At 58.3% G+C, this 102,876-nt stretch overlaps 2 protein-coding genes across 8 annotated transcripts; both read left to right on the forward strand.

Annotated features, from left to right (window-relative positions):
- Window positions 1–825: 825 nt before the first annotated feature.
- Window positions 826–45,272, forward strand: LRRC27 (leucine rich repeat containing 27). The gene is given in 11 exon segments (XM_027596948.1): window positions 826–1,188; window positions 1,995–2,264; window positions 5,170–5,300; window positions 9,578–9,636; window positions 15,091–15,243; window positions 17,558–17,927; window positions 18,910–19,056; window positions 21,650–21,746; window positions 28,707–28,819; window positions 39,027–39,162; window positions 44,565–45,272. Coding segments are annotated over 10 exon segments (1,557 nt in total). The 5' UTR covers window positions 826–1,188; window positions 1,995–2,057; the 3' UTR covers window positions 44,709–45,272.
- A 4,942-nt stretch (window positions 45,273–50,214) lies between these two features.
- Window positions 50,215–76,855, forward strand: PWWP2B (PWWP domain containing 2B). Of its 7 annotated transcripts, none has more exons than XR_003518717.2 (5): window positions 51,264–51,418; window positions 60,326–61,935; window positions 65,485–65,599; window positions 76,090–76,250; window positions 76,361–76,855. XR_003518717.2 is itself a non-coding variant. In XM_027587795.2 (3 exons), the coding sequence occupies exons 1-2, from the start codon at window positions 51,294–51,296 to the stop codon at window positions 61,920–61,922; spliced, it is 1,722 nt and encodes a 573-aa protein (XP_027443596.1). In that variant the 5' UTR covers window positions 51,264–51,293; the 3' UTR covers window positions 61,923–61,935; window positions 76,090–76,855. The 7 variants fall into 7 exon arrangements, 2 of the variants coding, with proteins under 2 accessions (XP_027443596.1, XP_027443612.1); XR_003518718.2 differs by adding an exon at window positions 57,946–58,063 and having other exon boundaries at window positions 51,285–51,418; window positions 76,090–76,855; XR_003518719.2 differs by lacking the exon at window positions 51,264–51,418 and adding an exon at window positions 50,215–50,323 and having other exon boundaries at window positions 76,090–76,855.
- Window positions 76,856–102,876: the final 26,021 nt, after the last annotated feature.

Genomic DNA, 102,876 nt, shown 5'->3' on the forward strand with positions numbered 1-102,876 from the left:
CTGCACACCCGCAGCGGCTGCAGCACCAGCCCTAGAGGGACAGCCTTCAGAGGCCGTCCAGCCAGCCACCCTCCCTCCACACACAGCTCCCTGGAGGACGTCATCCCCAGGGGTTCCGCATTTGCCTGGCGTCCACCTTCCTCTCCCCGGGCGCTTGGTCAAGGGCCCGGCCGCAGAGGGAACCCTGCTTGGCCCTGGCCCCTGTGTGGCTCTCATTTCCCCTCTGGCGACTGGAAGCAACTCTGACCGAGGGGAGCCCAAAGGCTACCTGGCGGGCTGCCGGGAGGACGCTGCCCTGGGAGAGGGGCGGAGGGTGGGGTGGGTGGGCGTCCGTGTGACGGCAGCGATCCCGGGCAGCCAGGGCCCGCTGGGGCAGACGGCGAGCTCAGGCCCCTGGGAGGGCTCTCGGGCCCTGGAGGCCGGCGCTCAGCCCGGAGGGCGCCCCGCTCTGGCCCTGCTCGCTCCGGCGGTCCGCAAGGGCCTCCCTCGTGCACACGTCTCCCCGGACTGAGGCACACGTGTCCCTGCGTGCGTCACCCGCCGGCGGGCACAGGCGGCCAGAGGCGACGCCGGCACGTGCCGGGCAGGGAGTCGCGGCCGGGGCAGGGACCGCATGCGCAGGCGCACCACTCTCTCCGCGGCTGCGCGCCCTCCGCGCGGCTTGGCGCCTCCGGGACTCCGTAGGGGCGTCTCCATGGCGACCGCGTGGGCTCGGCAGCCTGCGCTGTTGGGCGGCGCTCTCGGCGTCCGGGTGCGGCGGCGCGTGCCGGCGTGTGCCAGCGTGCTCGCGGGGCCGGGAGCTGCCGGTGCGGGGCGGGCACCGGGGTGGGAGGGCGCCGCGGCTGAGGCGGGGGCGCCGGGCGGGGGCCCGGAGCCTGGGCAGGCCGCGGAAGGGAGGTGGTGCCCGCGCGGGCCCCCACTGCCCTGTCCGGCTGCTCTGGCAAAGGCGGTGCTTCTCAGTCCTGCAACTTGGGGACCGAGGGGTCCGAGCAACCCGGCCTGGCGCCGATCGGGAAAACGAGGCAGGCGCGGTGGGGACAGTGTCGCAGCCTCCCCCCCTCAAGGAGCCAGCTCCGCCCTAGTTTACGTCCAATTGTTCACGCTCGGTTTTGAGATGTTCTCCCCCCGTTGGGAGGTGTGTAGGAGGTTGACTGCACCCCTCCCTCCCTTCACAGCCGGTGTTCACAGGTAAGGACCCCCCGGGAGGGGCCCCTGGGTGTCCTGGGGTCGCACCTGTGGGTTGGCCCTCCCTCATTAGTTGCTTTCAGGCAGTGCCCGAGCTAGCCCAGCCCTCGCATGGATCATCCCCCAAAGGGAAGTGCCTGTGCCCGCGCCTAAACCTCCGACAGCCGGGGGGTGGGTCCAGGCGAGGACGGGTTCCAGTGCGGATTATTATTGCTGGATCCATTGTTTAGAAATGACGCGTGTATACCTGTGGCTGGAAGAGCTTGTGCTCGGCAGCAGTTCTTGAACTACTTTCGAAGTACTGTTGAGCACCTGAAATTCAAGATTCTCTCTTGACAGTGCTGCTCACTGAGCCAAATGGCAAAACCGGTGGGATCCTGGGACACAGGGAGCTTAACTCCTAGTGTGAGGAGCTCAGAACCACAGCAGAAAGCAAACTTGGGAGCCCCTCCACACTCGCATTTTATGGAAGGAATATGTTGGTTTACAGACTTTGAAACGTTCTGGTTTGTTTTTATCCCTAAAATAGTCATTCTTATTTTGCATCATTGTGTTTTCCAGGAGTTAAAAGTTAAATCTTGGAACTCCGTGGTACAAAGTGAGGAGTATAACACTCAGTCAGAACCTTCTTGAATTCCTTCCTTCCTTCCTTTAAACTTAAATGTCAGATTTATGCTACTGTTTATTAAAAATGATGGTTTTGTAAGCAAGTGAAATGGTTGCGTATCTGCTACCAAACTACCCCGTGCCCCCTGGGAGGACGTGTCAGGTCACCTAGATGTTGCTGTGTCTCCCCTCCCTGTCTCCAGGTGGCTGCAGACCAAGGAGGATGAGCAGAGGTCCCCGGAGCACTGTTTCCTCCTGGCTGACAGATGGAAGGGAGCAGGTCCTGCAGGGTTCCCCCCGGGACGACTGATCCGGAGAGCGACGCTGGGCAAGTTAGGAGCACACCTGCTTCCCCCTCCAAAGAGGTTCACGAGGGTGTTAAGGGGGTCATCTTGTCTTCCTCGTCGATTTTAGACTTGAGTCAAAGTGGTCTTCACCATTTAAGAGAGATCTTTAAAATTCCCAACCTTAAAGTAAGTGGGGCATTTCTCGGGGCATTTGTGCCTCTGCCGAGTGGACATAAGTGGCTTTATTTGGAGCCCTCTCTTTAGGAGAGAGTTTCTAGGATGAGAGAGAAGAGGGTTAACTCGGGGTCTCATGTGCTGCTCACCACAAAAAGAAATTCTGGTATGGGGACCAGCCAGTGGAAATACCTCACGGGGTCAGACTGTGGTATCCACCCTCTCTTCTTGGGAAAGTCTTAAGCATCAGAAAGCCCATGGTAGAAACCGCTGCTGAAAGCACCCTTGATCTCCTGTTTAAAACTTCCCCCTAAAAGCTCTCATACAGTATTACAACAGGTAAATGCTGTTTCTCAGCCCTGCCTTGCTGACGTCACACACTGACTTTCCCCTGTGCCGGGTCCTCACCCAGCTCCCACCAGCTGCTAACCTAGAGGGTACTGTCTCTTCCCCCAGGGTTTCTAGAATAAGGTTCTGTCAGAGCACAGTGTTGACGTGAGCAGGGCAAGAGTGCAGGGCTTGGGCACCTGCTGCCTCGGACTCACGTAATTTCCTTAAGCCTCATTTGTGAGAAAGAGACTATTCTTGTGGGTTATTACAAGAATGAAACTGTAACGCGTGTGAAGCGCAACATCCACAGGACACATGGACACATTGCGCCGTGGGGGTGTTGGCTGACATTTTGGAGCGCTTGCACAGAGCTGCATACTGGGATGTTAGGTGCCCTGCTGTTGTGTGTCACATGCTGTGTGCTGGCGGTCACGGCTGGCACTGCCCCTGCTCTCTCTTCCCTGAGTGCCGACCTCTTGGAGTGAATTCCTGGGTCATCAGGGCCGCCCTGTCTGAGGGCAAACGCTCCTAACTGTGAACAAGGACTCCAACACGTCCTGAGATTTATGGGACCTCCACACATAAAGGAAGAAGGAGAAAATTCTAAAACTGTTGTTCAGGCTTAATAAAGAAGCATCATAACTCTTCATGCCTCTCCGAAAACAGAGATGTGACTATAAATGTTATTACCATGGCAACCAAGCATGGAGTGAGGTGGCTGCTCGGCGCTGTGGGTTACAGGTACGTGTGCAGATAAAGCAGCGATCTCTGGAGTCACCAGTCGCACGTCCAGAGACCGGTGCACTCCTGGAGCACAGGAGGGCCGTCTTCGCGCAGCCCCACTGGACCCAAGAGGAAGGGTGGGCTTCTGTGGTGCAGTCCCCTTGCCCTTGACGGGAACAGCCCTTTGCAAAGAGCAGCGTGGCCTCTTCCCGCCTTTTCTGGCATCTGGGATCTGTGGTTTCAGAGCTGAGCACTAGAGCCAGCTTGCCCCGAGAGAGAGGAGGCCTGAGAAGTTTGGAGCCCACGCTGCAGCCAAGGCCAAGAGCCATTCCATGTCGGGGTGCGCACGCGCTGTGCGTGCATAATTGCCCGACCTTGTCCCAGAAAATGCCCACGGCCAGCAGGGTGACTGGCCGCACCTCGGCTGGCTGGAGATTCACTTTCCACGCGCTGGTAGAGCCCCTGCCCTACCCCAAGAAGGGGCTCGGCGGATGGTATTGGAGGTGAGCTGGGAGTCGTGATGCTGTGGCCGATGGAGCAGCTGGCAGCACTGGGCTGCACTCAGTGCTCCTCAGTTACGGTGGCAGGTGGGTCCCGTGACCCCGTTTACAGTGGGGACACTGAAGCCCAGGGAGGTTTGGGAGCCTGCTCAGAGTCACACAGCTCATAAGGTTTCCAAATCTAGATTTGAACCCAGGAAGTCTGGCTTCTGGGCCAGTGTTCTTAACATCCATGCTCTGCCGTCTCAGTCGTTAGAGATGTTGAATATGCTTATGCGACACGCAGAGTAGCGCAGAAACAATATCGCAGCAGATCCAGCATCGGGGGCGCCTGGGGGCTCAGTCAATTGAGCGTCTGACTCTTTTTTTTTTTTTTTAAAGATTTTATGTATTTATTTGAGAGAGAGAGAGAGATAGAGAGCACATGAGAGGGGGGAGGGTCAGAGGGAGAAGCAGACTCCCTGCTGAGCAGGGAGCCCGATGCGGGACTCGATCCCAGGACTCCAGGATCATGACCTGAGCCGAAGGCAGTCGCTTAACCAACTGAGCCACCCAGGCGCCCCTGAGCATCTGATTCTTGATTTCTGCTCAGGTCTTGATCTTGGGGTTGTGGATTCAGGCCCCGCGTTGGGCTCCACGCTCGGCATGGAGCCTACTTAAAAAAAATTTCCCCATAATCGTGTCCTGCTGTGACTGTGGACTCACGCGTGTACCTTTTACACGGCTGGAGTCAGTGCCACACGTGCTGACGTGGACCTTCCCTCCCTCATACACCTCACGACAGCGGATGGCTTCTGTGGAGCTACTGACGGTAACCGGGGTCAGCAGCCACGGGCCGAGGCAGACAGCTATTGCGCCTGTCCTTTAGTTTCCTTGAACTCTCGGCTTGGGACGAGTCCCTGGGACCAGACTCGGCTCTTGCCGTTTGTCCACTGACCAGAGTTACCGCGGGCTGCCTGTGACGGGCGCTAGGGAAGGGGCAGGCCCAGCGGAGCCCGAGAGGCACTGAGTGTGGGGCCCAGGAAGGAGGAGAGGGACAGAAACGCTTGGGGAGTCGGTCTGGTGTTAAGGGTATTTGCAGAGAAAATGTGGTGTGCAGCAGTGGAGGCTGAGCCGTCAGCCATGAGGGAGCTGCGGGGCCAGCCCGGGAGTCACGCCCCAGCCCCAAAAGCTGGGCAAGGGACCCTGGTACCTTCCTCTGTGACTCCTGTCTGCTGTTTAACCTATCTAAGAGTAAGATATGGGCTTTCTTTTCACTTGATATGTATGAGTGCAAAAGCCCGTGGTTCTTCTGGAAATGCTCTAGGATGTATCATGTTTTAAAGTGTAGTTGACAAGACATTCTTGTTTCTTTTCCCTGGAAGCGATTGCATCTTCAAAGAAATGCCCTCTGTGAGATTCCTAAAGATTTCTTCCAGTTACTGCCAAACCTCACTTGGCTGGACCTCCGCTATAACAGAATTAGAGCTCTTCCTTCTGGGATTGGGTCTCACAAGTAAGTTGTATGTTTGTATTTCCAGATTTTAAGAAACCATCATGTGTTAAAATGTGTGAGTGCCTGTTCTTTTTCTGCTTAGCTCCAACTCCTGATTGAATTTTGATTTCAGTGTAGAAGCATTTAATGCTATTTTTAAAGCCAGCTAATAGATGCGGTGGCTGAATATACCAAATGCACATAACTATAGTTATAATGTAGGATATTTAATAGCACAAAGAATGCCAGTAGCCACAGTGCCTTTGCGGGGCCAACAGTGAGGTTTTCGCAACACCCGGTTCCAGCTCTGACTCTCATCATGCGAAGCTGCTGGAAGGGTTGGGCATGTGGCTGATGATCTACAACCAGCCTCTCTGCTCCTGAGGCCCTGCAGGTACCTATTAGTTTCTGATAAATAACAAGGAATGCTTTCCATTTTGGAAAAGCTGGAAACCCCAAAGTAAGGAATGCCTGTTATTGGCCACATTCCCACCACTCTGATCCCGGGGTTTCCTGGCACCCCCACGTCTGGGACAAATGCCGTGCCTCCCTCCTCCTCACGTGGCCCTGGCCGGCAGCCCAGGGTCAGCCGGCCTCCTCGGAAGAGCCCCACCTCCTGTCCTGACCTCAGCGCCTCCAGTTCCCCATCCCTCCCTGTCAGTGTGTCCCGACCTTTTGAAACCCTTCTGGTAAACACTGTAGGATCCCCTTTAACGTGAGTGCCTCCTGGGCAGAGGGGAACACACACAGGCCATGGGGGTGTGCATGGGGCAGATGTGGGGGATGGCGAGGGGGGCTGTGTGCCGGGACCCAGGAGGGACCGGTGGCCACCCTTGCAGGCCGGGCTTGCAGTGTTGGGCATCATTTTGAAAGAGCTTGGGAGTCACGGAGGGTTTGAATGGAGAGGGGTGGAACTCGACGTGGCTTTGAGTTCACTCTGTAAGGAGAGGGTAGTGGGCCGCTGGTGGGAGGCAGCGGCCTGGGCAAAGCTGACAACACAGAGCTGCAGGGCACTTGAGAGCCCGTGGGTTTCGGGTTGGATGTAGGGCGTGGGAGGAAGACAGTTATCCAAGGGCGACCTCTTGTTCCCACATGAGCAACTGTGTCCGCAGAGAGCCGTGCGGCCGCCGTGAAGCAACAGACTGGAGGTCTGTATAAGGCCCTTCACTGGCCTGACCCGTAGCTCACTGTTGTTCAGAGTAATTTGTACGAAGTGAGTATTTTGTCACATGTCACAGTGAGAGAAAATCTCTGTGCATCATTTGTGCCTTTTCAGGCTCTGCAGGGAAGCAGCTGATTTCTGATGCTAAGCTGGGGTCTCTGGCGGGGGGAATCAGAGCCGGGAGCCGCCTTCCTGGAGCTCCTGGGGTTGTTGGGGTCTGCAGAGCACATCGCCTGCCGTGAGTTGTACCACTGGACGCACAGAACCGTGTCCTTGGCCCCAAACAGGGCTGTGTGGCAGGTGGCCGAGCCTTCCCTGGACCTGCGCCTGCCTTGTCCCATCCAGGTTGACGGCCTCTTGAGTCTTCTGAGCTTGTGGTTCAGGTGGGCTGGGAAGGCTTTGTTCTTCCCAAAGTCCTCATCTTCTGTGTTGAGGATGATTTAGTGCTTTCTGTCCATAAGTTGTGGCGCTCATACAGCCCAGGAGACGGATTGCTACTCAAAGGGTAAATAAACAAAAGCCCACTCCCCAAGCACTGCTCTTTCCTATAAAATAAGTCCTCCAGTTTTGATTTTGCCAGTCAAAGCCCCCTGCTTAGTATTGTTTAAGATATAATTTTGCATGTGATTTATGGCCCATTATATCATTAAAATTAGATCAGCTTGCTGAAGAGCTGAAACACATTAATCAGAAATGTTAAGTAATTATGGGCTTATTAAAAGCCTTAAACTTTCCAAAAAGCCTAATTAAAGCAATGCCAGTGTTAATGTTCTCCCCCCGCATTGTCTTGGACGGGTGAGCTTGTGAGCAGAGAGAGTGAGAACATGCGTACGTCAGTATATATGCCTCCTTAAGCCAGCAGCTGTGACTCAGCTCGTGAATGTGTATGTCCAGTGGGAAGTCGCTGACATAACCAGTGGATTACTGATAGGATTTATGGGGTCAACATTTATCAATTTATTATTCAAAGTGTGCACGAGAATATTCAAACAGATCATTGCCCTGCTATGCTTTCTGGTGGATGGTTGGTTCCCGTGGTCTCCGCCCACCACAGTGGACCCCTAGGCCAGCACGCCGGTGGGTGGGGACGGCCTGACCGACAGGACCTGCCGTTGGGGAAGTCCAGGGCACCTGCCCACCCGCCGCCCAGTCTGCAGCCTCTGTCCACCTTATGCAGAGCAAGCGCTCACCCATCCCTGGCCTGTTTTTTGTATTACACAACTAAAAGGGGCTGAACCAAAAAGCAGTAGTTGAAGTGACAACGTTGAAATAATTCACCTTTGTGTACATCAAGAAAAGTTTAATCTATAAAGTCTGTTCCTTTAAAATTTCAAAGAAAAAGGAAAATCCAAGGGAGTAAATGGAAAGAAAATTGCTAATCCTCAGGTAATCTCATTTTCCTTTGGGGTTGCCAATCCAAAAATTAAACTTAATTTAGCTGGAATAATAGAACTCTCAATTGTATGTCTGTGAAATTGTCTTTTTCCTTCCAAATCCTGGGGACCCTGGTCCGTTGTGATGTTGGATTTTGTTTTTTTCACCTTCGAAGGTGAAATGAGGCTTGAGATGGCCTCCCTCCCCCCACAGTGTTGATTCATTTCTGGGACTTGTACGTGTGCTCAGCTGCTCCTCTCTTCCTTTGGGGAAGGAGGGTTGAAGCTGGGGGGCACGGCTTGGACCCCACTCCAGCCACTCGGCCCCCCTGCTGGTTTCCTGGGGCTGCTGAGGTCAGCGATAGAGGAGAAGGCAGCTGGGGGCTTTTCCCCAGGGGCTTGTGAGGTCTTCCCCCCTGTGGCAGGCAGCCAGCCCCACACGGTCAGCATCCCTGCATGCCCGGCCCGCCGACCCACTCTCTGCTGTGGTGGGGTGTGCTGGCTGGCAGACCTGTCCCTGGAGATGAAACAGCACAGTGGATTCAACAATTCTCCCAAAGTCCTGGGGGGCCCAGGGTGATGCAGATACAGAGTGGCCAGGGTGGGAGGGGCCCTGCCCTCTGCCTGGACGCCCATCCTGTGGGCTAGAAATACGGTATTTGTGTTTTTTTATACCAGATTTCAGCTGGTGGTCCCTAAAAGGTAAAGGAGAAAAAGAAATTGATCCTTAGTGTATGATACAGTCTTAAGAATTAAATGTGAAAAACAAAAGAAGCAGAATAGGGCGCCTGGGTGGCTCAGTTGGTTAAGCACTGCCTTCGGCTCAGGTCATGATCCTGGAGTCCCGGGATCGAGTCCCGCATCGGGCTCCCTGCTCAGCGGGGAGTCTGCTTCTCCCTCTGACCCTCTTCCCTCTCGTGCTCTCTATCTCTCATTCTCTCTCAAATAAATAAATAAAATCTTTAAAAAAAAAAAAAGAAGCAGAATAGGGTAAAAGGGGCAAGATAGAGTTTGACACGATATATTCATTTTTCCATATCATTCAGTTAGTTACTTTTTAGTGGGTGCCTTGTATCCTATCCGCGGTATATTTTTGTGGGAGATTTTATAGGAGATGTTACTAGGTGTTAGTAGGGAAGGGATCTGGAGTCAAAGACATGGAGAAACACCCCTTATCCCTCCTTGCCATGGTCTGAGACTTCCCAGAACCCTTCACTACGAATTATTCACCCCCAGCAGGGTGGGTGTGCAGTGCAGCAGAAGGCTTCCAAGCATTTTGACCAAGGAAACTTGCTCACAGGGCATGTCAGAATGCTGGATCCCTCACTGCACGCCTCAGGAAACCCTGGAGATCAGCAGTCGGAGCACCAGTCCCCCTGTGGGGCAGTGTTGCCCCCAGTGGAGATTTGGCAATGCTGGGACATTTCATGGTTGTCATGGCGTGGGGAGGGGGGTCCTATTGGACTGGTGGGTAGAGACCAGGATGCTGCTGGACATCCCACAGGTGCAGGAGAGCCCCCCCCAACAGAGAATAACCTGGCCTTGAGTGTCATTGTGCTGAGAAAGCGGTCCTGGCCCACTGCTGAGCCCGGGGGCCACATTTGCAGACATCCGTGGGCCACACGTGTGACAGCAAGCGTGTGTGCCTGCATTGACGGTGTCCCCTTAAAGAGGCAGCAAAGGAAGAAATTTGATGGTATATTTTGGGATGGTCATTTCATTTTCTGCTTTTTAAATTATATATTTTTTGTTTTATTTTAAAGGCATTTGAAAACTTTGCTTTTAGAAAGAAATCCTATCAAAATGTTACCTGTGGAGCTGGGTAAGTGTTCAAACAATAAAATAAAAGCTGGTTTTAAAATGCTGCCTTTTTAAGTTCATGGAACCTGTAAATGGGAACATAAGGCAAGTCATAGGGGGCGAGCTGGCTTGTACTTAAGTCATCCCTTCTACTTCCTCCTTCCCGGGCTCTCAGATAGCACACCTCTCAAGAGCCGTTAATGTTGTAATGGATATTCTACATAGAAGGAGTGGCACATAAACATAGGGTAAGAAATAATAAAAATGAAGGGCTTTGGAGCCAGTGCACAGCTTCCGGAAAGTAGGCCTCAGTGCTGCTCTGGTCATGATCTCTCCTTTGTCCCTCCCTCCCTGGGAGCCTGAGGGTCCGGGCTCACCCTCCCCCTGCTTTCCTGGAGAGCTTGGCCGCTGACGGCTCCCTAGCAGTGCATGTTTAAAGGGCCCTCCTTTTGAACTTTTCATAAGTTGAATCATAACCAGTATGAATTCCTGGTGATATGCAGTTTTGGCTCAGCACCGTGCTGTTGGGGTTTATCCATGGGGATGTGTATAAGTGTAGTGCCTTCATTTTTATTCATTTTCCCTGCTCTAAATAATGAGGAGGAGGAAACAGAAGACGATGTTCTCTGTTCTGCATCTGTTTGTCTCACAGATTTCTGCTCTTTACTATCTTTGTTTTTTTAGGTTTGATTTGCTGTTCTTTTTCTAACCAATTGAGTTGGAGGCTTAGATCACTGATTTTTTTTAAAAAAGCCTTTATTTATTTGAGAGAGAGAGAGGGAGCAGAAGCAGGGGTAGAGACAGAGGGAGAGGGAGAAGCAGACTCCCCGCTGAGCAGGGAGCCCGATGCGGGGCTCCATCCCAGGACCCTGGGATCATGACCTGAGCCGAAGGCAGACGCTTAACTGACTGAGCCACCCAGGCGCCCCCTTAGATCACTGATTTTAAACCTTTCTTTCCTAAACTATGCAGTCCCAACTATGATTTCCCCCTAGTGCTGCCTTGGCTGTGCCCACAAACCTCAACATGCAGCATCTTTATTGTCACTCAGCTCAAAATATTCTCAAATGTACTGTGACCCATGGGCTCTTTGTGTTTTGCTTCACTTACACACAATGGGAGATTTTCTAGTTCTCTTCCTTCTGTTGAATTCTAATTTAATGCCACACGTACTGTGTAATTTTGGTTATTTGAAGCTTGTTCAGGTGTGCTCTCTGGCCCAGGATACATTCTGTCTGGTAAACATCACCTGGTGCACTAGAGAAGCTTGTGTATACCCAAGTTGTTACTTGATGTGATGTTCTGTGCATTGAGTTAATAGGTCAAGTTCCTTAATCATAGCGCGTTCAGATCATCTACATCCTTTTTTGTCTGTTTATTTTGTCAGTGCCTGAAGGACTGTGTTAAAGTCTTGAACTATGTGCATTTGTCTGCCTTTCATTTTAGATCTGTCAGCTTTTGCTTTATGTATTTTGATCTTGTGTTATTGGTTGAATAGAAATTTGGGATTTTTATATTGTTATTTTTGTTACTCTGGTGTGTGTAGTGGTACTGCATTGTGGTTTTTACGTGCGTTTCTCTGATGGCCAGTGATAGAACTCTGTCACATGCTTATTGGCCATTCGTTATGTATTAGTGTGGCCACTCCAGCCTTCTTCTGCTTACTCTTTGCATGGTATATGTTTTTCATTCTTTTACTTCCAACCTGTCTGTATTTACAATATATTGCTAGTATTGTAGGATCTATTTGGGTTCACTTTTTATCTGGTCAGACAATCTCTGCCTTTTTAATTTTTGTTTTTATTTTTTTAAAGATTTATTTACTTAATAAGGGACAGAGAGAAAGCATGCATGTGCATTTGCACAAACGAGCGGGGGGGCAGAGGAGAGGGAGACAAGCAGACTCTCTACTGAGCAGGGAGCCCAAGGTCATGATCTGAGCTGAAACCAGGAGTCGGCTGCCCGACCGACTGAGCCACCCAGGCGCCCCTATTTTGCCTTAATTCTTAAGGGATATTGCTGATCTAGAAATATGGGTTGGATTTTTTTCATCTAGGACTTTAAAGAAGTTCCACTGACCCCAGGTGTCAGAGATCATTCATTCTTTGTTCTTCTTTATGAACTATGTTCATTGGCTCTGGTTACTTTCAAGATTTCTCTGTACCTTTGCTTTTCAACAGTTTGACTAGGAGGTACCTAGCTGTGGCTTTCTTTGTATTTACCCTCCTTGGAGTTTGTTGAATTTATTCAATTTTTAAATTCACATCTCTTGCCAAATTTGGGATATATTTTGGTCATTAAGCCTTCAAATATTTTTCTGCTCCTCTTTTCTTTTTTTACCTATTTGTTGGAACTTTTGTTATTGTCCCACAGATCACTGACCTTCTGTACATCTTAAAGGTCATTTTTCTGCTCTTCAGAGAAGATAGATAAACATCTTCAAGTTTATGAGTCTTTCCTATCATCTCCGATTGGCTGTGAGCATTGCCTAGTAATTTTTTTTCAGATACTGTGTTTTCAGTTTTAGAATTTTCATATTTTAATAGTTCCTATTTTTCTACTGAGAGTTATTTTTCCATTTGATATAAACATATTTTTCCTTTAATAATTTTTTGGATTATATCTAGGACATTGTGATAGATACATTGTAGAGATTCTGGATTCTGTTACAGTCCTCTTTAGAGTGTTGGTTTTTTAAAAATAGGTAGTTAAGTTGAAAGGACTGAGATAGACTCGGAACTCTGGCGGTGGGCAGTAGCTATGGCCATGCTGCTCACAGCCTGTCCAATGCGTGGGAGGTTCAGGACTGTGCCACGGATTTGCACACAGAACATGTGCACGGAGACAGAAGGCTCCACTCTGCAGCCCTCTTCTTTCTGGAGTCCACCCCTTCACTTTTTAGCTGCTCTGGTAGCTCTGTAGGCTGTCCTCTGGCACTGCAAGTCACTACAACCGTGTGGTTTCTGTCTGTTACAGCTGCCCTGTGCGGTGCAGAAAGCCATACAGATACTACGCGCTTTGTGTCTTTCTCTTCTTGAAGCTGTTGTTCCCCCTCTAGTTTCTGCCTGCTTTTCATTTCTGTCTTGCCCAGTTTCTGCAAACTAGCAGAATCCCCTCACTGTACCATGTGTAGCGTTACTTAGTGGTTCTCTAGACACCCCATGCATGTCCTTGACTGATGACTCTCTGCAGAAGTGAGTGCTCTTCCCATTGCCTCCTCCCTACCTCTGCGCTATTGTTTTCATAGATTTTGCTTTTATGTCTTGCTATAAATCCAGCAGATACATTTATTTATTTTGTCAGTATTTATTTATATTTTCTTACATCTTTACCCTTCGTTTTTTGAAGTTCCCTGCTTCCATCTGGGATGACCATCTTGGCTTGAAGATCTCTCTTTGTGTTGTCATTTAGTTTTTTGGTAATGAATTATTCCCAAGTTTGATTTTCTAAAAAAGCATATTTACTGTTCCATCATTTTTGAAGAATATTTGGCTGAGTATAGGAACTCAGATTTCATTTAAAAATGTCTTTATTACGGCACCTGGGTGGCTCAGTCGTTGGGTGTCTGCCTTCGGCTCAGGTCATGATCCCAGGGTCCTGGGATTGAGCCCCGCATCAGGCTCTCTGCTCAGCAGGAAACCTGCCTCTCCCTCTCCCACTCCCCCTGCTTGTGTTCCCTCTCTTGCTGTGTCTCTCTCTGTCAATTAAATAAATAAAATCTTTTTAAAAAAAATGTCTTTATTGTCTTCTGGCTTCTAACCTCTGTTGAAAAGTCAGCTGTCAGTCTCACTGCTTTTCTTTTAAAAGGGATGTATCTCTTTTGTCTGGCTGCTGAAAATTCCTCTCTTCATGTTCAATTTTCAGCAGTTCACCTGTGATGTGCCTGGGTGTAGCTTTCTTTGTATTTACTTTTTTGGGGGCTTCATGAGCTTCTGGAATCTGTTTATTGATGTCTTTAGTCAGATTTGGAAAATCCCTGGCTGTCGATGTTATTTCTGTAGGTCTGGCTTCTTTCTTGTTCTCCTCTCCTCCTGGGCCTCCAGTCACATGATGTTGGGATTTTGATTCTGTCCCATGTGCCTCAAATGAGCTATTCTTTTCCCATGCACTTTTCTCTTTGTTCCAGTTTGCATTACTTCCTGTTAACTTGTCTTGGAATTCACAGATTCTGTCTTTTACCATTAAACTCATTCATTTAGTGCAGTGGTTGTCAGCTGGTCCTGAGGTTGCGTGTGTGGTGGGGAAGGTTTTCAGTTACGAATTCATTTTAGTAATTGCTGCAGTCCAGTTCAGGTGACCACTCTTCCTGCATCAGATGGGAATATCTTCATTTCATCTGTGTTTCTGCAGGACAGTTTGGGTAGATCAGGGCACTTGATCCACAGGACTTTTTGGCCCTCTGAACATGTTCCCTGTCGTCCGGCCTCCACTGTTTTGGCTGGAAGCTGCTCTCGCTGTCCCCATTGTATGTCATCGCCTTGTTTCTCTCGTGCTGTTTTCAAGATCCTTTTCTTTGTCTTTCAGTGGTTTTGATGTTTCTAAGTGTGATTGCCTTTGGCTTATCTTACTTGGTTGTGAACGTCCGGGAAGTTACACTGATGTCTGCCGCCAAGCCGGGCATGTTTGCACGGTGTCCTCACGTAGCGCTCTGCTCGCCCCCTCGTTCTCTGGGGCTCTCGCTGCACTCCCGCGGGTCAGCGTACGTGCTGCTGTTCCACAGGCCTCTGCAGACTCCTGATTTCATCGTTCTTCGCTCCGGCCAGCAGACCGTCACTTGTCTCTTCTGCCGTCTCGTATGTATCTGCTGTTGGGTCCCTCTGGTGCATTTTTCATCCCGGACTTTGTAACTTCAACTCTAGAACTGCTATTTGGTTCCTTCTTATAATTTCTGTTTTTGTTGACATTCTATACTTGTTGAGTCATTTTACCGTGTTTGTCTTTAATTATTTAAACATGGTTTTCTGCATTCCTTTGAACATATTTGTGACTGCTTTGAAGTTGTTGTCTGCTTGCTCTGATATCTGAGCCAACTCAAGGATAGATTCTAGTGACTGCTTATTTCCTGAGTATGGGTCACAGGTTCCTTTTCTTTACATGCCTTTTAGGGTTTTGTTTTTTTTTTTTTTTTTGTCATTGTCAAGAAGCGTGTTAGATAATATAGCAACTTTGTATTCTTTTATTTTTAAATTTTTTAAAAAAATTCTCAGATTTTTGCCAGAGGGCTGTTATTGCTGCTTCTATTCGTTTTATATTATTTATTTACTTTTGTAACTAGCCTGGTCTTAATCTGTGCAATCTGCCTTCCCTGCAGGCTTTTTTCAAAGCAAATCTCAGACATCTGTCCTATCATTTACCCAAAATTCTCAAAAAGGTCTTTTTTTTTTCTTTAATGCGCAAACAGTATTCTCTCTTTGTTTGATTCATTTGATTCCACGGAACAGTGTGTGTAGTTCTGGGTTTTTCCTCTCTCGCGCAGGGAATGTGACCTCACTGAAAGCGCTGAACCCGAGACACTGCCCTCTGGAGCTCCCCGCTCCGCTCGTGGTGCAGAAGGGACTGGGCTCTCTCCTGGCCTTCCTGCAGATCTAAGCTGCCCAGCACTCTGCCCCCCAAGATTTAACTTCTTGAGGTTTGTGGGACAATTACTACAACAAACTGCATTAAAACTGAAGTTAGTGATTTTTACAGCCAGGACCGGGGAGGCTGTCTCCTCCTTAGTGACGTCACAAGGCCTCGCACGTCCTCTGCTGGACTCACACCGTGTCCAGGTGTCTTTGTCCACCCGTCAGAGCTCTATACCCTTTCCTGGTTCTGTGCCCATTGGTTTGCATTCTCAGTGCCCAGCATAGAGCCTGTCTAGTGTGGATTTTGGTAGAAATTCACTGGGATAAATCAAATGAAACCGTTCTCACCACCAAGCCGCCATCAGGCACCTGTTTCAGGAATGACCTGGTCCTTCAGACCACTACTTTTTCCTGTTTTGGTGGGTGCTCACTAAACACTTGATCCCATGTTTTCAACGCACGGACCATCCAGCCAGGCATTCCCACATGCTCCTGAGTGAGCACCTAGTCACACTTAGACAAAGTGGAGATAAAAGAGAATTGTAATTGAATGCTCACAAAAAAGTAAGTATTCCAAAAATTTACTTCAGAATATCTAAATTTTTACTACTTAAAATATAACTTCTAGAATTAATAAAATACCTGTATTGGAAACAGCCACGATAGTTATATACGTGGTCTAATCGAAGCGTGTAAATAATTAAGTCTACCTCAGTAAACGTAAGGGGCCTCCAAAGTGATTAGAATGTGCTGCTGTGCTTAAATCATCTTTCTCCCAAATCCAAATAAACGGCCCCAGAACGCCCACTTTGAAACACTGATTGTATTCGCAAGTGTCTTAGTTTGTGTCCCCCAGAAGCAGCTCCCGATTCAGGAGTCAAGGGCCAGTAAGTGATGGGGAATGAGATCCCAGGCGGCAGCGTTGGGGCTGAGCAGGGGTGATGGGGAAAGGAGGAAGCCAGCGCAGGGGAGAAGAGGGGCAGGTACGCCCTGGACGCCAGCGCTTGGTCCTGCTGGGTGCTGGTGAAGCAGGTGAAGCACCACTGGGCCTCCAGCGGTCACGCTTCGCCTCGCAGGTGCCACCCGCATTGACCGGGTCAGGACCAGGATTTACAAGGTGACATTTGTCAAGGGCCACTGCTGAACTCAGGCCCCAGAGTTACTCCCAGCACAGCGAGGGGGTAGGGCGTGCGTGACGTGGCAGCAGCGCTTGGTTGAGTCGAGGGCTTTTCCCCTGGGGTGGGCACACAGCTCTCCAGCCCTGCAGGCTGCCTTCACATGCCAGAGGAAATGCCCAGGCACACACATGCAACTGGGGGCAGGAATTGAGGCCAGCAGGCTCTGAAATGGTGAAGGCCAAGGGCATGTGACGGCACCAGTGGTCAGTCACGCATCTGTTCTGTCTACTGCCTACCTGTTACTGTGAATCATGAATCTCCATGTTTCCCAAAGAGTATACTAGCTTCATCTCTTAATTATGGTTCAGAATCCAGTGCCATCACTCAGAAACCCAAAGCCAAGAAGGAGTCTATGTCAGCATGACCTGTGACCTAATTCTGTCCTGGGGGTGGGGGGTGGTGCTGCAGGAGGTGGGGGTTACTCGTCCAGAGCTAGTCTGTTGATGAGGGGACATTTGAGCCTAGTCCTAAAGGCAAGAATATTCCTGGCCAATTTTCTTTCGGGTAATTTACCTAGAGATACAAGTGTTTAAAGTCATCAAAAGTATTGCCAAAGAAAAACAGGAGGCATATGGGCCAAAACTTGATTAGAAATAAAGATATTAAAAGATCTAGGGTGGGGGGAAACAAAAGTTTATTTGCATAGATTTATATGGAGTGTGAGGGCCTTGGGACAGAGGGAGCCTGTCCCTGCCCCCTCCAGGCTATCTCTGCAGAGGGAGCCTGCCCCCCACCAGGCCTTCTCTGCAGAGGGAACCTGCCCCCCACCAGGCCTTCTCTGCAGAGGGAGCCTGCCCCCACCCAGGCATTCTCTGCAGAGGGAACCTGCCCCCCACCAGGCCTTCTCTGCAGAGGGAGCCTATCCACACCCCCAACCTTCTCTGTAGAGGGAGCCTGCCCCCCACCAGGCCTTCTCTGTAGAGAGAGCCTATGTCCGCCCCCCTCCCCAGGCCCTCTCTACAGAGAGAGCCTGCCCTCCCCCCACCAGACCATCTCTGCAGAGAGGCCTATAGCACCCCCCTGCCCCCCCCCATGCCCAGGCCTTCCCTGCAGAGGGAGCCTGCCCGCCCCCCCAGGCCTTCTCTGCAGAGAGAACCTGTTTCCCCCCAGGCCTTCTCTGCAGGGGGAGCTGGTCAAGGGGTTTGATTCTGGAGAGCTGGTGTGGAATCCAGTCTACTATAACAACAGTTTATCCTACTAGTGATTTCACCAGTTCCAATGATGAATCTGAGTGAGCTGCCACAGCCCTTGTATTTATCTGAGGAAGAAACTGCCTATGAAGATGCCATTAACTCCCAGGATCAAAAGGGGTTGTTAAAAGAAAAGGCAATCTTTTTCCAGCCTGTTGAGAAGCTAGACCTGAGTGAACTGAGAAAGTCCACGGATTCCTCAGAAGACTGGCCGGCTGAGGAAGAAATCAAGTGCTTCTGGAAGCTGAGGCAGGAGATCATTGAGCATGAACACGCAGAAGTGCTTGAAAACTAGCTCTTAGCGATGGAATTGCCTCCAAATCTCAGGGCAGCGTTAAACATGAAGGAGAAAGAACATTCCAGCCCAAGACATGTGCTCAGGTGAGATTTAGAAGCCATGCTGTATTTCCTTGATCTTTCCAAAGTCGTAATATTATTTTGCAATTATCTTCTCAGACATGAGGCTGTGCCTGCCTATAGCTTTAATGGGGCAGTGCACGCTAAGCCTGGCTTAGGATTGTGGTTGCGCAGAGCATGGACCCCTCGGGGGGAGATTACGCAAGAGAAAAACAAGCCCTCTGTGTGTGTGTGTGTGTGTGCACGCATGTGTCTGTGGACATCAATGCAAAGAGAATACTTGTGAATACAGATCGTACGTTCACAGGGGGGTGAAGCCATTCCAGGGGGACAGGAATTGGCCCCTGGGGGTGCACAGAAGCCTCGTGGTTACTCTGGTTCCCGGCGCCACACAGCTCAGCTCTGTGGATGGCAGGGACACGTGTCCAGGGTATCGGTGGGGGTCCAGCTTCGTGGAGGGGCTGTTTGGAAGAGTGAGTCTGAGAGGCCAGGGGCCGGGCCGTACTGAGAAGCAGATGGAAACCTTGCATTTACCGTGGGAAAGGTGTTCAGGGGTTTATCATACTGTTCTTTCACCGGTTCCAAGGCTTAGAAATTCTGTAAAGTCTGATTAGTGGATGATAACCTTGGAAGTAGCGGAGGCACAGAAGACAGGTGCCTGGCTGTGACACGGCATTGACATTCTCCGCCCGGCCTGTTCCACGCCTGCCATGCAGAAAGCCCTCCCTCCCTGCCGTCCCTCAGTTGGGACTCCTCCTGAACAGGGACGGGGGCTTGTCCTGCTGTGTGCCCGCCGGCCTGTCCCCAGCTCCCTGTGAGGCCACTGTTGTCTCGGACTTGGAGCCAGCCTGCAGCCTTTGGAGCAGGAGCCCCGGGCTGTGGGGCCCTGGGAGGGCACTCCTGTCGTGCCGTCTGTCCCCATTGGCCCTGCTTGTACACGTTGCATGTTGTGTTCTTGCGTGGGCCATCTGAGGGTGAGTGTGCATCACAGGGGCTGTGATTGTAGAAGGAAGATGCCCTCCATCAGGAGCATCCTGCCTGCCCTGGCACCATCGCAGCTCGTGGGGCTCCCCGCCAGGAGGACCCAGGAGAGCAGGGCTGTGGCCATCTGGGAGCACTGGGAGAAGCAGGTGGTGATGGAGCAGCGGAGACGGTGAGTGCTCATCGGCAGGGCTGCGTCAAGGCCTTACCGGATGCCCCTGCTTGCACGGGCATCTGGGGCCAGGCCTGCTGGCTGTGACTTTTCTGGGGAAGGGTTGGTTTTTGCTCTTTGTCTGGCTTGGTCTCGGGCAGGTGTGGGCACAGGCCTTGGGCCGTCATTGCTCCATGTCCTCTCCACCCCGCCTGCCTTCTTTCCTCTTTTTCTCTGATTTCTTACTCTTCCTTAACCCTCCCTTCCCCTCCTTCTAATCACCTGGCTCACAAGTCTTTTCTAAGCAAAGGTACGGGCTACAGATGTACGCACAGAGACGGTTCACTCTTGCCCCGCCTCGGCCGTGTTGCTGGATGCGGCGGCTTTGGTCTGCCCCCCAGGAGCCTGGCTGGGGCCTGCCCTCCTGGCCGCCTCTGTCCTCCAGCTCCGCCGACTACCCGTCTCCACTGTGCTCTGGGCCCCGGGAGGCCGTCCAGCATGGACCGCATCCACAGCACCCCAGTGCCCCTCTCCTTCTGACTGGGTCTGGCCAGTGGGGGGCCCCAGCAGGAGGTTGGAGAGGAGGGGGAGAGGGAGGGCAGAGTCTTTATCCCCCCCATGCCTCCCTATGAGTCAGCCTGGGTCCCTCCTCCTGGGGCTTGGGGCGGCTGCAGCCCCTGCCCCAGCACTGGGCTCCTGCTCTGTCCCTGGGGGCTGTCCGCCGCTGCCCATGTGAATAAACCCTCCTCCATCCTGAAATCATCCCGTGTGAGTGTATTTTCTCTCAGGACCCTGATGGGGACAGACTTGCTGGCAAACGCAACGTGTCACCAGTGCACCTGCTCCCCGTCCCCAAACCAGACATGCTGTGCAGTGGGGTCCGGTCCCTTCTGTGAAAGGAGGGAGAGCTCAGGCCCTCAGAACTGTCAGGGCTCACAATGTTCCCAGCCCTGGGCTGTCATCCGCATGGCAGGGATGCATCCCACGTGTGGCTGACACTTGGGGGTGTGCTCTGGGCTTGCACCTGGAGTCCTGGCCATCCTGGCAGGGTCACGCTGGTCACTGGCCACAGGTGCCAGGCAGCCTGAGCTCAGGCCATCCCCCCGAGGACCCCCAAAGAGGCCCTTGGCTGGAGTGCAGGCTCCAGGGCGGGAGGTCCTGTTGCTTCGCAGGGCACATCAGCGTCCGAGCTAGTGATGGAACCCTTCTGGGGCAAAGGCCCGGGCTTGACGCTGCCCCGGGGGGGGCGCGCCTGGGCTCGCCTCTCACTGTGATGCGCCCTTTCCTTGCTGCAGGCGGGTCCCCCTCCTCCCTCACTTTGGCCCCTTTCTTGATGGCGTTTCCTGACAGTGGCCGCCCCAGCACCGGCCTGTGTGGACCCCGTAGACAAGCATCTCTGCCCTGTGTCAGCGTGAGTCCTGCTCAGTGCCCACCCCCGGCCCAGCTCGCGATCGGGACGGTGCACGGAGGGTGCGCAGGGCGCTGGTGCTTGGGGAAGCTCTGGCCACAGCGGGATGTAGGGGCAGGAAGTCTGCCTCCCCGACACAGCATGGCCGGCTCCGGGGCGGCCAGGATGCCGCACCCCTCCGTGGGAGGAAGCTCTTGAATGTCAAGGCCAGGAGAACGCTCTCTTCTCAGTTTCTCTGCCGAGATGACGTTCCTTGGCCTCCTTGGTGACCGTGTGCAGAGTCCTGTCCTGTGGCTTGGACTCAGCACAGCCTGTGGACCCCCGTCAAGCCAGCTCAGAATGTCACCCCGTGCCTGTCAAAGGGTGGGTCCTTTCCATCCCATTTCACGCTCAGATGGAGCCCTGTGTCCGGAGGCGCAGCGAGGGGTGAGGTCGTGCAGAGTCACCACTGGATTTGGAGTGTTGAGTGGTGGGGAGCAGAGAGCCCGGCTCAGCTGGGGGTAGGGGCGCAGCAGCCTCGGGGGAGGGCACAGGAGCAGTCTCGCAGGGGAGCAAGGCTGGGGACTCCGGAGTGTGCCAAGGGTGAAGCCCAGGGCCAGTGAGGATTTGCTGGGACCCCGTCCCATCCCCAGAGCTGCAACCACAGCTGAGCCAGGGGTGGGTTTTTATGTTCAGAAATTCCGCAAGCATCTGGTGTTGCAGCCTCACCTTGTGCTGCGGGCAGTGAGTCTAGTGGATACTGTTGCAAGGAGGTCACGGTGCAGGGGCGGGGAGGTCACCGTGGTGCAGGGGCGGGGAGGTCATAGTGCATGGGCAGGGAGGTCACTGTGGTGCAGGGGCGGGGAGGTCACCGTGGTGCAGGGCAGGCCGTGCCGGGAGCATGGCGGTGCCCCGGCGGAGGGGATTTGGGGGACAGAGGAGGCTCACTGTTAAAAGTGAAACTCAAGCAGCTAAGAGGACATTGACTTGTCAAGGATGCCCTCACGTCTCCTGGGGACCTCTGAAGGCCTCTGACGCCTGAACCGACAGCCAGAGCCCGGCCATCTTCTCTGGGGCAGGGTCCTGGTGCCCCTGCTGGTCCCCTGGCACGAAGCCGCGGGACAGGAGCAGACAAGCAGTGCCCGTCTGCCTGTGGGGAGGGCCGGGAAGGGGCTTGGGAAGGGGCTCTGCTTGGGGCGCTAATGAGCTGCATGTCCCCCCGCCCAGAGATGAACGAGCGCTGCGGGAGTGGAGGGAGCGAACCCGGCCCAGGAGGATGGCGGAGGAGGCGCCAAGCAAGCCCCTGCCTCCGCGGTGGAGTCTGGTATGAGGGGGCCAGTGGGAGGCGTACTGTCCAGTGCTGGGGGCACTGCGGTCCCCACTGAGCCGACGAAGCCCGAGGCCAGACAGCAAGCAGCCCAGCCACCTTCTGCGGGCCCTCTGATGGGCCTGCGTCCTTCCCGTGCGAGGAGTCGGGTCTCCGGCCAGCAGGGCCGGGGCGAAACAAGCGCCCCCACCCCGAGGCTGAGGCGTGCCACGGTGTCTCTCTGGGTCTCCTGGGCCATGGTCTCAGCCTGGGGGCCAGGGCGGCGGGCTGCGTGGCCATCCCCTGTGTTCCTGCATGCCAGCTCCCAGGTCGTGTGGGGCACACTCCACCCTGAGTGCCACGCGTCTCCCCTGTGTCTCCCCAGCCCCCCACGGGTCTGAACCCTGGCGTCCAGGGTGGCCTGCCTGCTGAGCACGCCAGCTCCCCTCCCCTGTGAGCCTGTCCTGGAGGGGACTGTGCCTGCTCACACCAGCACCGTCCCGCCGTCCTGCGTCTGTGCTGCTGCCCTCTGTGAGGAGGCCGCTGTGGCACACGGAGGAGTCACTTTGTCCACGACCCCCCCCGTTCCCCCCCAGCACAGACCTGCTGTTCACGGGAGGGTGGCCGGATTCGCCGGGCCGTCCAGGACAGCCTCCCCTGGTCGTGTGTCCGCCCACCGTGCGCTTCCAAGTGTGCAGATCAGTTACGTTGTCGGGTGGCTTCTAGGACTGGGCTGAGCTTTCGCGTCTGGGGTGAGAAACCACGGAAGGGATGTGCTTGCTTTCTGCGCGGCGTACCCGGGTTATGGCGCCCATCCACCTTGGTCCCTGTTTGCGATGCTGCTCCCCCTTGGTGGCCGGGCCATTCCTGGGGGACCCTGGGAGGCCTGCAGAGGCGTTCCCGCACACTTGTGCCTGCCGTCCGCCAGGCGGGCTCTGGTCTGCAGCAGGGGGACCCACTGGCACCTTCCTGTCAGGAATGGAATGATCTGGCCACCTCACGGTGCCCATGTTGCCTTTGTCCATTTAAACAAAGCAATGGTTTGTTACCCTAAAAAAAAAAAAAAAAGACAGTGGAGCCTTTTTATCCATGTGCAGAATTATGGGAGGACACACACATTTTGGAAGCCAGTGTGGTTGGGACCCCAGGTCCTCAGAGTGCCAGGCGGGGCAGGGACTGTGCCTTTCCCATGGAATCCGTTGGCTCATTCCCTCACCTGAGCTTCTTACGAAGGAGACAGGAGAGCAGTTGGTTCTCTCACACACGTTCTGGACCCAAACCCCTTGTGTTCTCTGCAAACTGTTAGAGCAGCAGCAAAGCCACAGTGGCTTGGGAGGAGACCGTACTCCCCGCCCTACCTTGACCCCTCGCTGGGGGTGGGCTGTCCTCTGCCCCCTGTGTCGTGGGCCACGTGTTCTGTGCCCCGTGTCTTCATGGTGTGCGTCCTGTGTCCCCTCTGTCATGTAAACATTCAAAATCCGTGTTTCGCCACTTTAGGAACAAGACTTGCACAGGTAGACATTCTTAAGAATGCCTTCAGAGCTTTATTATAGCAAAAAACTGGAAACAATTTAAATGCCAGGAGATGGGGTGGCTCTAAGTAAACTGTATCCCAATTTCAGGTTACCCCTCTGGCCGCGGGGAGATGAGTTGGCGTGCTACCTACTGGCTCCAGTGTCTGGAAGAAATCCTTACGAGTTAAAACAGCCCAGGTCGAGAGAGCCAACGAGACTCACGCTGGTCTATGAGAGCATGCCATGGCCTAATGAGAAATACGTTTGTCCCTTATCCCCACACGGCTGTAAAACCCCGTGGGACCTGGGGTGGTGGCGTGTCTTGTTATTCACAATGAGCCCCGGGGAGCACAGCTGAGTTTATGCGGACTAGGGATGCAGGGTGGGCCCTATGTAGCCTCGCCACGTGGCTGGTCACCAGAGAGGGTGTGTGGCTCTGCAGCCTGCCCAGCACCTCGTCCTGTGCGGCTCTTCCGGAAGCTGTTCCTGAGTCACAGCCTCTGTGTTGAGTCAGTGCGTGTGAGCAGCTGTGTCTCTGAGTTCCGTGAGCCACTCTGGCGAGTCATCGACCCCACGGGGTGGTGGGAGCCCTGCTTGGTTGCCGGTCAGCCAGCAGCGTAGGGGGCAGCCTGGCCCTGAGGGACCGAGCCCTCTGCCTGGGGGGCCTGCGCCACCCTCCACTCCTGGTGTCAGGATGGAGTTTGGCTGTGGGCTCCTGAGTGGAGCATTGCCGCACGTGCGGGCAGCCAGCCCAAGGTGGGTGAGGAGGTGAGGGTTCCGTGAGCTGTGGGAGCCGAGCCAGGAGCAAGCCCCCAGCCACTGACCTCCTGCACAGGGTGTGCTTGTGTCGGTGCTGACAGGCACCTGCCCGCGGGGCCGCTTCCCCGCTGCGTCCTCGCCCGCACAGGAGGCTCTCACCTTGCTGGGGCTACAACACGCTTGAAAGCATTTGCGGGAATTTCCAAGCATGCGAGATGGAGGAGGGTGGTGCAAGGGCTGGGTGTCCCCCGCAGGGCTCTGCAGACCCTCCCCCCGTGCCCCCTACAGCTGAGCGAGTTAGAGCAAACCCACACGTCCTATCATTTCACCTGCATGCACTTAATACATATCCTTCAGGGATCAGGACTCAGCACGGCCACGATACAGGACTGCCGCAAAGAGCAATTAGGAAATAAATACTTTCAGCCCACCAGCCAGTCCCTGCCCAGCGCTCCCATGTGCTGCCAGACCAGGCTTCGCTCTTCCCCTGCCCTCCCCTGGCCCTGAGACCGCTGGTTCTGCTCCTGGCCCCGTGCCTGCGCCCCATTGTCACCCAGACCCAGGTCCTGCCTGGAGACAGGACTCTGCACAGGCCCAGCTGTCCCTTCCCAGCCCCGCCCAGGGCCCTTCCCTCCACGAGCCTCCCCCCGAAACCCGAGCCCAGGGTTCAGGCTGGGCAGCATTCTGCAGTGAGTGTCGCTGGTGCCCCCAGCTCCTGGAGGGACATGTGCTCTTTGCCCCCACCAGCCCCTCTGTCCCGGGGTCTCCCCTGACCACCTCATTGTCAGGCCTAGCGAGAAGCTGTTCTTGTCCTCCTTGGGTCAGGCGTCCCCAAGACTGGCTCTGTCCCTGGCAGCCAGGCCTCATGGTCTCTACCGACCTCCCCCTCTCGACGCCCCCCCACCGCCGTCCAGGTCTCTCCAGTCCCAGCCCTCCCCGTCAGGCCGCTCAGCTCATGGCTGCCAGCCTGCCCCCGCCTGCCCTCCAGGGCCTCCTGGATTCTACTTGTCGTCCTGCCTAGACCCTCTTCTCTGCCACAGGGCCTTTGCAGCTGCTCTGCCCTTGCCTGCCGGGCCTCCACTCTTCCGTGAGTCCTCGGAGCACACGCAGCAGCTCTGGAAGGTTCCCTGGCTCCTAGATGTGCACAGGTTCCTGGGCTCCCAGCCCCCTGCTGGCCAGGAATGTCCTGGTGCCATCATCCACCGCCAGGCTCCCTCCTCAGCCAGCCTCTGGCTTCTCAGGCCAGACACACAGGATTCACGGTCGCCTGTGCCAGGTCTTGCCTGCTGCCCATCAGCCCGATTCCCCTTCCGCCTGCCCTGGGTGCTGAATGGGACGGACCCAGCAAGGGGCCCTCGATGGAGGGTGCACCATTGAGAGTCAGGTGCCCAGGGCACACAGCCCCACAGCACAGCTCCTTGCCCGTCCACGCCAAGGTCCTGGGTGCACCTCTCCTCTGCTGGCTGCCGGGACCCCCTCCCATTACGCAGAGGGGGTCGTTGAGACCATGGCCCGGCGGGTGGTGGGCCTTGGCCCTGTTCTCAGAGTTGTAGTAAGGCGCCCTTGTAATTGTGGAGGCTGTCGGCTGGTGTGCTGCAGTATGCTCCTGTTTGTAAGATTCTGGTAAAATACACACCACGCACGTGAGCCCTCCCCCACCAAGCACCCAGCTCAGCGGCGTCCAGCACATTCCCCGTGTTGTGCAGCCAGCCCCACCCTCCAGCCCCGCGACTCTCATCCTCCCAGACGGAAGCTCGGTCCCCATCCCCTCCCCCGCCCTGGCGCCCACCGTCTCGTCTCCGTCTCTGACGGTGCCGCCCCGGGGACCTCACGAAGGTGGGGCACGCGGTGCTGGTCCTTCCGTGTCTGGCTTCTCTCACTCGGCATCAGGCCCTCGGGGCTGCTCCTCGCAGGGCTGAGACCCTCCTCCCTTCCTCCCTTCCTCCCTTCCTCCATGTGGACGCCCGGGCCCCTTCCAGCTGTGAACCATGCTGCTGGGAACACGGGGTGCAAACATTTGTTCCAGTCCCTGCGTTCAGTCCTTGGGGGTGTGTGCCCAGAGGTGGGATCGCTGGAGCTAACTTCTTGCATGTGGTTAGTTCTAGTTGGAATTAGTTCTAGTTGGAAATATGACTTCCTTGATACTCTGCAAGAAGAAGGGTATCCTGTGATGTATAATTTGTAAACTACATGGAGGTACTGTACACAATCACCGTTGTATTTTATAGCATGAAAACTTCAGAGTATTTGTATAACCTGGAATGACACAAAATTTCATAAATCAAATAGGAAATACAGAAGCTCTGAAACAAAAAATAAAAAATTTTAACTTCCTAAAACTGAAATTTCTAGATGGACTAAAATACCATAAAGTCAAAAGATACAGGAACCTATCTGTAACATGTTTTGAGACATAAGGTTACTATCTGTGATGAATGACTACAAATAGACTTTTTTAAATTAAAGAATCCAATAGAAAAGTGGGCAAGGGGCAGTCCCCAGAAGGGGAAAGCTGACAGCGGTCAGCAGGATGGAGGCTCAGCCTGCTTGGGAGCTGTGGGGGTGACGCCATCAACCAGCCACTCAGCAGGGCTGCGTGGGACAGACTGTGGGGACAGCGGTTGCTACAGCATGGGGAAGTAGCTCTTTAAGTTAAAAATGCGAATTTCTTTGAGCTTTTGGTAATTTGTGCTTTGATAGCAGCAGTCCGATCACAAACACCGGCACACAGAGACACACGTCTGTGGATTGCACTGTCCTCTGCAAGGTGACTGTGTACCAGTGAAAGCCAGCCCCGCGTGTCCTCCCCAACAAATGGCTGCGTCAGGCTCTGTCCCTGCGCAGAAGGGCTGTGGCCAGCAGGACGCGGGACACAACAGGGCGCCACCCACTCACCTTGTTTCCCACCCTGCCCCTGGTCCTTGCTCTCAGCAGAGGACTGGGTGTCTGGGAAGTCTTCCTCCTCTGTGTTTTGTACAGATAGTAAAATGTAGCTGGGAACTTCTTTCCAAGTAATGTACCTTTATACTAAAAAAAAAAATTAAGTTGCATGTCTGACTTTAAAAAACACCTACTAAATTTACATGTGTTCTTCTCTTCCTGTTGGAATAATGTTTAGGAGAGTCCTCATTATGTAAAAGTGGGCCAGCTCCCGCCCTCCCCTCTGCCTGCCCCCCTCCCCCCGCCTGTGGTATTAAGCGTCTTCTAAGGCTCAGGCATGTGATGACCAGACAGGCCCTGGTAATCCACTTAGAGGTGCCATGGCAGCAGAGACCGTTGCAGGCACAGTCTAGGTAAGCGTTACATTGATCCCACCAGACTCCAGCTGGAGGAGCCCCTGGTAGGAGGTGTTCAGCACCTGCCTCACCTTCCCCTCCCCATCCCTGCACGTGCCCTGTCTTCCCCTCTGCCCAACTTTCTGACACCCTAAGGGGCATGCCTCCTCAGAGACACATGCAGACAGAAGCACAAATACACACAGGTGCAGACAAAGGCGCATTCAGGTACATGCACACAGAGATACACGGGCACAGGTGCGCGCGCAGAGATACACGGGCACAGGTGCGCACGCACAGAGATACACGGGCACAGGTGAGCGCGCACAGAGATAGACGGGCACAGGTGCGCGCGCACAGAGATACACAGACACGTGCAGACAGAAGCACAAATACAGGTGCAGACATAGGCGCATTCAGGTACATGCACACAGAGATAGATGGGCACAGGTGCTCACGCACAGAGGTAGACGGGCACGTGCAGACAGAAGCACAAATACACACAGGTGCAGACAGGCGCATTCAGGTACATGCACACAGAGATACACGGGCACAGGTGCGCACACACAGGTGCACTCGGGTATATGGACACACATACGCGGGCACAGGTGCGCGGGCACAGGTGCGCACAGAGATATGCAGGGACAGGCACAGACAAGTACTGACACAGGAGCACACAGTTACATGTACACACAGGTACTGACACAGGTGCACGTAGGCACAGGTGTAAGCACACAGGTGGGTGTGCGCGCACACACACACACACAGGTCTAAAGCTCCCTGAGGTGGGAAGAGATCAGTCTGGTTCTCAGACTCCATCCCTGAAAGTGGGGGGAAAGTTCGAGATCTCTCACCCCTCTCCACCTGCGGTCCTGTGGATGCTGCAGGTTTTCACTTGGAATCACAGTGTGCTGTATACAAAAAAGTCAACTTTGAAGTACTTCTCTTGGGTTTCAACATTTATTTGTGCGGGTTCGTGATGTCATTGATCTAAGAGCCGTGACTTTATGACACAGGCTCTGCAAGGACCCGACTCCTCCTCCCCCCCCCCACTTGTCAGTTGTGGAGGAGTGCTTACGCATTAGCTTGAAACTCAGCAATCGAAAATATAGTGGCGTCCACTGGAGAGACTTGGGGCCCATCGTAGTGTGTTTTCTGTCTGTTGTGAGGAACAGAACTTCGGGCAGGGATCACCTTCCAGGCCCACCTGGCATCCCCGTGCCCGGCACCTCTGCGCCCTGCCCCCCTGCCCTCCCACAGCCAGTGGCCGGCCGAGCCCGAGGCGGGAGTGGGTGGAGCGTGGCCTCCTCAGGACAGCCACTGATGCGCCTCCTCACAGAGGAAGGACGAGCCCAGTTCCCCCCGGGCGCGCGCTTTGTGTGAACGGCAGTGTCCCCTCGGGTTCCTAGAAACATCTTGTGTTTTCCCAGGTGGCCTCAAAGATTCCCTTTGCCACGGATTTGATAGATAATGAGAAAATGCCAGTGAATCCGTCTGGAAAAATGAGGCCAAGCAAAGAGAAGTCGTCAGAAGCAAGTAAAGACAAGAGATTGGTACCTGGGATCCAAGTTCCACAGCCCTCTGCAGACACTCCCCGCACCAGTGCTCATGGGCAGCAAAGGAGGGCCTGGCCACCCCCGCGGCAGGCTCCGAGGAGAGGAAGGGGGAGGGCGGGTCCCTGCCCTTCCACGCAGGGAAGAGCAGCTGCTGGGGGCCTGGCATCTCTGTTGTTTCCTGTGTTCGCGCTTCAGGGGTGTGCTTGCTCAGACCCGATGCTGACCTAGCGTCTGCCCCCTGGGAATGCCCGTCGAGCCCCTCACAGATCCCCAGCTGCTGCGAGGCCGCTGTCTGTATGGTGACCCACCCGAACTAAATCTGTGTGTGTGTGTGTGTGCATGTGTGTGTGTGCGCGCGTGTGTGCGTGTGCGTGTTTGCATGTGCGTGCTTGTGTGCGCACATGCTTGTGTGTGCGTGTGCGCGTGCGTGTGTGTGCGCGCGTGTGTGCATTTTGCCAAAGAACCGATGTCTTTGCACACAAGACACTGATGCTGTGATTCTGCTCTTCTGCACCCAGCAGCCCCTCCCAGGCATGCTGGGAGAGCCACGGGCGTCAGGGGGCACTGCTGGAAGGCCCTGGGGCTTCAGCACCATCTCCTGGGTCCCTCTTGCTTCCCTAGCGGCTCCCTTCTGATCTGCACCAGCCCCGCCTTGGGCGCCGAAAGCCTGAGTGGAAGGGAGCTGTGGGCGTGGCTGGGGGACTCCCAGGCTCGCAGGAGGACCGGCCTGGCCACCTGGCCTCTGCACCTGCTGGCCCTGCCCACCACTGTGTGTTTCAGCGCTCTGGAGACCAAGCGTGGTTTGAGAGGCCTGGAGGAAGGTCGTCATGGTGTGACATGTGAACAGCAAAGGGCTGTTCTCGTCTGGGGAGTCATTCCTCCTTCATGCCTAGAACACTTGGGGACAGTTTTATAGGTCTGCACACTGGATGAACCCCCAGCCATGTGGAATGGTTTAGATGGACATGGGCAGCAAATGTCTCCTCACAGCTCATGAGCGTCACTGTCAGGAAGCCCCTGGCCTCCAACCACCCTGTAGACAGGGCTTTACCGAGAACCAGGGTTGGAGGTGCAGACACTTGGATTCTGTGTGGAGCAGGACTGGGGGCTGCTGGGAGGAGTGAACAAAGCCAACACAGAGCCTGCTGCCGGTGTGGGGCTGGGGTCTTCTGGGAGGCCCTGGCTGAGGGGAGCCGGCTATGTTCCCAGCAGACTCACCTCAGACTCCACGGCCAGCGCACATGCTGGGGCACTGCCACCCTCCCACACACCCTTCCAGAATGCTCTGCTGTTCTGAGCGTCCTTGTTTTAAAAGCAAAGAATATATATGAGCCCAAAGCCCTGATGTTGGCAGAGAAAGTACATCTAAAATCCTAATTTAATACAACCTGTTTAAGGATTTATTACAACTGTGTATTTCCTTTGAAAACAAAGACCTTCGGGTGGAGCAAGATGGCGGAGGAGCAGGAGACCTGGATTTCGTCTGGTCTCAGGAATTCAGCTGAATAGGGATCAAACCATTCTGAACACCTACGAACTCAACAGGAGATCGAACAGGAGAGTAGCAACAACTCTCTGAACAGAGAAGCGACCACTTACTGGAAGGTAGGACGTGCGGAGAAGTGAATCCGAGGCGATCTTTGGGAGGATGGACGGCGGGGGAGGGGGCCTCCGTCGGCCGCTTCTGGCAAGTGCTAGAGCCGCGGAGCACAAAATCGGACCTTTTAGAAGTCGGCTCCGCGGAGGGACCTCGCTGCAGTGGCTAAGCGGGGGGTGGGACCCTCGCAGGACAGTGTGGTCTCAGGACCCTTGGGGTCACAGAAAGCCCGGGGGTGCCGGAGTGCGGCAGAGCTCCCAGGGATCGGAGCGGGGAAGCCGGCTGCAGAGACAGAGCCGAGGCGCGGGCTCTCAGCTCGGGGTGGCCATAAACCGTGATCGGCGACACAGGCCACTGCTCCTCCAGCAGGGACCCAACAAGCGGCAGAGCCGGGGAGACTCCCCTCCCTCCCCCGGGAGGAGCGGCGCAGGAGCGCACCGCAGGGATCTGCTGGGTTTGGAGACTCCACACGGGGTCGGGTGCCAGACATAGAAACGCTCGATCACAGGCCGGGTGAGCACGGAGTGCGGCCAGAGACTGGGGACACGGGAGTGACGGCTTTTCTCCAGGGGCGCACTGACGAGCGGGGCCCCGAATTCTCGGCTCCTCCGGGCAGAGATTGGGAGGCCACCATTTTCACCCTGGTCCTCCAAGGCTGTACCGAGAGCTTGCAGGGAACAAAAGCTCCTGAGAGGGGCGCCTGGGTGGCTCAGTTGGTTGAGCGACTGCCTTTGGCTCAGGTCATGATCCCGGGGTCCTGGGATCGAGCCCCGCATCGGGCTCCCTGCTCGGCGGGAAGCCTGCTTCTCCCTCTCCCACTCCCCCTGCTTGTGTTCCCTCTCTCGCTGTCTCTCTCTCTCTCTTTCTGTCAATTAAATAAATAAAATTAAAAAAAAAAAAAAAGCTCCTGAGAGCAAACCTGAGCAGCTTGCTTAGCCCGGACCAACAAGGGCGGGGCAATTCCACCTCCAGCAAAGACATTTGGGAACCACGGCAACAGGCCCCTCCCCCAGAAGATCAGCACGAACAGCCAGCAAGCCAAGACCAAATTTACCGATCAAGGAGAACGGGAGAACTCCAGCGAGAGGGGAATACTGCACATAGAATTCATGGCTTTTTTTTACCATGATTCTTTAGTTTTTCAAAGTTAATTTTTTTAACTGTTTTTTTTTTGAATTTTCTTTTTCCCTTTTTCAACCAACATTTTATCAATCCTTTTTTAAAAAAACATTTTTTAATTTTCATTTTTAGAGTCATATTTTATCCCTTCATAGTAGTTACCCTTATTTTTGGCATATATATAAAAGTTGTTCTCTCTTTAAAATTTTGAGATACAGTTTCTTCTAACAGATCAAAATATACCCTAAATCACTAGTGTATGGTTTTGTTCTAGTCTCCTGCCTGATCACATTCTCTCCCTTTTTTTTCTTTTCTTTTTTTTTTAAATCTTCTTTCTTTTTTCAAACAACTTCTTATCTTATCAATTCCTTCATAAAATCCTTAATAATTTTTTTCTTTACAGTCATCTTCCATCCCTTCATCGTATCAACCCTTATTTTGTACATATATAAGTCTTTCTTCCTTTAAAATTTTAGGAGGCACTTTCTTCTAACAGACCAAAATACGCCCAAAATCTAGTGTGTGGCATTGATCTATACACTAGCCTGATCATATTTGATCATATTCTGTTTTTTTTGTTTTGTTCTGTTTTTGTTTGTTTTTATCTTTTTCTTTTTTTCTCTTTTTTATTTCTTTCTTTCCCCTTCTTTTCCCCTGGTTTCAGGTCTTTTCTGATTTGTATAGAGTATATTTGCTGGGGACGTTGTTAACCTGTTAGCATTCTGTTCTCTCATTCATCTATTCTCCTCTGGACAAAATGACAAGATGAAAAAAATCACCTCAGCAAAAAGAACAAGAGGTAGTACCATCAGCCAGGGATCTACTCAATACAGACATTAGTATGATGTCAGACCTAGAGTTCAGAATCATGACTTTAAAGATACTAGCTGGGCTTGAAAAAAGCTTGGAAGTTATTAGAGAAACCCTTTCTGGAGAAATAAAAGAACTAAAATCTAACCAAGCTGAAATCAAAAAGGCTATTAATGAGGTGCAATCAAAAATGGGGGCACTAACTGCTAGGATAAATGAGGCAGAAGAGAGCATCAGCGATATAGAAGACCAAATGATGGAAAATAAAGGGGCTGAGAAAAAGAGAGATAAACAACTACTGGATCACGAGGGCAGAATTCGAGAGATAAGCGATACGATAAGACGAAACAACATTAGAATAATTGGGATCCCAGAAGAAGAAGAAAGAGAGACAGGGGCAGAAGGTATATTGGAGCAAATAATAGCAGAGAACTTCCCTAATGTGGGGAAGGAAACAGGCATCAAAATCCAGGAGGCACAGAGAACCCCTCTCAAAATCAGTAAAAATAGGTCAACACCCCGACATCTAATAGTAAAACTTACGAGTCTCAGAGACAAAGAGAAAATCCTGAAAGCAGCTGGGGAGAAGAGATATGTAACCTACAATGGTAGAAACATTAGATGGGCAACAGACCTATCCACAGAGACCTGGCAGGCCAGAAAGGACTGGCATGATATCTTCAGAGCACTAAATGAGAAAAATATGCAGCCAAGAATACTATATCCAGCTAGGCTGTCATTGAAAAAAAAAAGGAGAGATAAAAAGCTTCCAGGACAAACAAAAACTAAAGGAATTTGCAAACACGAAACCAGCCCTCCAAGAAATATTGAAAGGGGTCCTCTAAGCAAAGAGAGAGCCTAAAAGCAGCATAGATCAGAAAGGAACACAGACAATATACAGTCACAGTCACCTTAGAGGCAATACAATGGCACTAAATTCATGTCTTTCAATAGTTACCCTGAATGTAAATGGGCTCAATGCCCCAATCAAAAGACACAGGCTGATAGACATTGGGGAGGGTATGTGCTACGGTGAGCGCTGTGAATTGTGCAAGACTGTTGAATCACAGATCTGTACTTCTGAAACAAATAACGCAACATATTTTAAGAAAAAAGAAAAGAAGATAACAGGAGAGGAAGAAAAGGGGAGTATGTCAGAGGGGGAGACGAACCATGAGAGATGATGGACTCTGAAAAACAAACTGAGGGTTCTGGAGGGGAGGGGGGTGGGGGGATGGGTTAGCCTGGTGATGGGTATTGAGGAGGGCACGTTCTGCATGGAGCACTGGGTGTTATGAACAAACAATGAATCATGGAACACTGCACCAAAAACTAATGATGTAATATATGGTGATTAACATAACAATAAAAAATTAAAAAAAAAAAGAACAGGCTATCAGATTGGATTAAAAAACAAGACCCATCCATATGCTGTCTACAAGAGACTCATTTTAGACCCAAAGACACCCCCAGATTGAAAGTGAGGGGGTGGAAAACAATTTACCATGCTAAAGGACACCAAAAGAAAGCTGGGGTGGCAATCCTTATATCAGACAAATTAGATTTTAAAACAAACACTGTAATAAGAGATGAGGAAGGACACTATATCCTACTTAAAGGGTCTATCCAACAAGAAGATCTAACAATTGTAAATATCTATGCCCCTAACATGGGAGCAGCCAATTATATAAGGCAATTAATAACAAAAGCAAAGAAACACACTGACAACAATACAATAATAGTGGGGGACTTTATAACACCCCCCTGACTGAAATGGACAGATCATCTAAGCAAAAGATCAACAAGGAAATAAAGACTTTAAATGACACACTGGACCAAATGGACTTCACAGACATATTCAGAACATTCCATCCCAAAGCAACGGAATACACATTCTTCTCTAGTGCCCATGGAACATTCTCCAGAATTGATCACATCCTAGGTCACAAATCAGGTCTCAACCGGTACCAAAAGTTTGGGATTATTCCCTGCATATTTTCAGACCACAATGCTTTGAACCTAGAACTCAATCACAAGAAGAAAGTAAGAAAGAACTCAAATACATGGAGGCTAAAGAGCATCCTACTAAAGAACGAATGGGTCAACCAGGAAATTAAAGAAGAATTTAAAAAATTCATGGAAACCAATGAAAATGAAAACACAACTGTTCAAAATCTTTGGGATACAGTAAAGGCAGTCCTGAGAGGAAAGTATATAGCAATACAAGCCTTTCTCAAGAAACAAGAAAGGTCTCAAATACACAATCTAACCCTACACCTAAAGGAGCCAGAGAAAAAACAGCAAATAAAGCCTAAACCCAGCAGGAGAAGAGAAATAATAAAGATCAGAGCAGAAATCAATGAAATAGAAACCAAAAGAACCGTAGAACAGATCAACAAAACTAGGAGCTGGTTCTTTGAAAGAATTAACAAGATTGATAAACCCCTGGCCAGACTTATCCAAAAGAAAAGAGAAATGACCCACATCAACAAAATCATGAATGAAAGAGGAGAGATCACAACCAACACCAAAGAAATACAAACAATGATAAGAACATATTATGAGCAACTCTATGCCAGCAAATTAGATAAACAGGAAGAAATGGGTGCATTCCCAGAGATGTATCAACTATCAAAATTGAACCAGGAAGAAATAGAAAACCTGAACAGACCTATAACCACTAAGGAAATTGAAGCAGTCATCAAAAATCTCCCAAGAAACAAAAGCCCAGGGCCAGATGGCTTCCCAGGGGAATTCTATCAGACATTTAAAGAAGAATTAATACCTATTCTCCTGAAACTGTTCCAAAAAATAGAAATGGAAGGAAAACTTCCAAACTCATTTCATGAGGCCACCATTACCTTGATCCCAAAACCAGACAAAGACCCCATCAAAAAGGAGAATTATAGACCAATATCCTTGAACACGGATGCAAAAATTCTCACCATGACCAAGTGGGATTTATCCCTGGGCTGCAAGGTTGGTTCAACTTCTGCAAATCAATCAACGTGATACAATACATTAAGAAAAGAAAGAACAAGAATCATATGATCCTCTCAATAGACGCAGAAAAAGCATTTGACAAAGTACAGCATCCTTTCTTTTTCTTTTAAGTTTTTATTGTTATGTTAATCACCATACATTACATCATTAGTTCTTGATGTAGTGTTCCATGATTCATTCTTTGTGCATAACACCCAGTGCTCCATGCAGAATGTGCCCTCTTTAATACCCATCACCAGGCTAACCCATCCCCTCACCCTCCTCCCCCTTAGAACCCTCAGTTTGTTTTTCAGAGTCCATCATCTCTCATGGTTCGTCTCCCCCTCTGACTTACTCCCCTTCATTCTTCCCCCCCTGCTATCTTCCTCTTTTTCTTTTTTCTTAACATATGTTGCATGATTTGTTTCAGAAGTACAGATCTGTGATTCAACAGTCTTGCACAATTCACAGCACTCACCATAGCACATACACTCCCCAATGTCTATCACCCAGCCACCCCATCCCTCCCACCCCCCACCACTCAGCAACACTCAGTTTGTTTCCTGACATTAAGAATTCCTCATATCAGTGAGGTCATATGATACATGTCTTTCTCTGATTAACTTATTTCACTCAGCATAACACCCTCCAGTTCCATCCACGTCGTTGCAAATGGCAAGATCTCATTCTTTTTGATGGCCACATAATATTCCATTGTGTATATATACCACCTCTTCTTTATCCATTCATCTGTCGATGGACATCTTGGCTCTTTCCACAGTTTAACTATTGTGGACATTGCTGCTATAAACATTGGGGTGCACGTACCCCTTCGGATCCCTACATTTGTATCTTTGGGGTAAATACCCAGAAGGATAGTGTACAGCATCCTTTCTTGATCAAAATTCTTCAGAGTATACGGATAGAGGGTACATACCTCAATATCATAAAAGCCATCTATGAAAAACCTACAGCGAATATCATTCTCAATGAGCAAAAGCTGAGAGCTTTTCCCCTAAGGTCAGGAATGCAGCAGGGATGTCCACTGTCACCACTGCTATTCAACATAGTATTAGAAGTCCTAGCCACAGCAATCAGACAACAAAAAGAAATCAAATGCATCCAAATCAGCAAGGAGGAAGTCAAACTCTCACTCTTTGCAGATGATATGATACTGTCTGTGGAAAACCCAAAAGACTCCACCCCAAAACTGCTAGAACTCATACAGGAATTCAGTCAAGTAGCAGGATATAAAATCAATGCACAGAAATCAGTGCCATTCCTATACACCAAGCACAAGACAGAAGAGAGACAAATAAAGGAGTCGATCCCATTTACAATTGCACCCAAAACCATAAGATACCTAGGAATAAATTTAACCAGAGAGGCAAGGGATCTGTACTCAGAAAACTATAAAATCCTCATGAAAGAAATTGAGGAAGACACAAAGAAATGGAAAAACGTTCCATGCTCATGGATTGGAAGAACCAACATTGTGAAGATGTCAATGCTACCTAGAGCAATCTACACATTCAATGCAATCCCCATCAAAATACCATCCACTTTTTTCAAAGAAATGGAACAAATAATCCTAAAATTTGTATGGAACCAGAAGAGACCCCGAATAGCCAGAGGAATATTGAAAAAGAAAAGCAAAGCTGGCGGCATCACAATTCCGGACTTCCAGCTCTATTACAAAGCTGTCATCATCAAGACAGTATGGTACTGGCACAAAAACAGACACATAGATCAATGGAACAGAATCAAGAGCCCAGAAATGGACCCTCAACTCTGTGGTCAACTCATCTTTGACAAAGCAGGAAAGAATGTCCAATGGAAAAAAGACAGTCTCTTCAACAAATGGTGTTAGGAAAATTGGACAGCCACATGCAGAAGAATGAAACTGGACCATTTCCTTACACCACACACAAAAATAGACTCCAAATGGTTGAAAGACCTAAACGTGAGACAGGAGTCCATCAAAATCCTAAAGGAGAACAGAGGCAGCAACCTCTTCGACCTCAGCCGCAGCAATTCTTCCTAGAAACATCGCCAAGGGCAAGGGAAGCAAGGGCAAAAATGAACTATTGGGATTTCATCAAGATAAAAAGCTTTTGCACAGGAAAAGAAACAGTCCACAAAATCAGAAGACAACCGACAGAATGGGAGAAAATATTTGCAAATGACATATCAGATAAAGGGCTAGTATCCAAAATCTATAAAGAACTTATCAAACTCAACACCCAAAGAACAAATAATCCAATCAAGAAATGGGCAGAAGACATGAACAGACATTTTTCCAAAGAAGACATCCAAACGGCCAACAGACACATGAAAAAGTGCTCAACATTGCTCGGCATCAGGGAAATCCAAATCAAAACCTCAGTGAGATACCACCTCACACCAGTCAGAATGGCTAAAATTAACAAGTCAGGAAACGACAGATGTTGGCGGGGCTGTGGAGAAAGGGGAACCCTCCTACACTGTTGGTGGGAATGCAAGCTGGTGCAGCCACTCTGGTAAACAGTATGGAGGTTCCTCAAACAGTTGAAAATAGAGCTACCATACGATCCAGCAATTGCAGTATTGGGTATTTACCCCAAAGATACAAATGTAGGCATCCGAAGGGGTACGTTCACCCCAATGTTTATAGCAGCAATGTCCCCAATAGCCAAACTGTGGAAAGAGCCAAGATGTCCATCGACAGATGAATGGGTAAAGAAGAGGTGGTATATATACACAATGGAATATTATGCAGCCATCAAAAGTAATGAGATCTTGCCATTTGCAACGACGTGGATGGAACTGGAGGGTGTTATGCTGAGTGAAATAAGTCAATCAGAGGAAGACATGTATCATATGCCCTCACTGATATGAGGAATTCTTAATCTCAGGAAACAAACTGAGGGTTGCTGGAGTGGTGGGGGGTGGGAGGGATGGGGTGGCTGGGTGATAGACACTGGGGAGGGTATGTGCTATGGTGAGTGCTGTGAATTGTGCAAGACTGTTGAATCACAGATCTGTACTTCTGAAACAAATCATGCAATATATGTTTAAAAAAAAAGATAGCAGGAGGGGAAAAATGAAGGGGAGTAAGTCGGAGGGGGAGACGCACCATGAGAGACGAAGGACTCTGAAAAAGAAACTGAGGGTTCTAGAGGGGAGGGGGTGGGGGGATGGGTTAGCCTGGTGATGGGTATTAAAGAGGGCACGTTCTGCGTGGAGCACTGGGTGTTAGGCACAAACAATGAATCATGGATCACTACATCAAAAACTAATGATGTAATGTATGGTGATTAACATAACAATATAAAAATTAAAAAGAAAGTGGGGCCACAGGGCTGGCTTCCTGAAAAATAAAAAAGACCTTCCCCATCATGTGGCTTTCTGTGCATTGTCCTGAATGTGTCATTTCTTACCTGGATTTGAAGTTTAAAACATAGTGTGTTCTCACATCTTCTAACCATCTGGGCCTATCTGAGCTGCTGCCTGGAGGGAGAGCCGGTGGCCTCTCATGGCCTCTCATGGCCCCACCATCACTGCGTTGTCACCATGTCGTGACAGCCCCTGAGCCGCGGGACTCTAGTGTGGCCTGGAGGAAAAAGGAAAATTCTCTCTCCCCTGTTGGAAGAGGAGTTTCTGAGACTCGACTCAATGTGTAAAATCCTTTCCTTTACCCTTTGTTTCCTCAGTGCCTTCCGAGCGGGGCATCTAGAAGAAAACCTAAAACAGCACATTCAGAAAGTACACAAACGCAGAAAAGGGTTTCAGGGGATGGAGCCACTCGAGGAAATCAGGCAGGCTGTGCAGGATTTGGAGATTGTAAGTATTTGTCGGCTGTGTGTAAAAATAAAGTGTTCTGGGGAAAATCAAAGGGAACTTGCCACGCGCATGTTCTCTCCCATGATGGGGAGCGTTTACCGGGCCTCACGGTGAGGGCATGCCCAGGATCATGGTTAGAGGACAGGGAAGTGTTTTCGTGGCACGTGAGCCCACAGATGTGTTATACCACCATTTGATCAGGGGGGGACAGATAGGGACGTGTCTGTGGGGTCCTCGCCCACGCTTTGTGCCCAGCAGAGCCTGGTGGGGCCGTGAGAGGGCCTGGCCACAGCCGGGCGCGGGCTGACCCTCCGGTGTCTGTGTGGCAGGGAGGCTGGCCTTTTCACATGCGTCCGTCCGTTCGCAGGTCCTGGTACGCACCTGCTGCTTGTGCAGAAATGACCAGGGTCATGAGAGTGATGCCGGGGTCAAGGAAGGCAGCTTTCCACCCTGAAGGACCCATAGTTACCCACCCAGCTGGTGGAGGGAACCCGCGGTCCTCCCTAGAATGACCGAGCTCAGAGAGTCTGTGTAGGCTGACCCTGATGTTTCTGTGCCCTTGCTGCTCACGGTGCAGGAGAACATGCTTGCTCTCCCCTGCCGCCTGGGCTCTGGTCTGCAAGTCTCACCCCGATGCAGCAGCTCAGCACTGCCCGTCGGAGGGCTCATTGTCACCTCTCTCCGTGGACCTCGGGCAGGACGGGGAAGGTGGGAGTGCAAGTGGAGGGCCTGGGCCATGTCGTGGGGACCCCCCCATCCGATTCTCCCCTCTTCTCAGGATCTTTTCCTTCCCAGCCCAGAGAACTGTACCTGCCTTCAGGTGAGCTTTATTCTTCCCAAATCTATTGTCTACAGCTGTAACCGCCTCCTTAAACACCCCAAACCCTACCACGACTTCTAAACATCTGTGTCTCAAGCTTCACATTGCAGGGGAGTGAAAAGTCTGTTTGGTGTTAGGAATAACTCCGCGCTCACAAACCTAACATGAGATGGACCAGTTCCCTGAAAGACATCATCTGCCAAAGTTCATACAAGAAGGAATAGATGATCGGAATAGATTGATATCCATTAAAGAAATTGAATCAATAATAATTTTCCACTGAGTTCACTGGTGAATTCTATCAAACATTTAAGGAAGAAATTATACCCACTCTCTATAATCTCTTCCAGAAAACATAGGCAGAGGGAAAAAATCGTAATTTATTCTATGAGGCCAGCATTACTCTAAATCAGAACAAAGGTGTTACATGGGAGGAAAACAACAGACCAATATCTCTCCTGAAAATCGATGCAAAAATCTTCAATAAAATATTAGCAAATCAAACTTAATATATAAAAAGAATTATACACCATGACCAAGTGGAATCTATCCCAGGTGTGCAAGGGTGATTCAGCATTTGAAGATCAATTTATATAATGCTAAAGAAGAAAAATAACATGATCATGTCAGTGGATGCAGAAAAAACATTTGACAGAATCCAACACCTATTTGTGATAACAGCTTTTAGCAAACTAAGAATAGAGTGGAACTTCCTCAACTTGATAAAGAACATGTACAAGAGCTACAGTGAACATCATACTTCATGGTGAGAAACTAGAAACCACCCTTTCTCCTGAAGATCAGGAACAAGGCAGGGACAACCCTTCTGAACATTCCTCTCCAGCATCATACTGGAAGTCCTAGCTTTTGCAACAAGACAAGAAAGGGAAAAGATACACAGGTTAAGAAGCTGGAGCTAAAACTGTCTTTGTTTTCAGTTGACATAATTGTCTATGTAGAAAATCCAAAAGAGGGGCGCCTGGGTGGCTCAGTTGTTAGCATCTGCCTTCGGCTCAGGTCATGATCCGGGGCCCTGGGATCGAGCCCCGCATCGGGCTCCCTGCTACGCGGGAGGCCTGCTTCTCCCTCTCCCACTCCCCCTGCTTGTGTTCCCTCTCTCGCTGTCTCTCTCTCTGTGAAATAAATAAATAAAATCTTTTTTTTTAAAAAAAGAAAATCCAAAAGAATTGACAAAAAAACTCCTACAACTAAAAAGTGGTCATGGCAAGGTTATAGGATCCAAGGTTAATATATAAAAGCCAATTGCTTACCAATATATCAGCAGATAAGTGGGATTTGAATTTAAGAGCATATCATTTACATTAGCACCAAAAAAATGGTGCTGGGTACAAATCTAACAAAATATGTACAGGATCCATATGAGAAAAACAAAACTCTGATGAGTGAAATCAAAGAAGAACTAAATGGATGAGAGGAATCCCATGTTCATGGATGGGAAGACTAGAGATTCAACACAATCCCAATCAAAATCCCAGCAAGTTATGTTGTGGGTATCGACAACCTGATGCTAACGTTTAGATGGAGAGGAGACACAGGCCCAGAATCGCCACAAACACTGAAGGCGAAGAACAAGGTTTGGGGACTGGCGTTACCCGACCTAGAGACTCCCTGTAAATCTACGGTAGTCAAGACGGTGTGGTGTTGGTGAAAAAGTAGACAAACGGGTCAACGGATCGGAGAAATGGACCCACGTAAGTACAGTCGATGGATGCTTGATGAAGGATCAACGGCGACACAGCGGAGCAAAGGTGGTCTCTTCAAGAGATGGTGCTGGAACACTTGCAAAATAAAGAATCTAGAGCCAGACCTCACACCTTCACAGAAGTTAACTCAAGATGCATCACAGACCTAAATGTGAAACGTGAAACTGCAAAACTTCTAGGAAATAAAATAGGAGAAAGTGTAGCTGACCTTGGGTTGGCAGGGAGTTTTAGATATAACACCAAAGGTATGACAGAAAAAATTGATAACCTGACTTCATTAAAATTTAAAATTTTTTCTCTGTGAAAGATGCTGTGAAAAGAATAAGACAAGCTAGAGACTTGGAGAAAATATCTGCAAAACACACATCTGATAAAGGACTGCTATCCAAAATATACAAAGAAAACAAACAACCCAGTTAAAACATGAACCATGGATCTGAACAGACACCTCACCAAAAAAGATATAGAGATGTTAAGCATAGGAAAAGATGCTCAATATTGTATGTCAGGAGGGAATTGCAAATTAAAACAGAGATACTACTCACATGTATTAGAGTGGCTATAATCCTAGCCACTGACCACACCGGATGCTGGTGAGGATATGGAGCAGCAAGAACTCACGTTCACTGCTGGCGGGTGCAGAATAGTGCAGGCACTTCGGAAGACAGTTTGGTGATTTATTACAAAATTGAATGTACTCTTACCTTGAGATTCAGCAATTGTGCTCCTTGGCATTTACCTGAAAGAGTTGAAAACTTAGGTCCACGCAAAAACCTGCTCATGAATGTTCATAGCAGCTTCACGCATAGTTAGCAAACCCAGGAGCAATTGAGATGTCCTTCAGTAGGTGAGTGGATAAGCAAACTGTTTATGGATCCCATGGAATATCATTGGGTCCAAAAAGGAATGAGCTCTCACGCCATGAAAAGACCCGAGGGAACCTCAAATGCATATTACTAAGTGAGAGAGCCGGTCTGAGGTGACAACTGTATGACAGTTTGGAAAAGGCAGAACTCTACAGACGGGGGAGGATCAGCGGTTGCCAGGAGGGAGGACAGGCGGAGCAGGGAGGATGCTCAGGCAGCAGAACCACTGTGACCACACAGTGATGGACACCTGTCACTGTCCGTCTGTCTAAACCGGTACAATGCACAACACAAGAGTGAGCCCTGGTGGGCGCTACGGACCCTGGGTGATGACAGTGGGTCCGTGTCACTCCTGGATTGGGACAAATGTCCCAGCTGGTGGGGGATGAAGACAGCTCTACAGGAATAAAGCCTCTTCGTCTTCTGAAAAGTCTAATTTGAAACTGAAACCTGAGATTGCTGGGAGGGAATAGGGCACACGGGAAGGGCAGGAGAGAGGAACGGAGTGGACTCCTCACCAAGGGGCAGAGTGGTCTGCCATCGGGGGGGAGTGCTGTGCTCTGACCATCAGGCCAGGTGCCAGGTGCCTGCAGAGGACGGGGGATGGGGTGCCTTCACGGGTGGGGTCTCAGGCACTTTCCACGCAGCTTTTCTTGGGAAGCGACCACAGAACGCATTTCTCCAAAACAAGACAGCAGAGCAGGAAAGAGGAGTAAATGTTCTGGAAAAAGGGACGCTGACCCAAGAGAGTGCCCGGGCGCCCCCAGACAGCCCGCTGTGCAGGCCGCCAGGCTGGAGTGCAGCCAGGAGCCTGCAGGGTGTCTCCTGGGCAGACGGAGGAGGCTGAGCGTCTGACCAAGCGGAGAGGACATTGAGGAATCCGTGACAAGTATGTCGAAGACAAAGGAAGACTTTCGAAGGAGCAGTTCTTAACCCACGAAGAACACAGGTTTCTACGGGAAAGATGTCACCGGTGGACACTTGCTGGATTGGCAGCAAGTACAGTCCGCCCATGAGCAACACAGGTGTGCCCTCCGCGGGGCGCATCGTCCCTGGGACGGCGCTGTAAATGTGATTTCCGAAGCGACCGTGTCCTCTCGTGCTGACTTTACTGGAAGAATACACACAGCATGTGCTAGTCGACTGCGGCTCTGGCCCACAGCAGGCTGTTAGTAGAGTTGGGGGGTGAACAGTTTCACGCGGAATTCAGACCGGGCAGGTCTGGACGTTGTGCGACGGTCAGATGTACTATTTACCGAGTCCGAGCGACATAAAGCTGGACGTTCATTTCGCCCCTTGTTGTGGTGGGGCTGTATGAGGGGACTCAGGTGCCTGGGCTGGAGGCGGGGTCCAGGTCATGCCCCAGGGAGGTAGAACTGAGGAACAGGGGGGAGCACAAAGGACGGGCCCTTCTTGGGGATGGGGTGGGCCCAGCACTGCCAAGTTCCCACTGGCCAACCTCTCTCGGGGCAGAGGCAGGAAAGAGCCTGCTCCTTGATGCTGGCCGCTCTGTCCCACTTCCCGGGCCCAGCAGACTGGCAAGGAACTCTATTAGGGACCCCTGGTCCTGGTGCTGTGTCTGTGGTGGGAGGGTGGCAATTGTGGCCCTGCCCTCCCAGGGCGGGTGTGAGTCTCAGGTGTGACCGTGGGCAGGGACGGTGAGCAGGAGAGCCTTCATCCGTCCATCACCTGCGTTCTCTCAGACAGCTGTAGGCAGAGGTCACAGGCGGGGCCCTGGTGGGGCTCCGAGAGGGGTGGTCCCTGGGCCGACCTAAGAGGCCGCCGTCCTCCACGGGCCAGAGGGCGCGCTCAGCCGGCCCCACTGCAGAGCATCCCGCGGTGAGTAGGCCCCTCGAGGACGGCGGGCTCCGGCCGGGGGGGACAGAGTGCTGCCCGCCCCTGCATGGGTCCGTGTGTCTGCACCGGAGGCATGCTTTTGCCGCGGGCCCTGCCGGCCTGGATAACTTTTACCCCCTCCCTTTCTCCCAGAAGGCTAGAAAGCTACAGGGCGAAGAGAGGAAACTGAGGCTGGGACCGACCTGGATGAGAAGCCGCCAGTTGACCGCTCTCGCTGGACACCTGCCACTCCACGCACCTGCATCTCGGCCTTGGGATACACTGTTTAACGTGAAGTAGTAGGAGGAGAGATGACAGATGCTAAGGAGCGAGTATCACTTGAGCTGACCGAGAATCTTCAGACCCGAGAAGTTGGTTTAGCAGCTTGTGAGCCTGCCAGGTGCCCCCTTCCAAGCGTCTGGGGGGGAGGGGGCGGGTCCGACGCCACCCCTGGGCGGTTGTTCACGGCCTCGGCTGCGTGGCTCCTTCAGAGGCTGTACAGGGTTTAAGCTGGACTAAAGGAGAGGATACGGTAAACAAGCCACGCGGTTTTCACCCCCGTGCCCACGTCTCTGCCGATCCGGCTGACAACATGTTTCGGTGTCAGCCCCTGTCTCCCCCACCCCTGCCGCCCTGGTCACCCATGGGACCCTCGTGTCCACTGACTCACGCGTTCCAGTTGGGGGGAGTCAGAAGTCTGTGAGTCCCCTCCCTGCACCCGGCACTGCTCTTCTCCCTTGGCCTCACGCTTCCTGCTTACACACCTCTGCCCCCGGCCGCCCTTCGCAGCCCACCCTCACCCAGGCCAGTCAGACCCTGCCCGACTTACTCTCTGCAGGACCGTCTGACTGAGTGTTAAATAAATTCCAGGCCTTAACCTTGAAAATGTCCTTGATTTGACCTCAGCTCCCTGGCCTCTGGGTGGGAGGGAGGCAGTTAGACCAGAGGCCTACATTGGGGTCCGGTGACCCCCCCCCACCAGACCCTGGCGTGCTACTCCCGCTGCCCTTGTGAGGACGGGCACCGCCTGATCTCTCACCCGGGGACCCCACACCACCTCTAGAGCTTGGCCCCTGCCCGATGCAGGGGAGGCGGGTAGACTGGCCTGGAGGGGAGGGAGCGTGGGGCAGCGGCCGCCTTCCCGGGGACACTCCCCACCCCCATTCTTCCCCTCCCTTAGCTTAGCCAGTGGTTTCTTTATCTCTTCTCCTAAGAATCGGCTGTTGGAATAACATTCTGCCATGATGTGGTGTCCCTTACTTACCGCAAGCTTGCCCGGGGATGAATAACCCAGACTCCTACTACTTTGCAGGTGCTCAGGCTAGCTGGGGGGTCAGTTGTAGAGGCCCATCCTAGCTTGGCCCTGCTCCTGATTGGGCCTTGTGGTTGGTTACCTTGTAGATTTGGAGTGTCTGGGGTGGGGGTGCCCTCCCTGGCCCCTGACTGACCCCCTCATGCTCCCCTCTGCCGCGTGGTCATGTCCTCCTTCCTTGGTTTCTGAGTGAGCCCCTCTGTGCCCAGTGGCCTGGACTGTCTGTCCTAGGACCTCCTTCTCTGCCCAGCAGCCCTGGGAAGGGGGAGGGAGGAGGACCTGGAGGAGGAGCCAGGAAGCCGGGGTGGGGGCAGAGACTATGCTAGGAGGTGGGATGGTGTGGGCTGTGGGGCCACGGCCAGGTGTCCCCACCCAGGACCTGCTCTGGGAGCAGAGCCCTGGCCCGGCACTGAGTACCCTGCAGGCCTTGGTGCCATGACCCAAGTTTTCCTGCAGGTGGCGCCTCGTGTTAGCCACGACCTGGTTCTGGGCTCTCCGGAGGCCCACACCCACCCAGGAGGGCAGATGCCCTGCGCCCAGGGCCAGGACAGGGCCACCCCACAGGCTGATGTCTGGGGCGTCTCCGCCCACCTTGACCAGGCACCTTGGATTCCTCAGAGACCCAGGCCTGAAAGGAGGGTCAGGCCCGGCCCGTGGCTGCGACCCCTTCTCTTCCCACTGGCCACCCGTGCCGCCAGGAGCTGGTGCCCTTCGGAATCCCCCACACCGGCCACCATCTAGCCCAGGACGAACACTCCTGCCTCCCCACCCATGTCTCAGAAGCAACCCGCAGTGTGGCAGTGTGGCCAGGACGTGGCCCCAGGCCTTATGGGCAGAGGTGCGTTCAGGTACCCCAGGTGGTCATCGGGCGGGGGGACACCTTGCCTGTTGAGAGGAGCAGGACCAGACCTGGGCTCCTGCAGGGCAGGGGGGCAGGGTGGGGGCAGGGTGGGGCCCCCGCGCCGGGTTGAATGGAGGTCGTGGCCATGTCGGGGGGCTGGCAGTGCTGCTGGACTGGGTTGGGGCAGGTCGTGGGGTGTGCCGGCCGCTGGGGCTCCTGGTGTCTGCCCTCTTGGGTGTCCGGACAGAGGCTGGCCGTTTGCACCATCCCCATGGGGCAGGATGCCAGGAGGTTCTCACGGGCTTGGGGCTGCATATTTCCCAGTGCACAGAAAGGCATGTTATGGGGCTGAAAACAGCTACCATGTACTTGAGGAGCCAGAGGCTCATGGGAAGCAGAGCCCCTACCTCCCAGCATTCCTGGGTGGGAAGAAATGGTGCCACGCCCCATCCTACCCTCCCGGTGGGGCCCCATCCCTGTGTTGCTATATGGGGCAGGAGGACCATGTGCACTCCCAGGCAGGGGAGTAGGCAGGTAGGACAGAACCACCTGGGCTTGCCTGAGGCTTTCTGCGGTCACCACAGCAAGGCTTGGTGTGTGCCCGGGAGTGCTGTTCCCTGGACCTGGCTCCGAAGGACCAACACAGGCCTCTCCCTGTGATACCGCCTGCTCACCTGACCCTCTAGAAGTGGGCGAGGGGGGCGCCTGTCCTGGGGGGGGGCTCAGGAGGCCTGGGGGCTGAGAGCGGGAGGCATGACAGAGCCCTCGGCGAGGTGGGCTGTGAGAACATCCCCTGTGAGCTCTGAGAGGTTTTTCTCCAAATCACCCCCAGGTTGGGTAACTTACAACTAGTTCAGCTGTGAAATATCATGATGTTTTAGCAAACAGAAGCCCCGCTTTCTGGTGTGAGGTTTGACAAGAACCACAACACAGAAGATGTCTAATGAGGTTAATGAGGTGTCAGGAGAATGAAAACCCAGGAGGCTGCCTGGGGCCTCAGGCAAGTTGAATTTCTATGGGCCTCTCATTGCTGGTCATGCACTGGTCATTGCCGAGAAGACTCGGCAAGGGGGGTGACCCAGCCGTCAGGACACCCCCAGGAGACACCCGCAGAACTCAGCTCACTCTTCATGCTGCGCCTCCAGAATGTTCCCCCATGTGTTTCAACATCTGCATCTGGGTTCCGGCAGCTGAGGTGATGGTGGTGACGGAGGGGACCGTGGTGATGGTGTTGGTGACAACTAAGTCTTCCAGAGGCCTTACTGGAGGCCAGTGCTATGCTAAGTACTCCAAGTATTAGACTTTGTACTCTCCACTTTGAGGCCATGTGGTGGTGCTGCGGTTATTCCCACTTTACAGATGAGGACGCTGAGGCAGGGGGGAGGTAGGCGGCCTCCCCAAGGTCACAGGGCAGGATTCCAGCAACCTGGCCCCAGTCCACCCTTTTTACTGCTCCCTAGCCCCTCCAGCGGAGTCCCGGCCGGTTCTGCTCCCAGCCAGGCGGGTGACCAGCTTCCTCGTGAGTTGGGACAATCATCCTCATAACCCACGAGGCAGGGCTCATGCAAACCCTGAGTGGCACTGAGAAAAGACAGAATGACAAAGGCGTGAGCAAGCCCTATAGCTGGCGAGACTGAGGGACTGTGCTGGGGAACGCTCAGCGGGCTGTCCTGTGGGGGAAGGGGCTAGGAGGGGGGACACCGGCCTGGGGCCTGCAGGAGGAGGGTCGGGGCTGGTGGTGTGCATGATGCCAGCAGGGAGCAGGGGCAGATCCCCGAGGACCCCTGAAGATCAGCACCCCGGGGGAAGGAGACACAGAGGTTAGCCCCCTGCCTGGAGCACCCCTCCCACCAGCTCATGGTCACTCAGCTCAGCCCAGTGAGGGTGCTAGACAGTCTCCTGTCCCCCTTCATGCCACCACCCTGCCCTTCTGTCCAGGCTTGCCAGCCCTTGGTGACTCTGCTGGTGCCCTGGGCAGGCCAGGCCAAGGGCTGGGCACTGGGTAGACCTGGTGGAGGCCCCAGTGCCCACAGCAGAAAGCAAAGGCTTTAGGGACCAAGTCCAGAGACCTAGGGAGGAAGCCCCAGCCCTGTTTTCCTTTAGCTGGGGGTCACTCCGTAACCCTTCCACAGCCCTGCTAGGCAGCCTGTGGGCAGCTCGCAGTAGGCAGCCGCTCTCAGCCCCCGCTGCCTGGGGCCGTTCTGTCTAGAACCTGCATGTGTAGCGTTGGCCTTTGAAGGGGACACTTAGAGGAGAGAGCACTGGGTCAGGAAGGAGTCAGCACATGGGGTCAGCACACAGGGCCCCTGGGCTGATTCCACCTTCCTAAGGATATCTGCATTTTCATCAGAGGCTCTGTGGTGGGTAGCAGGTGAGTTGGCTGGTCTGCGGGGAGCAGGACCCCCAAACAGTCACCCTTTAAATTCCAGATCAAAGTCCTGTCTGCACATCCCTTTGTTCTGCCTTGTGCAGAGTGGGTTTCTGAAAATGGCTTCCAACTCCACTTAGTGCCCAGCACATAGCCCAGCAGGGGCAGAGGCTGAGAGAAGATGGGGGTGGGGGGGTTTCTCCCCTGTTCTCCCCGACTCAGCTGTGCAGCGTGGGTCTGCACACCCTCCACGGCCTCTGTGGGCCCTCCCTGCCCCAGCAAACACTCCCTGTCCTGCCCGGCTTCCCCCCAGACTGCTGATCCTGCGAATGCCTGGGACTGACCCCAGAAGCCCCCACCTCCCCACCATACGGCATGCTCTTCAGAAGGTCCCCTTCTGTGTGCACCCCAGCACCCAGCAACTCTGCCCAAGCTGCCCCGTGAGGCCCTCCTCCCCCGGGGGAATGCCTGCTCACTCAAGCATCCCCTCCAGGGCACCTTTTCCAGAGGCCTCCTGTCCGCACAGAGCTCCCTGGGCACACAGGGACATGCTCACACCTGGATGTCCCCAGCAGTCCTGGAGCCGACTCAAACCCCAGGAACCTGGTTCACGGTGGTGTCCCCAGTGCCCAGAAGGCATATGGGGCATGCTTGGCACCTGCCACCAAGGATGGCCTGGCATTTCTGCCCCCAAGCCAGCCCTACCTAGCTCTGGAGTGGGGAAGCCTGCAAAGTCCTATGGGTGCAGAGGCTCCCTGTGGGGGCCCCACAGTGACAGGGAGGGAGCCTCCTGACCCAGAATGGGCAGCCATGTTGAGGTGCCTGAGGCCTGCCAGTGGAGTCCCTCACTTCCCAAAGGACGGCTGGTGTCTGCTGGAACCCCCAAGCACACACAGAACAGGTGCTCCCTGGGCTCCCAGGCCTCCTCTAGGGCTCCCTGGGCCTTGATCCTCAGCCCTGTCAAACTGGGGGCTGGGAGGCACTGCCTGCTCCTGGCGGGCCCCCTGACTCCGCCCGGGCTCCCCTCTGCCTGCTCCCCACGCCGCGGCCGCAGCCTGAGGGCGAGTAGGAGCGGCGCCACTGCGGGCCCCGACAGCCCCCGGCGGCGCCAGGGGCGGCGGCCACAGCGCAGGTCCGAGCTGGGCGGGGCCGTGCGCAGGCTGGGCTCCAGGCGGGAGGGGGGAGATGGAGGGGCGGGGCCTGGCGGCGTCCGAGTCGTCAGGACAACCCAATGACCCGCCAATCTCCTGTGCCCAGCCAGGCGCAGCAAGCCCGGCTCAGGGGACCAGCCGGCCGAACTCGGCCGAGCTGGGCTGGGCGGTGCTGGGCCCGGGGCAAGGTCACCGCAACAGGCCGGCCCTGGGGGCTCTGCCGGTTACGGGGTCCCGAGCCAGGTGCGGGATGCGCAAAGGCTCGGGATAGTCGAGAGTCTTGGTGGGCTGGAGGCGCGCGGGAGCACAGGGCCCGGGGAGGGGTCCCAGGTGGGGCCCACGTCTGCTCGCTGCCTGCACCTCCCATGCCCCCCAGCCGGACAGCTGCGCGCATGGGGGAGCCCCGCTCTCGCTCGGGAAAGGCAGTCCTTTCCGCTGTGAACGCCCCGTGGGGCCCCTGCCCCTCTGGGCGCGGCGGGGTCGCACGCAGCCCGCAGTTTCCCCAGCGACCCGGGGGCGCGCGACCGAGACCTGCAGACGGATCCCCCTCCCCAACGCCGTCGCGGGCCACCCCCAGGCGCACAGGCAGCCCTGAGCCAGACGTGCGCCCTCTGGTCACCCGGTGATGCACCGAGCACAAGAGGGTCGCCAAGTGCCCCCTCCGCGGCGAGGGTTAGAGTGGGCCGCCGCGGGGCGCCCGCCGGTGTCCCCTAGGCGCCCGCGTCTCCGCGGCCCGGCCCGACCGGCTTCCTGCTCGCGTCGCCGGGACTTCCTCCCTACAGTGCCGGGGGGCCACCGGGCGCCTGACCGGAGGCGGGGGGCGCGGGGGCGCGAGGAGGAGGGGGCCGGGCAGGGCTGGGAGTGAGGGTGGGGGTGGGGGGGTGGCCCTGGAGCAGGGGTCCTGAGCTCAGGCCCGCAGGTCCTCTCGGCGGGCGCTCGCAGCCGCGGGGCCCAGGGGAGGGCGCAGCCCTGCCCCGTCCCGGGGGTCCGCAATGCGCTTCCGCGCCGGCTCCGAGGCGCCCTGTTCTGGCCCGCGTTCGCGGGCGGGGGTGCCCCGCGCGCCCCTCCCGCCGTCCCGGCCCGCTCGCGGTGGCCGCCCCGAGCGGAGCTTTGTGACGTCAGGCGGCCGGCGGGCGGCGTCACGCGCGGGCTGACCCGGCGGCGGCGGCGGGGCGGGGGCGGGGGCGCGCGGGCCGGGACGCGGCGCGGGAGCATGGAGCCGCGGGCCGGCTGCCGGCTGCCGGTGCGGGTGGAGCAGGTCGTCAACGGCGCGCTGCTGGTCACCGTGAGCTGCGGCGAGCGCAGCTTCGCCGGGATCCTGCTGGACTGCACGAAAAAGTGAGCGGGGGTGGGGGCGCGGGCCCCGGGGCGCCACGAATCTCCCGGGACGCCCCCACCCCCACCGCGCCGGCGGGCCCAGGGCGCGGACGGGCTCCAGGGCGGGGGCGGCGCGGCGCCGGCGCCCGCTTTCGGTTTCCTGAGTCCGGGCTCCGGGGCGCGCGAGTGCGGCCGCCACTCGGGGGGCCAAAGTGGCTCTCAAAGTCGTCGCGACTTGCCGGGCGGGAGCGGCGGTGGGCGCCGAGGGGAGCCGGGCGCTGGGCGCACAGCCCGTGTCCCCGCGCCGCCGCCGCGTGCCGCCGGCTCCCCGAACTCCGCACGTCTGCCATAATTAACGCACTTTTCTTTGTTCAGACGCACTGTTGAATTCGGCTGTTTTCAGAATTGTCATCGGTTGGGGGGTGGCGGGGGAGTGGGTTCAGATGAGCGCTGGACTTGCCCTGCCAGTCACTCACGAGTGGGGGTGCCCTGCCTAATGTCCTGGGGCCCCCCCCAGGCTCCTAGGAGCCCCTCGGGGCTCTGGGTTGCTGGCAAGCAGTTGTGTCCAGCCATGGGATTCAAAAGCAGTGTTTGGTGGTGGTGGGTGGGGGAGACCCTGGCAGTGTAGGAGTGAAAACAGACAGGTGGAGGTGCTGGGCAGGGGGGTGGTGGCGGGTGCCCTGCTTTCTCGGGTGGAAGGGGGTCCCTGGGCAGGCCTGGGGGCACATCACCCTGAGACGCACCTGTGCGCCCGCTGCAGGGACCCAGCAGCAGGAAGAGTCTCCTGGATACAGTGTCACATGGTCGTGAGCTGTCTCACAGATAAATGATTAGGCATTAATCAGGCACTGATGTCTTAGTGCTCCTGCTGGGCCTTATCTGGAGGCTGCAAGCAATAAATGGCTCCCCTTGCAGAGGCCCAACTTTTTCCCTCCGTGGGGCCCAGATTTTGTGGCAGTCGCCTGGACGTGGTAGGAAGACCATCACTCTTCAACAGTTAACCTGCTGCTATTCTCTCTCCATTAGATGGGCCAGAAACCATTTATGCACAAGTCATGTGATTTAACATATGGCCTCCCGGGTGACTGTCGCCCCACTCCGCCCTGGAGACCACGGAGGGTGCTTGGCGGGACCAAGGGGTGGGGCTGGGGTTGGGGGGGGTGCTGCAGCAAAGCCACCTGGAAGCTGCCAAGCCTGTGCCCTGCGGTGGCCAAGGTATCCTGCCACTGAAGGCCACTACTTCCTCCCTCTGGCGGGATGGCCCCCTGGGGCCTGCTCCTGCTCCTGGGTCTGTGCAGGGCTGTGCCTGGCCCGGCCTTTCCTCCTTGGTGAGGGGCATTGCAGCATAGGATCCCTCCTCCGTTTTCTGGGCTCCCCAACTCAGGACAGGGGAGGCTGTGGGCCCCTCTGACTTGTGGGGGGAATGTCTGTGGAGGAGGCAGCCTGGCCTCCCTTTCTGTCTGCCTCCACCCCCTGCCCCCCCCCCCCTCCGCCCAGGCTGGGGCTAACCTGGCTTGGAGATCAGCACTCCCCTCGTGGAAGGGAGCCGGTCGGGCTGGGCTCCCCAGCATGGGAACTGGCAGCCGTAGACTCGTGGGCGTTAGCCCTGCCAGGGCCACGTTGAGCTGTAACCGGAGCCACCCACAGAACCCGGGCCTCGGTGGGTGCAGCTCTGCTCCTCACGGGCTCCTGCTGCACTCCCAGCACCTCCAACCCGCCACGGCTCGGTCCCAAACCTGCCCCGGCCCACCCTCACCCCCCCCTTTGCCTACCGCTCTGCCTTCACCCTGTCTTCTGTTCTGGGCCCACAGTGTTAAGAGTTCAGCGCTCCTGTTTACAGCCCGTTCACCAGGTGGGGTCCACTGGCAGCTTATAATCTGGCCTGGGTGTTCTGGGCAGTGGGTGTCTGGCCTTGAGCTGCAGGGTTCATAGACTTCCCAAGGCCAGTTTCTCCTCCGTGCCTGCCTCCCTTCATCTGTGACAGTGGCGGGGCTGGTCCCTCGGTGGGGTCCCCATCCTGGGTGTGGGCCCTGCCCAGCCGGGCCCAGCAGCTGGGAGCCCCGATTGGGAGCTTTCGGGTCCCAGCACAGTGGGGTTGTGCAGACTGTGTTTAGGGCAGCCCGGCTGCAGCTGTTGGTGTGCCCATGGTGTGCCGCCAGGCACGTGCCGGGAACTGTCATTTAGCAGCGGCTTCCAGAGCTGGTGCGCAGACCTGGAGGACGGGAAGCCCCGTGTGGGGGTAAATCATTGCCCACGTCTCCTGCAGGGACAGAGCCGTCCCAGGGGAGGGGCCCTTCGCGCAGGTCCCATTCTCTCTCCTGGAGCAGGGCCCAGCAAGCAGGGTGACTCACTGGGTCTTTGGGAGGCGGTATCCCCTCCCTTGGCACCCTGGGAGATGGGTTCCCTTCCCCAAATGTTTGCAGAGGAGAAGAGCTCCCCGAGGCCTCCAAGGTCTCAGCAAGTGTGTGGCACTGCCAGGCCAGGGTGCCAGGCTCCTCCCCCCCCGAGTCTTGAACCTGCTGCCAAGCTGCTTTGTGATCTGAGGGAATACCCTCAGCTGCTTGGTGCCCACCCTCATGCATCCTCCTGCGTTCATCGACTCCCCACTGGGTACCTGGGCTGAGTGCCAGGCACCCCGCTCGCCACGATCCTTCCCGTCTCCCTACAAGGCCGTGATTCTTTCTGGTGTAGTAAGGATACCGATGGCCCAGGCCTGCCTTGACCCCACAGGCTCAGACTGGGGTGCAGGGTGGGTGTGGGCATTGTTTTGTGGGTGGTTTGGGGGTGCACCTCTGGTTGAGGACCCCCAAGTGGGGTGGCCCTGTCTGAGGCATGGCCCAAGGACAGCAGAAGCCCGGAGTGGTGAAGGAAGATCTCATGGACAGCAGGAGCGAGGACCAGCTGCCCATCAGGTCTGACAAACCCCGAGGCCCCCGGCCTTCATCTCTGAGCTGGTGTTTTTCAAACTTCCCCAGTTGTGAGTCATCCAGGGTGCGATTACCATACAAGACTTCTGGGCCTTTGTGACCCACACCCCATCCTGCGAGGTTGGGACTCCAGCTTCTGTAGCCAGCCAGTCAGGAACCGCAGCAGGCCTGTCCCTGGGCAGGAGAGCACCCTCGTTCCACCTGGGGTGCACTCCTACTGGTCACCGGTCCCAGGGTGTGTCGCTGGACAAATAAGGACAGACACCTGTTCCAGGTCCTACTGGGCATACCCTCCCTGTCCTCAGGGACCCAGAGGGACTGAGAGCAGGGTGCCCAGTGTAGCATAGGGTGGCGTGACCCCCAGCAGGCAGACCGCTGCCTCACAGGGGACCTGGCCAGTGGGGAGGTGAAGAGGGGGTGTGGACTGGGGGTAGCCACCAGATGGTGTAGAGAGGGATGTAGTCAGCTGCTGTGGTGGCTAAACCTTTGAGTCCAGGCCTCGGGGGGCCAGATGTGCTAGCCTGGCCCCGTGGCTGGCCCCAGAGACCCTGGGTCTACCATGGGGGAGGGGCGTCCTCCCATGTGTGGCCCTGGACAAGGGACCATGCTGGTGTCCAGGCTGTGACTTCCCCGGCCAACTTGTTTTCCCCAACTCCCTGAGCAGAGGTGGGCCTGGAGGCCCGGCCTCCCTTTCCCACGTGAACTTGCTCCTGCCCGTCCCTCGGTGCTGCCGGCCGGGGCGGGGGGGGGGGGGGGGGACTGCGATATATTTTCTAAACCAACATGTAGGACGCGGGGAGCCCGGCCACAGAGCGGACCTTGCCGTCTGGACTCAGGTCCGCCCTGGGGCCGCAGGCTCCTGGCTATATGGTGCTCCCTGCAGGCAACTGAGATGGACCCCTGGGCTGTTTCTGGTCCGGAAGCCACGTTTCTTCACCTCTTTACTGGACACCAGGGTTGCCTCTCCCCGTGGGAGGATGAGGAAGGGAAGTCCGGAGCAAACGTGGACCCGGCTGGGGTCAGAGGCTGCTGTCGGGTTCCATAGCCACTTGGGTCCCGAGTCTGCAGAGCGGGGAGGCCGCGGGGGCGGCCGGGAGCTCTGGCAGGCGGCTGGGCCGGCTCCTCCTGGCCGCGGGCCAGCTCAGGCCTGGCTGCTCTGGGGGTTTGCTGAGCTGGTTGCATGGGTGAGACCTCAGGGGGGCGGGGGAGCTGAGGCCGGCCGCGGGTCTCCTGCCAAGGACTGCAGGCTAGGCTGCTTCTCTCTCCTGTGTCCGTGCAAATGGCCCTGCGTTCGTCTCGGCAGAGTGGGGACCTTCCGGGGAAGAACTACTTTGCTTTTGGGTCTGACCCTCATTAGAGTCTCCTGGGCTCTCAGTGTCCCCAGCCTTTCCTCGGAGCTGAGGCTATTTGATCCTCCCCCAGCTCCCAAGGACTCTGTGCTGAGCTTTGTTTCCGGGTCCCCCAGTTTCCTGCACGGAGACCTTGGCCAGCCTGGCAGCCCAGTCCCCAGGGCCCCTCCCCACACAGCTCTCTGTCCTTGGGGAGGGAACCAGCGGGGACCCTCAGCAGCACGGAGGGCAGGACGGTGGGGGGGGGGGTGCCTGGGCCCCTGGCCTGGGGCCTGGCAGGCTGTCTCCCCCAAGGCCCTGCGGTATCACCTGCAGGGCACTGCCGGGCTGGCCGGGGCCTCCATCCCCAGGCACGAGCCAGTGTCAGCGCAGCCTGGCCTCACTGCGGGGCTGGGCCCTGTGGGCGAAACGCAGGGTGGTGCCACGCCTTATGCCCTGGAGTCCAGCTGAGGTTGCCCCACTGGGGCAGGGTGCTGCCATCCTTGCCAGGGGGAGTGGCTGGTGCTATCTGCCTGCCTGGACGGGGGTTCAGACCCCGACCGTCCCCGGGCTTCCCTCCGCCCCCCATCCGTAAGCAGGGGACGGCTGCGCTGTGTGTGTCCTGGGGCTGTCTGGAGGGTTCTGGCGCTGAAGCCCGCAGTCCGGGGAGGGAGCCAGCCCCTAGCTGCTGTTTACCCACCAGGGTTGTGGGCGTGGCCCGGGTAGGGCGTGGCCTGCACAGGGCCCGCCCTGGGAAGGAAGTGTGGCGGCTGTGTGCTGGCCAGAGTCACGGGGCCAGCCACCGGGTCCTCAGCAGGGTGCCACCCCCCGGGGGGGGGGTTGCAGCTGACCTCTGGAAGCCCCCCGGCACCCCGCCCAAGGCAGGAGCCCCCCCGTAGGCCGAGGGCGCCTGCATGCTAGGGCAGGGACACGCCTGCTCTCCAGGCTCCCAGTACTCTGTGAAGCCAAGGCCAGTGTCCAGTTTGACCTACCAGGGCAGGGAGGGGTCACTGCCTGACCGGCCTGTGCCCAGGGGCCATGCCTTAGAGCTGTGGCTCAGGTCAGGGCCTGGATCTCTGTCCCAAACATGCAGGGACTCCCTGAGGGGGGTGTGCGCCATAAACCTGGGGCAAAAACCTCCCTGGACCCTGGCTTTGGGGCCTTCGGGGATAGGGGGACTTTCCACCCCCCACCCCCCCGCCCCCTCGCCCCAGCCTGCCTTGTAGGGGGAGAGGACTTTAGAACCCCCAGGGTGGGCTGGCTCCTGCAGAGGAGGGTCTGGGGGGATGAAGGGTTGGTTTGGGTGGAGGGTGATGGGAAAGGGGCTGCCCAGGGGTTGTGCTTTTGGGGTGCCCTGGGCCCCAGCCTGGCAGGAGGGGGTCTGCACCGGCACAGACTTGGGGGCAGGGGGCAGGGCAGTCTCATGAGCAGGGTGACCACAAAGAAGCCTGGGGGGGGTGGGGATGCAGATGAAGGGGAGGGTATGAGTGAACCCCCCGTTCATGGTCTGAGTGCCTGCAAAAGTGGGCGGGAAGTAGGCTTTGGGGGGCCTTGGGAACAGCCCTCCAGGTCTAGGCATGTGGATCCTGCCTGCCGTGTGGACCCCTCCTCGTCTGTGGGACCCCTGTGGTCTATAGACCTGCCGACAGGGTGTCCTCTTAGAGGTCCCGCAGCCTTCCCTGTGGCCCTTGTCTCGCGCTCACGGGGTGGCAGTTGGGGTGCTCTGTGCCTCAGCCTTAGCTGGGGTACCCACTCAGTGTAGGGGCCGGTGTGCCATCCAGGTGCTGCCTGCGGGGCCGAGGCTGTCCCTTGAGGGGCTCCTTGGGGGCCTCTTGCACTGCGGGTCTTCTGGATGTCAGCCTCTGGCAGAGCACCCCTGCTGCCCGGGGTGGGGACCCCCTGGCCTCCCCTCTCTCCTTGCTAACACCCCCTGCATCGGAGGCCCCTTCGTGGGGTGCTATGGGTTACATGGAGGGAATCCTGAAACCCCTCACAGCAAGGGGCAGTGAACATGCTGGCCCAGGAGCTCGGGGTGAGTGAATGCGTGTGTGTGCGTGCATGCACACACGCATGTGCCTTCATGTGAGCACATGAGTTTAGCGCTCAGAGTTCTTAGCTGCTTTTGGAGCCTGGCGAAAGAACCAGGGGCTGACTTCGGTGTGGGGTCCAGTCCTGGCTCTGATGCCCGGGGACTCGGGGTGACGTTTGCTGACACACCTGCCTGTCACGACCGCGGGTGGGGGTGCGGGCAGCTTTGGGCAGGGGCTTATGTCCCACACCTGGACTCCGACAGTTTCCATAGCGGGCCGCACAGCACCAGTTTTGGGCCTGACGTCCGTGCAGCGTCTGTGTCAGCCGCTCAGGAAGACCGCCAGGGTAGCCCGGACACCAGCAAGCGTGGCTCTGCGCCGGTAAATCCTGACTTAGAAAACTGGTGCTGGCTGCTGGGGCCGTGGGGTCTGTGAGGGCATGACCCCGGGAACCCCCTTTCCCACCCCTGGTCCCCAAGAGTCTGAGCCCGTCCTAGTGTGGACATCCTGCAGTGCTGGATTCCCGCAGTGGCTGAGGTGCAGGAAGCTGTGTGCACACACGGTCAGCACCTGTGTAGGGAGAGGACTCTGCTGCCGCTTGGTCAGCCAGGACGCGGGGCCTGGGGCTGCAGGGGTGGCAGCACAAGACGTCCCATGGGGACTCCTGGTCGTCCCAGGCCACGGGGCAGGTGAAGAGCCACATGCCCAGAGGAGGATGGGGAGGGGGTGGTGGGGCTCATCAGCCACCGGGGCACAATCCCACTGGGGAGGGAGCTGGGTGGTCGCTCTCCCCGGCTGGCCCTACTGCTCCCCCCACTTCCCCCTCCCTCATGGCCACAGGTTACAGGTCAGCACTTTGGCGCAGGCTGCCTGGGCCAGGTGGCCATGGACCTGTGTTTGCTGGACTCTGGTCATGAAGAGAAGACGTGAGCCCCTCGTCCCCCGCCCCCGCCCCACCCACGAAGACTTTAGATTCAGGGCATGGCCACAGGTAGATGAGAACCTGATGGGAAGGAGGAAAACCACAGTTTCCAGGCTTTTACCATGAACTTGAATTAAACAAAAACGGGGCAGTGTTTGCACGCAGACCTGCCGCCATGTTTATTAGTTCATCAACCTCGTGACCCTGAAGACCATGGGGAGGCGATGCCCTCTGTCCCGTCTGTGCCCGGCTCCCGGCCCTGGCACTCGGGGGCTGTGTGCGGGGCAGTGATGTCGCGGATGGTCGGCCCTTCTTAGCTTGCCTGGATGTTTCTGGAGAGCAGCAAATGGGGAAACCATTTGGAAATTGAAACAGTGGAAGTGTCCATCTGTCATTTCTACTCTGGTCAGATTCGAAATAGGGAGGACAGAAGTGTCGTGTTCTAAGCCTTGTTTCCTGCAACTTGGTGGAAGTCTGCTTTTGTGCTTAAAAAAATAACAGCTTTTAGCTGAAGTGGTCTTGCGAGATTATATCACATTTGTTGAAAAGTCATGCATGCTCACCACTGGAGAAAGGTGTGGAGTATCGGGCTTGTTTTTCACCGTTTGGATGTTTTCCTGCTGCACCGTGGGTCGCTGGTCAATTAGATGCAGCGACATCCACAGCACAGGGCCTCGGGGATGGCCCTCCTCTCTGGAAGGCTCTCTGCCCGCTGACTTTCATCAACAACCCCCCCCCCCCCCGCAGGTGCACAAGACACCCCCCCCCACAAGGTGCCCAGAGGTCTGCACAGAGGAGGCTGCATGGTCCAGCACTTCCCGGGGAGAGAGCAGGCCTCTAGCTGGGCAGGTCCCAGCTGGGGGGCCCTGTGGGAGCCACCCTACCCTTGGCCTTGGCTGTGGGGTTTTCATGGGAGGGAGGTGGGTCTCCTGCCCTCTCTCGTCCCCTTCCCATGGGTCACATGGCCTTGTTGATGCTGCTTGGCCCACTCCCCTCCTGGAGCTGGAGGTCCTGAGGGAAGGGCCTGGGGGTGCCAGGCAGGAGGGGTGGTCCTTTGAGGTTGCGATGGGCAGGGGTGGTGTGGATGTCGCCTTCACCTGCGGGCAGTGAAGACCGTTGGGACCGACTCAGCATTTAGGAGGGAGTGGGCTCTGGTTTGCTGGCTGACGCCTGTCCTCTTTCCATGACCGCCATGGCAGCCCCCACCCCCGGACACCCTCGCACACGGCAGGCACCTGGGCCCGTGGGTAGCATGTTCAGGGTCTTCCCTCAGGAGGGAAGAAAGTGGGTGGACAAGGCCGGTGACCCGGGGCCACTGGCCACAGAGCAGACCCCGCACAGGCCCAGTCAGGCCATGTCACAGCACCCGAGACTCCCCAGACCCTGTTCTCAGGCTTGCAGGGCCCCCACGCCTACACCGGGTCTTGGAAGGCCTCTAGCTGCGAGCCCACATGCACTGAGATATGGACATTGGTGCCTGACAGACCCGAGAGGTGGCCTCCATGCTGGTCCCCAGGCTTCATAGAGCACATGCCTTCCCCTGGGATGTCCCACATGGGGGACACATGGAGGGGTTTGCCCCTGTTCAGAGCCTGGAGGCACCTGCAGATGCTCCGGGCACATGCCAGCACCCAGATCCCGCCGGGCCCCTGGGGGTGGGGACTGGGTGCAGCAGTGTCCTCACGGTCCTGACTTGTCCCCTTCTGTCTCCCCGCTGCCAGGTCTGGCCTCTTCGGCCTGCCCCTGTCGACTCCACTGCCCCAGCCCGAGGACCCCCCTGTCAACGGCTGCCACGGCCCGGCCCCCACGGAGCAGGACGGAGAGGCGATGCAGCTGGGGACGGGCCCTCCGCCGCCTCCCTGCGGGGAACAGCCACCCGAGACCTCAGACCCCAAGCCGCCCCCACCCCTTGTGCCACCGTTCCCGCCGTATTTTGAAGGCGCTCCCTTCCCTCCCCCGCTCTGGCTGAGAAGCACCTACCGGCAGTGGGTACCACAGCCGCCACCCCGGACCATCAAGAGGACCCGCCGACGCCTGTCCCGTAACCGTGACCCGGGCCGGCTTGCCCTGAGCCCCATCCGCCTGCGGCCGCGCCAAGTACTCTGTGAGAAGTGCAAGAGCACTCTGAGCCCCCCCGAGGCCAGCCCCGGCCCCCCAGCTGCCCCTCGGCCCCGCCGGAGGGTGGGCAGCGGCCCCGGCCCCGACAGGGAGCCCCGTAAGCTCGAGGACCCTGATGGCGGAGGGGACGCGGCAGCCACCAGCACGAGGAGAAGCAAGAGGGAAAGGCAGGCGGAGGACAAGGCCCGCGTCCCCCGGAGCCCGGCCATCAAGATCTCCTACAGCACGCCGCAGGGCAAAGGCGAGGTGGTGGAGATCCCCTCCCGCGTGCACGGGTCCCTGGAGCCCTTCTGCCCCTCCCAGGCCCTGCACGGGGGCAGCCAGGACCCTGGTGGGCCCTCCGCCTCTATCCCCAAGCTGAAGCTGACGCGTCCCGGGCCCCCTGGCACCAACCTGCCGCCCCCCAAGATCCGCTTGAAGCCCCACCCCCGGGGGGCGGGGGAGCGGGAGCCCGTCTACAAGGCCGAGCTGGTGGAGGCGCTCAATGGCCACGGGCGAGGCCCCCGGGCCCACGCACCCGCTCTGCTCGGCCACGGCTCTGCCGGCGGTGGGCTGGTGGACTCTTCTTCTGGAAGCTCCGGCGAGGAGGATGAGGACTTCAAACGGTGTCCCCCGGGTCCGCACGGGCAAGAGAGCCTGGCTCTCCTCGCCACCTGCCCCAGGCGGGGGACCGAGCGCGCGAGCGAGTCGGTGTGGAGCAGCGACAGCCTGGACGAGTCCAAGTCATCCAGCTCGGAAGTCACATCCCCAGACACGGGTGACCTGTCGTCAGGCGACGGCACGTCCGCGCGGCCCTCGTCCAAGGACGCGAGGCAGACGGTCCCGCCGCTCACAGTCCGGCTGCACACACAGAGCGTCTCCAAGTGCGTTACTGAGGACGGGAGGACGGTGGCCGTAGGGGACATCGTGTGGGGTAAGATTCACGGTTTCCCTTGGTGGCCAGCGCGTGTGCTTGACCTCAGTCTTAGCCAGAAGGAGGACGGGGAGCCCTCTTGGCAAGAAGCCAAAGTCTCGTGGTTTGGTTCTCCGACTACGTCGTTCTTGTCTACTTCAAAACTCTCCCCTTTCTCTGAGTTTTTCAAACTGAGATTTAACCGTAAGAAGAAGGGGATGTACCGCAAGGCTATCACAGAGGCTGCAAACGCCGCGGAGCACGTGGCCCCGGAAATAAGGGAGCTCTTAACCCAGTTTGAGACCTAACTCAGGCGACCAGGTGAGTGTGCGCCGGGGCTGGGGTCTGGCGGCCCTCTGCGGCCAGCCGCGGCCTCTGGCCATGTCCAGCGCCTGGCCGTTTGGAGAATGGTCCTGCTCGCGGCTACTGTCACTCAGCTTCGCGGGTCACCGGAGCAAGCCTTTCAAAGTAGCGGCATATCCGAGGCCTGTGCCCAGAACAGGCCCCGTTTGTGTTGCTGTGAAGGATCTGCTTACCCTTTTATCTGCCTTCCCACCCTGAGGAAGGAGCAGGTTTAAAAGATGGCGGTCTGGACCGAGGGGTGGGGTGGGGGCTTCCTCAGGGGCCGGGCGCTCTGAGAGGACTCAGCCTCCCCTCTCCCTGGACTGGAGCCGTGGCCCCTCTCCCTCCTGTCCCCAGGTGGGTCCTGACTCAGGAAGAAGGAAGGGCACTGAGCTGCGGGCCCTCAGACGCCACTCCGGTGGCCCTCGCCCCCCACCCTTCCGGCCGGCCCGGCGCCAGTGTGGGTCCTTCCTGGGCCTGTGGTGGCCAGGTGCTCTGGGTTCCCGGGGGTCGCTCTGGGCTCTGTTCCCGGGCCGGCCTCTTGCCCTCCGACGGCCTTCCAGGAGAACTTTGTAGGATCTTCAGCCACGGGCCTTAGGAGGGTCCTCCTTGGGTGTCTGTGGTCACCATGTGGGGGTGTCAGGAAGCGACCGAGGGAGCGACCGAGGGACAGACCCTGCCTGCCGTGAGCGTCCCCTGGGCCCCGGCACAGGGAGGTGCTGGGCATGGTCTCATCGGACAGCTGCCACCAGCTCTCGGACCTGTGCACTGGGGGGTGTCCAGCGGGTCACTGGCCCTAGTGGGGACCTCCCGGAGCCAGCTCCCCTCCGTGGCCTCCCCCCTGGGAGGAGGTGGGTCCTGTGCAGGCGGCCTGGGCTGGACCAGAGGGTGTGTGGTGGGGTCCCTCTGTGGAGGTCAGGCCGTGGCTGTCTTCCTGACCCCGTGGAAACAGAGGTGCGGGGAGGTGGGGCTGTGCCCAGAGCTGTGGTCCCCCATCCTAGCTGGACCTCTGCCTTGGTTCCTGTGACCTTCAGCTGACCTTGCCCGGTCTGGTCCACCTGCCCATCCCCCTGTCTGGCACCACAGTCCCCAGCTCGCGCCCTCAGGCCTTAGCAGGGCTGGCAGATATGTGCTTGGGAAGGGGTTTGTGGGGCACCTGGCGTGAGCCCCTCTCACTGCTGTGCCACGTGGATTGGGGGACCCAGGATTGAGAAAGCAATGACGATGAGGGGGGCACCCGGGCAGGGTCGCAGGCAGGGCTCTGGGAGCCTTGCCCCCACCCTTTCCCCCGCTGCGTCCCGTGTCAGTCCCCGTCACATGCCCTGAATGACTCCCAGGGGTCCAGACACAAACCTGTCCTTTCCGGAACCAGGCACAGCTCCTGTGAGCTCTGGCTCTTCATGTTGGGGCGCGGGCATGGCACCAGCCTGTTGGCATCGAGCCAGCGAGGGTCTCAAGTTGGGGGCGCCCTGTGGGGCGGGTGGCTGGCTCCCCAGAGCGGAGAGGTCTGGGGAGTGGTCAGACGCGTCTCCCTGCTCCGGGCACGGCCTGGGGGCCTGGGGACCCTCTGTGGGGTCCTGCCCACATCTGTGTGCCCTCTGCCGTCCCCAACCCAGGCTCGCCGCCCACCAGGCCCCTCCTGCCTTTGGCCTGGTTGTGGGTCAGTGTGGAGCCTAGGCACCTCTCCCACTTGCCCGTTTCCCGTGAACTGTGGGCCCGTGTCAGCGAGGACGTGGTGAGCAGTCAGTCCTCAAGAGTGACCTTCGGATCCCTGGTCACAGTGGGCGCTTACTAGGGACTGTGAGCCCACCCGGTGCCCAGGGGGGCCTGGGGGACAGGGAGCCCCCCACCCCTGGAGAATGTTGGCCAGCTTGTTCCGGGCTGGCTGTGTTTACCGGGAAGCAGAGGGAAGAATCTGGCCAGACAGGTTTCGCTGCTGCAGGGGCTGTGCCCACAGACTGGCCTCTCCTCCCTCCCTCCCTCCCTGCCTCCCTCCTTCCCTCCCTCCCTCCTCTGGCTCTCTCTCTCTCTCTCCCTCTCCCTCTCCCTCTCCCTCTCTGTCTCTGTGTGTGTCTCAGTCTCTTTCTCTGGCCTCTGGGCAGCACCCATGCTTCCCCAGCAGTGCGTGGAGCTCTGGGAGCATAGGATGCTGGATCTCTTTAGCACCAAAGCCCAAAGTGGTTTTGCCTGATTGGCTTTTGAGTTTTGTGTTTTGAGGTTGGAAGACTGTGCTCTGAGGGCCTCACCAGCTGGTGTTTAATAGGCTGGCGCTGGTCAGCGGGGCTCTCCTGGTGGACAAGTTTGCTTTCACGTGTCCGTGATGCTGTTTGGGGGCCAGGCCCTTGGCCTGCTCCTTGAAGGGGAAACTGGGAACTGCCTTCTGTGGGGACGGTGGGCTTCTCTGGGCAAGCCCAGGGCCGCAGGGTCTGGTGCAGGGGGCTGCCCCGCACAGTGTGTGTGCTATGCTGATGGGGGTTGTCTGGCCGCCAGTACCTGGGCCCCCTGGGAGGAGGGCTGCGTGGGCCTGGAGCTTGGGCAGGGAGACCAGTTGGGGAAGCTTGTACTTTAGGCCGCGTCCAGCCCAGCGGGCGCTGCTAGCGGGCCCCAAGGACATAGGCGGTGTCTGCAGTGCCCCCCGCGCCAGTCAGGGGGAATCCCAGCCGACCCCGCGGGGTCAGGGCCCTCCCAGGGCCTCTGTGCCCAGCATCTTGTCCCGAGAGATTCCTCTGCCCGCCTTGCAGGGTGGCTGGAGGCTCAGCTGACTGGGGTGCCCACAGGGACGTTCTGGAGAAGTGCCAAGCCGGCCTGGGACATGGTGGCCAGGGCAGCGGTGAGAGGGCACAGTGGCCCTTGGCAGGGACTGCCCCCAGAGCACCGGTCCAGCCTGGGGGGACGTGGGCCTCCTCCTGAGGAAGGCCCTGACCTCCAGGGACAGACACAGGGCCGCCCGGCACTGGCCTGGCTGGTCGCTTGCTGCTCTGGCCCCAGCAGCCCGGCAACTCGGACCTCATTGTCCCTGTCTGTCTCCGAGCGACGGCCCTGCCTCCAGGGCTGGGTGGTGCGTGAGGGGGCCCCGGGAAGCCTGGTAGTGACCTGTCGGCAGCCGCCTGTGGAGGTGGCCACTATGCCCTCTCTGGCTCCGTGGGGGCTCTTTTCACAGGGGCTCCTCCCGTGCCCCCCCCCCACAGGCTGTCAGGGCCCCCCAGGGAGGGCAGGTGGGAGGGTCACAGGCTGCACTCCTGGGGTGGGGACGGGCTCACGCTCCTGGCTGGATGGGTGGGCATCCTCCTCCGGCTTGGACCTTGAGGGGCTCGGCTGGTCAGAGGGCCTCATCTTGCAGGCGGGGCAGGGACGGTCAAGAGCGTGGGGCCAGTCCCCCACCCTGAAAGGTGATGGCGACTCCTGAGGGTGGCTGCCCACCCCCAGTGGGCCGAGAGCTCCACTAGATGGGGGACAGAGGGGGCACAGTGTCACTGCGGCCTCACCCTGTGAATCACAGCCCCCAAATTTGTGCATAATCACACACAGGAACGTGCTGAGAAGGGACGAGGGCCCCCCAGCGAGCATCTGGCGAGGAAGCTGACCTGGACTGGGGATCCGGGAAGGCTTCCTGGAAGAGGTGACATATGGCTGAGCGCGAACGGTGAGCTAATCGTGAGCTAATAGGCTGGGGGGTGAGTGTCCTAGGCAGAAGGAGGGCGCGAGCCCGAGGCCTGTGGCAGGAGGAAGCCTGCACGTTCCAGGGTGGGGGAGGAGGCAGACGGGCACGGTGATGCTGAGGCCCAGAAGGCGGCCTTGGCCTGAGAGCAAAGGACACCATGGGGGCCGTTAGGCAGAGGGGTGAATGGCCCCGTTTGGGCTGAAAAGACCTCAGGTGGGGTCAGGGGGTGAGGAACGGCAGGAGGACAGAAGCTGAGGCCAGGGTGGGGAGCCGATGGAGGGCAAAGGGCAGAGTGAGGAGCAGGAGCCTGAGAACTGGGGACCACTGGGGACCAGGTGGCCCCTGCTGGCTGGGGCCTGAGTGCCTGAGTCTTGGCTGGGAGATGACTTGGGCCCAGTACTCAGGAGCGTTGGGGCTGGGGTCATGGAGCTGGGGAACGATCTAGGCCCCACAGAGCAGCCGCTAGGGCGGAGGAAGCTGCAGAGGAGAGAGGCAGGGGGGCCACGGACTCAAGGGGGCAGCGGGCGCTCACGGATGGGAGGGGCCGGCAGGGTGTGCGGGGACAGAGCCGTTACTGACGGTCATGGGGAGCACGCCCCAAGGGGCCCAGTGTCCTGGGAGCCCCGACAGCACCGCCTATGGGCCTCTGGAGCCTGGGGCCCCTCCTGGGCAGAGCCGAGGGGTGGGCGGGCTGTTGGTGGTGCTCTGCTGTGGCGCGGCCCGGGGTGGGGGGCAGCAGGGTCCCCGGGGCCCGTCCCAGCCTCTCGGGCCAGTGGGAAGTTCACAGGCTCCGTGTGAGCGGGAAGGGCCCCAGGGCTGTTGTCCAGCCTCCTGTGGAACCAAAGACCCCAGCACTTCCCTTCCTGCCTCAGTGGCCGGGGTGTTGGAGGGCAGGAGCTTTTTGGGGTCACACAGCCATCCCCCTCGTGGTGCCGGGGGGGGTGGGCAACTCCAGGACTGGACTTCATGCCTCACTGAGCATCACTGAGCGTCCTTGGGGCTAGCCTCATCCCACGTATTAGCTTCCTGTGGCCGCTGTACCCCCACACTGGCCGCTCGGAAGAACAAGACTTTATTCTCATGGTTCTGGAGGCCCGACCCCAAATGCAAGGTGTCAGCAGGACTGCGCTCCCTCCGGAGGCTTCCAGGAGAGGATCCTTCCAGCTCCCGGGGGCTCCCAGAGTCCCTGGGCTTGTGACGGCATCACTCCAACCTCTGCCTCTGTGGTCACATGGCCTCTCCTCCTCCTCAGTGTCCCGCAGGGACCCGAGGACGGCCGCGGGGTAACCCAGCGTGGCCTCATCCCAGCGTCCTAGTGTAATCACACCTGCAACAACTTTCCCACTGAAGGGGACGGTCCCCCAGTCCCCGGGGTTGGGACCTGAAGTCTGTGGGGCCCCGTTAACCCACGGCCTCCTCCTGTCTGGCCAGCAGATGGGTAAGGGGCCTGCATGTCCATCCTGCTCAGGCCCACCAGCCTCTTCTTCGACGGGCGAGCTGGGCTCAGGGAGGGGTCCAGTGGAGCCTGCGGGGGTTGTGCGGTGATGGACGGACTCGTTCCAGAGGGATCCGCTGTCCTGCCCGGGAGGCGGTGCATGTGGCGGTGGGTACTGGCAGCTCCGCGGGCCACTTTGCGCTTCAGCTCCATGGTGCTCATTTCTCCCGGGTTACGGAGCTCCTGCAGGAGAGCCAGCCCAATCCCGCTCACGGAGCTGCTGGGCCTGGCCTCACGCCTGCCTGGCGGCGTCGCCCCCATGGAGGCTGGAAGCTTGTGGGGCGCTTGCTGGTGGGGCTGGGGTGGAGGTGTCCAGACCCTGGCTCTGCGGTCTCACTTTCCTTGTGGGTTCTCCCTTTTGGAACAAGGTCCTTGAGCTGCATGCCCCAAACTGGCTTTTGTCTTTTCCAACCCTAAATAAAAAGGTACTTCCACTTCTGAAGATGGGTTTCTCAGTGGACTCAGTGGACTCTCGCTTTCAGAGAACTCAAGTCCTCGGTGAAGGTTGTAATTATTTTGTTCCCAAAGGAAAGCGAAGGCCTATAATTCTGAGCCTGCTGTGGGAAGTCAGGCCCCGTCCCGCCACCCGGCTGCCGGCACCGCCCCTGCCGCCTCCTCCGGGCAGGGCCCTGCGTGCCTGGGAGGGCCAGGGGGCCAGGTGGGGTGCAGGGGGAGGCGAGGCAGGGGCAGCAGCTACGCAGTTCCCCGGGAGACTCATGGGGTATTTGCAGCGGCTCTTCCGGGCACCAGGTGCCTGGGGTGAGGGGACTTCTCCTGGTGGGGGGCGGGGGAGGGGGGGCGTCCAGGCAGGTGCCCTTCCCCCTGGTGAGATGCCTGGCCTGGCAGAAGAGCCCTGTTTGCCCTGATTTTCATGGCTTCCGTGCCCCCCCAGCTCCAAATACTCGTCCCTGGCCCCACCCCGCCTCTGTACCCCTGGCCCGAACCCAAACCCAGAGGCCCAGAGCACTTGGGGAAGGACCCGCACTGCACCCCCATGGAGGGGACCTGCAGGCGGCCCCCCTTCTTCAGCACTGCTACCCTGTCCGTTGCTTAGCCATCCCGCAGGGACACTGGTCACCCCGTAACGTAGGTGCAGTCTTGCAGGACAAAGGCAGGACCACTCTCCAGAGTGACCAGTGAGCTCTGTCCTGGGCGTGTGCATGTCACACAAGCTCGTGACTCCCTTCCATCCATGCAAATACTACGGTTTTGGGTGTTCGTTCTGTCCTGTCCCTGGCGGGTAGCTCACCAGCACCCGTGTCGTCTCTGGCAACGGCTGTGCTTTGTGCCTGACGGGATTCTGGCTCGCGGTGGGCATTTCCCGTCTGGACCTGGGGTCGGCCCGCCCCCAGGGGGTCCTGGGTCCTCTCCGGAGACAGCTGTTGGCCACCCCTCCTGCCATGAGGGGCCCCAAGCTTCCCCGCTGTTTCCCGGCTGTTTCTAGCCTTTGCCAGTGACAGGTTTGGGAATAAGAAGAGAGATCGTGACTTTGTGACTGATTTTTCTCATTCGGAATTTTTACTTCTTTAACTTTTATATTTGCATTTCTTTTCTCTTACGCTGAAAATCTTCGTGAAACTCACGTCATTAGAGTTGACCTCTGAACAACACGTGTTTGACCTTCGCGGGTCCACTTGTAGGCGGGTTTTTTTGAGAAATACACCGCAGTATTGTGAATGTGTAAGAGCAAATTTTTCTCTCCCTTCCAGTTTTCTTAATAACGTTTCCTTTCGTCTAGCTGACTTCTTTGTAAGACTAGAGCGTGTCATATGCACAACATACAACATACGTGTTCAGTGGCTGTGTCGTCGGTGAGGCTCTGGTCCACAGCAGGCTGTTGGTAGTTACATTTGGGGGGAGTCAGAGTTATACGTGGAGTTTTGAGCGTACGGGTGGCCACACCCTAATCCCCATTGTTATTCAAGGGTCAACTGTGTGAACTTTCCGTGTAAACGTTAGCGTGTGTATTGTATGTGGAATAGTAAATGTACATATGCCGTGTGTTTGACATGTAATGTTGAGCCACCTAATCTCTGTGGAATGTGTCGCATGTCATCATGTCAAAACGACAGCACCGCAGTGTCACCCGTGGGCGATTAGGGGGGACACTGCAAGGTTTCCTTGTGGATCATCTTGTCCCTGGGGTCTGGCCCTGCACGGGCTGGGGGCTCTGATTCCCCTTCCAAAGTCATCCAGACAAGTCCTTTCTCTGTGGTTGTTGTGAGCTCAAAACACAGGGTCATTGATTTCAGTCTACTTTCCACGTCTACATATTCCTGTCTTTGTACATTTTGGTGTGTATTTCGTAGTTCTGTGCACATTTCTGAGGGTCCCACGTCAAATCGATGCGACCAGGCCCATTTGGAGCACCCCACAGGGGCTCAGCCTTGGCTCGGGGGTGGTTGGTTCTCCTACATTTGCGACATAAGCAGACACATACGTGAAGCCCCCTCTCCCCACTTAGGCTTGAGCGGCATCCATAGTCCCCCATGCCTAGCTTTCTCTCTGCCCCACACCGAGAAGATGCTGGTGGCCACGTGCAGAGGCCACAGGCAAGGACCACGTCCTCATCCCGGCAGAGCGCACGGGCACACCGCAGCCTGTTCCTCAGCATCCTTACGGACTGCGGGCTGTCCACGCTTTCCTCAGACAAGGCAGGCTATGTGCTGGGGGTGGGAGCAGGTCTCCAAGCAGGAAGGTGCTTGTGTCCTACGGGCCTTGGGGGACCTGAGACTCCGACCCGACCCAGTGGTGGGGCTGCAGGCTCCAGGGCAGGGAGGCCCCCAAGAACCCAGGTTTTCCCTGGGTCCTGGCTCGTGGCACTGGGTGGCAAAGCCACAGTGCCTGCCTCACTCCACACCTGCTGGCTGCTGTCTCTTCCTCAAGGTCATGGCTTTGTGTCCCCTCCTTGGGGAGGCTCTCCCAGAGCTCCCCGTGCACAGCTTCGCTCACCCCACACCCTGTTCTGTGTGCCGTCTCCCCGTCAGGTAAGTTCCTGTGAGTTCAGACTCTGGCAGCAGGGGCCCATGACCCCAGAGGATGGGCCGTGGCACCCCAGATGGGGACACTGGTTCATGTGAGGCACGGAGCCAGGGTTCACTCCCAGGCCAGGCTCTGCACTGTGTGTCCAGCATGCCAGGGGCTGCTGGGCGGCCCTGCCTTGGCCTTGGAGACGAGAGCCAGTTGCCTGCTGTGTCCCCACACCCTCAGCACGGGGGCCAGGGGAAATGCTCCCCAGCTATGGCTGGAAGGGTAACTGGAGGGGGAGGCAGCCTGGGAAGAGGGTCTGGGGCAGATAGGCAGGTTGGCATCTCCCTGAGGCACCTCTGGACTATGAACCCTGAGCTGGAGGCTCCCACATCCACGTGGACAGGTCACGTGGATCACAGGCCCTCCCGGGGCCCCTCCCCGCATGGAGGGGGAGCACTGGCTGGGAGCCGGGCGCCTGGGCCTCTGGACCACAAGGTGTGGGCCGCATGTTAACCTTCTGGATATCCTGGGGAAACCTGACTCCCAACAGCAATCTTCCCGTTCCGCATTTCGGAGGAGTTGGCATTTCCAATGCGGCCATTCCTGGGACTCGTCCACTTCCGGTGGGCGTGACTGACCCTGATTCTGAAGGCCTCCTGCCGGCATCTCTGAACTTCCCAAGGGTGACAGGGCTGCACCCCCGTTTCCCAGGCCTGGGGACCCCCACACCTGGGCCAGGGTCTGCAGTGCGGCATGGGTGTATGTGGCTACAGGAACCGTGGGGACCAAACAGGTGGCATAGGGCCTGGTCCTGCAGAACGGGGTGCTCAGTCCATGGCCGAGGCCATGCTGGTCTAAGCAGGGTTGAGGGTGTGGCCGTGCTTGGCCAAGTGGCAGAGTGCCTGTGTGTGTGGCCCCTGGAAGGCCACATGCTGTGGGGCTCTTGGGGCTGGGCATGAGGTCACAGGTCCGGATGTGAGCATGGGTGGCCTGTGTGTGTGGCAGACACTTACGAGGGGCGGGGTCTTGTGTGTTGGGCATCTGCGTGGCTCCTGGGGGCCCTGCATGTATTCTGTGTCTGAGGATGGCCATCAGTGATGCGCGGTGAGCAGCTGTGGGCCTTCGCCTTGTTGCGGGATGTGCGGGGGTTCCTGCTCCCCACGGGCTGCTGTACCCGTGCCGCCGGCTGCGGTTCGGCAAACAGGCCTTAAGTGCAGAGAGCCGCAGGTCTGGTCGCCCGTCATGGGGCCTGAGCACTGGCCGCTCGCGACATGCTTCCCGCCCGATGCCCTCGCGGTCCAGGCCCTCCTGGTCACCGCCGTCTTCCCCGCAAGCTCCAACGGAGGACCCGGTCCCTGGGGCGACAGTGTCTCAGACGGGCAGCACAGCCTCAGCCGACCTCGACTGGGGGGCCCGCGGTGGTGACCTTGGGGCCCTGTGGGGGACACAGCTCCTGTGTGCTCCGCTGGGGCCCTGAGGGGCAGACGGGTAGGGGGCTGTCCGAGTGCTTGCGTGGTGGATGCAGGAGCCAGTGCCCTGCCCAGGGACACCAGGGAAGCCTGTCCTCCCTGGAGCAGGTGGGCAGCCTGCTGGGCCGTTGGGCTGGTTCCCGGCCAGTAGGGCGTCTCCCTGCCCAGGAAGTCCCGGGAAAAATGAGCTTTTCTCGGCGCGGTGGCCGGAACCTGTGTGGTGACCTCACTTTTGCCATTGTTTCCAAGTCGGGGGGGGGGGCGGTAGGAGGGACAGCAGGGGGGGCTGGGCTGCTCTGGGACGGGGCGTCCGGGCCAGCAGGGGCGGGAGGAAAGAAGCCTATGCTGAGGGGTTTCCTGGCTGGGGTGACAGCAGAGCAGGGGACCCGCCCGGCCGTCTCCAGATTTCTAGGAACACCTGCTCTTCTCATGGAGGCCCGGCCAAGCCGGAGGGCTTCCAGGAGCCAGTGTCCCTGAGGCAGACACCAAGTGACGACCAGCCCTCCTCAGGTCGCTCGAATCCCGTGTTTGGAACGAGGCAGGCGGCTGAGGGATGTGTACGGATGGCTCCAAAGGTCGGTCGCGGAGCGGGGCGTGAGCAGTTTTAATGATCTCCGGGGACCGAGTGGCGCGAAGCGTGCTTGCCTTTGAGGGGAGCCCCCGAAACACTCAATGGAAAGGGGCGGCCGCTGGATTCTGGGTGGCGCTGAGCCTTTGCCCCCCAGCAGCCCCCCCTGTGATGGGCTGTGACCTCCCCAGACCCCGACACCCCTCCTCACCCCTCCTCACTGCTCCTCCCCTGCACTCAGCTCCCCGTGACTGTGGAGGCGTTGTGGAGGTGGGGCTGCCCGACCCCAGCTGCGCCTCTCCCGGAACGGGAACAGTCTGGGGGGCCCAGCTGCGCCCCCGCAGGGAGAGGTGAAGTGTTGGCGGGAACGGGATGGGTTTGTGTGCCCGGCTATGATCTGGTGCGTGTTTCTCGGGAAGGGATTGCTCCTCCAGTCGCTGGGAGTCTGCCATCCTCAGCAGTGCGGGGCCAGAGTTGGGGCGGGTGTGGGGAGGAGGGGCGGGGGCTCCATCCAGCCCCCGTCCAGTCCACGCACAGTGGCTATCTCCCTCACCCAGCTTCCCTGAGGCTCCCCCAGCAGAGCGTACCCAGCAACAGCGGGTCACGTTCTTCTGGGGGACACTTCCTCGGGGACCCTGAGTCAGGGCCTCTGCCTGGCCAGGGAAGGGACTGCGCCCCAGGTCAGGGCAGAAACCTCTACCCGCTGAGCGTGTGTTGCTCAGGTCTTGTCCCTCACGGGCCAGGGGACGGTAGAGCCGGTCTGGACACAGCCAGCCTTCCCTGCAGGGTATGTGGTTGGGGCCAGGGTGGGTGGTCAGGCCTGGACTTGGGGCGGACTGTTCCCAGCAGAGGCACCTGTCACCTGGGAGCCCCTCATTCCTGGTGCTCAGCCTGCTGTCCAGCCACGCTGCGGGGGTGGGGGGTGGTTCCACGACCACGGAGGCCTAGGGCCTGATGGGGTCCCCTTCTCAGGCCTCTGAAAGACCGGGCTGCCCCTTGGGGACACCTCGATTCCAGACATCTGTCCTCCAGGACGGAGGGAAGGACTCTGTGTTTGGAGCTGCCCAGTCTGTGGTGCTTTGTTCTGGCCTCCCTGGGATGTGGGTTTGCAGTCTGGCCCCAAAGCTGGTTGAGTGATCTTGGGCAGGGTCTGGAGCCCCTCTGAGCCTCAGCCCCTTGGGGTGATGGCACCCCTGGGGTTGTTGTCAAAATAGAAGTAACCCAGCGAAGCTGCTCCCTGTCCGCTCCCCACCAGACCACCAGGGCCGTGGTCATCACTGTCCTCTCTCTGTGCCCACTGCCCCTCCTGCCCCCCTAGGGCCTGCTGCTCCCACCCCCTGAGACCCCGGGGCAGGGCGAGTGTGGCTTGCTGCAGCCGCTGAGGGGGCCTTTCCGGCTCATTGGAGTCCTGGCCATTTTGGACAGAGGAGGACAGCCTGTCCCTCCTTCCCCCTCCCAGCCAGACCACTCACGGGTGGGCTGCTTGCTCTCAGGCCTCTGCCCTGAGGTCTTTCCTGGGCCCCCAGGAACCTGACAGTGGGTCCGGGCCTGGGCGGGCAGTGTGCCCCCGCCTCGGTGACACTGCAGTGCAGGGCCATCCACCATGTCAGCCCTGTCCCATGACCAGCAGCCCTCCGTGGGCAGGTCAGTGCCTTGCCCCCTCCACCCAGCCTCATCCCCGGGCTGCTTTGGGCCCCAGGTCCTCCCAGCCACCTGCTTGTACCACCTTGTCTCCCTCCAGGCCAGCCCCCTGGGCAGGTGTGGCGGGCACAAGGCTGGCCCGGGGACCTGACCCCTGCTGCACTGGGGCAGTGAGGGGGGAGCCCAGTGTTGGTGGAGGAGCGGCGGGGGCGGGGGGGAAACGTGGGTTTCTCTGTCTCTGGGGGTTTTATCCTGCGTAAATGGAAGAAGGTTCTGATTCTCGGTTCCCGCGAGAGTAAGGTGTTCCTGAACGTAATTTCTTTTCATTTAAGTTTTATTTGTACCGGTGTTATGTATGTTCAAATTGTAAAGGCCCACTGGTGACAGAAAGTGTGTCATGAGAGAATTCATCTCCATAGTCCGAAATGGTGCACTTTCCTGCTGTTTCTTATTCCATGATTTTTCAATCGAGGCGCCGCTCGCGGACATTTTTTCTGTAGAAAATGAAGACGGAGCAACTGTAGAAGTCCCCCTCCCCCCGGCCCCCGGGCACGCACACAAGCACCAGGTGGGGCTGAATCGAGACTCGGTGTGGACGTGGGAATTCACAGCGCGTCCACACAGATCAGCAGGACTGCGTTTCTGGTCTGCTCGGCTCTGTTCTCTGGGAATTGAATTTGCCTCATTTTTTGGCTGCCTAGTTTTTATATTCTTACCATTTATTTGTCCCCAGCTCAGGGACATCAAATCTCCCAGTGCTTTCAGACATGCGTGTGATCGCTGTGTGAACAAACTTCTCCCAAACACACCGGCTTCAGAGGTTGCGGGCACCGCGTTTCTTCCAATTCTGCGGGGTCCTGGCCACACCGGGGCGCCGGGCCACAGACTCCTCTGCTGTGGCCACTGCCGCGTGGCGCCCCACCCTCGGACTGCACGTGGCTGTGCGCGTCTGCCTCTCTCTGTTTCTCTGTCTCTGTCTCTCTCTCTCAGGCGCACCCAGGGCCCCTCCGGGTGGCCGTCTGCGCTTCCTCCCGGCACACGGTGGTCTCAACCACTGGGACCTAGTCGTGGTCTCCTGGGGGCTGAGCCAGGACGGGCTCGTTGTCGCTTCTGCTTCTTTTTTTTTAAGATTTTATTTATTTGAGACAGAATGAGAGAGAGAGAGAGAGCACGCACATGAGAGGGGGGAGGGTCAGAGGGAGAAGCAGGCTCCTTGTCGAGCAGGGAGCCCGATGCGGGACTCGATCCCGGGACTCCAGGACATGACCTGAGCCGAAGGCAGTTGGTTAACCACCTGAGCCACCCAGGTGCCCCCGTCACTTCTGCTTCTTGTGGTGGCCTCAGGGCGCCCTGGGTGGGGGGACACCACACCTTCTGGTGGGAAGAGCCACAGGATGTGGCCAGTGGCGCTCTGTGGCGCCCCCTTTCCTGGAGCCACTGTCTGGCAGGACGGGCCTCTGGCTGCCCTCCCCCGCCGGGAGCCTCCTGTGACCCAGTGACCCCACAGACCTGCATGTCCCCGTCCACCCCTGACTAATGGGCAAGCGGGGATTGTGGCAGAGAACGCTCCCCTCTAGGCTGCTGGCCTCAGGCGGGCTCCCCTCCTGCAGGCTTGGCTGCTGTCTGGTGTCGAGACATGGCCTGAGGTGTCCATGTGCCCCTGCGGCCAGGGCCGCCTGCTCAGGGACGGCCCTCTGGGGACCTGGGTGGTCACATGGGAGGTGGGGACACGTTGAGAAGCAGGGCTGAAGCTTGACTTCCCACCAACCTAGGGAAGGTTTTTTATTTGAGGGTCTGCCCCCCGACCCCAGAGGGTTCCCCCAAACCCTTCTGGAGGGCGTGTCTCTCCAGAAGGTGTCAGTCACATACCCTGACGGTAGCACGTCGGGGTTCCTGAAGCTGTGAGCCCCAGGGCCATGTGCACAGCCATTAGCTTCCCCAGCCCCCCAGGCCATGAGCAGCCGGAAGGATCTAGAACAGTAGGCCTCCTCTCAGAACCCCTGTGTGCTTCACGGGGAGCCCCGTGGTCTGGGCTTCCAGTTAGTCAAGGGTCCTGCACCTTTTTCTGGGAAATTCAGGGTCCCTGGGAGGTAGGATGGACACGGTGTGCAGGGTCGGGGGACCCCGCCCGGGAGGCGCCGCGGGCACCAGGGAGGTGGGACTCCTGGGGCGGTGAGGGCCACTGGGAGCTGGGGGTCCTTGGGGACCCCTGGCGAGGCAGAGCCTGAGAAACACGGCTCAGAGACCCGCAGTGGGTGCTCTGACCCGCTGCTTGGACCCCCAGCACCTAACCCGGACGTAACCTCTTTCCCGTTCTGCCTCCGTCAAGGTCATCGACGATGAGAGCACGGCTGTTTGGAGCTTCCGACTTTGGGGGTGCCCTCCACGTCCCCCATTCCGTCTGAGGGACCCCGCGTGCCTTCTGGCCAGCTGTGTGCAGAACATGCCCGGCCCGGGGGGGCCGCCTGCTCGTGGTTCCGCAGAGAGGAGGTGTGTCCAGCCCGGAGGACAGCGCCCCCACGAGCACAGCGGTTCCTCTCCGCTGAATGTATTTATTCCCCTCACTCAGACTTCAGTTCTTCTGGTTTGTGAAATTCCAGGAGCCCAGCCTCACGCCGCTGCCGCCGACTCGTCTGCACCTGCGGGGGCGCCACGGAATGGGGGCGGGGTGCCCCACGTCGGGCGTCCAGGGCCAGGCCCAGCACGGGGTCTCTGTGCACTTGAGAACCGGGGACCCTGCCTACCCCATGTCCCTCCCAAAGCCGGGGTCCTGCCAGGTGCCCAGCACCTGCCCTCAGGGGCCGCCGTGCCCCCCACACTGCTGCGCGGCTCCCTAGGCTGTGGGCCTGGGGCAGGCGCCGCTCTGGGAACGTTCAGACTTCCACAGGAAAGCAACCTGGCCCTGTGTTTGTAAGAGCGGACTCCTCTCTCCTTTCTGTCACTTTAAAGACCAAAAAGAGAAAGAAACAGAAAATGGGTTCTGCTCTTTCTTCGTTTAAACATGAGCGAGAGTAAAGGGAGGTCTGTGTTGAGGCGCACTCCCGTTGCGTCGCGGGAGGTCGGGCCTGCGGAGGGATGTGGCAGCTTTGAGAAGCAGGTGGCCCCGGGGGGCCGCATCCCCTCCCCACCTGCTCCCTGCGGCTCCCCTGGGTGGGGCAGCATATCTGCAAACGGGGTGGCCTTGTGCTGGCTCCTGCCAGTGATACCTGCCCTCTCCTGGTTTCCTGGCTTGCTCAGTCGAGCCCAGGGGCGTCCCGGAGGGGACGGCGGCAGCTCGGCCTGTCCCTGGTGCTTGGACCCCCAGCACCTAACCCGGAGGTAACCTCTTTCCAGAGCATTTTGAGGGCCCCGCCGCCCCAGCGGGACTTCTTGTGGCCAGGATGGGAGAGTGTGCGGGTGGGGGGCATCTTCTGGTGCTCTCAGGACAGAAGAGGGCAGGACTCCCCCCCCGCCGTGGTTCCCGAGGTTCTGGCCTTGACTCTTCCGAGTTGGGGGGGGTCACAGCAAAGCCAGGATCCCACTGGAATGAAACCCTCGGGAGGAGCTGCTCTCGTTCAGGCCCCTCCAGCCCCAGGGTCCACCGCTGGAAGGAAGACGTCAGGAGTCCGGCAGGGCGGCAGGGCAGGGGTGTGCTTTGGAGGACGGTGCCACCCTCCCCTTGCCCTCCCTGCCCTCGCTCCACGGGCCCTGCAGAGCCCAGGCCCTCTGGGCTCACAGCTGCCCTAAGGCCGTCCCCCCCAGGCTGAGCCCAGCCCTTGGGTGCCAACTGTGAGCTGACACCTGGATTGGGGGGCGGGGGCCGTGCCAAGGCAGAGAGAGGGTGTTCTTGGGAAGCTAGGCGTGGCTCCTTGGAGAAGCATGTGTCTCCAACGGAGTGATGGGGACTCAGGGTCCCTGAGCTGGACAGCCACACGCAGCCCTGGACTGGGCACTTTCACCGCTAACTGCCTGGCCCAGGCTCCCAGCCCAGGGCCTGCGGGTCAGAGGGGCAAAACCAGCCCCCACGGTCAGGTGTGGGGATGGCCGCCAGCGTGGGGGGTTTGCATCCGGGCACCCTCGCCCTGAACTCCAGAGCCCAGTGAGGGCCCCCGCAGGAGACCCAGGCCGGTGGTCCCAGGCCCGTGCCCTCCTCCCAGTTGGGGACCCTGCAGGCTGCAGCCTGGCCTCAAGACAGCCCTCAGGCTGGGGCTCCCCGGTCCCTCGTCTGCCCTGTGCCCCATGGCCCGATGCCACCTAGTGCTGCCCGTGGCCTGGGGTCTCCACCATGTGTCCCGTGGCCTGCTGGCTTGGGCGCCCAGGACTGCATGGCACCCCAGGCCGCCGGGCCAGAGGGGCTGGATGAGAGCCAGCCTCTCTCCCCTCCCCACCCCTACCATGGCCGGGGTGCACTGGCCTTTGGCCGTGCAGGGGCAGCAGTTCTAACTAAAAGGAAAGACAGCTTTTTTTGTTGTTGTTGTCTTTGTGGCTGTTTCTTTAAGCAGAAAATTAAGCACGTTTTCTTGTCAGTTTGATTTCACGGTAGCCACACCTCGCCTGTCTGTGCAACAGCCATTCCTCCCAGGAACTGGGGGGCTGGTCCCTGGCGACACCCGGGTGCCCGGTAATCTGATGCCCTGCCCCCAACCCCCGCCACCCCCTGGATGTGAGGGATGGGGGACCAAGGCACAGCAGAAAGAGGGTGGGCTTCCCGGGGGGAGCAGTGCTCTGGGGAGAGGCGCTGGGCGCCGGCTGGGGAAGGTTCGGCAGAGGAGGAAGGCTCCTGCCAGCTTGGGAGGGGCTGCAGGGGAGGCCCTCTGCACAGAGGGACCCCAACCCGGGAGCATGGCCTGGGCGGGAGCGGCCAGCCTGCTCAGGGTGATGAGGTCCTGGGTGTAGATGGGGTGTGCAGCAGCGTGAGGCTGGGGGCATCAGGGAGGCCAGAGGGAGCCATCCTGCGGCCCTGCCCGCTCTGGGTCCTGGCCTCTCGTGCATCCCGCCTGTGGGAGCTGGTCCAGCCAGGTGCCCGTTTCTGCCCATCTCCTCGCTGCCAGAGGCCTCACTCCCCAGCTGCCACCCACGGTCTGGACAGCGCTGGAGGAGCTGCCACCAGGGCCGAGCCCACGTGGGCTCTCGGGGCCGGGGCCTGGGGTCTCCTTAGCGCCGGCGTTTCTGGGTTGAACCCATGTTGAGGAGAAGGACGGTGGAGGCCCACAGCTCATGGTGGCCTGGCTCCCACCTGACACCCTGGGGTGACAGACATTCAGTGTCTCTCCAGACCAGCCAATCAGGGCAGAGGGACACTGCTGCTGGCTGGGAGCGGGGGGTCTGCGGAGGGGCTGGAGGTGGGAATAGGGGCTGGAGGGGCTTCCTCTGCGATAGAAGGGGCCTGTGGATGGAGGAGGGAGGCCCGGACTTGCCAAGCAGCCCCGGAAACCAGCCTCCTATGCTGGCCCCTGCCACAGGCAACATGGGGGTGCCACCCCATTGTTTAGTTGGGGAGCCAAGGCCTGGAGAGGGCATGACTCAGGGTGCTGCTGAAGGGACTTGGGACCTGAGGCTTAAGCTCATCCTGCCCCCTTCCAGCCCTCAGACCCCGTGGGCTCGTGACCTGGCCATATGGGGCCGGGTGAGGCTGCGCAGGGGCCTGGGCCTCAGGCAGCCTGGGCTTCACGATGGGGGCAAGGGGCTGGGCCACAGACGTGGTGGGTTGGGGGGGGGCTGGGCCCTAGGACAGCCGACTTCTGCTCCCCTGTAAAGTGCAGGAATCCATCACATGTGTGCTGCTCGGCTGCTCTTGGGGGCAGTGCGGGTGGGGGGAGAGGAGACACATATCAAGTCCTCGCTGTGGCCAAGGGTCTTTGCCATGCAAGGGACCTGCAAGGGACCACAAGTGCCCACATCTTCCAGCTGGTTTCCCATCCCCTGTCTGCCAGATTGAAGGACCCCAAAGCCCTGGACACTCGGGATCCTGCAGAGGTGTGGCCACCTCCCCCACTACCCCTCCCCACACTGTGCCAGGGTATGGTGGGGGGAAGGGTACCGATTGGTACCTTCCCCCTTCTGCAAGGGTTCTGCTTCCCTCATCCTAAAATAACCACTGTTGGTGGAAGAAAATTAGTAAAATAAACGCAGAAAAGGAAATAAAAATCTCATGCAGTCCCCCCGCCCCCGCCTTCCTCACCTGATTGGCCTTCTGCACACTTCTCCCTGGGGGGCCTTTCTGGGCACTAATAGGTGTTTGCCCTCGGCCTCCTGCCACCCAGGAGGTTCTGCTCACCTTTGTGGGGCATTTGCGTCCTGGGGGCTCCCAGCCACCCCCTTTCTGCCCTAGGCCCAGGGTTTGTGCCGTGGGCATCTCGACCTCTTTGCCGCTGTGGGGCAGCTATCAGCCGGCCTGGGGCTGGGGCCTGTGTGGCCTTTCCGGGGTCTGGGGCCTGGGTCCAGTCAGTGACATTGTCACCAGGGCTGGCCTCCTTCCTGCCCCACCTGCAATGCACCCCTAGCAGCCCCACCTGTGGCCAGAGCGGGCCTCCTCGCCCTGGAGGGCAGAGATCAGAGTGGAAGGCCCGCAGGCCTCTGGCAGGGCAGCCAGCACCCTCGACACTGTGCTCCCACAGACTGGACAGCCCTGACCACGTGAGGGAGGCAGGGCAGGGGGGCTCAGGGCAGGGACCCAGGGGGTCCCAAACCCGAGTGCAGCCTAAGGAGCCTGAAGGAGGGTCAGGGATCAGGGTCCTCATCTTGCTGACGAGGCTGAGGCTAGGCTGAGACCCGTCCTGGGAGAGGGGCCTGCCAGACTGAAGGACCCCAAAGCCCTGCACACTGGGTGGTTGAGAGAGAGAGAATGAGCCCGGTGCCTCATCTTGGGCTCTTACGCTAACCCACCGTGGGGCCCCCACCCTCACAACCTCATCTAAATGGAACTGCCTCCCTGAGGCCCATCTCCAAAAAAAAAAAAAAAAATGCCAGCCCATCAGGGGTTAAGCTTCAACATTTGGATTTTGGGGGGAAACAAACACACCCAGTCCTTACGGGGGCAGGATGTCGACAAGCAGAGGGCATCCTGACCAGCTAGGTGTGAGCTGGGCCACAAGGAACAGCTGGGAATGCACACAGGAGGAGGGAGCCAGGACCAGATACGCCCCTGCCGCGCGCAGGGCACCGGGGAGCACCGAGGGTGGGGCCCAGGATGGGGGCCTGCAGAAGGGGGTGGGGGGCCGTGGATGGGTGTGGGCAGCACCAGGGGTGGTGCAGGCTTGGGGCTCGGGGAGCACAGGGGAGAGCCTGAGCCCCTGGCGGGGGGAGCGGCACCCCCCGGGCAGCAGAGTGCCGTGGGCACGGAGGAGAGCTGTGGCTGGGCTGCTCAGTCCTGCACTGGGCCTCGGCAGGAGGGGACCGCCCCCCACGAGGAAGAAGGCTGGGGGCAGCTGGGTCCTGCTTCGGGGGGCCCCTGAGGCCCTGCCCAAACCACCAACTCCCATCAGCTCCCTCCTCTCCCCCTCACTCTCACCACTTGGGCTTCTGCTGGGGACCGGTGTCCAGGACCGGCACCCACGGGGCAGCAGGAAGGGGAGAACTTAGGGCCAACTGCCGTGATAGGGTCCCAGACCCCAGGTCCCTAACCTGGATTCAGTTTCAAGCCTGAGGCTCCTAATGTCTATTTGTCACAGAGAGAATGGTCGTAATGATTTGTTTGAGCAATTCACTGCATATTTTTGGGGTATGATGGTTTCGCAACAGAGACACGCACGAGAGTCTGGGGAGCCCTTCAGACCACCCGCCACGCCCCCCGGGAGACAGGAAAGAGGTGCTCTCAAAAGCCTGCTTGTTGAGAGGCAGCGCATATGGCTTCAGGCCTCTCGTTCACTGTGTGCAGTGCAGTGATTTTTAGAATATTCTAGAACACTCCCACCGACCCCCGACACCCGTTCCCCAGCCCCTGGCAATCTCTTTCTCGGAGGTCGTCTGTTCTGGGCTGTTCATGCAAATGGAGTCCTGCACTACGTGGACTGTGTCTGGCTTCCCTCACGGAGTGTAGCGTCTCCGACGACCGTGCGCCTGATAACGCCTGCCCGTGCTTCCTTCCATCTTCCGCAAGTCCTCGTCCATCCGTGTGAGCGCCACGTTTTCTTCCCTCAGCTTTCTCTCAGCGGACATCGGGTGTGTCTGTCTGGCCGGCAGGAGCAAGCAGCAACTCTGTGAGGGCCTCGGGGTCAGGAGACTGCATCCTTTACATGACGGTGTCATGAGGGATTTGCGATCTCAGGGGTTCTGCTGTGACCCTGAAGAGCAGGCACTGAGTGAGACCCTGACTTCTGGCCTGGGGCCCGGCTCCCCGACCAGGCAGGATGCGGGCCTCCCCCCTACCCACCAGAGAGCTCCTGAGAGGGTAGCCGGCGGGGCTAGGACTCCAAGCGGGGGGGCGGGGCGCAGGCACAACCCAAGCGCTCCTCAGTCACACAGTTCAAGCTGCCTTTCTGGTCACGCGTCTCCCTTGGGGACGGTCCCTAACCAGCGGTGCCCATAGGTTGAGTTGAGGTCCGCCAGCCCATCGCGACTGTTCCACTGAGGCTGGAGAGGAAAGTGACGAGGTGTTCAGGCGACCATCTGTAGCCTGTCCCCAGCCCCACTCGCCTGGCCACTCAGTGTCACACCCCAGAAGCCCCAAGCCCCCCGCGGGATGCTCCTTCAGGCAAGAGCTGGGGCCACCCCACCGATGCCTGAGCCCTCGACCCGGCGCTCCGGTCACCAGCCTCCCTGGCTGAGCCCGCTGCGTTTCGGGGCCCACCCATGTCCCCACCGCCATCTCGCAGTGGGGAATAAAACCCTCAGTGACCTAGCATGTGGTGTTGGTGGGATGTGGAGGGCACGCCCAGCTGGACGAGTGCTCCCCGGCCTGTGGTCTTAGTATGGGGCCTTGGTTTCTGCATCAGGCTGTGTTCTCGGGGCCGCGAACTGGGGCCTCAGAGCTCTGTCCAGACGGGTCACACAGTGAGTGGGCCCCTACCAGCTGACGCACTCCCCACAAACAGCCATCACTCAGCTTAGTTCTAGAGGAATCCTTGCTTTCTGATTCACATATTGTGCCTTTTTTCCTTGAAATATTTGATGTGTTCCATTCCAACTTTAAACACATTAGCTCTGAACTAGACTAATCATTTAGCTTGTTAAACTGAATTTGGCTCTGAGATTTTAAAATGGAAAAAAAATCCTGCCAGAGCTATACATCTAAACAGACAGCACAGATGGTCGGATGGTCGTTCACAAGGAAATGTATCTCTTTCTCCAGGGATCTGTGGTTGGGTTAGTATTTACTGGGAGTGGAGAGTGTTTCACCCGCCAGGGCGATATCCAGACTATACGGCAGATGTTAAACATCGCTGCAGAAACGCCAATACCTTGTTTCTTTTCAGAAATGAGCTCTTTGGTTTAATTACTCCAAATGCAATGCTGAGATTAAACCACACGTGCATTCAGAATGGAAAGCATTAACGAAAAATTTCAGATCTGCAAAGCTGGGAATGGAACGTTCTGGGCGTGTCCTGGAGGGGGTTGTTGGCGGACGCGGCACACTTGCGTGCACGTGTCAACACGGACTGCGCCTTCCTGCTTCCTGTGTCCTCTGTCCCGTGGTTGTCACTGGCTGTGGGGCCTGGGCCTACAGTGGCCCCGGGAGGTGTTGAGGGCTTGGCGTTCCCCAGGTCCTGCACTGCTCTCTGGGGAGGAGGGGGCTTTGGCAGCCTGGGGACAGTTCTTTTCATAATTAATAGACTTTAAATGAACCTTATATTTTAGCGTAGCTTTGGGTTTACAGGATAGTTGGGCAGATAGTAGAGTTTCTCCCGCAGAGGACACGGCTTCCCTCCCTGTTCTTCACGCCTTGCACAAATGTGCTACTTTGTTGCAATCGACGAGCCAGTACTGAGACATTATTCTGGATAATGTGCACGGTTTACACTAGGGTCACTGTGCAAAGCCATCTGTTCTGTGGGTTTTGACAAATGCATGTGACATAATCCACCATGACGGTGTCCCGTGGGATCGTTTCCCTGCCCTGAAAACCCCCTTCGCTCCACCTGTTCATCAATGTTTTAAAGGAAAAAAGACACACACGCTCACAAATGAAAGCAATTATTTTGAAATAATTATCAAAACGCTAGAAGCAGACATGTGATGTGGTGATGGGCGTGCTCCCGGCATGTGAGAGGGGCCGTGGTTTTGAGGTTGTGGAAAGCGTGGATGTTTGAAGTGTCTGCCACGTGTGGACGGCAATACAGACACATCTGTGCTTTCGGTGAGGGACAAAATCCCCGGGACCTCGGACATTCCCAGCAGAAGGAAGCGCTAAATTTCAGTTGGAGGTTAGTGCAGATAAAGATGTCATTTTCTCCCATCCAAGTTCACGGACCCCCTGAATTAAGGATCCCTGATTTAGGAAAAAACACTGAATGCTTGCAAAGTCGGAAGAACACAAGCCAACGGGAATAGAAAATGGGTTTTCAAAACCAAATCCATTGTTTTTGAACTCTGCCCCATCACGGCAGCTGAGTGCGCTCAGCCCTGCTCTGGTAGCACAGCCGCTCCAAGCGGCCTCAGGGACCTCACATGGACCGGAGGTGGTCTCATCACGGGGAGCCCATGAGGCTCCGCAAGAGTGAGTGTAATTAGCGTCCCTCCTCAGAACAGGCACGGAGGCTGCATTTCAATGTCTTCCTGGGACCGTGGCAGCTCCCTGAGCACCGGGGAAGCCCTGCATCCAGCCTGCAAAGGGTCCCCGCAGGCTGGAGCCCCAAGACCTTTGTGCACCTGCACCGGGGTCATCTCCACGTGGATTCCTCCTGAATGAACGACGCTGTGCAAACTGTTGAGTGCGGTGTCGAGGATGAGCCGGGCAGAGCAGGTGTGGCGTGGCCTGGGCCTGGCTCCCGTCATGCTTGCCCCAGGCCTTGGGATGTATGTGCTGCCCGGAGGGACGCTCAGACCCCGAGGAGGGGAGAGCATCCCCTGGGGGCTATAGGGAGAGGCCTCCTGCAGGCGGGGCTCCGTGGGCCACAAAGCACAGAGCCCCTCGCAGTGTGGCCCTGTGTGCACAGCACTGCCATGGTCGGCATCAGCCCTGGGCCGGAGCAGCTGCTCAGGGTCCCCACTCACTGACCCCTTGCCAGGCCCTCCCTGGCTTGCCGTCCCCCCCAGGTGCCCGGGCCTCCCACTGTCCCCCTGCCGTGCCCACACATGCCATTTTCTTCCCCACTTGTTTTGACCTTGTTCCTCAGGGCCGACGCCCTTCTCTGCCCTTGGACCCCAGAGCAGGAACCCTGTCCACCATCGATTCCTCCCTCCCTCCCTCCCTGGAGGCCGAGGGCCGGTCTGGCTGGTGGGTCAGGTGGAGTCACTCCCAAGTCGCTAGTCCAAGTGGGCACCTGGTGGTGGGGAGGATGGGCGGCCTGTTCAGGCCTGTTCAGGGCCTGAGGGAGAGCCTTATCAGTCAGGCTAGAACTTGAATGTCTACTTGCACCCCAGGGGCTCAGCCTCTGGCCATCCCTCTTCCTTCCGTAGTGTCTGCACCCCCACGTGGGCCCTGGTTCTGAGCCAAGGCGCGAGTTGGGCAGGGTGTGCTGGAGATCTCCCTGCAGGAAGGACAGTGGTCGCTGTGCATGCCCCAGCTTTGCAGCCGAGCACCCACCTGCCCCCCGTCCATGCCCTGGCCCCTGTGCCCCACAAAGAGCCCCAAAGGAAGGCCCTGACACACTCAGTCCTACCTGTCGGCTGGCAGGTGGCCTAAGCCGGCCAGGCCTCTGGCAGAGGAACTTGTCTGTGTCGGGGTCATTCCTGGGCCGGGGACTGGGCAGAGCTTCACCCGGCGGGCGCGACAGCGCGGGGTGGGCATGCCCCTCACTGGGCACCCTCCTGCCCCGGGAGTCAAGCTCCAGGATGATTTAGTGAAGCTGCTCAGAGCCAGGCAGCCTACTTCTGACCTGCCAGGTGACTCTCCCTGCCCCGTGTCTGCCCGGTGTCCTGTGTCGGGCGCAAGGACAACAGCGGGGCAAAGGCGGACCCGTGCTTTGCTCAGGGAGCCGTTTCCTGGGGGAATGAAAAGCTCTGTTGACAGCATTTGCCACTTTCCATGGTGTAAATACTCCTAGCACGGCCGGTTCCGAGCTGCCCGTCATCACGGAGCACCCGTGCGTTCCACTCCACTTCGTGAGCCCGCTCCCTGCTGTGGGTGACCTCACGTGGTGACACACGCCGTCTCCAGTCCCCACGACAGCCCATCTCACAGTAGGGAAGCAGCCGCTCAGAGCAGCCCCCCACCTGCTACGTTGCAGCCCCAGGATTTGAATTCAGGTCTCCCTGGCTCCGCAGCCTTGTCTCCCTGAGCCGGCGGCCGGGATGGCGTGGTCCGTGGCGGCGCCTGCACCTGGGAGCAGGGCCTCGGAGGCACAAGCTACGGGCAGGCTCTGCACTCTGCGCAGGTCTCTGTTGGGAAGACTTGGATAACGTTCTGGCATTTCTAGATCACGGAGTGATTAAGGCTGCTGCAGAGTCCGGGTAGACTGGCTCTGGACCTTGGGTGGTGGCCCCTGCCCTCTGCTGCCCACAGCCCCAAGCCTTGGTGCCGGCAGCGTGGCGTGGGTCACTGAGCCTGGCTGCCTCCAGGAGTGGCCATCTCTGCAGGGAACTCCAGCGCCGAGCCCACATGACCTTCACCCCGAAAGCACGGGTCCGCCTTTGCCCCGCTTCACCTGTGGGATGGCAGGAATGCGCCCCTCTGCGTGGCCAGGGTGTCTCTCCCCCTCTGGCCTGCCTGGCCTCCGTGAGCACGTAGACACAGGGTCTTGGCAGCGGCCCGTCCTCTGGCTCCAGCAGAGGCGCAGGACCATGCCCTGCCTGGGGAATGGGGTTCCCATCCTGACCCCCTTTCCTAGAGGTGTCCCTGACCGTGGCCCAGCTCTGCTGGCCTTGTCCCTTCTCCTGGGGGAGCACCGACTTCACAGCCGGCTTTCTTCCTGCTCCTCTGCTTCTCCAGGAAGTGGCTTGGCTCCAGGAGAGCAGGCGTCTGAGGAAGGGGATCCCACCCGGGGGCCCTGCTGATGGGGCTGCAGCCACATGGCTGGGCAGGGGCAGGGCTGGGCTCTGGGCCATCAGAGCCTGGGTTCAGGGGACTCTGGGGAGTCTCTTGGGGCTTGTCCCTTGCCCACTGGGCCCCCTCTGCCCACATGTCATCTCTTCTGCTTCCAGCCGGTGCCCGCCTGCAGCCTGAGGCCCCAGTGGGCTCCGGGGGGCTTGTCTGGCGCACACGGGGGGGCCCCTGAGACTCTGCAACCATGATGGTGACACGGTTTCCTAGGAAACCGTAGCCGACTGCCAGGCCTGCCTGGGCGGGGGGCGGGGGGAGGCAGCTGCAGACGCCGGGTGGGAAGGTGTGCGTTTCCCTGTGGGAGAGAGAGAGTGGGGGCGTGGGTCTGTGTGCAGGTGCATGTGAGTGTGTCTCTTCATGCCTGGAGGCTCAGGACGGGCAGTCTGGCCCATCCGGCACCACGGTCCACCTGGGGGGGTCCTCTAACTGCTCCCCACCTGCCCCAGGCCTTCCGGCAAAGCCCCACCGGCAAACAACAGCAGGCCCGCCTGTGTGGTCACTGGGGCTGAGCCCTGGCCTGGCCTGGCGGGTGGCGTGGTCCTGAGAGGCCGGGCAGGCCTGGCCGGCTCGCGGCAGAACCCTCCAGTTGCTGGGGGTGGTCCTCAAAACCCAGCTCCCAGCCCCCCAGCCCCCGGCCCTGCTCAGCCTCTCCCTCCCCCACCCCCTTTCTCCAGGGAACAGCCCACCCTTCGAGTCCCCATGGGGTACCACACCCAGCGGCTTTGGGGCACCGCGGGGGTCACAGGGGTGGGGGTGCAGGTCACAGGTGCCCCTTGGGACACGCTGGAGGCCACACCCCTCAGGCCCTCCTCTGCCCCTCCCTCAATCTGTACATAAATGATGGGGCCACAAGAGGTAAGCAGGTCGCTCCTCCTTGTGCCAGGAAACCCAGGACCCTCCCTTGTGGCCCGGCCTGTTCTATGGTGTATGGGTGTGTGCACCTTGGCTGGGAGATCCAGGAGCTTTGGCGGCCCCTCACCTGGGGACCTGGGGGCCTGGGGGGAGGTCCCAGGCAGGTCTGCAGTGTGGACTGTGGTGGACTGTCTGGGGCTCCTTGGTGACAACAACGTGAGGACAAGCCTAGAGGCCACTGGCAGGAAATGCAGGGGGCAGGGGCTGACCAGAGGGGCAGGGCCATTCACCGCCCGCCCCCCCCCCCCCCGACGGGAACCCAGCTGCCCCGTCCCTGCCCCATCCTGGGCTCTGCATCCGTGTTGAGGAGTGGGCCAGAGACAAGACAGAAGCTCTGTGGTCACTAAAGCACCTTCAGCACCTCAGTCTGTCTGGGACCTCGGCTCCCCTCCATGCCCAGCACCAGGAGAAGCCACCCCATCCTCCCAGCATGTGGCCGGGCACAGAGCAGGGAGGCCTGGTCAGGAGGGCCTCTGGCTCAGCAGGCCCAGCCCCGGCCAGCAGAGCCCCCTTGAGGGCCTGGACCCACCCAAGGGCTGGGAGGGAGCCGCCTCCTGGGGCCAGGGCTGGGGCGCTCCAAGGGGTCCACTGTGTTGGAACCACAGAGATGTGGGCCCAGGGGGCCCTGTGTCCAGCACAGATGTGGCCATGGCCTATGCCCAGGCCCCCAGGAAGAAGCCTGGGGGACAGGGAGTGACAAGGGGGAGGAGGGCTGGCTAGGAAACGGTGCCTCTCTCCAGGGGGGGGCCTCCCTCCGTGCCCTCCCTCACCCACTGCTCTGGCCCCCCCGACCCCGGGAGCAGGCTACACGTCGCAGACCCAGTTCCCGAAGAGATGCACACTGGCGCCAATATATAGATTTTCCACTCTGCTCCGCAGAGTGCGCGTGCGTCATGGCAAAGAAAGAATGAGAACGTGCAGAGTTCATGGCTAACATTCCCAACCAGCACATTTGTTTCCCCTCTGAGCTCACACTGGATAAAGACAAACAAGGTACCAGTGGCGTGGCCAGCACCGGGCACAGCCCTGGGCCCCGGCTGCCCCCCACCCCCCGTGCAGGGCTGGCCCCACGCGCCCTCCCCGAGCCTGCCCTCCCAGTGCCCGTGTAGCGGCGGCCCCGCGGGAGACCCGTTCTGCGGCAGTAATGGAGGCCGGCAGGCTCCGGTGCCCGTGCGCGGGGCCGGGGGGCGGAGAGGGGAGGAGCGCTCCGTTTTGTCATTGTCACCGAGTGGAATTCAGCACAGATTCTGCCAGTTCCGGAAGCAACAGCAGAACCATGGTCCTTGTTCAAATTAATTTAGTGACCCTGGGCAGCAGGTCAGGTACAACCGAGCCATGAGGCCAGGTGGTGGCCGGGGGCGGGGGGTGGGGGGGGTTCAGCCTGCAGCTCGACCTGAGTCTCAGGGGGGCTGCGGCTGGAGAACCAGGAGGGGGCCCTTGTCCTTCTCGGCTGGTACATGGAGCCCCCGGCACGTGTGGTCCGGGCGTGGCGCCGTGGCCCGCTGGGCCCGCTGGAGCCTCGCAGCTGCGACGGGGAGTTTCAGCCCTGGGCTCGGCGGGGCCACGGTCACAGCCAGATGACATGCCAGGGTGTTTTAGGCAAGACTGAACACTGCCCTCAGCAGCCTGAGTGAGGCAGAGCACCAGCCTGGAAGAAACCTTCCCCGCCCCCCTCCACGCACACGCGCCCCGCCTCTCCATCCCCCCTCCACGGACACGCATCACCCCTCCCTCCCCGCCCCCCTCCACGGACACGCATCACCCCTCCCTCCCCGCCCCCCTCCACGCACACGCATCACCCCTCCCTCCCCGCCCCCCCTCCACGCACACGCATCACCCTTCCCCGCCCCCCCCACGCACACGCATCACTCCTCCCCATCCCTCCCCACGCACAGGCATTACCCCTCCCTTCCCATCCCCCCTCCACGCACACGCGTCCCGCCTCTCCATCCCCCCTCCACGCACACGCGTCCCCCCTCCCTCCCTGTCCCCCCTCCACGCACACGCGCCCCGCCTCTCCATCCCCCCTCCACGCACGCGCATCACCCCTCCCTCCCCGCCCCCCCTCCACGCACACGCATCACCCCTCCCTCCCCGTCCCTCCCCCACGCACACGCATCACCCCTCCCCGCCCCCCCTCCACGCACACGCATCACCCCTCCCTCCCCGTCCCCCCTCCACGCACACGCGCCCCGCCTCTCCATCCCCCCTCCACGGACACGCATCACCCCTCCCTCCCCGCCCCCCCCTCCACGCACACGCATCACCCTTCCCCGCCCCCCCCACGCACACGCATCACTCCTCCCCATCCCTCCCCACGCACAGGCATTACCCCTCCCTTCCCATCCCCCCTCCACGCACACGCGTCCCCCCTTCCTCCCTGTCCCCCCTCCACGCACACGCGCCCCGCCTCTCCATCCCCCCTCCACGCACGCGCATCACCCCTCCCTCCCTGCCCCCCCTCCACGCACACGCATCACCCCTCCCTCCCCGTCCCTCCCCCACGCACACGCATCACCCCTCCCTCCCCGTCCCTCCCCCACGCACACGCATCACCCCTCCCTCCCCGTCCCCCCTCCACGCACACACGCGTCCCCCTTGACACCAGCAGTGTGAGCTTCTCCCTGCCCAGAGAGCCCTCTGCACCACCAGCTGGTGTCCTAGATTTGGTTCAGCCTAACACTCCCTGGAGTTGGGGCAGACCTCCCAGGTTATGGGCTCAGTCCCAGGAGATGGCCCCTCTCCAGATGCCGGTCGCCGGACCCCGCCCCCCGGCACCCACTGCTTCCTGCCCACCTGCTGCAAATCCGAGGTTCCCTGGACCACCCCCAGCCTGGGATTTACTTATTTGCTCCACGAGCTCACAGAACTCAGGGAATCTCCCATGTACTTGGACCACTTTCTTCTATAATAAAGGAGCTTCTGTCCAGGTAGGGCTGGGCTATATTTCCCTCAGGGCACACGGGTGTGTTCACCTACCTGGAAGCTCTCCGAACCGCGTCCATCAGAGATTTCTACAGCGGCTTCATCACGTGGGCACGACTGAGCATTGTCTCAGTCTCCAGTCATCTCCCCTTCCCAGAGGATGGCGGGGCTGTAAGGATGAATGTTCCAAGCTCTAACCATGGCATGGTCTTTCTGGTGACCGGCCCCCATTCAGGAACCCACCCAGAGTCACCTCATTAGAACAAAAGACACTCTTGTCAGCAGGAAATTCCAAGGGACTTAGGACCTCTGTGTCAGGGACGGGGATAGAGGACAACCTATAATTTTTCTATTGTTTTATAACCTCCATTATGTGGTGGGCCTCATCCAATCAGTTGAAGGCGTCAAGAGGAAAAGACTGAAGTCCCTGAGGAGGAGGGGCTCTGTCTCCAGGCAGCCTCTGGGCCCCAGCTCTTCCCCGGGTTTGCAGCCTGTGGCCTGCCCTGAGATTTAGGGCTGTCCAGCCCCCACAGCCGCTTGGGCCAGTTCCTTAAAATCTCCCTCCCTCCCTCCTTTCCTGTCTCTATCTCTCTCTCCCCTGGTCCTTGACATTCACAGGGAAATCAGGGTGTGGGAAGGGCCCCTCGCCCACACACGAGCCCCAGCCGAGCACTGGGAAGCCAAAGCTGCTCCTGCCCTCTGAGGGATCTCCGCGGTTTGGGTCCCACTGGACACCCCAGAGACTGCTGGCGACCTCTGGTGTGCCCCAGTCACCATGAATCCAGGCCACGTGTCCGGGGCCCCACTGAGTACAGAGAACAGCAGCAGGAGAGTGACACCAGATCAGCCCACCCCGAGCTCCCATTTGGGACACTCGCGCTTCCAGGATGACATGGCTTCAACTTTGGGACTGGGGCCTGTGGGCTTCTGGTCGCCCTGGGCTCGGCCTTGACCCCAGCCTCACCAGGGCTTTATGGAAATGCTGGGCATTCCCTCCGCCAGCCGCCTCTTCCTTGAGGTCGGGGTACCCTGTCTACATATGGACCAATAATTCAACCTCAGTTCCTGCAAATACAGATGCTAAGCCATCCTCAGGATGACCTGCTGGCCAGCCCCTTTTTGTACTTTCTCGTTTGGCCCTGCTCTGATTACAAAAACTGTAGCTGTTTATGTTATTAAGAAAATGGGGGAAAATATATATAGAAGAGAGTTAAAATTGCCCATAATCACACCCACCAGAGATAATCATAGTTATGTCTGGTATGTTTCTCTGGGAGGGCTAGGCGCACACACACACACGAGAGACACATAGAGATCGCTGTTGAAATCATTCTGCACACAACATCATTTCTTACACATTTTTTCATGCATCAAAATGTGTTCAAAACCGAAAGAAATCTAATGGCTGCGCAACGTCCCCTGTGCAGGACTCCGAAGGAATTCGCCGTTCCTGACTTTTGGACATGCTATTGGTTGCCATGGTTTTGTGTTTATGAACAAGCCTTGAGCATGTCTGTCCTTGTCTGAAGAGGTCGGAGCTCCCTGGGAGAGGGTCCCGGGGGAGAGGCTCCTGGATCCAACCATGAGGACAATTTCAAGGCTGTTGGTGCAAAGGGCCGAGCGCGTTAGGACAGCCCAGGGCCTGGTTCCACTCACACTCAGTGTCCACTCTCCTGAAATCTGCCACCATGCAGACCATCTGCACGGAGCCATGAAACCCCGGTGAGCAGAACTGGACGGGGCCTGGCAGGCCTGGCAGGATGTGGCCCGTCTTGGCCACGGCCGGCGGTCACTGGAGAAGAAGCGGAGACCCGCCCTGCAGCCAGGCACTCGAGAGGGCAGCGGATGGCCTTTCATATATCTTTCAGCACCTCTGTCCATTTTCAGAATTGTGGGGGGTGCCCTATTCTTAACCACCTTTAAAAATAGCTTTATTGAAATATAACTCATAGGCCGTGCAATTCCCCATTTAAAGTGCGCACATCGGGGGTCTGCTCGTGGAGATGTACATCTGTCGGCACAGTCTACTCTGTAAGAGGTCGTCACCTCCACACCGGGCACCTGCCCCTGCTTCACCCTCCCTGGCACCTGGCGGCCACAAACCTACTTTCCATCTCCAGCCATTCACCTGTTCCCGGACTTGTCATGGGAGTGGGATCGACAACATGTGGCTTCTGACGCCACAGTCTCAAGGTCCCTCCATGGCGTGGTATGTGTTCATCACACGTTCCTCTTTGTGGCTGAGTACTATTCCACCGTGTGAATGAGCCGCGTTCCGTGGATCCGCCCCCCCACCGTCGGCCGTGCGGTGTGCGGCCCCTCTAGCCCTTGGGACCACGGCTGCTGTGAACATGTGGGCCACACTCCCCTGTGGACGTGAGCTTCTGTTTCTCTTGGGCACATGTCCGGAGCGGAGCTGCTGGTCATAGGGACTCTCCCCTTAACAGCTTACCTGTGTGTCATGGCGGCCGCGTAGGCCGCGTCCCCAGCAGCGGAGAGCGAGGCTCCGCTTTCCCCACCTCCCCCCAGCACTCATTATCGCCCGGCTGTTCCGTCCCACGTCGTGGGTGGGCGTGAAGTGAGCCCGGGCTTCCTGCTGCTTGCGGCAGGCCCGTGAACAGTGGGTGTCGATAACTGTCCAACAAGAGGGCATTAGATCGATCAATCACAGTCGGCCACAAGCAGCACACGCCAAAGGAATGCGCGCTAGAAAACGTGAGCTGTGATTGGAAACATCTGTGCAAATGGTTTAAAAGATCGAGGAACTTGGGGTGCCCGGGGGCACAGTCAGTGGAGCGTCCGACTCTTGGTTTCGGCTCAGGGTGTGATCTCAGGGTCCTGGGATCCAGCCCTGCGTCTGCTGGAGATTCTCCCTCTCCCTCTGCCCCTCCCTCTGCTCACAAGAGCATGGCCGCGTGCTCTCACTCTCCCTCAAATAAATAAATGCGTCTTAATAAAACAAAATAAAACATCCTGGAACTCTTGCCTGAAACTTGGGGCAGAAACAGAATTAAAAATGAAGCCGGCTAAAATCCCCCACCCTCCTTATCCCAAATTTTTAAAAGCTTATTTTCTTTTTTTTCTTATTACAAAAGTAATCATAAAATATGGACAGTCAAAAAGTACCCTAAGCCCTCGGACGCCCCAGAAGTCCCCGCCGACCCTGCTCTGGTCTCCTCCCAGCCGTCTGTGAGCAGGTGCGCGCCCCAATGTGTGGGCAGGCGTGCGACTTTTTAACCAAAGTGAGTTCTTAGCAAACCACTGTATTGTGACCAGATATGGTTACAGCCCCCAAAGGCTGACGGGTCCTTCCCAACAGCATGAGCAGGAGGAGGAGAGGAATGACCAAGGGAAGAGTCGGGAACTGGGCATCTTGTGGAGACCAGCGGAAACATCGCCACGGCAGATGACCGGGCACCAGAGGCAGGGGCCCCCACCGCAGGCCTCGTCTCTACTTTGCGCAGCCGGACACACCCATAATGCCATGTGCACCAAGCATGAGTGGGGACCGGAAACGTTCTGAGGAACTGGAAGGGAGCATACTCTGGTTCTGCAGACCCCGTGGTCAGGGCGGGCTGCCTCTGTTCAACCCCAGCTCTTCCCGGCCAACCTGCTCCCTGCTCTGCCCCCACCAAGGCCAGCAGAGCTGGCTCCAGGTCCGCGAGGCAGGGAGGAGAGGGGACCCAGACCCCACCGGGGACCCAGGTCGGGGACAGTGCCATCCCAGCCTGTGGCTTCCTGTCACAGCTAAATCTTTTTAATACAAAAGTAATTTAACTATCGGCAACCAATTAGCTCTTTACCGAGGCTTCCGTTTTTAAATGAGTGTTTAGGAGCTGTTGCTGAGCAAGTGCAGATGCATGGACCCTGGAAGTTCCTGAGCTGAAAGATGATGGGCTGGGGTCCCCTCCCAGGGCCCTGTCTGAGCTCCCACCAGCCCAGCACCTACCCTGCCGCCCATGCCCTGGAAGATCGGGCTCCTCTAGAACCAGGGCTGGGCCCAGGGTGTATTCCTGCGGGGGGTGAAGCCTTGCTCTCCCATGCCCGGACGCCCTTCCCGGTGCGGTCTGGGACACACTGAAGAAAGATCCTAATGTCAGTGCTTCTGCCAGATGCTTGAAGGGAGGCCCAGGGTAGGAGAGGGAGCCTTTTGGTTTGAAAGGGAAGGCACAGAGTCAGCCTGTGGGCCGATGTCTCTGAGTAAAAAAGGAGCCAGGATTTGGGGTTTCTTTGCACAGGGATGTTCCCAAAGCCCCTTGGAGTCCCGGCCAGCAGTGGACAGGCCGTGGGCCTCTAGCCTGTCTTAATGTTGGCATTTAGGGAAAGGACCGTGCTCCCACGTCCCCAAGCAGTGAAGGACACCCCCGGTTACACGCCCCACCTCCCTCTGCAGACTGTACAGCTAATAACACCTTGTTGCAGGGGCTGTGTCCAAGGGCCTGGCACATAGGCGCCCACCCCGGGAGCTTGTTGGATGTTTGACCTCCACGGGCCATGGCTGGGCAGGAAGCAGAGAGGCCAGCTGGGTGCCTTGAGGGCATTTGTCCTGCTGGTGCCACGAGGACGTTGTGGCTGTGCACTGACCGGGGGAGGAAGTAGCCTCTGCTGTTCCACGCCCACAACCCGCTCTCCACCCAGGGTTCTGCCCCAGGGTCGCACAGCTCCCCGAGACCCAGGCTGCAGATGGAACCAGCCCCACGGTGGGGAGGCGGCTGCCCCCGGTCCAGGTCATGCTCCCTCCCACCCCTCAGTCTGCTCTGCCCCCTCCAAGCTGGGGAGCATTTCTTCCCTGGGAGCAGGGAGGTGACTGTAGGAGCCCTCAGACCAAGCAGGTCTGGCCACCCAAACTTCTGTCCAGGGGCTCGGCCTCCCCGTAGAGAAGCCCCATGCTCACCTCCTCCTTCCCTCAAGTCCCTGGGGCTGGAATGGGGTGGGGGGCTGGGAGGGATGCCAGCAGGGTCTGGACACCCTGCCAGTCACAGGCCACCGGTCACTGCTCACCTGAGGCTGTGCCCCAGCTCTGCCCACCTCTGTGGGCGGCCGCAGCATCCCCCTCTGCCCCGCGGGGTCTGGGCGCTGGGACCCTCACGGCTGTGTCCACGGGCATATGAGGCCCCAGCCAGAGCCATACTGCCCAGTGACTCCCAGCCCCTCCTGCCTCCACCCTCCGGCCCCTGCTCCCCCCCCCCCCCCAGGGCTACCAAGGGGTAGGGCGCCGGGAAGGCAGTTTCAGGGGGCAGGAAAGGCCTAGGGCCCGGTTGGCCCTGGAGCCAGCAGAGGAGTTAGTCAGGCAGGAGGGAGGAGGTGGGACCCCCCCACCCCAGCTCTGCCTTCTGGTCCTGCAGCCTCCTGGGTCAGGAGCAGGGCTGAGTAAGGGGTGGGGGCAGGGTGGGGAGGGGTGGGGTCAAATGCCGAGGGAGCCTCAGGTGCGGAGCATTCCAGAAGTGCGGAAGTCTGGGGAGGGCGGAGGACAGACCTCAGAGTGGCCTCTGGGCTCCGTGCTGACTCACCGGGGGAGGCACAGAGGAAGTGCAGGGGAGCTGGGGGAGGGGAGGGGAGGATGGGGAGGTGCCTGCCGCCTGGGGAGGGTGCCAAGGGCCTCCCTGCGCTTCCAGCTGGGCGCTCCCTGGCTGCTTCCCTGGGCCCTGGGCTCCAGCCACACGCTCAGCTGCAGGGGGGGCCCCGGGCAAGGGGAGGGTCCCTCGGGTGGGGCGGGGTGCTAGGGAGAGTCCTGCCGGGGGCTGAGGGGGGCTGTGGGGTCCCGCGAGGCTGGGACTTCCTGAGAGAACTACCCGCCTCAGGCTTTGGATCTGCAGCTTGGGAAGGAGCCTGCGGGTTTGCCAGCGGGGCCCAGGGCCTGTCCCTCCTGGTGATGGGGTGAGGGGCCCTCAGGGCAGCCCAGGGGGCCCAGACGGGGGGGGGCGCCCAGGAATAGCTGGTGAGACCGTGTGGGGTGCTGAGGGAGCCTAGTGGTGCCCCTCCCCGGGGCCGCAGGGAGGGGGCTGGTCTGTGCCTGGGCTCCTAGCGCCTTGGGCGGGGCCTGGGCGGGGCCTGGGCGGGGCCTGGGCGGGCCCCACGGAGCAGGGCGGGGCGTGAGCGCCGAGGCCCGGAGTGCGAGGGGCGCTGGCCCATGCGAGGAGTGAGCATGGGCAGGAGAAAGAGCGGGGGTCTCGCTGCCGCCCCTCCCACCTCCCTCTCTGAACCAACCAACCTACCAATCCCCCGCCTCTGCCCGTTGGTCACACTGGGCCCCGGTGGGCGCACTTCTTACGTTGACCTCAGACAAGAACATACTTATTTCCTCGTTCTCTTCAAGGCCCAGACAACCAGGAGAACGGCCCTCCCTTCTCCCTGGCAGCCCACCCCCACCTCCAGCCTGAGCCTCCGCACCCCCAGGGGCCCAGGGCCTGGACCAGGCCAGTGATGTGGGGCGGCTGGAAGAGCCAGTTCTGTGGGGCCGCCCGCCCTGAGCAGGCCTGTGCTGACAGGTGGATCACAGGCTTCCCAGGGCCCTCCGGGTTCAGCAGGGGCTGCCTTGAGCCTGGAGGAGGCTGAATTCACCCCAGGGAGGGGGAGGAGGCCTCCCCACACCCTTGCACCCTCCTCACCGACTCCCAGGGGACCAAGGGTGTGCAGGTCAGGCTTCCAGGGACTCCTCAGAGCCTGGAGGAAGGAAGGGCAGACTGGGCAGGGGAGGGGAGGCCTGGGGTCCTGGGGGTCCGTGGGGAGGCCCAAGTGTCCCCTTATCTCCGGGAGAAAGCTAATGGCCTGCCCCCGTTAGAGACAGGAAATTCCCAATCAGAATACAGCATTAAGTGATGGCTCTGCGGACCCCAGGGCAACCCAGGGGACAGGTTTTCTTTAACCACAGAAGGAGAGAGAGCCCCCCTCCACCCCTGCAGAACTAGGTCTGCCCCCCACATCGCCCCTCCAGGGGCGCCCCTCCTCCCCAGGGACCCAACCCCTCCCAGCTCTGCCCCCGCACCCCAAGCTCTTCTGGGAACTTACTTATGGCTTTGTCTTGCACTTTCTGTTTTCTCATTTTAATGAAATAAGGTTTTAAAAAGCAGTTCATTACAGAAAAGATAAAAATGTAAAAAGCTTCCTTTTGGGGTGGACAGAAGGGGTAAAGGGCCGTGGAGCCATCTGTTTGTCCTCCTGGAGCCCAGCGAACTCATGCTCCTGCGAAGTGGCGATGCAGTAGGGGCTGGGGTGCTGCCCTGCCTGGTTGGCCGCGGGGACCCACTTCCCCAGGGCCACGTGGGCGCACAGTGAGGACAGGTGGGGTCAGCCAGGCGCAGCTGGGGTGGGGGGCCAGGAGGGCGTGGCCTGCGCCGTGTGGTGCCCCCACCCAAAGCTTTGTGTGACATGTGGATGGAGGGGGGCATCTCCCTCCCAGTGTGGGCCGCCCCAAATATGGCCATGCTCAGTCTAGGAAACATTCACACCGTCCTTCTGTATACGTGTCATTTCTGGGGCCCACCATCAAGCATTCGTGTTCTGAGCAGTACTGACCAGCCAGCAGGCCTGATGCAGCTGAGCGGGGGACGGGCTGGCCTTTCCCGGGTGCCAGGAGGGTGCTGGGTCAGGCGGTCAGGGAGACGAGTCCCATCCCCACGGACGTCCACCTCGGGGCCTGGGAGGCCAACACAGTGGGCAGGAGATGCACCCCCCCCAGGGACCTGGCTGGGGTCTGGGGGGAGGGGCATGGCCCCTCCCTGCACCCAGAGACACCCCCCGCCAGGGCTTCCCAGCCAGTCCAGCTTCTCCTCACGAGCCCGGGACAAAGGGAAGGCTCTGACAGTCAGCGGCAGTGTGAGCGGAGGGCCCCCAGTCCTGTGCTGGGCAGGACAGAGTCTCAGCAGAGGGACAGCTTGGCCCTTTCCAGTCAAGGCCTTTGGTGAAGAGGGAAGGTGGGGCCAGGGCAGGTCACCCTGGGTGCCCCGGAGAGGGTCCCTGCCCCCAGCACACCCTGGACCTGGAGTCCCAACCGGCCCTCTCCCCGACCCTTAGCCCCTTCTCCCTGCAACCTGTCGGCCCCCTCCTCAGACTGCGGCTGAGAAGCATCCAGGAGGCAGATGGGGTGCCAGGGGCATGACCAGCTGAGTCCTGACCTGGGGCCTGGAGGCTGCTGTGCTTGCACCTGCACCAGCCGGGAGGAGGGCTAACCTCGGGGCTTCTGTCCTTTCCTACTTGTGGGGAATCCCGCCCCACTTGCTCAGGGGGGTAAGGGGGTCTCTGCTCCCTGGGGGCTCCTCGGAGGGGCCTACATTCTGCGAGACCTACTCCAAAGAGATGAAAGGGTGCCCCTGGCTGGGAGGGTGGAGCATGGCAGGGGTCAGAGCCCCAGAGTCCCTCTGCTGCACATGTGGGTAAACAGAGTCCTGGACACAGAAAGAGTGGGGGGGGGTGCACCATTAACTGTGCACCTGCTATGTGCCCGGGTGTCCGCCAGCACCTCTCCTGCCCCCTCACACCTCTGAGGTCAGCTCCGGGCAGATGAGGGAGCCCCGGGGCGGGAACCCAGATGGAGCTGAGCTCCAAGGCAGCGGCCTCTAACACTTTGCCTGCCATGACGGCTGGGCATCATTCCCAACCTCCACGAGGCCTTCTGAGCTGAGACCTTGTGTTTTATGGACGAGGGGCCAAGGCCCGGCTCCAGGGATGGTCTTCACTGGACTCACACTGGCCCTGGACACCAGCCCTCCTCTCTCCGCCCCGATGCCAGGACACACTTCAGGGGCTTCTTTGGGCTGGGTGAGGGTCAGACATGTTCAGAATGAGGCTTCAGGGGTCCAGGCAGCATGGCCAGCCAGGCCCTGTCAGGTCTCTACAGGGCACAGAATGGGCCCAGGCACTAGGGGCCAGATCCGGCGTGGGGGTCCCTCTGATCCGCAGCGGGACAGGACAGCCACCCCTGCCACCATTGCCTGAGCTGGGCAGGTAAGGGCATCTTTCTGCAGGGAAGAATGTGCACCTGCCTCCTTGGAGGGACCCCTGGGCAGCTGCCAGAGGACAGCCTGCTATGGACCGGGTGCCAACCCAGCTCCATCCAGGCAAGTGTGGGCTCAGGGGTGGCACCGTGCCCACGGTGGAGGGATTTGGGTGTCGGACAGAGCCAGCCTGAGTGCATGGACCTCCACCCTGGGCCTGTTTCCTCAACTGCCCCCTGGGGCCGCGAGGTCTCTTCTTTGGGTGCGGTGAGGATGATGTGAGTGTACATGCAGACATCCAGAAATGGTGCCCTGCGGGGCGCCTGGGTGGCTCAGTCGGTTAAGCGTCTGCCTTCAGCTCAGGTCATGGTCCCAGGGTCCTGGGATCGAGCCCCGCGTCGGGCTCCCTGCTCCGCGGGAAGCCTGCTTCTCCCTCTCCCACTCCCCCTGCTTGTGTTCCCTCTCTCGCTGTGTCTCTCTCTGTCAAATAAATAAATAAAATCTTTAAAAAAAAAAAAAGGAAAGAAACAGTGCCCCCGACTTTCCTGGGAATGCACCTATCTCGGGGCCCAGAGGTGCCCCCCCTCGATCCGGGAGGCTGACTCACAGGCAGATGCCCCCCCCCGCAGGTGCCCTCTGCTGTCCCTCCCCACAGAGCTGGGTGTGAGACCTCCGGGGCCTCCCACCCACATGTGCCCTCACTGGGACTGCAGGGGTCTGTCCTTCCGCTTTACCCTTTCCAGATCTGTGACCTGGATTTTTCTCAGAGGCCACTGCCATGGAAGCCACCAGAACACACATTAGCCCACAACATGCAGCAAGGACACAAACAGACGTGTCTACGTGTGAGCCTGTGCATACATGTGCCTGCTGGAGAGTCAATGAGCCAGTGTGTGTGTGCACTTGCGTGTGTGCATGAACGCATGTGTGTGCACGAATGCACGTGTGTGTGCAGGAACGCATGTGTGCGCACAAACGGATGTGTGTGCACGTGCACGCACGTGTGTCTGTGTGCGTGCACGCGCGTGCATGTGTGTGCATGAGCGCACGTGTGCATGAATGCATGTGTGTGCACGAATGCACGTGTGTGCATGAATGCATGTGTGCGCATGAACACACGTGTGTGCACATGCATGTGTGTGTGTGTGTGTGTGTGTATGACTGGAAGGTTCTCTTCACTCTCCTGCTTGAAGCTGTGAGAATGGTAGAGTAACCCCCAGGGGTCTCCCGTCCCTTAGCAGGACTGCGGGCAGGTCGAGGGAGGCCCTGCGCTTTGGAGGGAGAAGCAGGATCTTCACAAAGAACTGAGTCTGGGCCAGAAGCTCTGTGAGGCTCACACAAGGCTTGTCCTGAAACAGAGTGGCCCCCCTTCACCAGACAAGGGGACCCCGGCCAAACACTGATCCCTGGGACTGACCTTCGGACGTTGGGTGACTGCCCCCGATGGGGCAGCGTTGCTCACATGCCTTCAAAAGGCACATTCTCCAGGAGCCCGTCCAGAGGGGAGCAGCCAGGGCCCAGCAGAGTGGATGCGTCGCTCAAGGCCCGTGGGGGGGGGGGGGGCAGGCCCCTGCCTGGTGCTCATGGTGGGCATGCTCAGCTGGGAGAGGAGATGGGGGGCGGTTCTACCTTGCTAGAGGAGGGTGCCAACCTCACCCCAGGCGTGTCTGGGCTGCTGGGACCCCAGGGACTGTGGTGTCACAGTTGGGGGGGGGATGGTGAGCTGCAGCCGTTGGCAGAAAACCGTGTGCCCAGTGGGGCAGCCGTGGGGAGCATGCACCTGGGGGATGCCCTGGAGTGACTGCCTGGTCCCTGGAAGCAGGTGGGGCTGCCATTAGAGCCCAGCCTGCCAGCAGGGCTCCAGCCCCCGAGGGGAGGCACATAGGACGAGCCAGCCCAGCCCTGCACCGCCCCCCCGCCCCCCCCCCCCCCCGCCGCCTGCTGAACACCCAGCAACCTGGCCCTGAAGCCACACAGCCATGCAGGGCACGGGGGCTCTCTTCTGGCCACTTTGCAGAAGACACAGCCACCACCAAGCCTGTGGCCCTTTATGCTCCCCGTGCCCACGCTGCCCCCAGGCCCACACTGCCCCAGGGGGCCGGAGAACAAAGGGGAGGCTAGAATGCTGGGTTTCACTTGGCCATTTCCAAGCAGCTGGACCCAGGTCAGGAAATGACAAACCACTCTAGGCCTCGGTTTCCACTTTGAAACCCCAAGATCATATTACCCCCTCCTAGGGTGTGCAGAAAGTTCCAGATGTATGAAGCTCCTGCAAATAGCAGAGCCCCGCACGCGTCTCTGGGGTGTGTGCGTCCCTGCTCTTTCCCTGGGCCCCTTTGGGGACACTTCAGACCTGGCCTAGAGCCCCGCCCAGGTCTATGGAAGGCAGGCTCAGGCCAGGGCGGGTGGGCGGACCCTCGCTCCCCGGTGGGCCTGCGAACCAGCCGGGGAAGGGTCTCCGCGGTGCAGTGCTGCCATCTGCCGACGTTTCTCGGCATCGCGCCCCTAAGTGGCCGCAGCCTAGGGGCCGGGGTCCCAGGGGTGGAGCGATGCTCCAGGCAGGGCTCACAACAGGTCAGAGGTTCCCAAAGACCAGACACAATCCCTTCTTCCCAAAGTAAGGGCTTTAAAAAACTCATTTACCTGCACAAACACTTGCCGGGGAGGAAAGGAAGTACGGAGAAGGCTGGCCCCTGGCTGGGCTTCTAGGAGAGGGGCCTTCTCTGGGGTCTGGGTGGAGGCCCCAGGAGGGCTGGCCCAGGATGAATGCTGGGGTGCTGGGGTGCTCTTATGGGAAGCCCTTGGGGCAGGGCCCAAGGCCTCTGGACTGCGGCTCACACAGGCGGCTGCCCCGGCCATGGCCCCCCTCCCCCGCCGCCTCCCCCCTGCAGGACACAGTCTGAGTCGCTGGCTAGTCCCGGCCCCACCTGCTGCCACCACCCTTCCAGAGAGTGAGAAGTGTGCCCCGTGCAGCAGCTGCAGCCTCAGGAACAGAACAAGGCCTGGAGCATCTTCCGTTAGAGAGACTGTTTCGTGAGGCCACGGACAGGAGAGGGCCGCACCAGCGCAGCCCAGCACGGGGAGCGACGGGGCAGCACTGAGGCCAAGACGGAGGAGGGCAGCACCGAGGCCTCTGTGCTCTTGGGTCTCCCTGTGAGGGGACAGGTCATCTCCATAGCAACCACGAAGCTCGTGGCAATGTGCTCCCAGCGCTGGCAGATTTGCGCAA

The sequence above is a fragment of the Zalophus californianus genome, chromosome 15 (genome assembly GCF_009762305.2).
Source record: "Zalophus californianus isolate mZalCal1 chromosome 15, mZalCal1.pri.v2, whole genome shotgun sequence".
NCBI classification, from domain to species: Eukaryota; Metazoa; Chordata; class Mammalia; order Carnivora; family Otariidae; genus Zalophus; species Zalophus californianus.

What these genes read in the sequence shown, in the direction of transcription:
- PWWP2B (XM_027587795.2), top strand. Translation starts at nt 51,294, where the DNA reads ATGGAGCCGCGGGCCGGCTGCCGGCTGCCGGTGCGGGTGGAGCAGGTC. An exon ending in CTGCTGGACTGCACGAAAAA is followed by an intron (nt 51,419 to 60,325) that starts GTGAGCGGGGGT and finishes CCCCGCTGCCAG; the next exon opens with GTCTGGCCTCTTCGGCCTGC.